The 144,179-nt window shown below is 39.8% G+C and overlaps 1 protein-coding gene across 13 annotated transcripts; it reads right to left on the bottom strand.

Moving 5' to 3' along the window:
• Positions 1–26,169: 26,169 nt before the first annotated feature.
• MECOM (MDS1 and EVI1 complex locus) lies at positions 26,170–135,348 on the bottom strand. 13 transcript variants are annotated; one of them, XM_089508893.1, is made up of 17 exons: positions 135,153–135,348; positions 131,566–131,700; positions 99,130–99,232; positions 98,717–98,933; positions 93,043–93,190; positions 89,121–89,277; positions 70,208–71,570; positions 69,855–69,941; positions 66,946–67,033; positions 61,354–61,380; positions 46,559–46,725; positions 42,492–42,569; positions 37,858–38,027; positions 36,660–36,789; positions 31,548–31,784; positions 29,157–29,343; positions 26,170–27,876 (listed from the first exon to the last, which is right to left on the bottom strand). In XM_089508893.1, the coding sequence occupies exons 3-17, from the start codon at positions 99,176–99,178 to the stop codon at positions 27,742–27,744; spliced, it is 3,240 nt and encodes a 1,079-aa protein (XP_089365019.1). In that variant the 5' UTR covers positions 99,179–99,232; positions 131,566–131,700; positions 135,153–135,348; the 3' UTR covers positions 26,170–27,741. The 13 variants fall into 13 exon arrangements, with proteins under 13 accessions (XP_089365019.1, XP_089365020.1, XP_089365009.1 ...); XM_089508894.1 differs by having other exon boundaries at positions 89,121–89,274; XM_089508883.1 differs by lacking the exon at positions 135,153–135,348 and adding an exon at positions 132,887–132,948.
• Between the last annotated feature and the right edge of the window lie 8,831 nt (positions 135,349–144,179).

Below are 144,179 nucleotides of genomic sequence, written 5' to 3'. Positions count from 1 at the left end.
ACACTTCAGACTGCTAGGGATTGTACCGCCTTCACAGTGAAGAAAGTTGGGAGGGGTGTTCATTGACACTGGAGAAAAGGTAATTTTTTCCCTAGTCTGAATATCTGCATCCCTCATGGGACTCTTTTCTCTTGAAGAGGTCAGATTTCTTAAAAGCTTTCAAAATCCTTAACAAGGGAAGGAAATTAGGGTTGGATCAAGCATTCATGGGGTATGCTCGTTCACCTGAAATGAACATTCTTAGTTCTCATCAGAAAAACAAATGTTTCCTCCATAAGGAAAGATCTCTGCCTTATCTGTGGGTGGCCCATTTCACTTTCCTGCTGATAAGCATACAGTGTCCAAGTGCAATTCATATATAAATCCCTGTCACTAATGCCTTTTAACAAACTTCCATCCACCCACAAGTGTAAACTTAACAGATGCAATGGGAATCAATGTAGTTCTTCTGAGTGACCACAAGAGAGCAATAGGAAACAAAAACTGAGAACACCGCTCAAATTCCCTTTGCGTATTTTTCACAATCCTCTTGAGGCAAAAAAAGTAAAACACGAACAAGCTGGCAAGAAAGGACATCCTGCTTTATGCAGGGATGACTTGCCTTAAATCAAATTCAGACAAGGAAAACAACCCCTTACTGATAAAATCCTACAGTCAGTTGGGATTCTGGTTTTCCCATTACACAAGTATCTTTATTTCTCTGTTTATTTTTTAGTAATTATTTTCCGATGGAAGAGATGGAGAGAGATGGAGGGAGTGATTAATTATACAAATAATGGCTGGCTCTGTGTGTTAACAGGCATAAAATATTGCCCTGCAGAGTAAAAAATAGGGAACTTTGTTCAAGACCTTTTGGCTTACTATTAAAGGAAGTTTAAGGGTTAGTGGAGGAAGGGACTGGGATGCCACAGTGCTACAGTTCCATTTTGGGGGGGGGGGGGCAACATGTACCTTGTGAACTGGGGCAATCATGAAAATCCGTAGCCAGCTTTAATATTTTGTTAAATGTTCTCTACTAATTATCTGGCAATGCTATAGAAATGGCATATGCTACTGCTCTCTCTGTTTTTTTGTAATTTTTGCACAGTATTTATTATTATTATTATTAACCTTTATTTATAAAGCGCTGTAAATTTACACAGTCCTGTACATACAATCTTTTTAATTGGACGGTTCCCTGCCCTCAGGCTTACAATCTAAATCTTTAGCTCTCTACATTTAGCTAGAATGAACGTTATCTTGATAAAAAAATAAACACTTTTTGTAAGAAGCCGAGAAAGTTGGGAATAGAAAGAAACGCAAAGTTCAAAAAAGTAACATTCTCAAGTTTTCAGCATGCAAGATAATCTTGTAGCATCTTTGAGACTACCTGAGTGAAAGATGTTGTAACGTAAGATTTCATAGACCTGGTGTACTTCCTCAAATGCAAGGAGTGAACTGGTGGCCATCTCCATGTTTCTAAGGAACTAGACCAAGTCTATGAAAGCTTGTGCTACAAGGTCTTTCATTCAGTTCTTCTCAAAGGTGCTACAAGATCCCCTTGCAAACTAATATTCCAGACTAACATGGCTATACGTCTGAGTTCTCAGGTTCTACAAGCATAACATGGAAAACAGAGAGCCCTATTTATATCCCCATTTCCTTTTGGGTGGAATTGTGGCCCAGAATAAAAAAATATGGATGATATTAAAATCTGTTCTGAGTGATTTCGATCATTTTTGTCAATGACTGAATGGCAGGTAGTTTAGGGATGGTATGGACAGCAAATATTTCTTCTTATGACACCTGTTCAGGTTCACAATTCATGGCCTAATAACACTACCTTCTGAACCCACCTAATAACACTATCTTCTGAACCCACATTCATCTGATTGATAAGGACATAATATCAACAGTATTTCTTGATTTGAAAAAAATTTAATGCTGAAGTCAAAGGCTTTCATGGCCAGCATTCATAGTTTTTTGTGGGGTTTTGGTCTATGTGGCCGTGTTATGGCATTTTAATGCTCTTTTTTAATACTCTTTGTTAATTTGACAAAAGTGTTTAATGTGGCTTACTAATATAATTAAAACAGTATGTATCCATCCATCCATCCTAGTTATAAGAAATAAACTTTAAAAAGAGCAATTTTACTGGACTTTTATTGACAAATAAATAGGGATATAGTTCTACACTAATTTTGTTCTCATAGGAAGCAATGAGCAATTTTAGCAATTTCCATTGCAGGAACATCTTCCTTTTTTAAAAAAAATATATTTATTTCCACTGACATATACAGATGAATCATATATATCCATATTAATATCCACTATATACCTTTATCTTCCTCTCCTTTCCAACCTCCCTCCTTTATTCTTTTAACAACATTGTTGGATTTTCCCTTTTTCTGCTTTCTTCTTATGTTCCTCTTTCCCTTGTTCATTCCCCCCCCCCAACCTTTTCTTATTTCATTTATATTCATTCTTAATTTTGGACAATGTTACATTTTCTATTTCACACAGACTAGTTTTGGAATCTTCTAGATTCTTTTATAGAAAGCATCTATTTCTTTTTCATATATAACATATTATACATATCTTTTCTTTATTCAATTTATGACCATCCCTCTATACAGTATCTTAACAACAGAACCTACACATCTTCCCATTCTTTTATTCTCTAATCTCTTAATAACATAGTCAATCTGTCGATTTATATTATATCTAATGCTTTTAGAAGCTAATCATCTTTTGAAGGTGTCTCTGGTTCTCTCCACTGTCTCATAAAGATCATTCTCGCCATTTTTATCAAATATAATATGACTTCTAAGCGATTTTTCTCCTCCTTATCTTCCACTTTATTCAATAAGTATTTTTCCGGATCCAATCTAATTTTTATCCGGTACATCTCTTGAATTGTTTTGTGGACTTCTTGCCGATATCTTTTTGTTTTGGGACATGTCCACTATATGTGATAAAATGTACCTGTCATTTCCTGACATTGCCAGCAGTTTCCTTCTTCATTTCTGTAAATTTTTGCCAATCTAGATGCCATGTACCACCTATGAAGTACCTTTATGAAATGTTCTTTTATATCCATACACATTGTAAACTTAACGTCTCTTCCCCTTGCTTTCTCCCACTGATCTCACTGAATATTATGTCCTATATTTTGAGACTATTTAAACCTACAAGGTTTTATTATTTCCAATTCCAAATTCTTCACAGAATAAGTTAAAAAGGAATTGATCTGAAACTGGAGTTCATTAAACTTGATGCTTGTAAGCATTTTCTGGCAAGCAACACTTTGAGGGCGTGCTAAGTTTGGGGTAACCCCACCAAGAAAACCATTTACTAGTTACCATCTCTTCACCAAGCATTGGCTGTACTGAATGAAGGGAATTTGAAGATGGTTTCAACAAAAAAGGCATGCTTGTTTTGAAGCAGGAAGTACTTTAAATATATATAGTTTATGAAAAGTATTTCCTGTGGTAGGAACTGACTAATTAAAATGATTATGTTATCAGTTTTCTTAACTGTCAGAGATTTTTTTTTCTAATGAAAAATGGGCAAGTTACTTACATTTATTTTTAACATAATTTAATTAAATCAGACTTTTCAGGTGCCTTATCTGTTGCAAGAAACTGAGTTTTGAAGCTCTTACCCTTAGGACTTTATGTGGGATCCTCATGGGAATCAGTAAACTAAAGGAAAACATTAAGCCGATAGGACTGTAAGGGAGTGAGAGAAGGAAAGCAAAGAGAAGGGAGAGAAGAAATGGTGTTTTCAAAAATTTATATGCCTGTTTCTTCTTCTCCCAAACTCTAAAGAAGTAGAACTGAGTTGAAGGAAAGTAAAATCCGAGGTGGCATTTATTTATTTTTTGCTTCATTCTAGTAAAGCTTTTAGTTTTTAACTTAAGCGGCAACCTAATATAAATGTAAAATAAATGTGGGTTTTTAAACTTAATTGGTAATTTAACATCAATATAATAGCTATTCAATCTAATAGCTATTTTTCCTCCTTCTAACTGTTAGTGTAACTAAATTTACCCTATTCAGCTTATTGTATATACTCATGTATAAATCTAGAAATTTTAGTTAAAAAGTGACCCAGGTGATCAGTGTTATTACTGTACCTTAACTGTTATCAAAAAGGGAACCATCCCCTTCTCTGATTAGAATACCTAAAAGAAGCACTGACCCCCCTCTACTGTCATCACTCCAGCACCACTTCTAACATTTATAAATGTCTGAGCAAAAAAATGGCAGTGGTTGCAACTCTGGTGCCTCCTCTCAAGGAAGTGCCAAGTGGAATCAAGCCTTGAAAGATCTGAATATGACATTGGTATATGTCTGTCAGCTTTTTGGGGTTAAAATCAGGCAAAGTTATCACATTAAAGTTAAAGGCTATAATCTCAGTGCTAACATGGGGGATTGACAGACTGTCCCGAAAGGGCAGGCTGGAGGCGCCCGTTTTTGCCCCTGAATGATGCTGCAGCAGCCAAACCCTGTGGCGTCCCTTTGCACCAAAAAGAACCCACTAAAAGTGGGTTCTTTTTGGCTGCTGCAGCAGACACCATGAGTACACCATTGGCGCACTGTCGCGCATTGATGCTGCAAGTGCGGTGTCACGACGTGCAGACACACCGCTGCACTTGCATCATCATGGCAACCCCCATGTGGACAGGAGGCCACCATGATGGTGCTGCTGCTGTGCACTAGAGCTCAGGAGGGTGTGGATACTCCACACTCCCAAGCCCTAATTTTGGCCCCAGGCTACCACACACCAGCAATCTATACCGGGCCATATCTGCCATTTTCTTTACTTTGCCTTTTCATCCTTTCAACATGTGTGAATTTTCTTAGCCCCATCTCTGTTGGGGGGGTCACCTCCCCAACACATTGCAAAGCCATGTTTTACTATTGTTCCCTCCTCTTTTTAATGTAGGGTGAGTACAAACAGCTATTCCTTCCAGAATGTTTAAGTACTTTGCAATCGGTTTCCTTTGCCTTATCCTTTACACCCTTTGTTATATGCCACTAAGTTTTAGCTTCAACTTTTCCACGAGTCATAAAAAATCCATAATTTTTACCTCCCAAATTGTCCTCAACTTATAGATGAGGTCGACTTATAGTTGAGTATATATGTTATTAACAATTAACTACTAATGACCGACTTTCCTGTATATGAATATTTACTAACATCTTTTCTGCCTTCCAGTGGCCCCAAAGTGATGTATAACAAAATACAATACAAACATTTTTTAAAAAGCAGATTTTTAAAAAATCAAAAATTAAAAGCCAGCTTTTAAAAATGAAGGCCAGATAAAATAATACAGGTTTGGTTCCTTACCAGAAGCTCAACAGGAACAGAACCAGCCTGACATCAGTAACTGAGGTGCTGTTACAGAGAAAACCCTGTGACTTGTACTCACTCACCTAGACTCTTGGGGTGATACATCATATAACAAGGCCTCTACTGAAAACCTCACATTCCAAGGAGATTCAAGCAAGAGGAGATGGTCTTTCAGATATCCTAGCCCCAAGCTAGGAGTCCAAAACCATTTAAGACTTCATATTGGTTTGTTTATTTGCACTCGTTGCCTGTTGACAGATATTTCCTGGAGGAAAGTTTTGAATGTTGGTTTTTTTGGTTGTTGTTTTTGTGCTTTGTTTTTGTATTTGTTTTTTTGGGGGGAGGGGTGTTTTCTCAGCCGTCAGGAAGACCTGACACTGTAAAAGTTTCAGAAAGAAATAAAAGACATTTCTCTGAGTTCAATGGTTCAGCCAAGCCTATCCTCTTAGAAACACTGTCGGACAGTGTTAATGATACAGCAACCAACTCATAAAAGACAGGTCACATACTGAGAATATGCAATCAAAGGCAGACGTTTGCTTATGTGGTCCGTGGCTTTCATACTTTTACTGATTATGTAAAAACAAAAACCAGGCCAGATGTGGGGAGGGTGATGGAAAAGTACACATGGCAAGCAACAATCCCAAAGAAAGATGCCCAAGCACTTAACTAAAAGCGACCTGATTTTGAGACAGACCTTTTGCCTGATCCATTAAGGTTCTCCTTATGTTTTTATTGAACTTGGCTAGGTTGCTAACATTACTCAGATCTAGCAACAGCAAAGGGAATTGGTTACTTACTCATAGAGAACAGAGTGCAAGGCAGAAAGCTCCAAACACTGTCAAATAACTAAATGCTGGGAATAAATAACCAGTGAAAGTGAGCACCTTCATGCATTGCCATTCTTGGCCACTGTTGGAAATGGAATTGCAGGAAACAGTATGTCTATCTAGTTCATCTGTTAATGTGTTGGACTAGGAAAGTGGAGAACTCTGTTTAAATGCCCACTCAGCTGTGAGTAGATAACTCACTTGTTGGTTTGGATTACAACTCCCATCAGCCCACTCCTTTGATGTTAGGGCTGTAAAAACACAGTGCCTTTTTAAAACAAGCAAACAAACAAACACCAGTCTGCTCAGTAAGAGCCAACATGGTATAGTGTTGGACAAGGATTGCAGGAGACCTGTATTCAAATCCCTACTTAGCCATGGAAACCCACTAGGTGACCTTGGAGAAGTTAGTCTCTCAGCATTAGAGGAAGGCAATGGCAAACCTCCTTGAGATAAAGCTTGTCAAGAATAAGGATACGGTTGCCATAAGTCAGAGTTGACTTTGAGGCATATAACAAATCTATTAAGTGCTCTTGGTGGTGATTTTGCATTATCCCATGTTGCTATCAGTGGTGGCTCCCTTTCAGACTGGATATTGACTTTTGAATCTGTTTTGTTTCTTGGTTTTCCTTTACAATTATTGGTGTTCCTTTTCTTTTAACTATATATACAGTGGCACTATGTAGGTAAAGAAAATTAATCCTTAAAAGCTTAATGGTTTTGAAGGAGCCCACAGAGCTATTTAACAGACAGGCATAGATACCTTTGTTAACTGTTTCTTATCAGGTTTCCCTGTCTCTATATTTTGAACAGAAAAATCCTCCTCTGCCTAACCCCATTAGTTCTGTTTTGTGAAGAGAGTTTGATATGTCTGTAATATACAAAACATTAAGTACATGTAAAAATATGAAAAATGTAAACTGAAAGTCTCAGGATCCTGAAGTCTGATCAAGACGTCAGGGATTCCTCCCCCTCAACACTTTGATTGATGTTATTATGGATTATTACAAAATATGCATTGTCCCAACCACACATTCATTCAACTGATTCCTTCTTAGCGGTGACCATCTACAAGCAAATAATATGGATGGTCAGTTTTCACGAAACACTTTCTCATGCTTAACGTCCCAAGAGTCAGCCTAGAAGTTATCTCATATTCCAAAAATGCTGTCACTGGCTATCAGATAAGAAACTGCACAATGTATATTCACATAGCTGGTTTTCCTTGCTTAGAAGCAGCTTGGGATCTTGGGGGAGGGAGGTGATGGGTGGCTGCAGAGGCCATTGAATTAGAAGCCTCATCCCTATTCCTGTTGACCTTCAGGGAGAGGTGGCTATCAAAACTCCCTTTGCACATTAATTTTGTCTGTGTGGAAACCTTAGCAATGGGTTCTCAAGGCCTGTCAATTCCAGGCCTTTCCAACGCAATAAAAGTCATTTTAGAAACAACAAACAAATTAAACACCCTTGCGGCCCCCTGTGTGCTTTTGTTTTAGGCGGCCCACTGCTGAGACACTCTGGCTCCAGGAATGTGAGCAGTTTCCTATTATTTGACTTCAAGATGAAACAAAAGCCCCCAAATGTAAGCTTGGCTAAAATAAAAAGGTGTCTGCAAGAACTAACTGTGAACTGTGTGTGTCTCTGAGACTGTGAGGGCTGATGTTTCTGTTTGCACAATCTGTAATTTGCCAGTGGGGGAGGCTATTGGTTTTTATTTCAACAAATGGACTTTTTTGGTTCTGTCATTTTGTGTCTGTAGATATTTGGCAGCCACAGCTTTCTCCTTATGCACAATCTAAATATTCTCACAGAGATTTTAGACGAAGTTAAATAATTCTAAACAGCATAGTCAGTTTTCTGATTCAATTGTCACAATAATCCATCCGCTATATTGTTCACCTATGCAACTTTTTCCTGCAGAAGGGGAAAGGAATTCCAGGAATAGACATCTGTCGGATTTCCTGTTTCTAAACTCCATTGAAAGACTGAACAGTATATGTCGGGATTCTCCTGCCTCTCAAAATACCAATGAGCATACTCACAGGATAAGAATCCAGCCCTTCCCAAGTCTGAATCTGGGAACATCTTCTATCAGCCTATCCTTAATTAAGAATGGAGGATTTAAAGCTAGACTCTGATAGAAAGGCCACACATTACCAGAAACACCTTGTTAAGACTGGCCATTATACTGCCTGAATTATTGGTTTTACTTTGGCTGGACATAAAGATCTTTCTAAGAAAGCGAAACCAAGTCAGTTTGGTAATCTCCTTCATGAAATATGAATGTAATGTTTAATACTTGTTGCTTTTAGTTTTTAGTTCACAAAATATTCTGAAATAAATGAAGGCATAAAACTAAGGATAGGAACATAAGAAAAGTGGAGGTGCACCATTCTTTTCCCATAATGGCCACCCAAATGCCAACTGGAAAGTTAGAAGCAGACCATGAGTGCAATTGCACCATCCTACTTGCATTATATAGGAATTTGAACTGAGAGGCATACTGCTTCTGATCCTTGTATTAATATAGGCATCATGAATAATATGTACTGGTAGGTGAAAACAAGTGAAAATATACTGGATACCTTAATGATACATTTTTCAATTGCTGAAAGTTCAATTTTTCTTTTTTTATACTCATGTATTATATATGATATTATCAGAGCAACCAAAAGTCACACTTTGCCAAAAGTACTATAACATTCAGAATAATGAAAAAGCTTCAGAACAGCCTCATTTTTTTCATCTTGAAATAAATATTTTTATGCCCTTATATACTATTTGTGTTTTGGCTATAGCTTTGTGGCTAGAGTGTTTGCAGTTGAAATACAGTGTTTGAAAAGCAAGCCCAGCCAAAATAACCTCTGCAGATACCCTGATGGAAGTTATTATGCCTCATATTACATACAACCAATGAATGCTATACAGTCTTATCATTTTAAAATGGCTTAATCTTCCCTGCCATATAAACTCAGAGAGGCTTATAGCAGTTAAGAGAAATATTTTACAATGTGCTGTTTAATATGCTGATGAAACAACTTAATTTTTATTATTGGTTGTAGAAGGAGTACTCACATCCACAGAAAACAACTGTCATTGTTAATTTCTTTATTTAAACCATAAATCTTTATTCAGTTACTCAGAGAACTTTTCTTTATTATAATATATTAAATTGCAATAAGGAGTGTTAATCTTGTCACTTTAGTTTTGATTTCTATCACCATTTTAGCAGGAAAGTAATTAAAGAATATGTAATAGTTTATAGCAATGTTATCTAAATTCCAGTGATTTTTTTGAACTAATAAAAATTCCTTCAAAAATGTTTTAAAATGATAAGAAAAAAATAAACAAGATTTTTAAAAAGGTTGAGGAGTTGGCAATGCAAAATGAAGAGCTTAGAAAATTTACTTTTTCTTGGTAGCATGTTCAGTGTACTGGGGGACTCTATGAGCTGTGGCACAAAAATAACTTTTTCATGCTCTGGAAAATCCTTTTTCAAGCTCTGGAAAACTCTATGCTAGAGAAGAGATTCCTACTTTACTGTTGAACAGAGACCAAACTGAAACCAGTAAAAGGAGCAAAAATGGGGAACTAACTGAAATAGTTAAGTCTTTTGCTACATAGGATCAGGGAGCATGTTAAAAACTGGATAGACGTATGTTCCTTTGTATCCATTTGCACTGGTCTTGGGGGATTTTGTTCCATTTTGGCTCTATGTTTTATTCAAATTACGGTTAGAGCAGGATCCGTGATTGTGCCCGTACCTTTTTATTATACAAGCCAAAGGGCAGGAAAAAACTATATTTTTTAATGTGCAGAGAATATGTAAATGTATTCAGCTGGCAGAGCTCAAATGTTACAATCTACACCAGATGCCAAAAATAAGGTGCTTTGAAGGTCTTTGAAAGAGTCAAGTGATGGGAGTGGGGGAAGGGTTAATTCCTAAGTGAAATATTTTATACTTTGGAGTTCCTGCATAAAGGGGTCTCTATTTCTTTAAACAAGCTTCAGTTCATTACAGCGCTCTAACAAGGGCAATGTCCTAATGCCTTAGAGAGAGAACAAAGTTGATCGCCTGACAGTTGAGTCAAAATTTCTCTCCCCTCCCACTCAAATTATTAGTTCATTTCACGTGTTTGATCATCTTTAAGTGTTTTCAGAAGTTGGAATTTTCCTCTTCTGATGTTCCTCTCTATTTGGTACAGTATGTTTATATCCACTGTAAACATATCTTTGGAAAATCTATAAAATTAATGCCTCAGCCCAGCCAAACAAAAATAATCACTGTAAGTAGCTTTATAGACAAAACTGATATAGAGTTGCAAGCCATATTTGGGAGATGGCAGCTGACAGTCACTTTCTGGATCGGCTTTAAAGAGGGCATGTGAGCGACTGTAACAATAAACAGAGATTAAGATCCTGTAGCAAAAAAGTGTCTTTCATTTCATATTAACACGAACGACACATTCATTTCACTCACTATAGTTGATTTTGTAACACAATGCAACATTTAGTACAGAGCTAATGATTTTTCAGCATCTTTAGCTTAGAGCATTAGATAATATAACTTCATGATTTTTTAAAATGTCAGTCACTTGGGAAAGGGGAACAATTTTAAAAGTGTTGTTTAATCTTTCCAAGCCTCTGTAGTGCATTTGGAAGGTGGTTTAAGATAATGAAAATCTAATCACAATTAAAGTGAACTGAACCTCTGGTAGCATTACTTTTCTCAGATGTCACTTTAAATGCCCAGCCTAAGTATTTGCAGAACTGTGATCTAAAAATAGGGATCCCTTCTACGCAGGCAGTGATGGCTATGGTAACTGACAACATGTTCTATTCGTATTTTTTAAAACTGCCCACAAAATACATATTTACACACTTGGATTCTGCTCTGCATTTTATGACCATTATGTGTTTGACATTCACATAACTTCAGGGTTTCCCAAATAAATCACAACTGGGGAAATTGTAGCCGATTAACTGCTGTGCTTATGCCACAAACTAGCCATAGGTTTTGTTAGGAAAATCCTATAAAGAGGGTGTCAAGACAAAACAAGGATGTCCTGGAGAGAAGGTGGAATTTGTGGTAGATTGAGGTGAGACTTTATAGCAGAATTAGGGGGTGCGATCTAAGCATGAGATTGAATGGAGCTGAATGAGATGGCAGAATTTCTAAATGGTAGCCTGCTTGAGTCTGCAGCTAGGAAAGGACATTTTAAATGCTCTTTCATATAAGGAAGAAGAAACCTTTCCGCAAGGAGAAAACTTTGATTAGAACAGAATCTTTCTTCACTGATGCTTTTTCTGATCAAGAGAATATGTTTTACACAAGTAAACAAATTTATCTCTTCTGAATAGATTCCAGGGTTATGGACATTTTGGATAAATCTTTCAATTCTGAATTCACACGTTTCCCTCCAGATTCTTAGAGTACATCTGATGCTAATGTCCCCATATGCTCACCCTAGATAGGTATCAACTCCAGTGGCCTTGGAGTTCCCTGGGCTTGTTGTCCTAGGGGACTTCAACATCCACACAGAGACTGCTCTGTCAGGAGCAACCCAGGACTTTATGTCTGCCATGACAACCATAGGCCTGTCCCAAGTAATATCTGATGCCACCCATGTGGCAGGACACACTATGGGCCTAGTTTTTTGTTCTGGGAAGGATGACAGTGATCTGGGAGTGGAGGAACTCTCCATAGTTCCGTTGTCATGGACAGATCACTTCCTGGTAGGGCTTAGACTCACTGGAACTCAGAGCCTCAGCAGGAGTGGAGGACCGATTAAGACGGTCCACCCCAGGAGGCTTAAGGATCCTGTTGCCTTGGCAGATCTGGCTACAGTGACACATGCCTTGATTGCACCCCATTTGGACTACTGCAATGCGCTCTATGTGGGGCTGCCTTTGAAAACTGTTCAGAAACTTCCGTGTGTGCAAACCGCCGCTGCCAGAATGCTGAATGGAGCCAGTTATAGGGACAACATAATTTCCTTGCTGAAACAGCTTCACTGGCTACTGGTTAGTTTCCGGGCCCAATTCAGAGTGATGGTTATGATTTATAAAGCCCCACACGGTTTAGGTCCAGATTATTTGAGACCGTATCGCCTCATACAAACCTGCTAGAGCCCTAAAATCCTCCAGGGAAGGCTTTCTTTCACTATTTCCACCCTCACGGTCTCTCCTGGTGAGGACACAAGAGAGAGCCTTCTCAGTGGCTGCTCCTGCCCTCTGGAATGCCCTTCCACAAGAAGCAAAGCTGGCCACCTCCTTGCTGGCCTTTCGTCAGCAGGTAAAAACAGCTCTGTTCAGGCAGGCTTTCAATGTGTAGTTATGGGATAGGTTTTATATGGGATAGGTTTTATATGGGATGGGTATTGTGATTTTATTGTAGTTTTAATATTTGTAATTTTATATTGTCTTAGCTGATGTTTTAATTTTTTTTTATTAGAATATGTTTTTAAAATTGTTATTGTCAGCCACCTTGGGTCTCTTCGGGGAGAAAGGCAGAATAGAAATTTAATAAATACATTAATAAATAAACTATTTACAAATTCTATCAAAGAATGGACCAAAGTCATCATGTTTAATTTGAAAAAAATGAGATTTGGATGTTGAACTATAAGATAAACAAGTGGAGAAATAGTTAAGAGGATATCGTAGCCCCAAGGCATTGCAAAAGGTTTTGTTTTGTTTTTCTTTTGCCAAAAGGTGGTAGGCTACAATAATTCTATTAACTGTGTAAAAATAATTCCTTTACAGTCCCTTTTGTTAATATCACATTTCAGCTGGTTCTTACCATCAGATGGCAATACCTTTTGTGATCAGTATTATTTTAAATAGCAGTCAAATATAATAGGCAGAATTTCTGCAAGTTTTGAGACAGACTGTCCATATTTCATCTGAAACTCAAATATTGTAGGGTCCTGTTCAAGTGAAATATCTGTAGGATTTTTTTTCTGGGAATCAAGGAGAATTTCAATAAGATGTGTGAACATTGCTCAGCAGAGCCAAGAGACACTTGGTTCTCATAATGATTTTAAACCATACTTTTTGTATTGACTTTTTCCCATCTCCAGCCAGCATTTCCCCTAATACTTACTAGCATTCAAGCTGCATAGATTTTTGAAGGGTATACCAATTGTTGACTAACAATATGCCGTTTATTTTAAAAATCAAAATAGAGAAACAAATTGTTTGTGCTGAGATATATTTAGAGGGCATTCTTATTGTTCAGGGTCTTAAAGAACATTTTGGAACAATCATCAGAAGCATGTCATTCGGGTATTGTTAGCAAAGCCCTTTTCTATTGAATTTTCAAGATGTTGTAAAATGAGATTATGCGAGTAGCACCTCTGGACACTTTTTCCCATCATTGTGTTGGTATCAATCGCTGACTTCCACTGTTTCTCCTGGTATTAAATAGAAATGTTGTTTCCCACTGCTGTGATTGGATCATTTATAATGTATGACATAACTGATAACCCTTAGGAGACTAAGCATTGTAGGGCTCACAGAAAAACCTGGACAACGAACCAGGAGGGAGACCAGAGGGCCTGGGAGGCACAGTTTGAGAGGATTTATGGAAATAAAACCATCCTGTTCAAAAATCATGAAGCATTCACCAATTATTTTGCTTACAATGCTCAGATGGAGTAGCAGGCAAGAAGAATCAGGACAGGAGGGGGGATTGCTATCTCCCTGTTGGTTTGGGGGAAATGATTGTCTCTTAGCCAATAAGCCTCACGGGGCACATTTCCTTAACTCCTTCCTTTTGGCAAAACGGGTAAAATTGGACTTCATGTTCTGTGAGGACCTTAGATATTTTCCTGTGATAGGCTGGAGGTGGAATTTTGATATGCATGGAAAACAATAGATAGCTTTTGGCTTAAATCTGTATCATCGCAAATGCCAGAGTCCAGGGAATGTGAAGTCCAGGGTGTGTGCTTCTTTCTGCTGTCTCTAGGAGGCGTGAGACAGGATGAACCTTCCTGTTCTTGACTCAGCTGGGACAAAATGAAAGACAGAAAGAAAAAAGATTGGCATTTTGCCACCAGATACAGATCTGATCATTCTACTGCCATCTCCTGATCTGGCTTGAGCAAGTATAGAGTCCAATTTAATATATTCTCTTCTCTCTCTCTTTCCATCTCCTTCCTGGTTACTCAGGCATTAATATTTCTGTCACATGTTGTTCCAAATAGTCTCTTTTTCACCTTATGCATGCATTGTATTAGAAAAGTCAGGCTTTCGAGGTCTCACATCTTTGGGACGGCATTACAAATTAGCTTTGCATTTTGTGTATTTGGGATTGGATTGCTGGAGAAGCTAACTTGGGGAGTCCCTGATTTTGAATCTCACCTTAAATGCACACTCATTCAATATCCTCAGGCACTACTGTCAGTGTCACTCCCTAATCCATTTGTAATATCTAGCCTCCCTACCCTTCCGTTGGATAGCTGAGGCGAAGAAAAAGGAATGGGACAGAAAATAATGTCTTCTGTCTTCTTGCCCACTGCAGAAATCCAGTCAGATGAAACTGCAATGGGTGAATGGGTGCTGTGTGTCTTGCACATATTAAAGGTTGGTTAGTTAGTGTAGGTGTATGAGGGGGGTAGTATGGATGTATCAGTGGAAAGCTGTATATATGCATGCAAATTTTGTGGCCCCTGTTTCTTCTTTTTATAGATAATTTTATAGCTAGGGATGGCTTCAGTTACCTTGCATTTTTGTGTTTTTTTTTAATGAAGACTAGCAACTGCCTGGTGGACAGTGGATATCATGGCTACACAGGCTAGAAATAATGACCATGATTCCCTATTACCCACTTAGCTATGTAACTACTCTAGTTGTGATGCTAAGTAGTGTCTCTTGGACCAACCCTGCTGCCCCAATGACCACTGACTGGACAGCGGCCACTACAGGCAATCGGAATCTGTTGTCCTGTTGATCAGACAGCAGCTACGTATCTGATGTTTTTCCCCTTCCCCCCATGAGCAACCTCTGTTGTGACAGACAGAAACAGAATTCCTTTCATAATTTCTCCTCACACCAGAGATTGATCCCACTCATAAGGGTGGTGGGCATGTCAGTTAGCTGCTTTCAAACCAGCAAATAACCAGGAAATAAATATTTCCATGACTCATGTAACCTTCCAAGTGTTGCAAGTCCCAGAATTCACCACCACTGGCCTATCTTGGCAAGAACTGCTAGGAATTGCCCTCTGAAAACATATGGAGGTTTGCATGAGTCCCACCCCTACTTTACTGGATCAATGAAATGTCACAGGTATAATGAGTTTTCCAATTTACCAGGACTCTTCTTAAATAAACCACTTGGTGTCCTCATACTCTTAAAACAAAAGTGCACAAAGGGTACCCAGGAAGTGCTGCAACCTGTTGATTTACTTTGAAGTAAAGATGCTTCTACAGTAATTTGGAAGATATTAGGCAGCCAAGAATTTAGACTGACCAGTGTGTAGGTTATCTTGTGAGTTAAGTGATCATGGGGCAATTTACAGGTCATGAAGACTTCTACATTTTCTCAGGGTTACATCTCTCTCATACCCTCAGGGTTACATATATTTTGTATGCTTCAACTATCACAGTTTGGTGAGATCAATTCCAATTAATCCTCTATCATCCCATTTTGTCAGATACTTTAAAAAGTCCCAGTGTCTCTATTCTTCTCACTGTCTCCCCTTGTCCTCAGATTATCTTAGCTGCTGCAAACTGTCTTCAAAGTGCAAAAGTACTTTGCACTCAGCTCATCAGCAGGAAGCAGAGAAGAGTGGGTGGAATTTTACCCTTCTCAGGCAAATACAAACTAGCTTGTGTGTTCTTCCCGATTAACAACCTTTGCCATTTTGACCACTCTCTGAGGTTCTCCCAATTGTCTTCTGTGTCTCATGTCCCAATTTTCTTTTGTGAAATGTTAGAGGATATCTTGTTTCCTTACTCACCTTTGGGCAGTGTGAGTTAACAGTTGATGATGTCCATGTTATGCAGTCTTTTCCAGAACAAAGATGGAGTAGAAAAGGTGATGCCAATGAGTTGTCTGTGTCTGAGCCACCATTCCTGGGCATTTCAGCAACATAGGCCTTTGTTGTTGTTTTGTGCTTTCAAGCCAATTCTGATTTATGGAGACCCTATCATAGGTTTTTCTTGGCAAGTATTGTTGCCTTCCTCCAAGGCCAAGAGAATGAGACTTGCCTAAAGTCACCCAGTGGATTTCCATAGCTGAGCAGGGATTTGAACCCTGCTTTCTCAGAGTACTGACCTGCACTCAAAGTCTCAAACCACACTGCACTATGCTGGTCTCAACATAAGTTTAAATATTAACCTAGGTCTAGCTTTGTATTTGCCTTTAAAAACATATTCTAAGCTAGTGGCCATTACTACCTCCTAAACTTCATGTCAATCTTACTAAAGGGCTCTGTATTCTACTCTAGTGGAAGAAGAAGGGATAATACCATCGCCAAACCAGTACACTAATAATTTTTTAACACTGTTGTTCCTACCCATTTGCTTAGTCATTCGAGCTAGCTAGCTAGCTATATTTCAGCATGCTCCTTAGGTTTACTTAGGAATTTTGCTACAGCCTACAAGGCAATGTTTCTTTCTACAGGTTAGGTTAGTTCCCTGCCCCCCTCCATTTACTTGGCAGAGGATCCTCTGATCAAGCCTCCTGTAATGAGTCTTGGTAATGAAAGAAAATACTCCCCTTTCGTTCCCTCTCCAGCCTGCCACCCTAGCAAAGCAAAACATGCGCCAAGAGATTTCAGAAGCTGGAAGGCTGCCATTATCCTTCCCCTCAAACAAAGAGAGGCACTTCATCTCTCACATGCAAACCTTTACAAGGGGTACAGTTTTGCTAAATGGCTGCATTATGCTGCCACATACCTCCCAACAATTAGAGTACCTTTCTGTGGATTCAAATTGAGCCTGACAGACACTTGTTTGAAGAGGTTCCCCAGGAATTAAAGAGCTACTTCCATCAGTTGACTTGGCTGGTCATAGGAAACTTGACACGATGTTGAGAATTTTCTGCACTTAACCATGAAACAAATCTGCCACATGTATCAAGTGGACTTTTGTTTTTTTGGTGGTGTAATCAGATTACAAATTGAACATTTCCATATGTGCCTGCTGGAAGGTCTATCACTAGCTATCTAATCTTTAGATAGCTGCCCTCAAGTGCTGGTTTGAGGCAGTGGAGCGAGGGAGGCATTAACATGGAGTAATGGAGAAGTGACTGCAGTTTGCACATTGTGTGAACATATGTTAATGAATTAGGGTCTGAAGCTCAAAAGAAGCAGCTGCTAAGGAGTTGTCTAGATCTAAAAAAAAAAAATCAGCTCCTTAATTACTGATAATTTAACAAAATGAACATTCCCTGAAATATACCCTTGGTTAAGCTTTAACAACATGGAAATGGAGAGGGAATGTAGCATTTCATTGCTGATTGTTCAGTTTCATGGAATTCATTAGCATTAAAAGTAGAAATGAAGGTCTGGGGAATTGCTGTCAGGCTGGTCACACAGAATGGGATGTGAAATAAATAAAGACTGCTTCTACTCGAGAAACAGAATATTTCATTATGCAAAGAGGCCAGTGCAACTTAAAACCTTGATACTTTGACATCAAAATCTACTTTCTTCAGTGTGGTCCACCACAGTCGCCTTAAGCCTTTTCAGATTTGGAAACCTCTGTTTATGCTGCCTTTCAGTATAAATATTTATAGAGTTACTTACAAAATAATAAGGTGAGTGATGACAACATGACAATAAATCAGCAATAGACATATATAAGCACAAAACTACATAAGTATAAAGCAGTAGATAAGATGCAACATTGGCCAGAATCCTGTTGGCTTAATACACTTTTGCACATGTAGTTGTATTTTTTTGGCTGTTGGTCATTGGACATAGTCAGTTCATGGCTGCATAAGAAGAGTCCCACACATGGACCTAAATTCTGTTGTTAGACCTTACTAGAGTAGAACTATTGAACCAACTGGACTTAGTTATATGTTGTCTCACCATTAAACAATTGATTCAATGAGCCTACTCTATTTGGGATTGACCCACAGGTTTCCAGCATGGAAATGTGCACTGTGGGGTGATACATAGCCATTTGTCAATACCTTCAATGTATCTCTTTATTCACTGGGACTGTAGAAACAGCCACTCTGCATTCCTCCTATTGGCAAGTACATCAACAGTTGCACAATTGCACAGCTCTTAATTGAACTTATGTAAACTTTGCCAAGCTTAACTACTCCCCCCCCCCCCAAGCCTTTAGCTTACCTCTGCTAATGCCAGGGCACCCTTCCTGCCCCCAGCCATTGAGTGGCAAGGATATTCAAGCAGCACCTGGCATTGCTTGCAAAGCTAATCAGAGGAAGACAGTGTCATCCTCCTGGACACCTGAAAGATGCTTGAGGCATGCAAGCGCCTTGTTGTTCTGTGCCTTCAAGTCACTTCTGACAAATGATGACCCTAAGGCAAATCTATCATGGGGTTTTCTTGATAGAGAGAGCTTGCCATTCTTTTCCTCTGAGGGTGAGAGAGTATGACTTATCCAGGGGGTTTCATGTGGGTTTCCATGGCTAAGGTGGAATTCAGGCCATGATCTCCCAGAATTCTAGTCCAGCAATGAATCCACTATACTATGCTGAGACTCATGCAAGCACTAGGTCTTCTTTATTTTTATTTTTTAAAAATAATTTCCTATGTTTCAGCTGCAGAAGTCCTTTTACCACCCAGGAAAAAAAATCTGTCAGATGGTATTGTTGACTTTGTTGCTGTGCCTTCAAGTTGTTACTGATTTATGGTAGCCCTAAGGCAGGGGTCAGCAAAGTGCAGACTGTCTGCCTCGTGTAGCTTTTGGGACCCCACAGGAATCCCTCAAAGCCAATTTCTCCCAATAAAATCAAGGAGATTCCTCCCCCCACAAAACATAATGGCATATTCTTGGGTGGTGTGTAGCTATTTGTCAATACCTACCAAAAAGGATTTAATTCACTGCAATTTCAGAGACAGCCATTGTATATCTGAGCAAGCACATTCACAAATACGTAAGTTGTTGCACAGTATTGGTATTCATCAGAAGAGGAGTGCCGTGCAACCACCACCTAACTATAACTATGTAAAGTTACATTATGCAAGCAAAATGCAGACCAATAATGATCTTTCTTGTAATGTTCTTAGGTAATAATTTTCTTTTAAGATTCTTTTGGGGGTGGGCAGCCAACACTCACTTGCCTATTTTCTTACAACACAACAATCAAGACATCCTCCAATATTACTGAGTTTTAACAAACTCAGAAGGTCTGCAAGAAGTGTGGGGAGATCAGTTCCTCATGAAGGTGGTCTTTGGGTGAAGGAGGTATTATACATCTCCAACCACCATGGCTATGAAAGGACACACACGGATATAATTCAAAATTGTGCCGGTGTGGGTCACATCACAAACAAGAGGCTAGCCTATGTTTCTAAAGTGGGTAAGTTAATTTAGGGTTTTTGCCCCATGGCCTAAAGAGGTCCTGAAATTTTATATATTTGTTGCTGCGGTTATATCTATAGTGCTATCAGTATACTTGGCATTGTATATGAATAAAATAGTACATCTCTGCCAAAGGTGTACAATCTAATAAAAAGAGGTTGTATCTTCTTTGCTGTTCAGAAGGACTGCCATGATCTGCGTTTTATTTTCCTTTTGTTGTGTGCCTTCAAGTCATTTCCAACTTACGGTAAACCTATCATGAGGTTTTCTTAGCAAGATTAGTTCAGAAGAGGTTTGCCTTTGTCTTCCCCTGAGGCTGAGAGCATATGACTTGCCCAAGATCTTCCAGTGGGTTTCATGACCAAGCTGGAAATTGAACCCTAGTCTCCAGAGTCATGGGCGGGATACATACCGCCATTTAGTACGTATAGGATACGTACTAGGGTTAGGAAGGGGCGGTGCTTCCGCACCCCCCTAACCCTAGTACGTATCCTATACGTACAAGATGGCGGCGCCCCTTCCACATGGGCGCCGCCATCTTTACGTATCGGACGCTGAGTGTCCGTACGTGTCGCAGCCTTTATGATGTAGCGAGTGCGCCCCTGGCACCTCACTACGTCACAAACGCGACTGAAAAAGAAGCTCCATTTTGGAGCTTCTTTTTCGGTCCGCGCGGGAGCCGCGCCGTCTGAAGGCTCCGGCTCCCCCACGGATCTACCGGCGGCGGCGGCAGACCGCCGCAAAGTGGCGGTTTGTACCCCACCATAGTCCAATACTCAAACCACTATGCTGCACTGGCTCTCATATTTTCTGGATCTCTTATTTTCCTGTCAATTTATCATTGTTCAAAACAGCAACAACAATAACAGTCTAGCAGTCTTGACCACTGACCAGTGAAATGTCTGCATTATGCTGATATGTGTTTGAAAGATTTGTTTGGTACCTTTCCGCAAAGGACAGTATATAAACTCCAAGGATTCTTTTTAAAGGAGTAAAAACATACAGATAGAATAAAACGGATAAAAAACCCAAATAAATGTAATTCAGTTACACATTTCTAAATCTGGTAAACTGAAAGGTTCTTCTACGGTGCTGAAAGGGTATTAATACTGGTGCAAAGTAGATCTCCCTGGAGAGAATTTTAGAAGTGAGAGCATAGTACTGAGAAGCCTCTGTCCCCCTGGTTGGCAGAGATCCCATTTTGGAAGAAAGGCACAATATAATTGTAATAAATAAATAAATTGTAATAAATAAAGAAAAGCCTCTGAGTTCAGTACACAGGCAGGTTGGTTCCAGAGATGGTATCCTTTCAGACACCTGGGTTCAAAGTGTATATACGTATAGTTGGGAAGATAAACATCAGCACTCTGAGCTATGTTCCAGAATGGACCAAAGTTCTATCTTCACCAGCAATATGCTTCCACCAATCAATGCTACTTCATAGGTTAGCAGCTGCTTTTTTAATTAAACAGTTAAACTGCAATACTTTGAACTTTGAAAGGTAATCTTGTGTATACAGCACATTATGATACTCACTCCTGCTATTCCAGACTTCCACTGGGGAAAATGGGTGCATCCCTATCCAGGATAGCTAAACTTCACAGAATCTAAAAAGATAAATTTCCAACCTGAATCTCCAACTTGTTTGGAAATGAATTTCAATTTATTGGCCATAATTTCTTAAGATGCTACTGGTGAAAGGCTGCTAGACATTTATGGTGAAAGATTTTAAGGGGGCATTTATGTGTCTAAGCAGAGGTAATTGGCCAGACATTTTGAAGCTCAAGACAGACATGAATGAAGCGGCCAAACATGAATCCTCATTTCCATGGCACAGCAGATCCCAACAGTTTTCTCAAGCACTGTTAAAAGAAAAACTTTCTTGGTACTCTTCATGTTCAGACCTTTTGAAACATCAACTATATTTGAAAAGGAAGCTGTTGATTACACATCCTGTCATGCTCAGGAGTATGGCATGGTTTCCAGTTGATGGACTGGATGGGAATACACAAGTCTTTACTTTGGTAGGTGTTCTGTTCACTTGCTGCTACATAAAAACTGAAAGCCATACATTAAAACTGATTTGAAAACACACTTTGTAACTGTCAGCTGGGAAAGAGTGGAGGTTAAGGATTTCTGTATTTTCTGGACATGCACTCCACCCTTTCTAGTTGCTAAACTCCATTAAGACTTCATAGTTATTTATTTTTAGCAGTCCAGAAAAGCATTACACATGAGTAATTGCAACTAAATTAAAGATGCCTGTAAGTTTGCTTCCATAATCAGTTCTTCTGCAATAATGATGCCTCAACATAATCTGTAGTGTGGATAATTAATCAAAGGATTAAAAAAGGTTTTGAAAGCAGAGAAAATGACATATGATAATTAGAAGTGTTTGACTCACCTCTGCTCTATGTAGATCTAAGAGACTGTGCAAATAAATAGGAATTATCTTGGATATACAAGAATGAATGGAATTCAGAATATATTAGAAGCAAGACGTGATTTGTCACTGCTGTCTCAAGAAGCATAGAATCCCTTGGCCATGCATAAATCACTGAATTATTTATAACGACAAATCAACCTCTGATACAATTGTCTGGAAGTATTCTGTTGCCCTTTGCCATTGGGGACCTGATAATGTGGGAATGCTAATTCTCTTGCCCATATAGAATGCTAGGGGCTAGAATATCTTGTGCCCCCTTCTTACTGCAGCCATTCACACATTCTCTTCCACCTGCAAGTTGTTGTTGAGTGTGAAGGGAATCATTTAGGTACAGTTAACGTATGGTGAGGGGATATAGTCTGTAGATGGTACGCATAGAACTGATTTCTGCTTATTCAGAGGTTCCATGGATCCCATCTTGGACAGCTAGTGAAATTGTAGGATGGAAGTTCCAGAAGGAAGGATGTTATCTTTGTAATACATAATTAACTTATGGAATTCATTATTAACGGTGGTGGTGATTGCTAATAATTAAAGTAACTTTTAAAATGATAAGAGGTACCGGTAGTCATAAGTACAGGTCTGTCATTTGGAGCCACTATATTGAAAGGCAGTATACATCTGATGACCAGATGCTAGGATATACAGAAGCAGGCGGTTGTCACTCTTATGATTGTTGGAATTAGAATGGTGGTCTAGATGGAGTCTCATCGGATCCAGCATAGTGACTGCCAGAGGTCACCTGATTCCATGTTGTCTTTTATAAACCCAGCAAAGGACCAATTGATGGAAGTTCTTTTCTCTGATGCCAAGGTCTTGTTGTGCCAACCACAACAAGAAGAAATGAAAGATGCTTGTGGTTGGACATTCATTGTTCAGGGGTATAGAGGCATTGTTCAGGGGTATAGCCTGACTAGATTAATTGGGTGTGTGCTTTTTTTCCCCCTGATGCACATATCTGGGATGTCACTGACAACTTGCCAAAACTCAACAAGAACAAAGATTAGTACCCCTACCTCCTTATTCATTTGAGAATCAATGACACAGCCAAGAACACCTGTGAGCAGATCTCCTCTAACTATGAAGCTTAGGGGAGGAAACCGAAGGGGTTTGAGACAGTGCCAGTGAAGGACAGAGGACTTCACAGAGACTGAAAGATACTAAAAGTGAATTGCTGGCTAGTTAGATGGTGCAGATGGGAGAGTTTTGGCTTCTGGGACCATGGCCTTCACTTCTTAGACAGAGGACCACTGGCTATTGATGGGATGAACCTCACAAAGGCAGAGGGAAATGTCTTTTTTGGTAGCATAGCAAGTCCAGTCTTTAAACTAAATCATTGGGGAGTTGTAGATGATTGCTCAGAGATCAATACAAAGGCAAGCTCTAAATACAAGGATGTGAATTTTAGAGGAAAAGCTGAGGTAGAGAATGGTATGCATAAAAAAAGATAGTAAATTAATAGATGAGAACAAATAAAGCTTCAAATACCTGTACACCAGTGAACAGAGTTTGGAAAACAAACAAGATGAGCTTGAAGCTCTAGTGCAGGAAGGTAAATATAACTTGATAGTCATAAAGGAGGCCTAGTGGGATCACTCCTATGATTGGAATATTACAATTGAAAGGTATTACCTATTCAAAAAGAATAGATGTGGTAGAAAAGGAGGTGGAGTAGCATCATATGTCAAAAACAAATTCATTGACAATGCTCAGAGTGGACCACTTGAAACCACTTGGGCAAGAATAAATAGATAAATAAATAAATGCACCTGAAAAAGCCAGTATAGCTGCACAGCAAACTCAAGGGGGAAGTGCAAAGAACAAGGAGTATTATATAGAATGGAAAGAAGAGCAAATCACCAAGAGTATAGATGTGTAACCCAAGCTTGCAGGAACAGCTCAAAATGAACTGAGACTGGCTAGCCAAGCAAAGAGCAACAAAAAGCCCCCCTCCCACCCCAGATGCATTCAGGGCAAGAGAATGACCAAAGAGACTAGGGGCCGCTGTTCTTTAAGGAGAGCTAAATGCTAACTGGTCACAATGAAAAGGCAGAATTATTTAGTACTATTTTGCTTCAGTTTTTTCCCTGTGTACTTCTATGCAGCAGCAGAGACCTTGCTTTGATTGTGTATTCTTGCATGGCATAGGGTTGGACTGGATGTCCCTTGTGGTCTCTTCCAACTCTATGATTCTAAGGAATCTGGACTGCAAATCAAGATTGATAGGGAATTTGTCAGGAATCACCTAATTAAACTAAACAAGTTCAAGTCTGTAGGGCCAGATGAACTGCATCCCAAAGTACTGAAGGAACTTGTTGATGTACTCCCTGAACCCCTTGCCATCATTTTTGAGAAATCTTGAAGAACAGGTGAGGTGCCAAAAGACTGGAGAAAGGCAATCAGGCCACTAATTTAGTAGATGGTGGGAGTGCTGTGGATGTAATTTATCTGGATTTCAGAAAGTCATTTGATAAGGTCCCCTATAATATTTTGATTAGCCATCTAAATGTGGAATAAAACTGTCAGATGGATCCATAACTGGTTGGAAAACCATGCTCAAAAAGTTTAACCGATGTATGAGATTCAAACTTCAAGCCACCTTTAAAAGAAGGTGATCTTGAGTGGAGTGCCTCAGGATTCTATTCTATGGCCATTAGTCCAATTTTTTTTTTTTATCAGTGACATAGATGATGGGGAATCCTTATCAACTTTGCGGATGACTGATAACTGGGAGGGGTAGCTAACAGATTGGAAAATAGGAACAGAATTCAAAAAGACCTAGATAAACTAGAAAACTGGGCAAAAATCAATAAAATGAAATTTAATAGAGACAAAGGCAACCATCACTGATCTATTAATGAGGCCACAAAAAGCAAATGCACAGATATAGGATAGGGGAAACATGGTTCCACAGTACTACATGAGAAAAGGACCTTTGGATTATTCTTGAACATGAGCTATAATTCGTAAACATGAGCCGTGCAGCAAAAAAGGGGAATACTATTTTATCCCACATTAATAGCAGCATCATTTCCAAGTGGAAGGAAATAGTCCTGCTATATTCAGTGCTGCTCAGGTCTCATCTGGACTAGTGAATTCAGTTCTGGGCACTTCATGTTAAGAAGGATATGGACAAGTTGAAGCAGGTTCAGAGAAGGGCAACAACGATGATAAGAGGTATGGAGAACAAAACATATGATGAAAAGTTAAAGGAAATGCACATGTTCGGCTTAGTTAAGAGTAATAGGATTGCTCTCCTTAAATACTTCAAGGACGGTCACAGAGAGGAGGAGGGAGGCCTGTTCTCTGATGCCCCAGAGAGTAGGACCAAGTCTAATGGTTAAACATTAGAAGGAACATCTTGACAGTAAGAACAGTTTGGCAATGGAATCAATTGCCTATGCTGCATTCTCACAGCACAAATAATCCAGTTTGATACCACTTTAACAGCCATGGCACAATACTATGAAATTCTGGGATTTGTAGTTTTGTGCAACATCTACCTTGCTCTGTCAGAGAGCTCTGGTGCCAAAATAAGCTAGTTCCCAGGATTCTTTAGCACTGAGCCAGGGTGTTTAAAGTGGTCTCAAACGGGATTATTTCTGCAGTGTATTTTGGACCTATGACTCTGGAGTGCTCAAATCCCCCCTCAGCCATGGAAATGCACTGGTTGGCCTTAGGGAAATTGCACAACAACTCTCCTCTGAACAAATCTTGCCATGAAAACCCCATGATAGATTCACCTTAAGGTTGCCAATATTCAGAAACAACTTGAAGGCACACAACAACATCCAGTCTATGTCTTGTATTTACAAATGTTGAATGGACAATGCCCAACTCAAGAACTATTGGGCCAAAACAAGTGTGAATTTTCTTCCTTTCGCAAAAGAAGAATTCCTGTCTTGTGTTGTTATTTCTCCAAAAAAAGCTGTTGAAAAATTAAAATCACAGGTGAATCCACTCTATAGCGAAACAGCAACCACCCATGAAAATAATCACTTCATTTTTTGTAATCCTTTATTTTATTTTTTAAATTTGATCCTCCCATAGTAATGTACTGAAATGCATAACAGTTACATTGTACAAAGCATTTAAAGAAAGTACCTTGAGTTGCTGGTTATTTCAAAATGAGATAATAAACAAAAGGAAAATAAAATCTGGTCCCTCTCCAAAAGGGCAAAATTCCCACCCCTCCCTTTCCCTGCCCGTAAAACAACCAAATACAGTTCATTGTTTATTTATTGGGGTTTTTTTCCTTTTAAACATAAGTCTGGAACACTTCATTTTACAAATAGGATTAACATGAACAAAACATCACACAAGCTTGCAGACAACCAGCATAAAATATTGGGTACAGTTTTCTTTTTCTTTTTTCTTTTAATCAGAAGAATCATGCTTTCATGAAGAAAAAATTAGAATGCTTTATACATTTGAATCATTTTGCTGTATTACAAAAAAAAATCTAAATCACTTCTATTCATTATTTAGTTTCAGTAACATGAAAAAATAAACAATAGTAAAAGAGGAATGTAAGAATTTTTTTTCCCAAACACTGTTTGCACGCTCATATATGCAGATCAGTTAACCTCCCTTTTTTTCTCTTTTGAAGTCCATGGGTGCCCAGAAAAATGATGGGGGGAACTGAACAGTGCTATTAATTTCATACGAACAGTGCTACATTTAGCAAGAGTGCTTTTTTACTTAATCCACAAACAATTTGCCAAAAAATAAATACATGGTACACACAACACCAAAAAAAGAAATTAAGAGCGACAAATGAATGACATCAACAAAATAAAACAAAACAACCAAAACAGTGACATGATTGTCTAAAATTAAAATGTTATTACATTGATCAGGGAAACATTGAACTATAGTGGTATGTTAGATGATGGTGGTTATTTGCAAGTAATATGTTGAAAGACTCACCTTCTCAGATTGCTTAACTCTCCCAGTTTTTCTTTACAATATACACAGATGTCTTAACATTATTGTGGTTCTCTTATTTTTTAATTTTACAATTCAGTTCAGGAAGCAAAAATTAAGGAGAGGGCAAGATATTCCTTATTATAAGGTTCTAGGTTAACGACTGATGTACATTCAAGGGAACTGTTGTCTTCCTTCAATGGTTTCAAATGAATAAAGTATAAATGAAGAGGATTTCTACAGAAGAGCAATTGTTTCTCATTCTTCTGCCAATTACTCTATACTGAAACAAAACAAAAACCAACTGACTAAAGGAACACAATTTTATTTTAGTTTAATGGAGTGCTCGTGTGTGTTTGTGTGTAGCAATAAAAGTCTTAACCTACAAATCCCTCCCAAAGTAGGTGGGATGGAAGACACATATTCCCCATCAAGGTCCATTTGATCCATGTATTTTGAAAGTCTCATTGATCCTCAGAATGTCAGCAGCTGCCTTTGCTGTGCAAAACAAAAGATTGAGAATAAATAGTTTTTTCTTCTTCTTTCAAATCATTCAGTTTAAGGTCACCTGACTTTAAATGTGACCTGTTCGATTTCTAAGGCATTCTGCTCTGCAGTCTTTTTATATAGTCTTCTAGCAAAGAGCCATGTTGCTAGTTTGGACTTGGTCCCAAGCCAGTTACATTTGATGGTGTCATACATGACTAATAGACTGGATGGCACCAGATTCTGCAGCGGCTCTTGCCATACTGTGCCACATACTGGAGGAATTGTGGGATGCAGAGTGGAGAGAGTCCTTGTCAGAAAGTGAGAGCATCATAGCATAGGCCTAAAGTCAAAGAAGAAAAGAGAAGTTGAAATTAGATATAGTAATAGCAATAGCACATTACATTTCTATACCGCTTTACAGTGAACTAATAACTCTCTAAGCAGCTTACAATGTGTTAGCCAATTGCTCCCAACAAACTGGGTACTCATTTTACTGACCTATAGAAGGATGGAAGGCTGAGTCAACCTAGAGCCCTGCAGGAATTGAACTCACAACATTGTGGTTGCAGTACCTGCTTTTAATTACTGCACTACCAGGGCTCCCTGGTACTAGATATCTAGCAACACTGGTGATATGCCCTTTAACCATCTTGATTTGGCAAAGACAGTCCCAATTAACCATCTGTTGCCTCACTTTTTTCAGATGCTTATAAAATGATCCAGTTTCTCTCTTCTCTTCTGACATCCCCCCTTTGTCCTCAGCTTACCTCAATTGCTGCAAACTGAGTACAAAGTGCAAAAATAAGTTGCATTTTAAGTAAGATTAGGCTTTCCATCAGTACCAGTTTTAACATAGGCATCAATAGGGTAGTGAGGGGGGTTCAGATCGCACCCCAGGGGAGGGTGTACACCTGGTGGTACTGGTGCAGTTGCTGGGCAAGCAAGAAAAGGCATTGCCTCCTTTTTTCCCTCACCCAGCAACTGCACCAGACCCAGAACAGGGGGCAGTGCTGCAGAGGCCACAGCACTGTCCCTAAGCAGTGGCTGCTCCTGGGGGCCCCAGTGCTTTCTGTTCAGAGTCTGGTGCCACTGAGTGTTAACTATGGTTAGTGATACTTCCCCCCACAAGAGGTTCTGAATTTGAAATGGATTAGGAATGCCCCTCTTAACCAAGTTTTTAAACCAGGTTCTCAAAAGGAATTCAAATCCTGGAGGAAAGACAACATCACATCCAACAGTGCTATATCATGCTGAACTGCTGTTGTATTCTGCAGTCCCATGACCTCCTCCTGATCTTTTCACTACAATTAAGATACCCCCATCATCTCAAATCACCTAAATGCTGTATACTAGAGTAGCCCCACTAATGCAGTGGTAACTTAGTAAGTCAACTCTAATTGGGACTGTTGTAGTAGCTCCTGTTGATTGATATCCCATCTTTTCAGTCTTTGCTGTGGCTGTGGCTCAAGGTAGTTTACATAAATTAAAACAGATAGAGGGAAATTCAGGTTCATTTCTGCAGTAGTCCAAAAAGCCAAAAAGATCAAGGTGGCATTCTGATTAGAGGTATGGAATAGATACTTTTGTTTGTATTCTCCAAGGGGAGGGAACAGATTTTACCTGGGATTTGGACTTGCGATGCAGTGGTGGCTTTAAGTCTTCTGGTAGATGAGAAGTGCTGAATGATGTCAGTTCAGCTTCACTGAACTGATTTTCTTCTATTTTCCTCACTTTGAGGCTATCAGTGAAGTGCCTTATGTGGTCCAAAGCAGAAAGTCCAGTTTTATTAAACTCATCCTCCTTATACCTGTAAACAAGTTCCAAGATAGTTATGCTTAGCACTTTGAAATAGGAGATCACTGATTTTGTTTTCTGTTTAAACTATATTTGTAAGTGAAACATGTCTGATCCTTCCTTGTATTAGTAAAAATCAGGAAAACCCAGATAATGTTAGGCAGGGCTCTTTCTTTCTTTTTTTGAAAAAATATTAATGGCTCTAAATTCTTAGCTATGTTTGGATTTATTGGGGCAGGGGGTTGGTTCCACTGATTTCAGTTAAACTAAAATATGGCTAACTTTCTCTAGATCTCACCTCTTGGAAACTACATTAATTGCACAATGATTTCTCTATTTCTAATCTTTATTATCAGAAGTAGCACATGGCTAAATCCTAGAAGTTGTAACTTCTATTGTATTTACCACCGTTCTGCTACAAAAGCTTTTATAGCGTATTTTATAGCTGCCTGGATTCCCAGTAATTGAGCGGCATATAAATAAATCCTATTATTATTATTATTATTATTATTATTATTATTATTATTTTATACTCATTCCTTCTTCCTGTTTCTTTATCATTGTAACATCGTATATTGTTACATATTGTATATGTAACCTTGTATGGTGAGGCTGCAGCATTTACCTGCGGCTGTTTTTGTGATCTGGGGCAGAGGGACTCAGCCATGCAGCAGGTAGTGGCTGCCATCTGGGGTTTCTTCTTCCCAGGAGTCTTTGTGGCCCTGGGAAGGGGCAGGAGCCTGCTGGGTTGATCCAATAGGGCATGAGCTGCCTGTCCGAACCCCACTGGTTGACTGTAAGCCAACCTGATGGAAGACTACAGCCGGTAAGTCTTCAACCATGTCAGCAAGAGAGGCATAATTTGCTGCATGCCTGGACACCCTGGGCCAGTTCTCTCCAGGCACCTTTCCATCCTCCCTCCCTGTTGTTGGGTTGTCCTCTCTGTTGCTTTTGTTACACTATGGGGATGGAGCATGGGATTGGATCCGGGATGGCTAGCAGTACCCTGAACAGAGTACAGACAAGGGCAGGCATTATGGGACCTGGGATGGGGGGTGTAGCAGTAATGGGCAGCCCAGGTGGGGAGCTGATACATTTCTGTCACCCCCACTCAATTGAAGGCAGGGGTTCATCACCGGGGAGTACTCCCAGTCAGGCTAGCCCCCCCCCCCCCCCCCATTGCTCCACTTCCATTTTCTGGTGGAGGCTGGAGATTTGGTCTCATCGGACAGCAGGCAGGCTGGCCAATGCCCGGATCTGATCCCATGCATGTACCAACTAACTGCAGCTGTAATCAATAAATAGTGCGGCCATTTCTCTCCAGTTCTGTGTACTGGTCTTGTTTGGCGGGACTGACTTTCCCCTGAATAGCAAGTGTAGGTGGTCAATAGTGTGTATTACTGCATTTTGTATTTGTAAACTGATCTTATTTGGTGGAGCTGACTCGCCCCGGTAAGTGGTGAAAAAGCTAGATATAAGTATTCTGTAAAATCTCAGAATGGACCTTGTCTAGACTCACTGGCAAAATTTGATCAGGACATCATAATCTGAGTCTTTGCTCTTTTTACTGTCCTCCACATCTCTGTTTACTCACTTTATTCTTTTTGTATTTTGCCAGACTGGCATCTCTCATACATTCTTTCTGAAGGTACATATCTTCCCATACAAACTTTCCCAAGCTCTCAGATATTTGGGGTAGGACCTTCTCTTGGTTCCACCACCTTCACAGACATGTCTGATGGGAACATGGATAACAACCTTTGTAGTGGCTGTCCCTAAACTCTGAAGAGCATTTTTGAAGCACTTTCATTCAATTCAATGACACACCATGCAACACTGAGCACAGCTGCCTATCTGATATGTTGTTCTTCACCATTCCCAAGCTCTGGTACATTGATACTCCGGACTTGAGAAGGTGATAGAGCTATATTGTACACCCAAAGTATGTAATGATGGAAAGTCTGGACTAATGTGGGAGTGATAAAGAACAGGGAAAAAAGTTGACATTGCATGGGACACCTCCTGACATTTAAGATGGCATAATTGGGTAGAGGTGAAAAAAGAGTGACTATGTCCTGAGTTTGTAATACCATGGAGAGATTTAAAATTCTTGGACAATGCTTCTTCTCCTACATATAATGCTGTTTGAATGCTTTCTGAAATGTTATGGCCTTTATTTTTCAATATATTTGCTCTATGACTGAGGGAAGTATCTACCTGCCAGGAGAAGATTTGCAATTAATTTCCAACACATTTCCTTCTTCATAATTGCCCTCAGTGCCCTCTTCACAAACGTTGCTTGTCGCAAGCTCTTTAACTGGCTTCCCTGTTATCTCACTTTCTTCATCTTCCTCATCCATCATTACTTCATCCTCTGCCTCTTCATCTTCCAACAACTCTGAGTTCTGGCTTGCCACCAGAGCCTTTTCATCTTTAAAGTGGCTTCCATTCATCCTTTAAAACACAAAAACACATATATAAGTCAACACAGAATCAGCTGTAGGCAGTTGCAGAAACAGGATCTTTGTTTTCTTCATTATGTCTTGACAATCACATGGGTCATAATTCTACTATAATTAAAATCAATACTATTCCATCCAAGTTGCCAGTACTCTTCTGAAATTCAATTCACAGCCCAATTGGTTTGTGAAGAAACTTTTCTCAATAATATGCCTAAGTTTTAAATATACTACATTTCATTAGTCTTGAAAGTAAAAATACTAACATGTTCCCTATTAGCTTAAATGGAAAATTATTCAGATGGTCAACTGGCTCCCAATGAATAGGGAAACATTCTTAACAGCAGCGGAGAGTAGCTCACCTCACAGTCGAGCCTGTATGTAGAGCATTACCTATCTCGCAGTCTGATTGTAAGAATAACATGGAACAGCCATTATAAATAATACCCTGAAGTTCTTTTGGAAAACGTAAACTACAAATATCATAAATACAAAGAGTATTTTACACACAGGCACATACACACACACATCACATGACAAACCTATTTATATGAAGGATTTCCACCCAAATCTACAACCTGAGCCAATATGCTTTGTGATATGGGCGCTAAATATTTTTTATGTTGTGTCTTCAAAATGAAATCAGTTGGCTTAAGCATACTTACTCAGAAATGTTGGGAGACAGGCAAAGTAGTGCCAATAGACACCTTTCTAGACATCCACCGAGGGATCCTTTCTATGCCCCATTTTGTTTTTTTTAAAGATTGTCATGTTTTCTTATCAGCAGCTGGATTGCTTCAGACAATGTGGGAGCCTGTGGCCTCTGCCATCTTCATTTCCCACAGATGCCTCCAGGCTACACATTGGGCTCATATACATTCTTAGGAAATGGAGATGGCAGGCAGATGCAGGATGACAGTTTGTAGGGGGGAGGGGGAGAAAGCAAAAGTGAGATTTCATCCCTGCTGTCTGTTTTCCTCTATAGAGGACTAATAGAGCAAGAAAGGGCTAGAGAGAGCTGGGGGGGGGGTGCTAAGAAGTGGAGTATGGGACTTAGAGAAGCCTCCCAAGTGATCAGGGAAACTTGTAAGCTAGAGAAAACAGGGGGAAGACAGTTCTGGTCAAGAAGATGCAACTGAAAGAAACCTGGCAAACTGGAGTGTGGATAGCTTGTGGACTAATATCTTTCAAAGGAGTGTGTGTGTGTGTGTGTGTGTGTGTGTGAGAGAGAGAGAGAGAGAGAGAGAGAATAAATTTAGCAGTAGATATAAGATTTCAGAAGGATCCTGAAAGTCAGTATTATTTTTCATGTGTTTGTATTGAAGAGAAGAAGAGAAGAACCTGAAAGGTGATGGTGGGAGGTAGCAGTCAGAGACAAGACATTGGGAACAGAAGAGTTTTTAAAAAGATTTTTTAAAGAGTTTGACACACACCACCTCCTCGGTTTATGCTCAGACTTTAGTACAATTTATTTGTCCTTTATTATTAGCCATGCTCACTCTCTTATGGCAGCCATGTTGTAGTGGACGCCAGGATAGCTTCTCAATTCACTGAATGTTTCCATGTGGCCAAAATGTTTATCAACCCTGGCAACAAATTATCTTTGTGATGGAGAAACAATCCTGTGAATCCTTGCCATTGTTTATTACTCCACACCAAAAAGTTTAGTTCCATTTGGTTTTGTGAATCATTCTCTGTAATTTTAAATGGAGATGAGCTTTGATTGAATTTAAAAAGTTATAATAAAGGCAGACCAAACACATAACCACATGTTCTAGTTCACCAGAAGTTGCCAGGTCTACCCAACCCAGTCTCTAGAGTCAAATTATCCATTTCTAAATACAAGGGAATTTCATTTGTCATCTGATTGACTTTAGATTTTCCAATAAACTATCTGTTTGGCTAAACAGGATGGAACCACTCCAGAAAATCTCCTATCATTTTCCAAACCATGCAGCACTATCCATAAACGTTTGGGTCATGTAAAAAAGACAACTCCACACACCTTGTACATCTATTTTGTCAGTATAGCTTTATTCTTTCTTTTATGTTACAGAAATAAAAAGAAATACAAAAGAAACAGTTATTATTAAAGAATGTATCCGTGTTACTCAATCTGTTTGTCCCTGAACCACTGGGTGTCAGTTCCTGGTAACTATCCAGGAAAGAAACAAACAATTGTAGCCAATGGACAAAAATATGATGCCAGTACCAGGCACTTTGGGGGCGGGGGGGGGGGGAATTGCTGATCCTCTACATCAAATAATCTGAGAAGTACTGGAGTACAGCATCCATTAATTATAAGAAAACAGTCTTGTAAAGAATATTACAAAACCAGCTATTATCATGCTGATGGGTATCTTTGACAACTTTTATTTAGTTGTGCTGATAGTTGTGCCTTGGACATTTATATGAAAACAGGGATTGACAAATTGGAAACTATGCTAGATGAAGCCTTTTTGAAGTGTAAATGACTTGGATTCAAATCAAACTAATCAAAGCCATATGATTAAAAAAATTTTACTAATTACATTTTTCATATGTGGCAATTTGCAAAGTATGAAATATCTATCAAAAGTAGTCTAAAGTGCTGAATGTCAAAAGGAAACACTGGATGACCCATCAACTTTTTCTTCTTCTAGATTTCCTATCTGAGGACATGTTGAGACCAGATGTGAAAAAGCCTAACCCATGACAAGCAAGCAAGAAGAAAATCTGAATATGTATGTAGTGTATAAACATCTGCCTTCATGAATATGTGCCTACTAGTTTTGACCCCAGGATGAAAATGAGTTGGAAATATGAAAAGGGTAAAGTCAAAGCAGTATGCAATTTCTGCCCTTCAAAGAAGAAAGCAAACAAATGAAAGAGGTATGATGGTATCTTTTAAACTACATTTTGACCTGCTACATAAGCTGCATGTAAGGCTACAGGTCTGTGGAAAGGTTATGGTTACATTTAATGTAATATTGCTGAAAATGCAAAGTAAAAAAGAGACAGACGTGTTCTCTTGAACCTTGTATTGATTGATAACCCAACAAGGCACAATTTTGTGGTGCATATATTTAACAGAAAACTAGATTGTAAGTCATTAGTCATGACTTATGATTCTATGATTTAAGCTTACGAGTCTTACAAATCTACAGATTTGAATTACAGCACGCCCGTGTTTTACACAGGCACGTTTTATGCAGCTTTCAGCATATGCTGAAAGCCATGCTGGAAAAGCCCCTCGTGCACCCCAGAAGAAGTAATGGGGCACGCGCTCATGCTGCTGTGCCACTGTGCGTCATGGGTGCGAGCCCCATTACTTTTAATGGGGCTCCAGCACACGTGGATTTCCCCTTAATGGATCCCCGCATAAGGGGAGGGCCCACTGTACTACCACAACAGCAATTTACATAGCTACTTTTCATTTTGGTTCTAGCATTTCTGCTAATGGGCTAATGAACAAGACTTTTGGTGGATTTCAGTAATATTGTCTCACTACATTCACTTCAGCATATTGAACATTAAGAACTATTCTTTGAACTTTTTAAGATATATTTCTTAAGGAATCCTCTAGATTTGATTAATTGATGGTTCATAATGTCTTTCTGCCCCCCCCCCCCCCCAATATGTGTAATGTTCACCTTGTATCTGTGTGCTCTTGATCAGCAGTCTTCATGTATGAAGGGTTTTTGGTAATTTATAGTTGTGTAATATTTAACATGCATGGGATTTACTTTCTTTCTTACTGGGGTATACATAGTCTTATATCCATCTATTATGTTAAGCTTCATTAGAATTGCACCCTTACCATCTATATTCTTAGAATATAGGCCAATCCATGCCTCATTCTGATAGTGTCATAAGGGCTTCAGTTCTGGAATTTTGTTTTTCAAGACACTACTGTCCTTTAAAGATTTATTCCCTTCTCCAGCAATGTTGGCAGAGACTGACATTCCTCTTCTATTAAGTATATTTGTGCATGAGAAGTTTTCCTGACATGGCATTCCCGACTTGAAGGTGATAAACTCAGGCTTTGTTGAGCAGACCCCCCTATACATGTAACCAACATCCCACATAAATGGTACAGAGCAGCTCCTAGTTCTTAAATTCGCTGTTTGATCTCATACAACACACACACACACACACACACACACACACACTTGGTGCAAAACCTTGAATGGGAAGCACTGCCCAAACACTCAGAAGCTCATATGGCAGCCAAGCACTACAAGGGACTTAGTTATTTCAGCCCCAACCCCTCCCACTTTGGAGAAATGTAAACTTCCCTTGTGCTAGGTCAAACACATATTGCTGATACTGCTGAAGTTTAAATGGTTGAAACTTGATGATATATGGGACATTTCTGGTCAAAACACCAGATTTGTAGTTTGAATTGAACACTATTTTGACCTGCTAACTCTGCATATGTTAACATCAGCACATTTTACTTTGCTAATTACCAGGAGATCCAAGCTATGTTTTCAAAAGGATTTTGTGAACATGCCATCTCACTATATTGCTTTGGCAGTGTAGAAAACACAACAAAAGGCTTAAGTGTCATTGCTCTGCTTGTTTAAAAACTGTAAAAGGTGGGTTGATGAAATGTTATGAGTTAACTAACTTGGCTTAGGGATTGCAATATTACAACTGGAATGCAAACCTGCTTTTCTTGTATGTAATGGGCACAATCCAGAAGATTGTGTAATCAGACCCCAATCAAAACAGCTCATGTCTCCAGTTAAATCCAGTAAAGGAACTATATCTTGATTCTGAAATATTTTTTAGGGAAAGTGAGGTGGCAAAGTAAGACTTTTAAAAGTCTTTAGAAGTAAAAAAGCTAAAATTAATCCAATTATTTAACACACAGGTTGGCTCATACCTTTCTTCTGAATTGTTGTGATTGCTGTTTCCAATGAAATTCCGAATTTCTGTGAAGTATGAATCCTCTTTGTCATCTAGGATAGCACCTGTGCTTTCAAGTTCAGAGTGAGGTGAAGACGTAGCAGTACCTTTACAGAAAAGGAAAAAAAGAAAAGGAAAGAAAACAAAGCAAAAGAAAAGAAAGTTTTTCAGTCACATGTATACTTCAACCAATTAGTCAATCTATCTACTACAGGGATTTTGTCACATATTTACGAGTTGTGTCGCACTTTATTTTGTCACTCATTTATGGATTTAATTCTTCTCTAAGTTTCTTCTCAAAGGAAGTAACAAATAACTTTCACAATTTTCTTCAAACTGCAAGAGAACCTACAAAAACTGCACCATTTTCAAAGCCTATTTGCAATTTGGAACTTATTCTGTACAAAATTCACATATGTTGTTTTAAACAGAAAGAAACATTATCTGTGCAGAAAACAATATCTCTATGCAAATGTTGCTTCCAATACAGGAAATGCTACTTTCTATGTGATTACTTTCTATGTGGTTATTTCCTATTCCATATGAATAAATTTCCATGTACAGCATTTTCTGTGCAGGAAATAACATTTCTGCACAGAAATATTATTCTCTGTACACACAATACTGTTTTCTGCACAAAACAACCATGTGCAAATTTTGTGCAGAATAAATCCTGAACTATTGTGAATCCAGGATTCTTCTTGCCGAGGTTTCTCAACAGTTGGAAAATATGTTGGTGCTTTGGCGGACATATATCTATATCTATATTTCTGAATATTAGTTTTGAAAAAGATGACCATCTTCATCTGCCAAAGCAACAATATACAAGGATACAATCCAGTTAATCAGTGAAGTCAAATATCCATGTGTGCTGCAAGCTATCTTCATGCATAACAGTGAAAATGGTTGTGTTAAAACTGAAATATTTGGATAATAGTTCTTATAGATCAAAATCTAAGGATAGGATTTTGATTTGATTTCTGATATGCATTTAAGAGTTCAGTCATGTCCATGTAAAAATCTGTTTCAAACCATGGTATTCTTATCTATAATTCCCTACAATTGGAAGGAGACTGTACTAGGATGAGAGAATTCTACAGATTAATAATAGTCTCCTGGACTTGGCTGAATTCATAAATTTCATTTTATTATATAAAGGGAATATCGTTACATACCTGACATGTTGCCATTCTCATGTTTTTTGAGATGTCTGTCTAAATTGGTTTGCTGGCCAAAGCACCTGTCACATAAATGACATTTAAAGGGCTTCTCCTTATTATGGATGTTACGAACATGTCTCTGCAGGTTAGATGATATACTAAAAGATCGGTCGCAGTACTTGCATCTAAAAACAAATATAAAACATGTAGGCTATATAAGAAAAATATAGCTAGAACAAAAATGGTAACATTCATCGGTGTCATACAAGATATTTTGAGCCACAAATGTATCTTTTAAATAATTATAATATTTATGGGATTAAATAATGATGTGCAATGACTCTTTGGTAGAATCATTCATACTGTTATTATACTAGTTTTTTGTCTATTTATCTCTACCATGTAAGGTTTTGCTAATGCAATCCAATAATGTGTCTGAGTATCTAAGCACCATATGCAGGTAAAATAGTTGTGTCCAGCTGTGTTCATCTATCAGGCAGCAGTTTTATTGGTTACAGTGCAAATAGAATTTTGGTCCTGTGTGAGAGAGAGAACCATTTCATCAGCTGGTCCACCTGCCAAATGATGCCCATATCTGCCAATGTGCAGGAGACCATAGGAGATGGTCTGCTGCAGCAGAACCCTCACTTCAGTGTGAACATGGTTTGCTCCCATAACAGGGAGTAAGTCTGCCCCTCATCTGAGCTGTTGCTTAGTGAACCCCACTCCCTAGGTCACTTAAAAGAATGCCAAACATGCCATGTATGGAATGAAAAACTCTACCTGCTCCTGCCTTATGCCCAATATGCCCCCAAACAAAAGTCATGACTCAGAAAGGCATGCATTGTCCTCCTCAATCCCATCAATATATGGCTCAATCCTATCAATGCATGGCTAGCAAAGACAGACCAATCAAATAAACAGGGCTATAGAGAGGGAGCTTAGGTAGCCAGAAGAGAAGAGCATCCAGGTGCCTGACAGTACCAGGATCCATACTAGAGCAGTAAACTGAAGACCTTCTAGATGGTGTCTACATTGGCCCGAATATTCCGGGGGCAGCCCAAAGTATTCTGGACCCAGAGCTGCCCCAACATACTCTTTACCTTGCCCTTCATTCTGATGCTGGGTGGATGTTTACACGGGCGTTCCACTGTGACACCCACTGCAGCCACTACCACGGGTGAATCATTTGCTCTGTAGTCAGAATGAGGTGCCCAGCTTCAATCACATGGTTGGGCACCTTGTTCTGTCCTCAGAGTGAGCAACTCTTGCTAGTGGTGGCTGTGCCAGGTGACAAAGCAGTATGTATTGTAAACAGCCGCACAGTGTTGTAATGGACAGTGCTGGATCGTCAAGGAAGATCCAGAGCAAATATTGTTTAAAAATGGATTTGTTATAAGGGGAGGTATACCCCAGTTCTGGTGCTGAACAAGCTGGACATTGTCTGGACTGTTTGCATCAGAACCAGGATTTGGGGTATGTGTCATTCAGACTCCCTGCCGAAAAGGTTGGGGTGGGGGAGAATGTTTTATTTGGCACATGCAGACAGGACTTAATTTGATATCTATCACTTAGGCCCTGCTCCTGGCTTCAGCTAATGTTTCTTATAGCTAATCTGGGGAAGGGCTCTCCCAACACCTCTAATGCTTGGCAGATACCAAGGAACAGAACTGTCACCAGACACTGCCCACAAACCTGCACACAATGGGTCCACCATTTGGAAAGTACAAAAAGGAAATCCTTTTAGGTGGGGTTTAGAGCCACTATACAGTTCTGGAAGAGATCTTAAGATGTGCAGATGAAAAAAGGGGAAAGTACAGGAACATTTTATGAACATATAGGAATCCAAAAATGTTTCTCAAAAACATTTCCATTATTTTTGTACACTTCATTTTTATTTTATCCTTCAGCTGCACAAAGACTTCAGTGCCTTGAGTGGTCCCCTTTGGTCCCTCTTTAGAAAGGCCTCATTATAAATGTATTGATTTATTAACAATGTAAATTTTGTTTCTAGTCTCTGGTGTATGGAAAGATTCTATATTATTAAAGAAACTGAACCAATTGCTGCATGGATAATGGTAGGTACAAGTTCTCAGAAAGCTATTTTAGATATCGTAATGACCAGGAAGAACAGAGTTCACAACTGATACTTCCTTTTCATTTTCCATCTCGTCAAAAACTGAATATATGCTTTTCTCTTTATGAGAGCTTGACATATCTCAGACTTGACAGCAGGGAGACATATGTGGAAAACTGATTCTGAACATGGAAAAATTAAGGGACCACCAAAGACGTCAACTTACCCCACCAGCAACACCCTACCCTATATCATACGCTTTGGCATATACAATGGGATCTTTAGCTATATGGACAAATTCACTATTTCAAAGTGAACAACACATAACATAGGATAGTCCATACCTAGATGTTAAAAAGTATTGTGCCAAAGCTGATATAGTGTAAAAAGCAAGCAGCTGAAGCCTATTGTTTCATGCTGTTGCCTGTGCAGTATAATTAAGCATTTTGAGAAGAAGGAAAACATGAAACAAATTGCTTCTAAGGCTTAAATAAGGTAGAAAGGCCACTTTCCTCCCTCTTCAAAATTACATTGTGTGATAAAATCTTTTCTTGAGGAATTAGCTTGCTCAATTGCTAATCCTGGAGGAAATTCAGTTATCTTCGCAAACACAGAAATAAACAATCCACATCTTTAATATGGTGCCAACACAAGTAGTTTAGTCTATCACTCTGGTACCAGAGGCATCAATTTTCATACTCTGTAGTAATTTGAAGTCCCTGAAGCCTTTAGAGCATTGCCCTCTAAGCCATTACTAAGACATCCTATAACTATTCCAAATTCTCTGGCTGGCAGCTGGCCAACTGTCTTCACCACCATCACCCTCCCACCCACCCAAACTATTTCTCGCAGACTTCAAAACATGTCTGTTACATTGTGTGCTAAGTCAATTATTCAGGGAAGAAATTATGCATGACACTGCTAATTGTTTCTGGCTGTTATGCAGTGGAAGAGCATAACATGTTTCAAGATACCTCTTAAAACAGGAATTAAATTACATGCAAGCTCACTTCCCAAATAAATTCAACACTGAAAGAGGGGAAAAAATCTGTCCCAAACAATGAGCTTTTCTACTCTTCTCAAGCCGTAAAATTTGTGCTTGTTTTGTTAGAACATGAGCTGAGTACCTTCCTATTGATTTCATTAAGTGAAAGTTCCATTTTGTACAATTAAAATTCTTTTCTCATTTCAGTATATAAATTGATCCCATGGGCCATAACCTTAAGGGCTCTCTCAGTTAAGTCCCATAGAGATCAGTGGAACGGACCAGTAGAGAAGTGGGTTAAAAGCACCAAGGAATGAGATTAGAACTAGCTAGGCATGCTTGAGAAGAGAATAATAGGACAGAAAATCCTTGCAGTTACTGAACACACCTTATAAAGGAATAATGGAAATAAACAAAATACAGCACGTATGCAGTCAGAAATAGGTACTAAAACCAGATTTGATACACACAATCCAAATTATTATTTGTTTTTTTGGAATCCCATTTTCAAATAAAGTGAAAAATCTCACTTTTATTACTAAATATATTTTTTTATCAGACCTTGGTTAAAATTTAGTAGACATATCAAAGCACTATTAAATTACTTCTGTTCAGCCATCCCAGAATTAAGCTGCTCCTCCTGCCATAACAATGGAATTTGGAATTGACTGACATCTATATTCTAGAATAGATTGGAAGGGGGAAGTGAGCCACTTCCTTTCCTGTTCACAGAAATCCATTCTCTTAAGCTGCTGTCTCCGTTTGAAAGAATACACAGGCACATGTGCACCCTCTATACCTGCTCCAGTCTTAATAATTATAATAAATCCAGTTGATGCTATATACCTAGAAAAAAACTGCAGGTGAAATACAAAGAAACATTCAATATCATGTCTAGTCTGGCCACATGTCCCCATCCAGCTCCATCCTTCAGACAAGCTGTTCGTTGGCAACTCTAAATCAGAGACATCAACCCATGTTTTAAAATACCATGAATACTTAGTCTATGGAATTTTGCTGATTTCACTTGCAGTATTTGGGAGAGTATGGAGCAAAATAGATGGCTTCAAACTGCACCTTTTTGGGCTAGCAAAAAGCCAGCTTTTCAGCCTCACTGTGGCCAGAAGCCAGCTTTAAGGTGCAATGGCAGTGTGTGGCATATAAATGCCATGCTGTTGGAACGCCTGGAAGCCACCCCTGTGTTGGCTTGGAAGCATGCAGCATGTAAACACAGTGCTCCCATTTCACCCAGAAGGCAGCATAAAAGGGCCATAAGTCTTGTTAGTGTCCACAGGGATGCTGAAGTTTCTTTACATATTTATTACAAAGTATTACAAGTTGTGCTTTATGTAGTCCATTCGAAAACCCAGAGCTTGGAAAAGTTAGTTTTTTGGATCATAGCTCCCAGAATCCCCCAATTAACAACTATGGTGACTGAGGGATTTTAGGAACTATAATACAATCAGTAATATTAGTTCTACCAGGATTTTATTTTATTTTTATTAGTTACAGGTAAATCTATTTGTTAGTGAAAGGCTGATATAATAATCCTGAGAGTACTACCCCCAAAATAGATCCCTCTTGTACCTGTAAGGCTGTTCTCCAGTGTGCGTCCTCAGATGACGAGTAAGATTTGCAGATCTTGGAAAAATCTTGCCACAGTATCTGTCATTAGAAGGTGGTTTACAAGGATGGCTTTAATGTTTTGCATTAAGTTACATAAAGAACTCATATGCATCGCTTTAACTTCAACCCAGTCTTGAATGGAACTATTTTTTTGGTATTTAAATCTTTCTGAAAACAACCTATTCAATGGCATATATTGAATGAAATATATTGAATGAAAACCTTATGGAATAAGATAGTGATGTTTTGATTTGCCATTCCACCCATAAGCCATGTATGGGAGCAGACTTTCATTTTAATGTTTACCCAGACTTACTATATTTATTCACTTTGTCACTTCTCCAGCTGAATCTTTCTGGAGGGGGAAAATCTTTTAACAAAAGCTTAGAATCTTGACTTGATGGAAACAGGTTTTAAATTGTTTAGCTTATTCACAGTGTCAGCAAATGTGGCATCGTTCCTCCCACTGAAGATCAGACTAGACACAATTCAAGAGACCTAATCCATCAAGGTATGCTTCTATAATGGTGGGCTTTGGAAGTAGCTGACATGTTTTCAGAAAGATCAGATAAATTGATATGCCAGTTATCAAACTCAAACACTGGCATTCTGAAAACGAGATACAGATATAAATAGCAATTTGAAATAACAAAGAAAGCAAATCGAAAATAGCAAAGGCAGGTTATTCTTCCAAATCTAGGCCAATTCCCATAAAATATGCATCCAGAATAGAAACCCTTAATGCATTTTTAGATAATTATTCCTCTGTTTAAATATTAGTTTTTTAACAGATAAACCATTATTTCATTTGGTCAAATTCACATTTTTTAATATTTCTTATGAATATGAAATATACATTTCTTATGAAGATAAGGTGTTTATTGTATTGGGGGAAACTGAGAATTAGCAAATTCCGTGTGTAGCAAATGCTGTATGTACCATATGATCTGGACAGAGCAGAGTTACTTTGTGGTGACTTGGCCTTGCTAAAGAATGCTACAGTGCTGCCCTCAGCATGTGGCATGGAGACAGCCTGACCAGATAATATTTTTTTTAAAATCCTTGCTGCATCATTCAGACAGAAACTTCAGCCTTTGCCTATTCTTCAGATGTTCCCACAGAGGCACATTTAAAAGAAATATGGGAGATTTTCATCTTCTTTTATATCTTAACCATCAGCCTCCAGCTTGAAGTTTATTTCTTATCCTTAGGTAAACAAACAACCATATATTAGCATTTTCCTTGTGTGTTACAGCCTAGGAGACAATGCTGTTGCACTGGGGGACCTACAAATGTTTCACACCTTTTATTTGTGGTAATGGATATTCTTCTATGGCTAAACTGTGCAGATAACTTCAATTTGTTTGATTTTTTACTCTAAAGCAAAAATGTGGAGACTTTGGATAAAGTACACTTCGCAGACATTTTCTCTGTCTTCAATTCCCCCCCTGCATTTTTCTCTCTCTAAAATAATTGGAGGGTGGGAAGAACAACTCCATCAACACCAATTTAAGATACCGTTTGTGAGGTTTACCTCTCAAACAATGACAAAATTACTACTTGCAATAAAAAAAAATGTTTGCCATTTGTTGTTTTGTGTGCTTTCCAGTCATTTGTCATTTGTGGCACTCCTAAGGATCATGGGGTTTTCTTAATTTCTTTAAATCATTTGCTTATTTATTTACATAATTATATCTTCTCAGAAGATCCCAGAGTGGCATAGACAAAAAATCAATTTAAATACGTTTAAGCAATTAAAAAAAAAAACCAGTAAAGGATCATTTAAATGGTCTAAAGCTGTGTTAATGTAACCAATTTAGAAGAGCTGGAGATGAAATATGGCTCTCTAAATGTTGCTAGATCATAACTCCCAACAGTCCTCACTATTGGCTATGTTGGCTGACCTTCATGGGATCTGCAATCCACTAGTATCTGACACTTTGCTCGCCACAGTTTAAAACAAGTTGAAACACTTGAAAACAATCTGTGCATGTACAGATGTGAACGAAGTAAAAAACTGAAAAGCACGTATTCCCAGAGGAAGAATGAAAGACAAAGTTCCACATACTGGTCAAAAACTCTTTATTTCTTTAAAAGCTTTTAAAGAAATAAACATTTTTTACCCTCGTATACTGTAACTCATAGGACTTTGTCCCCTATCATTTTTCTATGTACAGATTTGGGAAGAATCATTAGAACCCAAAGGCTTTAATAAAGAGCCATGTTTTGAAATTTAGAAAAACAGCCATGTTAGTCTGTTCAATATACAAGGAAGAAATGGGTCTCATTTCACCTATATATTTAACCATTTCATTTTGGCTCCTTGTTCTCCTTCTGGAAGCAACTGAAAGTGTTCTTGTATCACCAGGTTTTTCGAAATTGTGAGGGGTAAAATTTAATGATGTGCTTCACAGTTTTATGGCTTGTGTAATTGTTTAAGAAATTCTAATGTTTTCATGTTTAATTTTTTAAATTTGCAAATTGTTTAATTGATTTTAATGAACTTTTTATTTATATTTTTTATCATTTTTTAAATGTTAATGATGGAGTTGTAGTGGCTGAGTGTGTAATGTGGTGTTCTCTCTTTTTCAAATCTTTAAATGAAATCATATTGTAAATATGTTTAAATTTTTAAATTTGTTTTTAACCATATTTTAATAACACTATTTTAATTCTATTTTAATTTTATAATCAATGTTTTAGCTATTATTGTTTTTACAACTATTGAAATCTGCCTTGAATCCCATTTTGGGAGAAAAGCAGGATATAACTGCAATAAATAAATAAAATAAAGTTTCTATATAGTTTTTAAATCTGTATAGTTTTTTTAAAATGTTTGCCACCTTGAGTCCTTGTTGTTAACCAACTTGGGAGAAAAATGGGATGCAACTGAATAAAATAAGGAGCAGCAAGAGGAGGAGGAGGAGGAATATTCATTTGGAATAAGAGGGACAATTCTCCTCTTTCTGCTACCATAGCTGTAACTCTGGATAGGTTCCTTTTTTTTTACACAGTCGTTCCTCTTCCTCAAAAGAAGATTAATAAAAAAATAAAAATGACCAGAACAGATTATAAGCTGTTTATGGTCTAGTTAATTTTGTACTTAAGGTAAATATACTTATATCTGAAAAGGACTCCACTATGGCGGAGTATTTCTAAGTGAACTATATTCTGTACTATTCCTTTTAGTTTTCAAAAGCCTGCATGTGTGTCCATGTGCTATGTATAAAATTATTTATCCTTCCATTTAAAAAAAAATTGAAAAATAAGGCTGAAAACTATCCTAGATGTGGGTAGATAGGAATTGTGCGATTTGTCAAAAGTGTTACCCAAATATTCACTATTTAAATTCTGACAAATTTTCATATTTAAATTTGGGCCATAATGATGTGTGAAATTCACCAAATACAGAGGTCAACAAAAAGGCTCCTTTTGAGTTGAACAAATAGCAATCCACTTAGGACCTGAAAAACCACAGATGTCTCTGTGCTTCATCCAACTCTGAGACAAGACTTCCATTGATTTCTTTAAGAAGATGTTGATTTCAGCCAAATACCTGCAGTGACGACTTCATTTTTTAAAAAATAAAGCATACATACACACATACATCTCCTAATCACTCACAGATCCTGAGAAATTTCCCTTCTGGCATTATCAAAGGAAAGACCCAGGGAAAACAGTCTTGTTGTTCATGATCAGAAAAAAAAAATATGAGTGGGGGAAAACATGCATTAATATAAAGGTGATGAGGAAATTTTGGAACAAGCCTGTGTATGTAATGTTTTGGCCTCATTTATCAAACTCTCCGTAATGTAGAACAAATTTCTCCTGTAATTTTGAGCAAACACAAAATCAAACACTATGCCCATGTCTTGCTGAATACAGAGCCTTTTAAAATGTGAGTGACCCACCATAATCCCTATTAATCATTAAAAACTCAAGTAATTTTTAAAGTAAATAACAGTGGCTTGCAAAAGAATAGAGATGTTAAGAGAGCCTGATGCAAGTGATTAGCTTGGGGAATTTACCTGCAAGTATAGCGTTCCTTGCCCTTTCGCAGAAGGTTCTCCGGCAGAGTGCTGGGAGGGGCTCTGAAATTGAACATGGAAGGGACGGATTGTATGAGGTCACTGGCGTCTGGTTTCAGGGCACTAAAGCTCTCAAGCTTTTCAGCCATGTTTTCTATAGCTGACATCTGTAAGAAGGCAGGGAAAAACATGTTCCATTGGAGATATTCTTATGCTAGAGCAGCTGAAGGTCAGTAAAGAGGCACCACTTTAGAAAGTGTATCATCTCTAATGTGAAGTTGAAGGCTTTCATGGCCGGCATCCATAGTTTTTTGTGGGTTTTTTGGGCTATGTGGTCATGTTCTAGAGGATTTTCTTCCTGATGTTTCGCCAGCATCTGTGGCTGGCATCATGCCAGCCACAGATGCTGGCAAAACATCAGGAAGAAATTCCTCTAGAACATGACCACATAGCCCAAAAAACCCACAAAAAACTATGTATCATATCTAGTTGGAAACATTGAACAGTTTTAGCTGGAAAAGGGTAGACCATAAAATAATTTCTACCAGTGCAATAACCACAACTAATCTTTAGACCTTTTCCAGGCTGTGGTTTATTCTAATACAGAGAATATTAACAGCATATATTGAATCAAAGATAATTTAATTGTCATGATATCACCAAAGAAAGCTAGGAAATGCAGTTGTGTTAGCTATTTCCAAACCATATACACAGACTGCACTGTTAGCCAAAGGCCATAATTTTAACAAAATTAATTTGTTTACAAAACACAATGACTTATTACAACTATACAATAGAAAACACAGATAAAAATATCAGCTGGTATCCTGTGCACTATTGCGATGACCAGAAATGCTCCTTGAAACCCACCTTAGACAGCAGACAGCCACACCCATCAAGGAGTTCTGGGGTGCTTGCAAGTGGGTAATGAAAGATGACATATGCAGCCACCTTCGGCCAGTGAGAATTACTACGATGAGCAATTGTGACAGAACCCAACAGATCATTCTGGCTCATTAGCAGGAGGGGGCTGAATAGATCATTCTTTAGTGTCCCACCCTTCAGGACCCACAATGCCCAGTACTTCAAAACCTCTTGGCTGGTATGGCTGCCTGGCTTATATGATGTGTTTTGTAGAGGTCAAATTAGGAAGCATATCATAGTCTCATAGAATACTACTACTACTACTACTACTAATAATAATAATAATGTTTATTAATATTTCCTGCCTCTGCCAAGGATCTAGATGGGATTACATCAGTAAAAATGATACAATAATACAAAATACAATCAATAAAACACTAATAATGAATTAACCAACATTCCTATTAGTTATCTAAAATAACAATTCATCAATAGCCAACAATCATAGTCAGGAGTGAAGCAATCGTCATAACCTTTTATATGGAGTCCGGTGGATAAGCCCGCCGGAAGAGATCCGTTTTGAGTGCCTTCTTAAAGGCCTCTAAGGTAGTGATAAGATAGATCTCTTCCGGTAGGCTATTCCATAATTTTGGAACAACAGCAGTAAACTCCCTGTGGGAAGTTGTCATTAACCTAGTGTTATGATGTTCCAATAAATACTTCCCAGATGTTCTAAGTGTGCGGGGCAGATTGTGTAGGGAGAGGCGTTCCTGCAAGTAACTCGGGCTTGAGCCATGTAGGGCTTTAAAGGTATTAACAAACACCTTATACTGCGCCCGGAAGCTAATTGGCAGCCAGTGAAGAGAGTTCAACACTGGTGTTATATGGTCAAACCTAGATGTACTGGTGACCAATCTTGCTGCTGCATTTTGAACCAATTGAAGCTTCCGAACTTGGTATAAGGGTAACCACAAGTAGAATGTATTACAGAAACTTAATGAGAGATTACCAGTACATGTACCACTGCTTCATAAAAGATTATCATACCTGGCTGAATCGCTGATAAAACATCCCTGAAATATACCTCAATTGTGGAGGAAGTACGTGTGTCTGAAACCTGGTGCACTTCCTCAATCATCATGCAATCATCGCTCGAAGTTTGCGTTCATAGAAAATCTGCTCCCCTTGAGATTATTCAGGGACACTAGAGGGAGCAATGATTGCATGATGATTGAGGAAGCCCACCAGGTGTTCAGACACACTTGCTTCCTCCACAATTGAGAGACATTTCAGGGATATTTTATCAGTGATTCAGCCAGATATGAAAATCTTCATAGCTGTGTACCCCATGAAGAATTTCAGCCACTAATTATAAATATTTAACCAGCATTAGGTCAATTTACATAGCAGTAACAAAAATAGTAGCTTATACCTTATTATCCCTTTCCCTCTCCTTCACACTTTCAGTTTGCTTAAGCATTTTGCAGTCTATCGTATGGAGGCTGTCACTGAATTTCTACTTGCTCATATAATTACAATTTCCTAAGAAGAAGAGTTGCCACTACATATAAAGATGTTGGCCCTCCATCCTATTATCTAGATGTCACTTTGCCCAGTGAAAATCAGTTCTGATGATCTCACTTAACTAAATCCAAGGTACTTTTTTCCTAGCTGTTAATATCTGGTAAGATTTGCATATCACAAGAACAGAAGCTTTTCTTCTTCCTTACTTCTTTCCTTAAATAAGTGTAAGGAACACTAATGGACATTGGGGAGTCTTCGTTCCTTTTACAACAGTTTTCTCACAAAGAAGCACTGTCCTCTGAAGTTAATGGGAAGTCCATTCATGGAGGAGCTCTGTATGCTCAGCAAGATACACATGGGATTTTAGTTCAAGAGTTACGCAAGGCAAATGAGATAAAGCTCACTGACTATACTGCCTGCCCCTTTCCAACCCAATAGAACAAGACTATTATATGCTGTATGTCAACCATATTTAGTTGCACCAAAGTGCTAAAGATAAGACCAACATTAAATTTTAAATTTTAATAATGTAATGTTTTTAATTGTTTGTACTGTTTAATTGTAATGGTGAGGAAGGTGGGGTATAAATAAACATAACAACAACAACAACACAGACATCTGTATTATTCATCTGATGATGTCTATGATTGTGTGCTGTATACCAGAGGAATAATTCTAATGTAATGGTTTCCAATATCAGTTTATTATTTCAGATGCCAATCATTCATTTATTCAATCATCTATTCATTACATTTATATGCCACCTTTCTCCTGATGTAAGACCCAAAGTGATTCACAGATGTAAAACAAGATGAGGTAACATCAAAGAATGAAAATCGAAACAGTTGAAACTTATCACATTCAAAAACATAAAATGGTTAAAAATAGAACACCCATCCCATAAAAAGGCTTTGAACTACCAGTTACTCATTAAAAGCCTGTTTAAACCAAAAGATCTTTGCCTGTGATGAAAAGAGGTCTAGGGAAGGGACCAGCCTAGCCTCTTGTGGAAGGGAATTCCACAGGGTGGGAGCACCACAGAATAGAATTTCTCCCATATTCTCAACAGATGAGCCTGAGATGGTGGAGGGGCTGAAAGAAAACCCTCCTCTGAGACCTTGGCAAATTTATATAGGGAGAGGTGGTCTTTCATATAGGCTGGACCCATGCTATTATATATGCAGTGATTTTGCTAGAATTCTATTGGTATCTAATGTGTGCAGAACTTCCCCTATGGAAATGGCTGCACATTTTCATCTGATTCAGAACAGCTCTATTTAGTTCAAGGTTGTTGAGCAGAGTTTGGAATGTGGTATCACTGTACATGTTTGCATGTGGTGCATGGATTCAGTTGTAGACGCACATACATGGTTGTGCATTTGACTGCATAACATCACAGTTCATTAATGTGGTGGTGGTGTATAACTGCCACATAACTCCATCCATGTCAAGCTACACTCCTTTTATTTTGATGTACAATCTTAGCCATTATGTGTACAAAAAAAAAACCCCTAATAAATAAACATACTTTTTGGAAATAACCTTTGCAACACTATACAAGAAATTTCTAGCTTTGTATGCCTTTAAAATGTTATACAACTTTAGAGTTTTCTCTGTAACTGGTAGATCACATCTAATGAAACCAGCTTATTCCTGAATGAAGCATCGTATGAATATCAGTCTTTTTGAAGCTATTTATATTGATAGAATGCCACTAAAATATGTTCTCAGGTAATCTCAGGTTATCATGTTGTGAACCGCTTTGATCTGAAGGAAAAGCGGTATACAAATAAAAATTATTATTATTATTATTATTATTATTATTATTATTATCATCACAAGCACACTTACTTAGCAACATGCTCCACTAAAATGGGGAGTGCAATTATTTTCCAATTCTGTTCTCAAAGGCAGCAAGGAATAATTTTAGCAATTTTTGCCTGCTGTAAAAATGTCATCAAAAACTGTGCAGTTTTCTAAGATTATCTGCAGTTCAATACTTATTATATGCAAAATTCATAATATTATTTTCTGGGCAAACAATGCTGTTTCCTGCTTAGAAACCGTATAGTTCATAATTATTCTGTAAGTGCTGGGGGGTTTTGCACAGAAAACAGGAAAAAATGCTGCTCCCTATACAGAAAAGACTATTCTCTGCGTGAAACCTCCATGAATGAACTTTGCAAAATTAAATCTTGAACTTCAGAGATTCACATCAGTCAAGATTTCTCCATATCAGATTTCCCAACATTCAAGAAACATGTTTTCAACCAACTTTAAAAAATATTTTCAATATCATTTCCATCCCTTTACTCAACACAGCTTGTTTCTAACCAGTTATGTACAGAATTGCACTTACATATCCCTTAAAAGAAGATGGCTGTGGTCATTAAAGATTTATGAATGGGTACAAAGAAGGAGAAATCAAGTGATAGCAACAAAATATGCACAAATGAGAAATGTAGGGTTCTTCAATGCAAGTCTATGCCTGAAGGCTTTGATTGATAAATGGGAAATACTTATAAATAAATATTCTGTTGAATTAACTAGCTTCTCTGCATCTTCAAAACTCATAGTCTTAGAGCATCCTTCCTCAATTTCTTTCAGGAAAACACTGATTTGACAGAGAGTTTTAAAACACTTATCTGGAAAGTGGTATACAGAATCATACTCTAGCTCTAAAGGACTGTCGAACTGCCCTAGGATAAGCCTGCAGCCCAGTCCTAAATACGGCTAATTTCTCAGGACAGAAAATGTGGCTTAACAGATTTATGCATGGGCATTTGTGACTTAATTTGCTTCTTGATTACACTGTATTTAGACAAAAAAATTACTTCATCAAGCTCAACATTACTTATTATTCATACCAAAAGATATAGAATAAGACTGCTTTGGCTTATACTTTTTTCATACTAAGGTCCAAGATAAATATCATAGTGAGGGTTTTGCCTGCTTTTTCTAGGCCAAAATAAATGTCTGTTGGTTTCCTTGAAATGACTATTCATGTTCTGCTTAGCCCTGATATTTTTCTCGCCTTTCGCCCGTAGCCTGCCCTCTCATTTCATGCTCAGACTGCTAATGCTCACTACAAATTGCAATGTACAGGGTACTACTGCCAATTTGCCAAATGTCTTTCATCAAACATTGCAAGGGGGGAGGATCTCAGAGGGAAGTCAAGATGCATTTACTTGTCAAGAGACAAATGGGAAAGCAGAAGAAAGCAGTAAGGGCTGGAAGCTTTAGGGTTTGATTCATAATCACTCAGCTGCTAAAACATTCTCTACAGATGCAAGTGGATAGAGCATTTGTCAATATGAAGGGTTTTGACGGGTACTGATCGTAGGGCCAAGATATGTAATGATGCTGGTTTGGGATAGAAGGTAATTCCATCCTAGCAGAGGAATGTCATTATCGGCTCACAGAGTTCAGCACTATCATAACATTTATTGTTCACTCCTGCCTATTTTTACTCTTCCCAGAATCAATCTTCAATTGTATTTCACATTGAATTTAATCCTTCCTAATTGTTCCTGAGAGAAATAATTTTACTATCACCAGAGATCAAAACCTAAAGTCAATGGGCTGATTAATAGTGACATGTGGGTTTGGGTAGCCCTTATTTTTGGCTAAGGAAAGAAGATATGCACCCAGGAAGATAAGATGTGGCTTATTTACATACAGAGAGAGAGAGAGAGAGAGAGTTCCATACTAAGGGCTTTAATATCCATGTTTGAATCAACATTCTTTCTTCCCACACATTCTAACAGTAACAGATTAAGCATTGCTTCATTTTCTGTTCAAAATGATTTAGGCTGCCAACTAGCATAGTAACCTATGAAGCTTTAAGGCAACAGTAGGCAACTTTGTTCTGGCTGGTGTTTTCTGCAGTTTTCTGTCCAAAGACCCTTTAGCAGCAGGATGGTTTGCCAGAAAATATAAGAAAACAAAACTGGAAATTATTTCTGGTTTGCAAAGCAGGTATTTCTTGATGTTAAACACAATGCAGCCCCCCCCCCAACAATATATTTAAAATAGGAATTACATCTGGTGATTTCCAAGAGAGGGATTTTTCTGTCAGCAAAGTGGAAGCTGGGGCATGAAAACCACTGGGGGGGGGGGGGAGCTGCATGTTAACCCAGGACCACACATTGTCCACTACTACTTTAAGTCATTCCCAACAGTCACATTTTCTATTTATGTGTTTAAATACTTATGTGCTGTATTCTTTTCCATTCACATGACACCTCAATCAGTGTAAATGAAACACAAAAATATGCATTCCACAGTAGAACAGTCATCTAAAAACAGCAGAATTAATAAAAGATCACTAGAATCCTGTCTGGCACAGCATAGTGTAGTAGTTCCACATTTGGAACTATACTACAGTTAGCCATTAAACATCCCTGGACTTAATGCTCAGCTACTACAGCCTTCCCATGGACATTCTGTGGCTAGTGGAATCAGAGAACCATCTGGCTATGTCCCTGCAGCTGGTTGTGAAATTATTACATCGTCTTCTGAGGCCCTCTGGAGTTCTCAGCACAGCATCTTGGATTAGGCTACAGGGACATAATCAGATGCTTCTCCTACCCATACCTCCACAACAGAATAAGAGGAGATGTAGCAACTTAGTAGTAAGTGCAGGCGCAGCCCTTTGGTTGCTATAGATGGAATTCCAGTCTCCTCAATGACCAAAAAAAAAAATGGCATGCACAGGCATAAGTCAGCCCAGGTGTTCTGCGAAAGCCACATTTTCCATCTGATGATAGAAAATGAACAGCATGGGAGCCTGACACAGTCATCACAGAGAATATTCCATAATGTTGGCATCATGGTGGCGAAAGCCACCACCTCTTTGTTTGAATAATGTTCCTTTAAACTGTTGTAAAAATATTTTGATTGACAAGATGCATCAAATACTGTCAGACTGCCAGGAAATGCTGAGTCAGAGCACCTGGCATGATGCAAAAACTTGCTACATTGGTTGCATCATGCTAAGTAGCACCAAGTGATGACTCTTAGCCATCTCAGTATATAAGTGCACTGGGAGTCAGAGCACCTGTGGGTTGGATGGCTTGTGGATTGTTGAAGCTGCATTACAACAGACAGTAATGTTGATGGAAGTTGGTGAGGAGAGTTTGTAAATATCTGTAAATACTGCAACTTATGATAAAGAACCTCCAAGGACTTGGGAGATATCAACTGTGCCTGAAGCTTACTTGTTTGAATGTGAAATGTGGTCAGTGCACAGCCAATACTTTAATCTGGATTATTGCTTCTGTACTCTGCTACATTAAGCTGCTTCTGAGAGCATTGTCCTCAGATAATGCTGAACATTGGCATCTCAAGTGGGCCAAAGAGTTTTGTTTTTGTTACTGCAAATCCACCAGGAGAGGTGAACCAACACTCTTACCCTTGGAGTTCTCACTCATGTGAAAAATGGAACACAAAGTAGGCCTTCTACACAAGTTAAGGTGCAAGGAGATAACTCTTTAAGAGTTGGTGCTCTTTAAGAGGAAAAGTATGATAAGACTGAGGGAACTGGCAACCACCATATTCAAAGGAAAACATGACGATAATGGCCATACAGTTGAAGGTTGCTACAGCAATCTTTTGGGACCTGTAGGCTCCCTGAGGAACACAGGTTGTATGGGAATTTATGTAACAATGTTTTATCAACATGAAATGGCCAGATTAACCTTCTTCATTGAAAAACATTGAGAACCTAAATGCCCTGAAGGCCTCAGATCCTGTTTGATCTTGGAAGCTAGATAGTTAGTTCTGGGGTGTGGGGCTACCAAGGAATACCAGGTGCTGTAGGCAATATTTCCGAGGAAGACAATAGCAAACCACCACTGAGTATTCCTTAAGAAAACCCTATGCAGTTGGCCCTTCTTATACACGGATTTTTTATTCACAGATTCAAGCATACACTGTTTGAAAATGCTCAGAAAAAGTATACATTTCAAATATCAAACCTTGATTTTCCATTTTTTTTTATAAAGGACACCATTTTGCTATGTCACTGTATTTAATGGCACTTGAGCATACACGGATTTTGTTATACATGGGGGATCTTGGAACCAAACCCCAGTGTATAACAAGGGTCCACTGTAATATTCATAGAGTCACCATAAGTCAATGAGTGACTTGAGGGTACATATAAAGGCAGCCCAGACAGCTTTCCAATCCCCATGCAATGTGTCATTATATGAAAAAACCATTCTAATGCTCTGAAGAATATGTTTATTGTGTGGTGTTTATGCTCCACTGACATGTCCAGAACAGAGGAGTTTGAGATTGCAAATTCATCTGGACTGTAAAGAGAACATTAAGCTAACAGGAAGTTAACAGTGGTACAAAACCTTATAAGGAAGTTAAGGGCCACAAGAAAATATGGTAGTTCCATGTGGAATACCTGCTTCCCACAGCATCTAACTCAAATTAGTCAATATTCTATTATTAGTCATTATGTGATATGTCTCCTCACTTTGTTCCACATCGCTAGTTGTCAGTGGCCATAGAAGAGAAATGCATAACATTCTGATTTAAGTAATAAGTTGTATTGTACTTGGGGGTTGGGTGGGTGATGATTAATTTAACATTAAGATATTGTTTTTAGTAACATCTCCACCTTCTTCTTCCCTAAGTAGCTCAGTTAAAAAGTTACTTTTTCATTTACTTTTGAACCGATCTTAGAAAAATCTGAATTACTAGCCCCTTTCTGTCACATATAGCCTTTACTCTTTATATTCTCTCACTGTTGAGAACCACTGGAGCAGCATAAAAGCTATCAGGGCAGTCTTCCTTTAATCTTCTCAATGCCTGCTAGGGTAGCTCTTTGCCTCAGCCGAGGCAAAAGGTCATCGTTTCCCCATCTGAACAGATGTTCCCAGACAAAGAAAACTGAACAAAGTTGCTGAGGCAGAATTGAGACCTAGAGGACATATCAGCAATTGAAGGGAAAGGAAACCCTTACAAGATTGTCATAGCTGTAACAATAGAAGCAAAAAACAGAGACCATTCATATTGTGATTATTTCAATGCTTAGTTTCTAAAAATAGAAAGGAAAGTCATCTGCCTAGAATTCCCTCTCCCAATCTAGAACACTGTTGGTCCACTAGCAAGTATTTATATAGCACATTTTGAGTGTACAAAGAGCTTTATACACACTACAGCAATCTTGTAAAGTGAGCCAGTATTATCCCCATATTGAGGTGATAGCTAAGGCAGAGAGATTGTGGCTTTCCTAAATAAGTTTATGGCTGACGTATGATTTGAACCAGAAAATTCCTGACTCACAACTTATACTCTTGCCTATTACATTTACCCAGTGTTCAGAAGAATAGTGCCTGTCTGATTACCTGAATATGTGGGATTTACTAATGACAATTTACTGACACAAGAAATATACTCTTAGGTATACAATCCTGAAATAATCTAGTTTGAAACCATATTAACTGCCCTGCCTAGGGCATCCTGGGAATTGTAGTTTATTGTGGCACCAGAGCTCTCTGACAGAGAAGGCTAAATGTCTCACAAAACTACAGTTCCCAAAATTAGCAATACCAATAGCAAGTACATTTCTATACCGCTTATCAGTGCACTTTAGCACTCCCTAAGTGGCTTAAAACTGTAAGCTAATTGCCCCCAACAATGTAGGTACTCATTTTAGTGACCTCAGAAGGATGCAAGCCTGAGTCGAGCTTGAGCCCTTTTGCTGGTATTGAACTTGCAACCTTATGGTTTTGAGTGAATAGCTGCAGTACAGGCATTTAACCACTGCGCCACCAGGGCTCCCTAGCATTGAGCCACATCAGTAAAAGCGGTCTCAAACTGGATTATTTCTGCTGTGTATTTTCAACTTACCTCACTTTATTTATACATCTGTGCATGCACAGTATCATATTACGGGTTCCAGGGATCAGTGTTGGTCTCAATAAGAGGTTAAAAGACTTATGATCCCACTGAACAGTGGTACAAATTAAGCCCTGCTGAGTTTACCTCTGTAAAAAGCACAGTGACTTATACTGGGATCAAACTATTGTCTGTCTAGCACAGTGATTCCCATACTTTGGTCCTCCAGATGTTTTGGACTTTAGTCCCTAGAATTCCTGACTATCAGCCAAGCTGGCTTGGGCTTCAGGGAGCTGAAGTCCAAAGCATCTGCCAGACCAAATTGGCTTGACCAGAAAAAGAGCTGTCCAGGTAGTATGAAGAGAGCCACAAAACCAGCCTGTGGACTATATGGAGCCCCAAGGCCACACTGCTCAACCCTATGTATAGCAGAACTAGTTATGTAGCAGAACCCTATGTAGCAGTGGAACATCTACTAGAATTTTGGCAGCAGTCCTTTCCAGTTACTTGAATTCACTTTTAGTGAGAAACTTCCAAAAATGCAAAAATGTATTTGAATTTTCACAAATTCTCTTGCACACACTCAATAAATCTATGAGCACGGTAAGGAAGGATGTAATGTCTCTCAGAAGAAAAAATATTCTCAGAAGAACAAACAAAAGGAAGTAACATTTCTTATACGTAGCTTTGAAACCATCTTTTTTAAAAAACAAAAACAAAACAATCCTCCCAAATAGGTTAAATGAAATTCTTTGCCATGCGAGATTAATCATAGCAAGACTTTGGAAAACAAAAATAAAGGCAGAATTGGAGGACTGGTATAAAGAAGTATGGGAATTAGCAATTAATCACAAATTAACATGCAAATTGAAAGTAAGGAAAGGACTATAGAAAAGAAATGATTTTGATGAGATATGGAAAAAAATTATTGAAAAAGCATTAAGAAAAGAAGATGGAAAATTACCTCCACGAGATGAAATGAAATTTTGGATGGAATACAAGGATGGTAATGGCTCTGGGGAAGGGGAGCACTGAGGTGGTATATAAAATATATTTACATATAATGTATTAGAATGTAAGAATGTGTGTGTGTGTGTGTGTAAATTGTTATGGATTGTATACGTTTAAAATATGAAATAAAATCAAAAAATTTAAAAAAAGAAATTCTTTGCCACAGGGTATAGTTATTGTCAATATTATAGGTAGATTTTTGAAAAGGGTTAGACAAATCCATACATCTTAGGTGCAGGAGATAAGAATAGGACTCCATATTTAGAAGCCATGCAACTCAGATTGTCAGAAACTGAGAAGAAGTTGTAGTGAGTATTTTTCAATCATTCCCATTAGGAGTTCTTTTGGCATCTGGCTAGTGATGGAAAATGTATTGGATTAAGGGCCCATCAGTGTGATCTACTATTATAATTATTATGTTCTTTATTGTGGGAAGGATCAGCATATAGCAAACAGTACCATATTTTACAGTCAGCTACTTAAGCATCTGCAAACATAAGGAACAGTTTGGGATATCAAGCAAAGCAGAGAGGCTTAAGCACTGATGCCCATGTTAATTCTGTTTCTGCCTCTCTCACACACACATGTGCACACACACATACACAATGGTGGATGGAGAAGATGCTTGGAGCTGCAGAATTTCCCCCAATGAAAGATTGTACTTTCTCATTCAGAATAACATGTTCCTACATAATATGGGAGAAAATTCAGAACAACAAATATGTAATTAGGTTTTCTATGTCTGTAAGGATATTCCTGTTGTAGTGGGGTGGCAAGATAATTCTTTTTTTGGGGGGTCCTTCCTGCTACATGGTCCTTCCTGCTACATGGTAAAGCAATGTCTGCTCCTAATATGCATAAATTGATTTTTTTAAAAAACAAAGAGTGTATTATATGACACACAGAACAGTAATTTTGATTTGCATAAGTAAAAGCTTGATATTATCAGCATCCACTGATACTTACAAAAGGAAGTGGCTTGAACCCATTACCAACTTTATGTCCTGAAGAGGACAAACTATGAGTTTGTATGTGCTCCTAATTTTTCCTCTGCCCAGACACAAAACTTTCTGAGCTAGGAATGGGGATATCACTATTAAGAGTGAGAGTGTATTTACAAGCATCTCAGATGGACCTGATACCACCAACAAGCCTTGGGCACTTATGGTTAAAATATATTAGATAGGAGCAGAAAAACTGTAACAGAAATACATGGTAAATGGCCTACTAAAAATAAATAATGTCAACCTGATAGTTTGAAATGGCTTAGCAGGCAATGCTTTACATTCCATGACCCTAACTTTTTACAAATAAGGCTAATGCGTGCTTGTATCAGAAAATGCCTGACCTTCATAAGTCATACAGAAAGAAACATTTTGGTAGATGCTTTTCAGTTTGATGATAGTGTCTTTACGTTTTTTCTTTTAAAAAAAGGATAACTCAACTTCTTTTCATTCTTTGTTCAACAAATGTTCAATAAATATTCAATGAATAAATCCAGCTGAGTCTTTGTTTAGGACTTTCACAGAGAATTGTATAAATCTGTGAGTGTGTGTGTGTGTGTGTGTGTGTGTGTGTGTGTGTTCATATGGATAAGAAGAGCAGAAGAGAGGAACTTGTGACAGAAACTTGTTTTCATTGGTGTTTTGTTTTGTTTTTTCAAATTTACCAGTTAAAAAAGTTTTAACTAAGACACAAGGGGAAAAAAATAAAGTTAAAATACTGTAAGCTGCCTTTAAACTTCCAAATGATTACATGGGGACAAAGTTGAACAAATAAATACTTTTGCATTAAGTAAACAGGCTTCTATGCTGATGGTCTTCAACCTACTTTGTTTTTAATGATAGCACTTGCAATATATGTAAAACACAAAACATTCTGTGAAACTCAAATTATGTATAAACTGAGCATGGGGTTCTGAAAATACATTTGTTGCTTTAACAGGTTTGAGATACATGTCATTCCATGTCAGTGGGGTAAGAAAAGACAAGACTAGCCAATGTATAAGCTTGGCAGAGGTGTTCTGGTGAAAGGCTGCCAAGTAGAGCCTAAACAGCACATCATTGTGATAATTTCAAAACATACTGTATATGCCCCAGTTAAATCTTCCCATTACTTATTTTCCTATACCTCCCACCCCCATCCAGTATTTTTTAATCATTTTTATTATCTGAATTCAATTTTGATATCAAAATTGTTAGAAAATGCCAACCTCACTTGGAGCATATCCAAAGATTTGTTTATCCACAGATTCAAGTATCCACAACTTGAAAATATTTTAAAAATCTATAAATTTTTAAATGCAAACCTTGATTTTGCCATTTTTTATAAGGGTCACCATTTCATTAATGGGACTTGAACATCCATGGATTTTGGTATCCAAGGGGGTTCTGAATCAAACACCAGAGGATACCGAGGGCCCGCTGTACAACCAAATATGAAGGCTTATATGGCATTTCTGACATGTCAAGTGGATGTACTGTACAAAGGGAATAGCTAAAATATGAAAAATTAGGAAAAATTAGGAAAAATACATAGAATCATACTTAAAAAGTAGCAAGTCTTCACTAAATTACACAAATAAATGCCCAAATTAGGGAGCAAGCATAAAATGCAGTTGCATGAATTTTGATGCAAGGACCAAACATATTTCAAAACCCAATATGGAAGATTAATAGGAAGAAAATTGTAGATAGGATTTGCAGAATCTGAATGAAGTACAGACTGAAAGATTTACACCTAAGATCCAGACAAGTTCTCTCAGTTTTAAAGTGGGGTCATGGCCCCATCCTTCCACGCATTACCAGCCATATTCTATCATCAATATAACTGGATGCCACACAAACCCATTCACTCATTTAGAGCATTATTATTGTGGTTGTTGTTAATTTATATCACACCTTTTCCCCAATAATGGGAATCAAGGTGGCTAACATATTTAAAACAAATGAAATTAAAAATTATACAGAAAATATAAGAATTAAAAAACAATTAAACAATTTATAAAGTTAAAACATGAGACATTAAAAGAACCCCTCAGGAAGGAACCTATATGCATTTCAATATACAATTCCTCCAGATTAGGGAGATCACGAAATGCATGTGGTGAATTGTTTGAGATCTTACTACTTCTGATATGATGGTTCCTATCAAATACATTTGTTTGATAGCATGTCAACATGCAGAAATTTTTCAGTTTTTATCTAAATACAGGATAACGCTTTCTGTGTGCCATTAAAGCTGCTATAAATCTCGTGCTTTGGATAGCTCTCCTTTCTGCCTCTAGAAAACGTCATAACATTCCTTGAAAGGGTTGCATATGCAGTCCTTTGTAGCAGACTTCCACTCATTAGAAATTGTTCTGGATGAAAGACTACAGCATTTGATGAAAAGTAAAATAAGACACAACTGTGATTTAGGTAAAGGTAAAATAATTAATGGGCAAATAGTTGCTGTGTTGCAGTGAAACAGATGTAATGTTCCTTCTTATGCAATTTCTCTCACAGTTTTTAAATTGAAAATATAAATAATAAACTTACCCAAGTTCTTTGATCAGGCAATTGGAACTGGGAGCAAAATTGAAACAAAAACAACACATTATTCCCACATTTGGATTTTTTTATTGCAATTAATGTATATTTCATGCCACAATCAATTGGTTTGTCTTTAAACGTGCTACAACTCTTTGTTGCTTTTGCTGCAAAAGACTAACACGCTGGTCCTTTTGGAAATGGCTAATTTGTAATTTGAAGAGAGATAGCGCTAGTACAGTACATAGCTGCATTAAGACCAGCGCTGAATTTAAAGGTGTGTGTGTGGGGGGGGTGGGGGGGGAGGATTTGATGTAGAGAAGATAGGATGGTGGAGGAAGGGAATGTATTTCCCAAGCCAACCATTTATTTATTTTTACCTTTACTAAAAGGTAGACAGCATGGTGGCTTAACTACCTACTGTATCGAAAAAGCACTGTAATCTTTTAATTCCATAATTTTCATTTTTTAAAAATGATTAAGATCTGCTGATTTTAATGATAGTTTGTTTATCAATTGCCTTAATCTCCATGTGATCTGTACTTGAACCTATAATATACAGTAACATTTTTTAAATTAACACAATAACACAGGGACAAATTCTCTTTCAAAGCAAAATGATGATTCTTTGGTGGCTCATAATATGCAGGGGGCACCTCAACCCAAATGGTGTGGTGATCCCCTCAATTCAGTCTTAGTATGCTCTGATTCTAATTTACGAACCACTTCTACAAGAAGCAAAAGGGCTACACTTTAATACATGATGATAAATAGATATGAATGAGCTGAAGGATTGTGATTTTTCATTCAGTAGAGTGAAAAAGCAAACAGTATGGCCTGCAACCATCTGTAACACTAGCAGAGTCAAAGTTCCCTTTAGCCTAGTTTACACTTTGGTGATTGCTCAAAACAGTTGTGCAAGAGGTTATTCCACTAGTTGCATAGCCAGTTCTGCAAGAGTTATACAAACACTTGGACGCTCTTGGAGTCACATTAATGTGCACATGTTAGTATGGCTTGTACACACATATATCCCTTTTGGATGGAGTGAAGAGGGCTAATCCATAGCCCTTTCCTCCCTATTCAAAACCTGCTTCCTCTGCAGCTGTCAAGCCTTATGAGGGGCTACTGCTGTTTTTCAGTGGGGAAGGAATGGCAATGAAGATATAGCTGCTCTGGGTAAAGAAAAGGAGAATGCACTTTGCCCATGAGTGTATCCCCATAACTCTCTCACTCTCTTGCTGATCTGAGACCAGCTGCTGTTTCATTGCCTCAAATGCCTCCTTCCTCCATCCTTCCACAACTACCAGTAAGCAGCAGCAGCAACCCTTCTAGGGCTTGACAATCTCAACTAAGAACAATGGAGGATCTTGGTCTCGGTCGCACAACAATGTGCTTGTGCAGTATGAATTATATTGGGTAACATACTTGTGCTAAATCTGAATCTATGTCCATATTAATGCAACAGGCTTCCTCTAGCATAGCAACAGAAACTTCATACAGACCTGTATGGCAAAGTTCAGTTTCATCCCTAATTTGGGGTAGAAGAAAGACTCTGGCCTAAATCCCAATGTTACTTTTGATTAGAGTAGACCCACTGAAGGAACAGGATTTATCTATGCATTGACTCACCATTCAACAATTAACCCAATTGTTCTATTTAAATTGGGATTAACCAGTACAATTCCAGTCAGTATCTCTAAACTTTGCTTTAGTGATTAAAATAAAATTACATCGTTAATAAAGTAAAAGTGGTTCACATTAAACTGCTTTTGGGGCATACAATCCTGTATTTTTCTGCAAATACATGTAGTTCACATGAACATCATGTAATAAGTGTCCAAGAAGAAGACATAGATAGTAAAGTATGGAGCAGAAGCAGCTTCAGGGAAGCTGGGTCTGGGCTCATTATTAGAACTCAGTACAACTCATGACATACTAAGAGAAAAAATGTTGAGCAGCCACACAAAGAAGAGGCAGGTCCAAAAGCAGATGAAAGACCTTCCCTCTGTCCCAGCTGCCACTGCCCTGGCCTCAGAAGGAGAAAAGAAGAGACAGGTACAGCTCTAGCATCCCTAGGCCCAAAAGCAGATGACAGCCATCACTGCTGTGGTTCTGGAGGAAGAGAAGAAGGGGTAGTACTGGACTTAAACCCCTTCCACACTGCCATCTCCCTTTCCTTTTTTGTGTGCCTTAATTAGATTGTAAGCCCTGATGGCAGGGAACTGTTTTGTTGTTCTTTTACTTGTACAGTGATGGCACTATATATATATAAATATATAAATAAATAAATAAATAAATAAATAAATAGAAGAAGAAGAAGAAGAAGAAGAAGAAGAAGAAGAAGAAGAAGAAGAAGCAGCAGCAACAACAACATATGTAAGTCTTCGATTGAATTCATATTTTTCTGCTTTCTGACAAGATACATGTCTTGGTGCATCATACATTATGTGGGGCTGTTTCACAGGTTATTAGCTGGGAAAGATGCAAAAGAGAATCAGGTCCAAGATATGTGCAAGGCAGATGAATATTCACCAGAGTTCAGGAGGAATTCAGTTCTGAGGTCTCTTGTGTGATAGCTGCCAAGTTACTCCAAGAGGCAGCTGTTTTATCAGCATATGATAAACCATTTGTGTGAAGAGAAGGGTTGCATGGGTGGCCTACACCTTCCCCTTTCCCCAACGGATCGGGGCCTCAGCTGCCACAGCGGCAGCCCTGAGGCCCCGATCCGCTGTTTTCCAGGCTGCTTCCCCGCGGCCTGGAAAGGGGTGTCCTTGGGCTTCATGCCCCAAGGACACCCTGACAGCAGCGGGGAAAAGGAGAAAGGGGCCGCTTGGCCCCTTTCTCCTTTGTGTCACTGGCGCAGCTGTGTAAAGGCTGCCCCAGCGACACAAAGGAAGGAGCTCCGTTTCTGAGCTCCTTCTGGCGCCACTGAAAGGGCGCCAAGACGTCACGGCCGCGCCACCCCATTTGGAGGCGGCGCAGCTGTGATGTCGTAATGGTGGCGCCCATGTAGAAAGGGCGCCACCATTACAACGTACTAGGGTTGCGGGGCATCTGGAAAGAACACCCCAAGGCAACCCTAGTACGTGTGCAGGCCAGCACCGGTCTGTACAGCGCCATAGTTGGGTGGGTTCTTTAACAGAGTGACTTGCTCTATGTGAACAATTGATTGTGTGAAAAAAAGTTATGGGAATGTTTTAAAGTGTCCTTCATGTATATAGAGGTCCTAAGAGGTTGGAAGGCAAGGCATTAGATCCCAGAAAACCTTGGAGGGCCACCCATCACTGTTAAAAAAAAAACAAAAACAAAACAAATGCCCTATGGAGTCATAAGAACATTTTTGCTATTTTTTAAGCCTCCCCAGGCTGTTTTAGGTCCAGGAGAAGCTCTTTTTTTACAACTGGACATGAGGAGGAGTTAGTTCCTGTTCACCTCCTGTTGGTGATAAAGACTTCTGCTGGACCTAAATTGGTCCAAAGCGGGGGAAAACATGGTTAAAATGTCCCCATGCTCCCTAAAGGGCATTTGAATGTAAAAAAAAAAAAAAACTAGACCCTCTAAAGGCCAAGGAGGTATATGCAGCTCAGGGTCCATACTTCGACCACCACTGTCCTGAAGGAAAGGTTCACTGAGAAGAGACAGCAAGGAGAGATACAAGTCCAAAGGCAAACTGATCTTGGCAGGGAGATAACAGCTATTACCACACATCTAGGTTCTTTGATAATAAACTTTTATCTATGTGTGTTTACTTGTTAGGAAATGATGTTAGGAAAGGTGAAGGGAACTAGAAAGAAAGGAAAACCACATGCTAGATGAATGGACTCAATTAAGGAGGTCACAAGTATGAATCTTCAAGAATTTAGAAGAATAGATGAGGACAGGGAGTCTTGGAGATGTCTCATCCACAGGGTCGCCATGAGTGGAGATTGACTCGAGGGTGGTTAACAACAAGAATAACAATGTTTACAACATACGATAAAGCAATGCATGATGCATACACACTATCCACAGGCCTACAACAAGCCATATTTGTATGAAATTTCACCCTCAGAAAAGGGGAAAGGCAGAGGCAGACCTACATATAAAAATGTCTGCTTCTGAGCACACAGCTTGCCCGTTGACCAACCTTCCCTAATCTCTCACTAGATCCTTTGCAAGAGCTGCAGAAAGGCTGCAATCATATTGGTTCCTGGGTATGTCATTTCAAATATAGGAGCAGAGGTCAGGGAATTAGTGACATGGAGCAGTTAATAATATTTTTTTGATTTCTGCTCTCCTTTCAATACATAAGGATATGTAAGGTTGCTCACCCAAAATGTTAAAATACAATTCAACTGGTGCTGTTTCCACCGCCCAGGAATAGCATCTCCTAATATCCACTACTGCTACAATGTCATTATCATTGTAACTACAGTAGGCCCTTGGTATTCACTAGATTTCAGCACCCCCCCCCCCCCATGGGAAGTAAAATATCTGGATACTCAAATCCTATTATATACAATGGAGTAGTAAAATGGTGTCCTTGCTATAAAATGGCATAATCAAAGTTTGCTTTCTGGAATTTAAAAAAATTAATAAATTTGAAGCAATGGATGGTTTACTCTGAGGATGCTGATTCCATGATTGTGGAGGGCAAACTGTACAGTGTTGTAGAAATATTTTTAAGCCTATAGCTCTGAATCCAAGATTCTCCCTCACTTTTATATTCCAAGTAACACATTAAATTTGATGCAGAACTGGTGCTGAAAACTTCTAATGCCTGTTTACTGATTCCCCACCCTTTTGCTATGATTTGAAGGAGGTTTTTTTTCCCCCAAATGGATTGGATCCACCATTTTGTGAGGTTTCCATGATTACCATTTTTCATAGACACAGTGATTGTTACAGGATAATAATCAAATTCATGTTTACACACACTATGAGATACAGTAGTAGGAAATAGCGTTCTCAGATCCCAGGCCTTTGGTTAACTCAGTTCAGAAAAAGTCACACTGATACAACACAAATGGCAAAATAAATGCTAGGAGTAAAATACTTGTGCATCAAAGAATCATAGGACAAACACCAAAAATTGTTCACTTTTAGCATACCTTCAAAAGTTGAGAAACAGAAACATGGTGAATCAGGCAGGTGCTGAAATTTGATTTAACTACAGAAAATCCTTGCATAAGCACAAACACAGTAGTGCATGTTAAATCTGAACTGGCTTTAAAGCCCTGAAAACTGAAACCAGAATTGCACTCAAAGGTTTGCTGATGTCTGGTGCTACTTTGGATTTTTATCTTTAAGGCCCTTGATCCCATATCACTAAATTTATACTTTATCTTGTGTCATGGTCATGGGCAAGGTGGGGAGGAGATATTAGACCCCGACACTCTACTGAGTATGTGAAGACAGTGATAAAGTTCACAAGACTATGGTCTAAAATCTTCTTGGGGAAAAAATCCCCCAAAAGCTTAAAGCAACAAAACTTTTCTTCTTTATGCACATCTTAGGAAATCCAACAATGACAAAGATTCCAGTTGTTCCTGTGCACCTGCTTCTATGAACCAACATGTTTGTTTACAATCTCAACTTTTTGATTCCAAGAATACTCACTTGTGGGTGGAACAAGAATCCTGGAGATGGTCTCAAATACTTTTCTTTCAAAGCTTCAAGTGGGTCAGATAACTTTCTTTTCTCTACTCTGTAAATGTTAAAATGAGAATTTTCTCGTGACAATTCAGTCACACAAATGTATATTTGGTGATTTGAGTTTGAAAAAAAACAGCATACAAAATTATTTAGTTACAGTGATGAAAGACAAGGAGCTGCAATTCTCTCTCAGTGTGGGGTACTATCTTCATGAGTACTGCTGTGACTGCTGTACATCCCTTAAACTATGATTATAAAATTTACATTGGAAAGATTCCAGTTAATAAATAGCAGAAACTGTACAGTTAATCAACAGCATAACGATGGCTAAGATCTCACATCATGTATCACATGCCTATATCTCCATAAAGTATGTCTTCCAATGCCATCTCCCCCCCCCCCCCAAAACTCACCTTGTACACAGTGCAGCCCTCTTCCCCACAAAAAACCACAGCCATTTCTGTATTGTCAGAGAGCAGGGGGATGAGAAGGGATTCAAGTATTTTCCTGTAGCTAGATGCATTGTGTTAGGCATCTGAAGAGACCTCCAGGAGTCCTTGTGATCAATCTGCAGATGACATCCTGGAAGCAGATCCAGCTAAAGGAAAATAGCCACTCTGCTCATTCCCTTCCACTCTGGCAATATGGAAATAATCATGTTGGGGGTGATGGTTTGCAGAACTCTGAGTTCAGGGGCAGAGAAATTTTAGCTGTTTTGTGGTCAGAATAAACTATTGACCTACATAATGACCATGAAAATAAACTGCAATGGTGTCAAGTCAGACTTATGCCATCATAATTTATTAACAGTACGCCAGCCAATAGTATTAAATATATGAGTTTGATCTGGGCATTTTTCTTTGCAAATCACTAAAACCAATGGAGCTATTGGGCAGAAAAGTCTGCAATTAGGCTGTAGTTGCTATTGTTGTTATCATTATTATTGTTGCTCTTACTCCTATTTCTTCCACTTTTAAAGTGGTCTCAGTGAAGTCTTGATATGCATGTAGCAATGTTCCCCATTTGCATCTAAAGCAATCTATTTCTAGATTTATAATTCATCCCCTCCCCCAAAATTCTCAAGACAATTCTGAGCTTTGGGTAATTCATCATAAACATCCTTGTGGTTTAGATCATATCAGTATTTGGCTAATTGCTTACAGAATAAGCAGAATAATCATTTTATGCTTAGAGGTTTTTGATTAGTTAAATTGTTCCAAGTCCCTCAAACGGCAAGCTCACCAGTAGTCAAGGTCTATGCTGTATCGTGCTAGTTTATAAAAGTAAACAAAGTACTGAAATAAATTTTCACAGAGATGCTAATTTGAATTTACACTAGAATCTCCCTAGTGGATGTTCTAATTTGATTCACAGGTTTGAGAACAAATTGACATTATTCCCTGTTTCTTGGTTTAGATTGTTTATTCTTTTCCTCACGCACATTTGTACTTTCCTCTAGTATATGTTTTGTAAGTTACATAATTCCAAATAAAGTTTAAAAAATAAAAACCCACTTAGGTCAGTGATCTACAAATTTCAAATAGAAAATAAACTAATTAAAAAGATTGGATGCTCCTTTTACTATTTCACCTAAATAAGAGTCTAGAACAGTGACTCAAGCAGAGGCACAGCAAGGTGGCCTACTCTGACAGCTTTCTTGGGCTGAATATTCCAGTCATACTTAACACAAAATAGTACAGACTAGTGCAATGTCATTAAAGGTGGATTGCAAGTAAGGTAACAATGACAGTTTGTGGTCATGTGGAACCATGGGACCATGCTTCCAATTTTTGTGATGGTACATTGATGCATTATTTTAGAATTAACAGCTTAAGGCTTAGACTATTTCTGTTACTATCATGTACTGGTTGGCTTTCATTTTGTTTCTTATTTATTTGTCCCTCTGCTCCTCTATAAACTCTCTCTCTCTCTCTCTCTGTATATGTTGTGTGTGCCTTCAAGTTACTTGTTGACTTATGGTGACCCCATGAATTTAATAGGGTTTTCTTAGGCCAGGAACACTCAGGTGTATTTTTACCAATTTCTTCCTATGAAATACAGCCTACAGCACCTGGTATTCACTGGCAGATTCCCATCCAAGAACAAGATCAGATGGGATCTGATGCCTTTAGGGTATTTAGGCCCTAACATATATGTACACTAACAAAAATAAGAGTCCTCTATTGTAGATCCCCATAGGAAAGTATTCAAATTGCTACTTGACTGGGCAGACTACCATGTTTCTCATCTATTTAATAGTGATTACTGCTTACTGATGGGGTTGGATTTTTACTCATAGTAGACAAAATATTCCCAACCTGCTGTTTGAAGTATTAACCTTGGAGGGCTAATGTTCCTTGCCATGTCTAACTAGATACCATGAGCAACATGATGGCAAAGAGAGCTTCTTCTGATGCAGTGAACAAAACCCCTTTAATTTCTCAGTGAAACCCTAGAAAGACTCATAATCACTCAGGGACATCAACTTAAATTATCTTGATTGCACCAACTCATTCTGACATGTCTTTAGCTATAATCAGGAGAAAATAGCTCATGTAGCTATATCCAAAAAATAAAAAATAAAAAGTTTAGAAGACAGAATATTTCAAATGAAGACAACAATCAAGAGCTTACACTGTTAACTGCAATTAGTGAATCAACTGTTTTGAAAGGCAAATCAGGGGACAATCCACTTGCAAAGTTATTAAATTCTGTTAACTGTTTTTTTCCCTTTATATCCCTTTCGAATCTGAACACACTGAATTACATTTACTGTTACTGTCATTTGCTTTATCATGCAGGAAGGCAGAAGTACCTTCCAATGACTAAAAACAAATCAGATTACTCAATTGTAAATAAAGGCAGAATTTTACCCTTGAGTTCCACGTTGTGTTGCTATGGTACAACGTGTTTTGAGTTCTTGGGTGAAACACCTTTGATTGCAGTGGAGATCGCCGTTCCTAGTTTGCAAACAAAAGCTGAATTTGACTGCCAATTTTTAAATACAGAATTTCCCTTTCTGAAGGGAAACTGCTTCAAAAATGATAAATTAATTTGTATTAAGAATACAGAATGCTACACATTCCTAAGACCTAAACTGGATTAATTCTAATTTTGACTATTTTTGTAATTTATTACAATAAATGACAATCATTATACAGCATTTGGTTCATCTGTACATGCGACTGAGATTTCAGATAGCTACATTTGGTTATATGTATATTACCTGTAAATAGGATCCATAAAGAAAGGTGTTGGCCTTGCATGCTGTAAAGAGATGTCTGATGATTTCCTTGATTCAGGATCAAGATCCCCTTTTTTTCCTCCAAAGATGTGGTTTTTCCGAGGCTCAGTCTGTTTTGTACCACTAGCTCGACTTCTGCTGCCCATACTCAAATCTAGAGGCTGGTCCTGGTTGGTCACTGATGGTGCTGATGGTTTTGAGGTTACAGGAGTAAGTGGTTTCTCCTCCTTACGTTTAGTGGTAAGATCAAAGGGAGACTCGGAGTTTCCCTTTAAGATCTTCTTTACTTCTCCTGGCGATTGGGGTTCCATTTTCAAAGGTAACGGTCTCAAGTCTCTATCAGGAAATGGGTACATTGACTGAGAGAATGCTGGAAAAAATGGGAGGGGAAACATGGAAGGGTAAGGTAAGGCTCCAACTTTTTTGTCCTGTAGCCCCACAAGTCCTGTTGAACCAAAGTATTTCTCAGCAATAGAGGCAATGGCCTTTATAGAATCATTCACAGCTCCTGACACCGCAGTTTGCTCCTCTAAAGATGGTGAGAAGATGGAATGATTGCTGTATTCTTTCTTATTATTTACGGAAGCCAAATTCTGAAGAGAGTTTACTTTGTCTTTGAACATTTTACCATTTTCTTTACATTTTTCTTTATCACTTTCAATGTCACTTTCCAGATCAGAGCCAGAGGTGGTCTCCAGGTCACTCCCACTGGGGGTACTGACATCATCAAGGTCACTACTCTCTGAGTGGTCACTGATCTTTTCATGTGGCCTCTCTTCGGAGGACCTCTCTGGTTGAAGCTCCTCTGGCTTATTTTCACTTAGGTTAGGTGGGTGCTTATTTAGTGCCTTCAAAATGTCCTGGGTAGCTGGCAGTGTCTGAGGATGTGTCATGAGGGGACTTTGACTTTTGGTTGTTTGATCTGTGCTTGGATGTCCTTTAACAGGAGAACTAGCAGGTATCAAAGGTGGCCTGTGGTATAAGCCTGAAGGAAACAGGCCAGGGAAGCTAAAAGAAAATCCAGGAGCTGTTGGAAAGGTAAGACCAGCAGGATGCCTATTGGCACCAAAATAGTCAGCAAGGCCCGGATTTGCATGATTCATATTAACCATGGAAGATTTATCCATAGCTGGGGTTCCAGGAAGTGATATGCCTTGGCCAAAAAATCCTCCTGCCGCAAAATGGTTCTTGCCCTCACAAAATCTCCTGTGTTTATTTAAGGAAGACGTAGTGCTGAACATTTGTCCACAGTCTTTGCACTTGATTTGGGTTCTGCAATCAGCATGCATACGCTTATGACGGCAAAGGTTTGAAAACTGAGTATAGGATTTATGGCAGACCTCACCTGTGTGTAAACAACAACAACAACAACAAATCTCAGGATTTATGGTCATCTTTCTCTTTCCCCATTCACCACCTTTAATCCCACCCATTTACTTTAGCCTAAGGATCTGATATCATTTATACTTTCAGATGACTCACTTCAAACTCAGTCATAAATCTGTTCACTCAGATTTTAAGACTCACTGAGTTTGAGGGAATATATTTCTAGGACTGCGATTAAGACTAGAGTATTAGACTGCAATCCTATACACTTGCCTAAGAATAAGTCCCATTGAATACAGTAGGACTTACCCCAAGTTCTGAATAAATATGTATTAGATTGTGCTAATAGTCTAAAATCTGTCAGGATGAATCAGAACACAAATACCGTGTAAACAGCCAGTCCCAGCCTCCAAAACATGGAATCCACTCACTCAAATACAATGAGAAGCAGAACAAGAAAGATCCCCACATGTCTTTTCTTTAAAATCAATATATATCTAGTTTCTTTTTCACAATTTTTGGACAGCCCTGAGTATTTATATGCATTGACTAAGGAGATTATCACACTGCCTTTACTTCCAGCCTCGGTGCAAGCTGAAACCTTAAAAATAAAAATAAAAACCGGTGTTATCACACCCCTCCGTGCCCAGTCTGGAGGCATCCCGTACCGATCTTGGCATCCTGTACCTGATCTGGGCTTCTCTGGAACTTTTTGAAAGAATAGGATTTTTGGAGATGTCCAGATCAGTACGGGATGCCAAGATCAGTACTGAATGCCTTCAGACTGAGTACGGAGGAGTCAGAAAACACCTGTTTTTAAAACGTTTTTAAAAGATTCAGTCCGTGACAAGGCTGGGAGGAAAAGCAGTGCAATATTCTCCATAGATCCAGGAAAATTAATCAGCACACATTTAGAGATTGTTATGCCTGTCTAATTCATGAGAATATTTCTACTGTCTACAAACTGCAACTTTTAAAGAAATAGAATAATGGTAAGAATCATATGTTCATATTTCACATGTAGCATGGACATCTGGATCAGCGTCAAACAGTTGCATCATTTACAACACATTGGCCTAGAGGCATTTAACACGTTTTAGCTCCAAGACAGAATACACTTATTCAAGAAACACTTTTGTATATATAGGTATTGTTATTACATGTTTTTTTTCCTCATTAATTTTATATTGACTGCACATGAATATGGAAAAGTTGTTCTTTTAAAAAAAAACACAGAGGCCAGCACAGAAGACATTTTAAGTGAAGTGTTCATGGCATAAACTGATACCATGTAATAGCCATAGCAGTTATACCAAACCAAACTGTCAGCATGATCAGTACACATCTTTGTTGCAGTAACACTGGTAACAATTATTTTGACCACTTACAAAAACAAATTTAGATTCAGTACTGAAAAGATCAGTACACTGGAAAGTTTGTGTGCTTGGTAATGAGAATCCTGCTGGCATTGATTCTTTAGAGTTTTCTTCACAATCAAAATGATACAAGTGGGACTCACAACAAAATACTACAAAGCCAAGTGCTGCTACTGAAAGAATCCAATCATTTCAACCCACCCCCTTCCCTATTTTCTAGTGCCCCCCAAGACTTTGTACTCTTTGGCCACACTCGGTGCTCACTGGAGTGTTTTCAGGGTTTATCCTCCCCTTAGTGTCTTTTCCACACTTTTTTGGAGGGCAGGGGGTGGGGTTTGTTAATTTGCAAGCCAACTGAGCTCTTCCATAGACATTAGAGTAGAAAAGAGATGCAAAAAGCACAGTATTCGAGCATCTTTAGTAAAATAGAAGTATATTACCATTGAAGGTGTAACTTGCATGACAAGCTGGAATTTCCCATTTTACACTACTCCTAAAAAGGCAGGAACCCTACTTTATTTTGCTTCTGGCCTCCATAGTAGTTGGTGTCATGCTGGATGTGTAGGTGAGCATAGTGAGGCTACAATCCTGTATCTAATTGTCTTGGAATAAGCCTTTCTGGACTCAATGGGACATATTTCTTGGGAGACAAGTATAAAATAACACTGTCAACAGCCTGAGCATTGGAAACATGGAGAATGCTTGTTGTTTTGCATCCAAATTCAACTTCCTCCAGCAAGGAAGAGTTGATCAGCTTAATTTTTGCTTCATTTGTGTCATACTGCAGGCTTTTGCCTTTCTCACATCAAAGCCACACAACAATGCACATTGTGAATTCTGAGACCTTCCTAACAATTATTTTCATGGTTTAAGACAGACTGACATAATTTACAATGGCTCTATTTTAAGCCTACAAAGGAAACTGAATTGAATGTATCCCATCCTGCACTTTTGGTTCCCATGAACTGTAATCACGTCCTCTGACTTCCACTCACACCACTGCTGATGCTAACCTTCCTGCTCTTATAAAGCTTACCCTTGAGAACCTGCCAGTTTGTTGTCTATCAGAAATGTTTACCCCATTGCTATCTGTTCCCATCACAACAACAAAGGCATCCATTGTTTGAGAAGGCCCAATTCCACCTGTCTAAATCAGATGGGTGGCCTCACAAACATTTATCAGACAACAACTTGAGTAACAGTTGCAGCCCTGGGCGAAAGCCAAAGAAATGTACAATTCAGGAAAATTTTATTGCTGTGTATCAGCTGAGGTTCCTGTATGATACCTTTCATTCATAAGGAATGTGCTAGAAAGAATGTTTTGCTAACATTTGCCACATGAGAAGAAGAGCAGGTTGAATCCATCTTACAAAATGTAATAGATTTGTCCTTTACTTGGAGAATATTTTATGAACATTCTGCAATTCTGACTAAATCAAATTGTTGGATCTGTGAACTGGAATACTTACTGTTTTTGAAGCTTAATGCACAGTGTACTTTAGACTTTCCTCTAGTAACAACAAGCTTAACTTTAAATAGTGACGTTATCACTTATTTTTATGGCATTAAAATAAACATATGCATATACAGGTACAAAGAGACTTGGAATACTGTATGATTGAAACTGGTCATGTCAAGGGTAATAGTCAGATGGGAAACTAGGAATCTCTATGGATATATCATTCAAACTGGAGGAAAAAATGGAATACAAATGTAAAAATAAAGAAATGATCCTACATGTGAACCATATTTAGAGGGCCTCTGTTTTTACCTTTCTCACAGATAAAGGCTTGGTGTTTTTATATATAAAAATTTGTTCAAGAAATGAAATGTTTCATGCTAATACCAAATAACATTGCTAATAACATGGCTAAATTTTAAACAAACTGAACAGCAAACAGGCTTCAGGACTGTTGGAACAACTCCTCCTGTACCTTCCTTGGAGCATTTAAGACTTTTTTGCCTATAGCTAAGGCATGAAATGAAGAAGGCCAAATTGGAGAGCTCATGCTATCAGCTCTTTAAGGAATCATCAGTACATTGCTTCTCCCCCCCCCACCACCACCACTAACTTCTTTTAGTATTTCAACTCTAAATCACCTGGGGTGCCTTGCCCTGACAGAAATGCAGTATCTAAATGCATTAAATTATAATTGAATTTCATAGCAGGGCAAAACCAAATGTGTTTTGACTCTTAAACATTTGGCCCAAATCTTTAGTGACTACAGCCTACATAACAGTGTACAAGTACATGAATATACTGGGAGAAAGGAGAGAAGGTTCCTTGCAGGTTCCATAAGTAATTTCTCATTCTGCCAGGTTCATGTCAGGATAATCAGGTGTGTAGGATCAGCATCATGGACCCTAGACTAGGCTATTTTGCTGCAGTTCCATGGTGGTGGTGGTGGTGGTGGTGTATGTGTGTATAGTGGCAACAAACAGGAGAAATGTGCCAGATCAATCTGGACTGTAATAACTTCTCTCATCTCTCATTCCTGATGACCCTAGTTGCCTTAGTCCCCAGCCAGAGAATACAAACCTCACCATTGTTTTGTACAGTGGGGAGCAGAACTGTATACAATTTCCGTATGAATGAACAGAACTATCCCCATCACTGAAGCATATCCCACAACTGTCTTGATTTGGCAGGGGTGGTCCACATTAATCCCCTGTTGTCCCATTTATTCAGCTGCTTTTAAAATGGCTGTTTTATTCTCCTTCCAGTTCCCCTCTTTGTCCTTAGTGGACTTCAATTGCTACAAACTGCATTCAAAGTACAAAAATAATTTTCACTCAGTTAACTCAATAGGTGCAAGATGAGAGGGAAAAATTTATCCTTTACAGTAGACATAGGCAAAAGTAAACTGTTGCAGCCTTTCTTAGCTTGTCTGTTCTTCCTCATTATTAATTAATTAATTAATTAATTAAAATATATCTATAGCAGGAGAACTCAAAGCAGCTTACAAACAGCATTAAAATAAGTTAAAGAGGTTAAAAACAGTAAGGCCCTGTGCAGACTGGCCTTAAAGGCTGATTGGGGGTGAAATCGGGGCGTAGTATCCATATGACGCATGCCCTGGCTCCACCCCCCAGGGTGGTGTGAAGCTGCACACTGCACTGCATGGTGTGGCACACAGCATCACAGGGCTCATTTGGTGCTCATCCACTTTTTGTGCTCTAGAAAGGCCAGATCAGGGCCATGGTGTGTGGTTGCCATGGCCCCGATCTGTCTGCACAGCCCCTAAGAAGCTTTAAATAAGCTAAAAGTATAACAGGTAAAGTATCTAATGAGTTTAAAAAACTATCTTGAATTTTTAAAAAGTTTTGAAACTATAAATAATAGTCTTGGTTTGAATAAATAAGATCCAAAACCAAAAGCAAACGGCCAAGTTTAAACTTGAATGACAAGAGTGTTGACACCAATGGGACCTGTCAGGGAGAGCATAACACAATTGGGGTGCCACAGCTGAGAATGCCCTTTTCCATGTCCCAACAGTGTGTAAATCTCACTCGTGGGACACAGAGGAGTACCACCTCCCGTATTAATAACGTTTGCCATCTTACCCACACTCTGTTGCTGCTTGGGCACAGGTGCCCTGATTTTCATCTATTAAATGTTGGATGTTATGTAGCTTAGTGATCAAGATGCTGATTCTAATGTTCACAAGGTCAGAAGGTTGGGAGTACAAGGCCTGAACGCCATGTGATGGAGTGAGCTCCTATCACTAATTCCAGCTTCTGTCAACCTAGCAGTTCGAAAGCATGCAAATGCAAGTAGATAAATAGATACCAATTTTGTGGTAAGGTAACAGTATTCTATGTAGTCATGCTGGCCATATGAACACATGCTAAAGAACAGAGAAAACTGTTGGATCTGGATCACAAGGTTTTGCTCAGGATAAAACCTTACTTTGTGACCAGGAGACACAGTGCTAAGCCTACACTGATACAAATTGGTCAAGGATGTGCCTGTAAATAAATCTGGATTAGCAGTCAACTACGTAAAAACATTAGCACTGTTTGGGTGGATTAAAGAGAGGTCAGCAGCCAGGCAGATTACTGAACAAGTTTACAAGGGGATGTGTTGTTTACCAACATTTTCTGGTAATCCAAAACTCATTATAAAACAGAAAATATCAAATGCATTTTAAACTCTTGAGAAACAAAGGTAGTCTTGAGAAATGAAACAAATACCTTTGTTGTTCAAGTATAAAGAATATAGATGGCTTGAAATTTGTCATTTTGGGGGACTGGGAAGGCTGTCTAAAGAAAGGCAGGGAATGATTTGATGTGAAGAATCCAGAATTATTTCTTCCCAGATTGGCAAAGAAAGTCCAGCCTGTCCTTTTGCTTTCTGATAACACTTTGATTCCAATGTAAATTTTAAATCAAGCACTTGGAGAGCTCGCCCGATTACAGAAACCTGAGATTTCAAAGTTCCTTTTAGGGGGCTACAAATATGAGAATACACCATGGGAGAGATCATCCGGAGACATGGGGCGCGGGGTTATCAGTACGCTGATGACACCCAAATAGTCTTCTCTATATCTCAGACTGATGCAGTGACTGAGGATGGCGTCTCTCCTCTCGTGGCCTGCCTGGAGTCGGTAATGGGCTGGATGAGGGAAAACCGACTCAGTCTGAATCCAGAGAAAACGGAGGTACTTGTGATAGGTTCCCCTGGTCCAGGAATGGTGGTGGTTCCACCTGTCCTGAACGGGATCACGCTTCCTGTGAAGGACTCCGTGCGCAGTCTGGGGGTGCTTCTTGATTCGTCGCTTCACCTTACATCTCAGGTGAATGCGACGGTCAAGAGCACCTGTTATCAGCTCCGGCTTATTCGCCAGCTGCGCCCATACCTGGCCCAGAGAGACCTTGAAACGGTGGTACACGCTCTGGTAACCTCTCGATTGGATTTCTGCAATGCGCTCTACATGGGGCAACCCTTGTACCACACCCGGAAGCTACAGATGGTACAGAATATGGCAGCCAGACTGGTTACTGGCACTTCCAGGGCCAGTCATATTACACCTGTACTTAAAGATCTGCACTGGCTGCCCATTCGCTTCCGGGCACAATACAAGGTGTTGGTAATAACCTATAAAGCCCTATATGGCCTGGGCCCAGGATACCTGGAGAACCACCTCTCTCCATACATTCCGCCCCGCACCCTCAGAACATCTGGGCAGCAACTACTGAGGGTTCCAGGGGCTAGACTAGCCTCCACAACGAGGAGGTCATATTCCATCGCCGCCCCGGCCCTCTGGAATACGCTGCCCATAGAGCTCCGCTCGGCCACCTCCCTGGCCCAGTTCAGGAGGGAGTTAAAAACCTTCCTATTCCAATTAGCATTCCCTGAATCAAGTTCCTGCTAGTCCTCCCCCCTCCGACAGCAATGGCTGCTGGCTGATGGGGTTTAGTACTGTTTTTAGTAGTGTTGTGTAGTGTACTGTATTTTAATATGTATTGTATTGTACTGTATTATTAACCTGTTGTTCACCGCCCTGATCATTGGAAGGGCGGTATACAAATAAAATTTTTATTATTATTATTAACCATCAGGAAGTTCTAAAATTTGCTGTCTATTAAAAAAAAACTTTCCCAAACTATGAAAGCAAATGATTCTAACGTTTGACACTTCTCCTGTCCATTTAATAACTCCTTACATCTATAGCAGGGCTGGGCTGCATCTCCTAACAACTCTAGACAGCACAGCCAAAGAAGATGAATGCTGGGAGCTGTAATCCAGCAGTATTTGGACTGCCACACATATTGCAGCCCAAGATCTATTACTTATAACTTACATTTCCAAAGCTAAAGATGTTGCTTCCCTTACTTATTTTTCCCTCACTGCCTGGGTTGCACCGTTCTGTTCAAGAATGTCCATGTACCATGACTTCTCTCCCACCAGTCTACCTAATGTCTTTTATTCAATCAGATGTTTAGGCATTTAGGAGCAAGAAATTGGTCAAAAGCAAAGTGTGCATATTTGCTCCTTATTAAACAAAGGATTGTTAATTGCTATTTTTAATACAACCTGTCTATTCCAGCATGTGGTTTCTATTTCAGCAACCTGGGAGCTTTAGAAAGGCAGGCAGCATGTAATTACCTTTGTGTTGGGGAGCTGGTGTTGGTGAGTCTGCTCCCAAGTCAGAGCAGCATACTGTAAGGAGAGACAGTTGCCGTAAACAGAAAGGGAAGGTAGTGCATGGTGTGTGGCCTTTTTACTTGGAATCAGATCTTTCTGCTCTAGGTGACCCTCTACCCTTAGCCACAAACACTCCGAAAATCCTACCCTGACATGCGATCTTTGAATTCTTTTGTTCTGTAATTACATGGGAATTATTCATAATTGCCCTTATGGGTTCCCTCCTCATCCTGTCCATCACCCCTGCATCTGAAAAATCACAGTTGCTCTTTCAATTGTGCCAGCAATTGCCAGGGACTTACTAATGAAAAAAGCAGGGCTGAATTGTTTTCCATGTGATTTAATTTGAAAAAAATGGCAAAGCATCTGAATTTTCTTCTCTTCTCTTCTCTTTCCTTTCCTTTTAAAAAAAAACACAACTGGAGCTGCAGGGCATGAATGGTCCCTTTATGGCTGGAAGCTATTGTTCACTAATTATTTTCACTAATATTAAAAAGACATTCCTGTGATCTCAAGCAAGAGAACACAAACCTTTGAACAACAGTCATAACTGGGTCTGGTTAATTATGTTTTTCCTAGTTTAACTAAGACTAAGCACTAATAAATAAAAAATATCAACTATTCCAGGAGCAGGCCCACAGCCCTCAGAGGGACTCTTTTAAGCCATTAAAAAATCATGTTGATATATTATTGAGTCTCAAGGCTTGCACAGTTTCATTCAACTGCTCCCCTGATGAATGTATGGCACATGTTCTTGTACAGTGAAGAAGTTAATTCAAGAGCTACAGGAAGCCGATGGTTGGCTCTCAAGAGTTCGAACCACAAGTCCCAATGGGCTGATATGAAATTGCAGGTTGGCCCCTCTTTCCATTAAACCAGCATCCTGAATGACCCCACACCTTCATGCTCTGTGTAGCTGGATTGTATGGCCCAGCTGTGCAATACAGTTAGCTTCAAATTCTGTTAACTGATCCCACCCTGGAAGCTGTTCTTACATTCAACAGAAAGATTTAAGCAATAACTAAAACCACAATACGCCTTGATGTCAGAACAGAGCAGGCAAGGCAGGGATTAAAAAGACTCACAAGACATTAAAAGTGACCCAGATTCCCCCACAGTGAGATATGCAAACTCTAGAAATAGGGACATTTCAGTTACCAATGGACAAATGTGACATTTTTTTTAAAAAAAAGACCCCACAGAGTTACCTGCCAACCTCATGTTCAATTTCTTGCAACATCTAAGAATTTTCTTCCATTTACATTAGAATCATGGAATCATAGAATTGGAAGAGACCACAAGAGCCAGCCAGTCCAACTCCCTGCAATGCAGGAACTCTCAATCAAAGCATACCCAACAGATGGTCATCCAGACTCTGTTTAAAGACCTCCAAGGAGGGAGATTCCAGCACTCTCGGAGGACGTGTGTTCCACTGTTGAATAGCCCTTACACCAATCCATATTTCAGTCTGCTCCCAGAAACATGTGAACTAGGTTGTAGATACTTGGAAGGAAGGAAGTAATAATAGCAGCTGACATTCTATATTGCAGTTATAAATTTGTAACTTAAAATTTTAGATCAATTACTGCTCCATATTCAGTAAGGCTATGTAATCTTATTGTGAGGCCCACCTAAACAGCCAGCAGCCACATTGGGTAAAAGAAGGCCTGCTCAGCTTCTGATCAGGGTGCAAGAAGGATGATATTTCCAGCCCCTTCATACTAGGGAGTGAGACTGCAATGAGATACTTTAACACAGGTCCTGCTTCTGGTTGTTGCAGCCTTCCTTGCTGGTGGGAGAAGACTGGATATATCATCCTCCTTTCTCCTTGACTGGCAGCTGAACAGACCTCCTTTACCCGATACATCTGCTGGCTCTTGAGGTGGGCTGGGGGACATTACTTAGTTATGCATATGTAACATGTAACCAATGTAGAATATGAGAGAATATAAAAAGGGGTTTTACTTGGGCAGAGAGTAAATTAGTATAATTTGCTAACAATGGCTTTAAACTTCCTTATTTAATTATTAGCAGTATGGCGATAATAATATCAATGAGGCAGAAAATGGATCAATATACATTTGTTTTCATTTTTATGCTGTCTTTTCACCTAAAGGGCCCTCACACATATCCCTACATGGTTATTTATTGAATATTAAGCAGAATATTTTGCTGGGAAAGAGTGATCAGTGCTGACGTTACTGTTTCAAATGATCACTTGAGGATCTCTTAATTCTCATGCATTGTTTTAGGATGAAGATTAACCATCCATTATGAAGCCAAGCCCTCCCTCCAGTCCATCTGCCTTGGTCCAGGCTTTGGAGGTAGAGAGGAACTGCTGGAATTCATCCCCTTCCCCACCACTACTCCCTTCTCCTTTTGTGTGGTGTCTTTTTAGATTGTAAGCCTGAGGGCAGGGAACCGTCTAATTAAAAAGACTGTATGTACAGCGCTGTGTAAATTTACAGCGCTTTATAAATAAAGGATAATAATAATAATAATAATAATAATAATAATAATAATAATAATAGGATACCTTCCCAAATGACTTATAGTTGAGGAGATTTGGAACCCTTTTCAACAGTTTAATTTTTGGATTTAAAAAAAAATGTGAGAGGGAAACACAGTAGCCCTGCCCACTGTGAAACACTAGCTGAGATCCTACACAAACGATATAGACATTTGCATCCTGCCAGTGACATATGTATGTGTAAATAACACCATGAATGTGGGGTGAATTATTCACCATTGCACAATGGACATTTTACTGACAGCAGTGGAAGGAGAGTTGTGCACTGGGGTTTCACAATGCACACTGAACATTGCACAATGGACACTAAGGCAAGTGGATACTGGATTGCAGCTAGAGTGTGACAGTTGCACATGAGTAAATTCCAACACTGTGCCACTGAATATGCAAACAAATGTGAAAGGCACAATAGCAATGGTCAATCTATATCTGTATGTCCCATGCACCACAGCACCTAATGCAGGGGTAGGCAACCTTTTTGAGCCGGGGGCTGGGTTGCTGTCCCTTAGAAAACTGGGGGGCCGAAGCTGGGGGGTGGAGCTTCCACCCTCCAGGGGGGGGGGCCGCGTGCTGGGCGTGGAGCTTCCACCATCCAGGGTGGAGCCGCATGCTGGGGGCGGAGCTTTCACCCCCCGGGGACCAGGCCTCCTCCTCTTTGCCGGCCCCTGACGGGGCCCCAGGCCCTGTCAGAGGCCGGGAAAGAGCCGGCAGGGGCCGCCAGCACAGGAGGCCTCCCCCTCTTTACCGGCCCCTGACGGGGCCCCAGGCCCCGTCAGAGGCCGGCAAAAAAAGCCGGCGGGGGCCACCAGCACTGGAGGCCTCCCCCTCTTTGCCAGCCCCTGACGGGGCCCCAGGCCCCGTCAGAGGCGAGCAAAAAAGCCGTCAGGGGCCGCCAGCGCTGGAGGCCTTCTCCTCTTTGCTGGCCCTTTTGCTGTCGCTGGGGCCCTCCAAGAGGGCTCCGGCGAGGGCAACGGACCTCCCAGAGGGTCGCTGCTGCTGCCGGAGCCCTCTTGGAGGGCCCCAGCGACGGCAACGGGCCTCCCAGAGGGTTGCTGCCGCCGCCGGAGCCCTCTTGGAGGACCCCAGCGACGGCAACCAGCCTACCAGAGGGTCACTGCTGCCACCTGAGCCCTCTTGGAGGGCCCCAGCGACGGCAACGGGCCTCTTGGAGGGCCCCAGCGACGGCAACGAGCCTCCCAGAGGCCTGCTGCCGCCGCTGGAGCCCACCTGCAGGGAACCAGAGAAGGCAACGGGCCTCCCAGAGGCCCGCTGCTGCCGCTGGAGTCCTGTTTGAGGGATCCGGCAGCCGCAGAAGGCCTCGGCGAAGTCTCGCGCGGCCTTTCTTGTGGTCGTGCAAGACTTCACCTCTAGGCCGCTGCCATTTTGTTTTTCAAAATAGCAGCAAAGTCTCGCGCAACCTCAGGGAAGGTCGCGAGAGACTTCACCGCCATTTTGAAAAACAAAATGGCGGCCCCCGGGAGCCGGGAAAAGCCGCAATCGGCGGCAGCGGCCAGGGCAGGCAGGGGCTGGCGGAAAGGCCTCCGTGGGCCGCATCCGAGCCGGGGGTTGCCGACCCCTGACCTAATGTGTAATGGCACCGCCTGTTCTATTGCTTTCACAACCTTCCACTGAATATGGATGTTATGCCATGCCAAAAAAGTACAAGCACAGCACACCTGCACAATACATGGGCTCGCCATACGTGGACTCAATGTCACATGGATGGCAAGCCCCAGCTCTCTTAATCGTGTGCAGCAGCAAAAATCAATGGGACTCGAGGTCCTGTGGTATTTCCCTTACACGGGGGGGGGGGGGGGGGGAGGGCAAAATGGATCCCCACATAAAACAAGGGTCCACCGTACATGTACAGCCAACCTGTACATGGATATGTACAGAACACCAGCCACTATTTTTACTGCTTATATGAAGTGATGATCTGAAGAGAAAAACTTCTTTTAGTCACCTGTTGTCTATTTATAGACAATCACGGTTCCAGTTTATATAGAGTTTCTTAATGGATACCTGGATACCCTCCTCTTCAAATCACCATGTTTCATGTGAGGAGAATGATGGAAGCAGCAACAGGGAATTTCATTAACCCTGAAATGGAACACCTGAATAGACATCTAGAGATCACTCTAGTTGTAACATTGTTTATATTTCTCTTGTTAGCTTCATAAAATACCCTGTAGATTTTTTGATGGAAAGCATTTTAGTTCATTAGTGGCCTGCATCCAAAAGGAAAAAAAAACAGGGGGGGGGGAGGCTGCTAATTTCACATTAATACATGAAAAGCAATTCAATCTTTCCACAACCTACTTTGGGGACTTTCCCTCCAGCTTTAGGCTGCTCAAGTAATAATTGAGCAAAAGACATAACAGACACAATTGGGCCTATCAGCCTAGTGACCAAGGGCAGATACCTTGTGGCCATTTAGATGTTGTACAGGGCACAGTTACCGCCGTCATTGAAAAGCAGTCTCTTACAGCAGGCTTATCCAGATAATTTTTAAATCGTGAATTTTTAAAGAGGATTTTTTATAATGTGTATGCTTTATTTGTCCTTTTAAATTATTGCATGTTTTAATTAATGTGTTTTGATTGATGCTGTATATTGTTTATTTGTTGTTGTTCCTTGACTTGATTCACAGGGAGAGGTGGGTAAGAAAAATAATAACAACAACTTTTAAGAGCTCTTTCCTTCTCTTACTCAGGTCCTTATTCCTTCAGCCTTTTTTTAAAAGCCTCTTTCTCCAGCCACTAGTCTTTGGTTAACTTAGCTCTTAGACTACTTCCCAGCATAGCTTTTCCCTTTCCTTCCTCCCAGAAGTTGTAAGTGGATAGCATGAATGCTGAAATCATATGTCAGTGAGATTGTATGAACAACATTCAACTCAGGAACAATCAATACAAACATAAAAAGTTTGACACCTTCTTCCTATGTGCCATTTAAATAGCACAGTCTCTTCAGATATGGTAAATACCACAAATGTACAGTTCCTCACAGTGGCAGCAATGGGCAGTCTTGCTATGGGATGAAGCAATTTTTACTACATTCTGACTCACAGAAAAAAAAAGTTAAAACGGTAACAAAAAAAGCCACAAAAACACCATGACACAAAAATAAGCTTCTAAGTAATTGTACTATGATCCTCTCTTGAATATCTCACCTCTTCATTCAACTAACAAATCAGCTCTCGAGAATGTCATCTTTTTCTCCTGTATGATTTTTAAACATCCTTGCCTTATGATGAAGCCAGTGAGGCTTCAAAAGCGTGCATAATTTGGAGTTGGCCAAATAACTGTATTGCTGCTTTGTGGATTTTGGATTTTGTTGTATTTTGCTGCATGGCCAACCAAACTACCCTTGAATATCTTCTCCAGAGCAGTATTTCTTGGATGAAACTTCACCTTTCCATATGCATGCTTCAGTTTAGTAAAATATCAAGTTGCCGTGACTGCTGCTTAGAACAATTTAGAAGCAGCTAATTAAAATGAAAGATGTAAAGTGATAAAGACTGTATTGGCATCATTCTCAGTTCTCACTTCCCAAGAAAAATTCTAGGTTGAGTTTATCAATAAAGATTCTCTCATCCTTTGGGGAAGAATATATGAAAACCTGTTCTGAAAGTAGCAATTGCCTGGAATCATTCCAACATTTTTAGTGGCTTGCTAAAGGGAAAATCTCATTTGGTGGAATCTTCTTACACTTTATTAGTCATATCCACCAGTAGCTCTTCTTTTCTTCCTGAGGCTACATTAGGAAAAAATAAATAAACTTGCAAAAGGTTCAATGCGTAATTAGGCTTAGGCCTGGGGAAGCGTGCCAGAGCACACAATATAAAATGAGGTTATGAAAGTATTTCCAGAATTGCCCATGGAGCCTTGGATACCAGGAAGCTTCTGAAATGAAACAGGCTCTCTTCTAAGAGTTGCTGTACATGGGAACCAAAAACAACATCCCCGTGGTGAATTCTCACCTCCCTACCACAATGTTTACAAATTCTAATGGCAGGGAGAATGGGAGCATGTACTGAGTATCCTCAATAGTAGCATGAAAGAGAGGCAGTGAATTTTTATGGGTCTCCCCACGACCAGAGTAGTAGGAAGGGAGAAAACATGCTTAAACTGAAGTCTTAAGTAGGGTGCTGCAGGGTTCTGTCCTGGGGCCATCAGTCTTCAACAATTTTATCAATGATTTAAATGATGAGATAAAAGGAATATTTTTCAAGTTTGCAGATAATACAAAATTAAGGGTAGCTAACACACTGGAAAAGAGAAACAGGACTGAAAAGGACCTGGATAAATTAGAAAATTGGACAGAAAATGAATGAAGTCCAACAAAGACAAATGTAAAATTCTACGCTTAAGTCACAAAAGCCAAATACACAGATACAGAATGGGCCATACTTGGCTTTTGTTGTTGTTTTTATCCACCCATGAGTCAATCCCGACCCATAGCAACCCTGCAGATGAGACATCTTCAAGACTTCCTATGTTCCACTACTCTGCTCAGGTCCTGCAAATTCATACCCATGACCTCCTCAATAGAGTTCATCTATCTAGCATGTGGCTTTCCTCTCTTTCTGCTTCCTTCCACCTTTCCTAGCATTATTGTTTGTTCCCGATAGTCGTGCCTCCTCATGATGTGGCCAAAGTACGACAACATCAGTCTTGTCATCTTGGCTTCCAGAGAGATTTCTTATTTGATCTGCTCTAGGACCCATTTGTTTGACTTCTTGGCTGTCCATAGTAACCTCAGCACTCTTCTCCAGCACTACATCTCAGATGAATTAATTGTCTTCCTATCCGCTTTCTTAACTGTCCAGCTCTCACATCCATACATGGTAATAGGGAATACAATGGGATAGAATGAATACTTCTACATGTACATGAAGAAGTACACATGGACTGTAGTATATGTGAAAAGGACCTGGGGGTTATTGTTACTCAAACATGACCCAACAGTGTGATGCTGCAGCAATGAAGGCAATAATAATTTAGCCTACATTAAGAGAACCATGGGTTCCAGGTCAAAGGAAATAATAGTCCCACTATATTTTGAACTGAGAGACAACGTGGTATAGTGGTTTGAGCACTGGACTATGACTCTGGAGACCAAGGTTCAAATTTCCACTCAGGCATGGAAACCCACTGGATATCCTTGAGCAAGTCACACTCTCTCAACCTCAGAGGAAGGCAAAAGGAAAGCCCTTCTGAAGAAATTTTCCAGAGAAAACTTCATCTTAGGATCACAATAAGTCAGAAACAATTTGAAGGCACAACAATATCCTGTGCTAGTAAGGCCTCATCTGGAGCACTGCATTCAGTCCTGGGTGCCTCAATGTAAGAAGGACATGGATAAGTTGGAACAGGTTCAAGGCAAGGGCGGCTAGGATGATAAAGAGATATAGAGAAGAAAACATATGAGGAAAGATCGAGGGACTTGGACATGTTCAGCCTGGTGAAGAGAAGAGTGACATGGTTACACTCTAAGCAACTCAAGGGGGGTCACTGGGTGCAGGCCTATTCTCCTAAATTGTGGAATGACCTGCTGGAAGAGGTCCATCTTCTATACCACCTTAGATGCCTTCAAAAAGGTTGTCAAGACTGACTCTACCGGTGGGCCTTCCTAACCTGACCTCCCGAAGTATAGCCCCATCCACTTTAATGGTCTATTCCATTTGTTGAAATTTTTAATGTGAATTCTTAGTATTTTAAAAGTGGGAGAGTTTGGGTTGATGTAAACTTATATTGACTTATTGTAATTTTATTTTTGTTGCAATCCTGCCTCAATCTGATTATTATTCTCTGCTTCCCTGGAGAGTAGAACCAGGTCAAATAGTTTTAAGTTATAAGAGGGGAGATATCAAATAAATATTAGTAGGGCTTTCTTGATAGTAAGAGTGGTTCAGGCCTCTTTGGAAGTTCAAACAAGAAGGGTTAAGTGGAGTACAAATAAAAATTTGTAGTTCACAATTAATTCATTAATGTACTTTGAAGCTATACCACATACACTATAGAAACTAAAGCAATATATCCTCTGAATGATTTTTAAAACCTCCTGTACTCAAATTCTATTCTTAGCTATGCACCTATTCTCTAGTTTCTTCTAGCACACATCAACCAGCAGAATTGACTATCCTCTTTTCACACACATATAAACTTTGAATATTAAACTGAATGAGGAAGAAGCAAGTATGAATAGCAATCATGCAAAGCAGTGAGGCACACAACTGAAATGAAATGTGGTAAAATTGCTAAGTCCATATATATGGTACATATGTACATATAAATACACACACAGAGGAAGAAGTGTGGCAAGTCTCCAGTATGTTCATACCATAGGGCAGGGCTGAAGAACTTTTGACCTTTCAGGTGTTTTGGACTGCAGCTCCTAAAATTCCTTAACATTTTGCAATGCTTACAGGGTCATCTAGGACTGAAACAACAGCTAGACAGCAAAGATTCGCTATGTTTGCCATAAGAAATGGTGATCCCATTTTTTTCTGCCACATAATGTAAGAACCACCACCACATTCATCATTTTAGGCATTTTAAAGGCATCTATTATCAGCAACAAAAGTTTCAGGGACCTTTCAGATAATTTCATTATCCCCCTTGTTGCAGGGACCTTTCAGAAAATGTCATTATCCCAGGTACATGCTTAGAATAATAAGAATATAATACCAAAGGCTTATGTGGTCCAGAATGCTGTCCCTGAAATGTGAGATAAGCCCATAAGTAGGATATGAGGGCAATGTTTATGCAGGATGTTTAAGTAGGCTATGAGGGCCCTTGTTTATATTTCTTTATTTATGTATTAGAGTTACACCCTCTCTTTCCCCTAAAATGGGAATCAAAGTTGCTCATGGAAATATTGAATACAAAATATAGTTGCCTGTCCCCCAGAAACTGGTATACAGAAACAGGCTATCTTTAATCCAGGAGGTAATATCTAGCTATCATGACTTTTAACCTTATCCTACATGAATAAGCTTGACACTACAATTCTACATATATCTATTCAAAAACAAATCTGTTGAGTTCAATGGGGCTTATTCTCAGAGGAATGTACTGAGGGATGCAGCATAAATCATTTCCTGAGGTTCTGTTTAACTTGTTTCAGTAATGCTAAAGGCAGTATCTTATGTGGATGAGGGATATACTTAATGGTGGCAATGTATTAAGAGTACAATTTATACTGATAAAAATTCAGTGGCTTACAATCTAGAATAAGATCTAGGATCAGTCCTCCATGAATGCTTCTTCAATAAATCACTGAATCATGGAAGTTGAGGGAATAGAAAAAGTGTCCACCAGTGCAAAAGATGGCTGAAGATTCCACAGACAGGCGGATTGGTTCTTCTAAGGAATGACATGATCCAGCAAAGCCAAGTAGTTTTAGATGCATTGGTTTCAATGGGAGAGTTAGCACTTCAATCTGAACTTTTTATCTGAATGCACATCTTACTCAAAACAGAACAGAAGCTTAGCAGTTAAGTGGAAGACTTACATATAAAAGGCTTGACACTGCTGTGGATATGTTTGTGCTGTTTGAGGCCTGAAGAAGTGGCAAATGTTTTACCACACTCCGGACAAGCGTGGGCACGAGCCCCAACATGTTGCGAACGAATATGCCTCTGGAGGTTGCTGGGGTCCGTGAAAACCTGCTAGGAAATGAGTACTGATTAAACAAGAAACTTTGATGCAAACAATAAGGAATAACACACCAAAAATTGTACAGGTCTCCTCTATAATGAGGAAGAAAGAAAAGTTCCCATGTATAGAAAGACTAGTTTATTGGAATTTAGTTGTGTCAGTGAGCTAAAGGACAGCAGCAATGACTTTCACAACATGTCTGCATTAAAGTACTGTAACATCAAACCAATTTGAGTGTTGTGCCTCCCATCCAAGAAATTCCATAACCTATACTTCTACAATGAGGATTGGGGGCTTCTTGCAACAAACTGTCAACCTTCTCAATACTATACCTCTTGGAATTCTTTTCAGGATGTCACAACGTGAAGCCAATTTCAAAATGATGTAAATATTTATAGATGAGAATACTAAATTTAATTTCCAATATACTTTTCTATTTAATAGATTTTTGTGCATCTGTGTTTACTAAAAGAGAATTCAACAGAAAATTAAATGTAAATGCATAACCATTGTATTAAAAATAGCTGGCATTTGCAGCCTATCAGAATTAAAAGATGGCAAGAGCTAGATGTAAATAATATTATTATAGTCATCCCTCAACTTTTGCGGCTGTGACTTTTCTGGTTTTGATTATTCATGGATTTGAATAGTATGTTCTCTCTAGTAATCTCTAGGTCCTCCAGTGTCACTCTATAGCCAACATCCGCCAGACATTGCACTGTAGGACCTAGAGATTCCTAGAGAAAACACTTTTCTAGGCATTTGTAGGTCCTCCAGCACAATTCTATGGTGAATGTCTGGCAGATGTTAACCACAGAGTTGCACTGGAGGACCCTGAGATTTCTAGAGAGGTGTACTCTCAAATAAAAAACCAATATTTTTTTAATTTGTAGTTTTTCCACTTTCACAGGGAGACTACACCCCTAACCCCAGTGAATGTGGATGGCACACTGCACTTTTAATATTTTGCAATTTAATATCATCAGTTGAGATTTTCCTCACTTCACTTCAACTCAACGTCTTTGTTCCTGAATATTTCTGGTTGTAACACTAAAGCAGCCTTGTCCACAACTAATACTGAGAGGTTCCTATTTCCCTAATTAGCTCATGTGCTTTTGACCTGCCTTCATAGCTGATCTTTCTCCTGTTTTTTGAACACATAAATTGGATGATGAGAGCAGAACTGGTAGTAATTTCTGTCTGTTGGACTGGAGATCCCTACAGCACAAACCAAAAGGGAATGCCATTGCATTTTGTTGGGATCTGGAGAATATTCCATTACCTCCCACACACATACACACACACTAATTTTGTGGTTAATTTGGTTAACCTTCATGGAATCAGAGCAGATTACCACACTACACTCTTATAGTGCTGCTATTCCACTTTTACTGCTCTGGCTGTCTCCTGGTTTTTGTAGTTCAGTGAGGCCTAAGAGCTCTCTGGTTCTAAATGCCTGTCCCTAAACCACAAATCCTAGAATGCAACAAAAGGCAGCCAGAGTAAAAGTGGAATAATCTAGAAAATGAGTAGTACATTAAGTGACATTGAATAATCTTTAGGAAAAACCCACACACTATAATATTACCAACACATAATACCACCTAAGAAATATTATTCTTCAGAGCCATTTTAAGCATGTTTACTCAGAAGTAGTTTCCACTGAGTTCAGTGCCACTTGCTGTTTTAGAAAACTGCAGCATCATCTCCCACCTATATATATATATATATATATATATATATCTGTGTTTCAGCTAGAAAATTGAAACCATAACACTGTAAGTAATAAACACAGCTCTTCGTCATCTGAAGTCCCCAGGAATAGATTGCCATGCAGAATATGCTCCCAGATTCAAAATATGTCTTTCAGCAGATCTTGAGTTTCCTTTTCATAATAATACTCAAGCTTAAGAGTAATAAACTATCATAACACACCTTAGTTTTCCTCACCACAGGATGCAATACCACAATGTGTCAACAAGACCTAAATCCTAGTTTCAACATACGCACAAGTAGTCTTGGCATTCATAGTGTGGCATTTCCCAGTTAGTGTATTAAAAGCTCTGTTATGCTGGGATCTCATTGCTTAAACCAGGAGTGGGCAGGCTTCAGGCTTGCAGGATCTGATTTGTTTTTACTAAGATCCACCCAATGGAGTCTGGAGTGAAAGATTAGAATAAAGGACTTCTGAGGCCAGGAGTGTGTTTTGAGCACCAGAACACAAAAGTCCACCCAAAAATCCACTCCTAATTCAATCTCCTTCCTTTTCTCTTTTTCTCATTCTCATTCTCTCTCTCATGAACATACACACACACACACACACACACACACACACACACACACATTTTATTTCACCAGCATAATTAGCAGCACAGGAAGGAACATTTTGTTTTTGCTATTTTTACATTACTGGGAGCCAGAAATCCTTAACCATCTATTTCAAAACACCTTAAGATCTACCAGTAGCCTACCCTTCCATATTTTGGTTTTGACAGAAGTTCAGCCACAGGCATCTTCTTAGATCAGTGGCCTCATCCATGTACATAGGGCTGGATTTAAGTGCAAACCAAATAAGCAAGAGTTTAGGGCCTTACATTAGGCAGGGCCTTTAAATACAAATATGCACACTTCTACATGAAAACCTGTTAGAATAATACGTATACATTTTTGTTAATTCTATCAGATTTCTTAAACTCAATATAATTTGGAGCCTCAGCATATCTTGGGCTGCATCCATACTGCAGATATTATCCAGTTCAACACCACTTCAATTGCCGTGGCTCAATGCTATGGAATTCTGGGAATTGTAATTTTGTGAGATGTAACAAACTACTGTTCCCAGAATTCCACAGCACTGAGCCATGGCAGTTAAGGTGGTGTCAAACTGGATTATTTCTGCAATGTAGATTCATCCCCAATCAGAACAACAGCACAGGGGTAGGCATACTCTAGTTTGGCAGGGACAGACCCAATTAATCCTCTGTTATTTCACTTTTTCACCTGCTTTTAAAATGTCCCGGTCCTCCCCCCCCCACTTTCCCCTTTGTACTCAGCTTATTTTAATTGCCACAAACTGATTTCAAAGTACAAAAGTAGTTAACTCAGCCAGGGCTGGGGGACAGAATCTTGCCCTTCTCAGGAGGCTCAGGCAAAAGCAAACTCGACTATCCTGTGAGGTCCTCCTCATTAATAGCTTTGACATCGTGACCACATCTGGCTTGACCACATTTGTCCCATTTTTCATCTGTGACATGTTAAATGGTACGAACGGAATCTTCCAAATGTTGAACTCTAACTCCCAGCACTCCTCACCATTGTCTATGTTGGCTAAGGCTGATCAAAGCTGCAGTCTAACAATATCAGGGGGCTTTACTTTATACATCATGTATTCACTATCAATTCACCATATATGAGCTGGCTCATGTGATATATCTGTTGATGGACTGTACCAATACAGTGTGCAACTGAAAGAATAATTTGCTTGGATGTTTTGTTTTGTTTTTCATTTAAAAAAAAATATAAAACTAGCATGCCAAGCATAATGCTATAGACTAGTTTTCTCCTGAGCATCTAGACCAACATGTTCAAAGAATCATTTATACATGTGGTAAGATGGAAATTTGAGCACTCACCTGTAGTTTAATGATAAAGTCTGATCAGTATGGCATGTGAGGTTGCTGATCATAGTGCTAAAGCTTACACTCAAAATGTGATTTTTTCAATTTATGAAATGTACAATAAACAAAAATCCCAGACACCCTACAAATTCACTGTACCTTGGCACAGTTTTCACATTCATAGTGCTTTCCACTGTCATGGGACATCTGATGGCGTATCAAGTTGGATTTCCAGTTAAAGGCTTTGGGACACTGGTCACATTTGTACTCCCTCTCTTCGGTGTGAGATAGCATGTGCTTTTCTAAACTGTAATAACACAACAAGAAGCTCAGTGAGATCTTGGCTGCAGGTGAACACAAATATGGAAAGTCTTCCTATTGTTCCCAAGAAATTACAAAGTATTAAGAACAAAGGTTATTTCAGTTCACATAACCAAAACAAATCTCCAGCATTATAATGTTTAGCCTCTCCCTCTGTGTATATACACACACATGCACACTAATAAAATTGTTTTAAAAATAAGTATTACTACTGCTCAGTCTAAAAATATTAAAAAATGAGTTGGAATAATCTACAAAAGTGGGGAAATGCCTGGGTCTGGAAGGGAAAAATAGGTATTTAAAAATAATTTATACAATTTTTAATATCTCAATAATGCATTAGATTGGAATGCTCAATGTTAATTGGACATATGTGTCCCAGTTTTCATCTGTGAGACTGAAGAGTGTGTAATATGTGAGATGGCTCTTTGCTTCACCAGAATTTTTTTTTAAAAAGTATTTTTAACAATATAAACTTTTATATTACAACATAATATAAACAATATAAACTTTTAACAATATAAAATAACATATATTGAAAATTTACTATCTCTGCACACTACACACTTCTAATCTACAATCGCTATTTCCCCTCAATATTTTCTGATAAATCCAATTATTGATTCACATTCTTTTTAAAATTGCTGACAGATTGCTATTTACTCAAATTTGTCAATCTGCCCATTTCTGCAAAGTTGTACATTTTGACTAACTATTCTTCTTGTGATGGAATATCTACATCTTTCCATTTCTGTGCATACAGTATTCTTGCTACAGTGACCATCTATTGGGTAATTTCCCCATATTTCTTCTCTCTGTGTTCTTACAGGATTCTTAATAGAAAAAAGATCTGGCTTTAAACACCAGATATTTTAGATTAACGCTCCCATAATCATTGACCACTGAATGTGTTATCTGGAATTTATAGAGCAGAAGTTCAAAATTTCAAGAGCATGGGTGGCCAAAATGTGGTCCATGGGCTGTTACTGTTGCCCCAAGGGGTTGAAAAAAACTTGCCATTTGAAGAGGGGGGCATTTTTACTATCCCTTTGGCTCTGTGGGCATTTTTAGGCTGAGGAGAAACCTATTTAAAAAATAGGAAGTGACTTCCAGAACCTCACAAAAACAATGCAGAAATGACCCTTCCCCATCATATGGCTTTTGCAGTTGTGTCTAATTCCTACTAACATCTTTTACTCAATTAATCCAAGACAGCTTATTGCCTTTTGAGCAGTAGGTGAAAAGCAGGCCTTTTAGGGTTTATTCTATTTTAGGTTTTTAAATCATGATTTAATCTTGATTTGACACTGGCAGATCTTTGGCTGACCTGTTTATTTTTATTGTACCTTTTTAATTGATGTTTTGTTAGGCTTTTAATTACTGTTAGCTGCTCTAAAAGCTTTTGGAGTAAAGGGCAGAACAAGAAATATTTCAAACGAGGCAGTTAATGAAAGTATCTCTCTTTCTTCTACATCTGCTCAAGGCTCTAGTGTCTAATCTGTCAGTGTTACATTTAGCTATGAGTCATGATTCTCATCTTATTTAATATTACCGTTGTTTTCTTTCATAATATTTCACATGCCATTTACCGTTTCTTTCTCTTTATTATTCTACTACATAGATTTAAAATGGTGCTTTGGGGGTTTTCCTTATTAATTACAGATGCCCATGAGCTTGTATATATGCCAGTAATTCCAACTGGTATCTGAACTCTTTTTGCAATAGAATATTTTTTGTATATTCTTCTGCCCTGAAATGTTTCCACGATAATTGGCTTTTAAATAATTTAAATGTTTTTCAGCAAGATTGACTTGATTCTTGCACTCTACTTTTAACCCTTTCTCAGCACAGCAAAGGAATTTATGCTCTCTCTCTCTTTCCATATATATCTGGTGTGTGTGTGTGTGTGTGTGTGTGTGTGTGTGTGTGTGAATGATATAAAATTTATACATACCTACATCTGTGTGTGTGAGGGGAGGAGCGATTGAGAGAGAGAGACTGATGCTCTGAGCTTTTAATGCTCTGTTTAGGAAAACCCACCTGGACATCAGTTTCTCTTCCTAGTTGTTGTTTGTTGTTAACTGCCTTTGAGTAAATCCCATAGGCAACCCTATGGATGAGTTATCTCCAATCCCCCCTATGTTCCATCACTTTGCTTAGATCCTGTAGGCAAACAGACCTCCCCGACTGAGTCTAGCCATCTGCGTGCAGTCTTCCTCTTTTTCTGCTACCTTATACCTTTCATAGCATTTTTGTCTTTTCTAATAAGTCATGTCTTCTCATGATGTGGCCAAAATACAACCACCTCTGTTCTGGCATCTTGGCTTACAGAGTGAGTTCAGGCTTGATCTGTTCTAGAATCCATTTGTTGTCTTTTAGCTGTCCACGGTATCGTCAGCTCTCTTCTCCAGCATCAAATCTCAAATGACTCTACAGTATTTTGTTTCTGACGGCTTCCTTCACTGTTCAGCTTTTACATTTGTACATGGGGATGGGGAATAAAATGGCTTGGACAATTTTGGTGCTCAGTTGTATATAGGATCTTGCCTAGTTCTTTCATGGTTGCCTTTCCCATTCTTGGTCTTCTTTCTTGACTGCAGTCTCTGTTCTGACCAATGTTTGAGCCAAGGTATGGAAAATATTTTAACTATTTCGATATCCTCATTATCCAGATTGAATTTGTGTAGATCCTCCATTGTCATTATTTTTGTTTTCTTTATGTTCAGCATTAAGCCTCCCATTGCACTTTCATTTTTGACCTTCCTTAGTAATTGTTCCAAATCTATTAATTTTCTGCTAGTAGGGTGGGCTCATCTGCATATCTTAGATAGTTGATATTTTTTCCTCCTATCTTCATTCCTCGTTCTTCTGTCTCTAAATCTGCTCTCCATATGATGTTTTCTGCATACAAGTTGATTAAGCAGGAAAACAAAATGTAGCCTCTGCCATTTGAGAACCAATCTTCCATATCAGTTGTCAAATTTAGCCTCAAAGAGGCTTACAATAGATGCACTTTTATGGACACTTTTATATGGGAAAATATCTAGAGAAGAGTTCCAATCTTCACTCCTAAGTCTAAGCCTCCAAGGCCCCAAACAGATGGGCAGATGGGGGCAGCTTCCGGGTGCTCCAGGGGCAAGGCATTTAGATGACATATGTCCCTGGAGTGCCTGGAAGCCACCCTGCTCTTTGCCAAAGTCCATTTGGGACTGTGCCAGGAGGTGCTCTCAGGGTCATGGTGTGTGTTCGCTTCAGCCTTGGGGTGATTTGGCCAGGAGCAGTTTCTGGCTGCTCTTTCCTCCCTGTCTGTTTCGCCCCCAAGTCAGGCAAGCATGCTGAAAAGTACCGAGGTGTTTCCCAGCCAAGATATCCCAAGCAAATCTCACAAAGGAAAATGTTTTAGGAAATGACAGCATTTCATACGTAGTGTAGATTGGTCTGTGGGGGCATGCTGATACATACATGCAGAACAGCAGGCCCCTCTGTCTCATTCTGAGACTTCAAGACACTGAGCTTATCAGTTAAGGCTTAGAAGGACTTCAGTGGTTGTAGGCAGTGTTCTCTCTGGGGCCTGCAAACAAGACTCTCTCTAAATAGTGTATAACACAGAGACAACAAGTCGTGCTTGTTGGTGGTTCATTCGAGATAAGTAGCACAGGCTACAAAGCAGCCTATATCTGCCTACCTATAAGGCTTAAGTCCAAAAAACAAAATTCTAAGGGGATCATTTGCAGCAGTCCAAAGGCCAATTGTTGTTCTTGGCCATAAGGTACCCCAGCAGTGTTGAATCTGACCAAGGCGAACACACAGTAAAAGGACATGTATCTCCTCAATCAGAACTCCAGTGGGAATGCCTCACTGATCAAGAACTCTTTAGGATAAGATAAGTAACTCAACGATGCTCTCAAAGGGATTTTTTTAAAGAGATTTTAAGGATGGCATGCCTGTACCCCATATTTTTAGGATCCCCTTAAGGCAATGCTACACAAAGTGGTGAACTGATGGTGGCCCATAAGTCCTCTGCTGCTGGTCCCTGCGAAGTTTCCAGGAAAGAAAGAAATAACTGTACTCAAAATATGATATTGGTCATTGACACAATGGAAAAAAATGATTTTCAGTCCTAGACATCAATTTACTTGGGAAGCACTGCCTTAAGGAATTTTGGAGTGAAGATTGTCAGGGACAAGCAAAACTTGGGGGCTGTTAGACCTGCTTAACTGCCCAATGACAAGGGCTCTATGTAGTGGCTTATGCCCATGTGGAAATCTTTATCCAGCCATCTTACCACTTCCCCCAGATGACAGGTTAGGGTGATGTCATATTTCAGTCAGAAAATGAGGCAGCCAGTCCCTGGATCTGTGCCCCATGTTATTCCAAAACTGTAACAGCTGTTACCATGTTTAAACTGCAGCCATGTGTTTGTGTGTGATTTTGTTGTCCCCTGTGCAACCAGGATTAGTCAATTAATTGACCCAAACTGACATGATTCATTGGCTCAGATTTCTTTAATTAGATGACAAACTTAAAATTAACACAACTGTAAACGTCTTGTACTTTCAGAAGTTACACAGGTCTACAAAATCAAGATAATATTGATTAGACATTCCAAAAAGCTCAGTTTTAAAACCATTGTAAGTTGCATATAGTTTACTTGGTTTCTGCAGCTCCTGGGGAAGACTAAAATTTGCAGGATGCTTAATATCCCCTTCTAACCATTAGAATCCTGCTCTGTCAATTCTTTAGCTTTAGGCTATGTTCATAGGAACATAGGAAGCTGTCTTATATCAAGTTAGACTATTGATCTATCTAAGTTTGTGTCGTTTACACTGACTTACAACACCAGTCTAGGGTTTCAGATTGGGGTCTTCCCCAGAACTACTTGGAAATACCAGAGACTGGACCAAAGACCATTGGCATGGAAAGTATGTGCTCATAAAGCAAAGAACATCTCCTCCTGCATGAACATCTTATACGAGCATGAGGAACCTGAGATTGCTTAATGACAGCTGCTTCAAAATCTGTCTTATGTGAAGTCAAGAACAGCCATCTCAAGGATCAAGCAATTTTTCGGTACCCACCACAACAGTCTAGATATCTCTTCCAAAGATATCAAGATTTTTTCCCTCATTGTCTAGCAAAAGGCATTTTAAAAAAATCAGTCTTTGGAAACTCTGAATTGAGATCAATGATCATATTGCTACTCTGTAGTTTTTTGTTGTTTTATATTTGGATTTATTTCATCATATTAGTGACTATTTTAATAGTTATGTTAAAGCCCTGAACCACTATGGAATCCTCCAGTGAATATAAGTATATAAATATTATAGCCAAATAAACATTTTCATTGCTTGGCTGAAGTAATCACAAAAGCTGCATAGTCCCAGTAGTATGCATGCAAGAATGTTTTAGGTTGCAGAAAGAGTGAGTTTTGATAGTGTTCCCTCCCCTCCCCCCCAAAAAAAATCCAACCTGCATGGATATTGTGTTTCTTTTTAAAATACCTAGCTCCTACCTTTGCACATCAGAGAACACTTGATCACACTCTTTGCATTCTTGGATATCATGCAAATCATGGAGGTCATTCTCCTTGTCAAGCTTTGGCTGAAATTCCTCATCCACCATTGAAAATGCAGAGTGAGGTGTGCTGCATGGGAATTTCTGATGGTCCACCAGTTCTGCTTTGGACTCAAAAAGCTGGTCACAGTCTTCACACCGATACTGACGCTCCTCTGTAAGCCAAATCAGTCATTATTCTCAGTGGACAATATATACTTATATATTTATTTATTTTACTAATATCCCACTTCTTTCCCAATATGGAAGCCAAAGCAGAACTTTTTAACAATTCAAAAGGAAAAGGTTGCCCCAAGCAACCATGAACCTCTTGCATAAAAATCTGACAATGTGCCATAGAAAATTGCTAACCGTGAATGTCTGGAGCCATTGTTTCATGTAAATAGTCTTCAGTCTTCATGAAAAGAAGGAGCTCTTCCCCAGCTTCAATGTCTCTCACCACTCTATAATATATCTGAAAGACAGGGGGGCAAATGAGTGACAAGAAGCACACAAAAACCAAGAAGCTGTTTTTTAAGAAAAAGACTGATACAAAAGGAGGACATTTTCTACAACCTCTTCTTTTTCATGCATTAATATGAAGCCAGTTCAGCCATGACAGTAACACAGAAAAAAGAGAAAGGCCTAGGAATTGAGAGCAGTCTATTTCTATCTACTTCAGTTCTGAATTTGTTCATGCTAAGTTCATTCTGCCCTAGGCTCCGCATTTGTTTCGAAAAGAAATATGTATAAAATCACATTTATATTGCATGTAAGTAGACATTTTAAATATATTCCTCAATTAAATACACATCTTGTATCATTGCCTCTAAAATATGCAGTTTTGTATGGGTTGCCCTTAATACCTGGGGTGGGCCACTATGGGAGGCTAGGAGGTGCCATTAACCCCTCAAGGAGACTTTGCAGAGCAGCCTCCCCTCACTGCCCTCCAGCCAAAAGAGAAAATCAATTCTCCCCCATATCCCCTCCAAGGGGCATGGGGATCATTTTCACCATGTTTTGGGACCTTCCTGGGCCATTTTAACCCCAGGAAAGGCCTTTTTAACAACAGGAAGTGAGAAGTCATTTCCTGTTCACTTTCTCTTTTAATTGGCCCAGAGTGGCCCAAAACATCATACTCATACCCCCACATTCCTACATGTAATTTGGGGACAGGCATTTGACAATTGCATTATTTATTTATTTTTACTCTTGGGAGTCATGAGCCATAAAATTTTCATGGCTACTCCCTCTGAGTCCAATCCTGCTTTACATATTATATATTCTGTGTACAAGTTAAACCTGTGGTGGCGAACCTATCGCACATGTACCAGAGATGGCACAGGAAGCCATTTTTCATGGTGTGCGCCTGTTCCTCCTCACCCCGACTTGGGCCTTCAGCTGCCTCCCCCCCTCCGTCGGCCTTCAGGGAGGGCAGGGAGAAGAAGTCTTGTCCTGGAAGTCCTGCACCCAGAGGGCGGAAGTCCCACCCCACACCCAGAAGACCCGGTGCCAGAAGGCCTTTAGTTTGGCCACTCACTTCCCAAAAGGTTCACCATCACTTAGTTAACAGATAGGATAATAAAATGCAGCCTTTCCTGACCCCCTTGCCAAATGGAAACCATTCTGTTTCTCCTTATTCTGTCCTGAATACAGTTTACTCATCACGACAATCAGATACCGTGGCACTTCCATTTCTTTAAGATCAATCCATAGTTTTTCATGATCTACACAATCAAAGGCTTTGCTATGCTCTATAATGCACAAACTGATTTTCCTCTGAAATTTTTTGGTGTCTCCATTATCCAACATATGTGTGCAATATGATCCCAGGTATCTCTTCCTCTTCTGAACCCAGCTTGGACATCTGGCATTTCTCACTCCATATATGGTAAAATTATTTGTTGTAAATTTTGAACATCACTTTGCTTGCATGAGACATCAATGCAATGGTCTTGTGGTTATTGCAATCCCTGGTGCCTCCTTTCTCAGGGACTGGAATGAATAGTGAGTGTTTTCAATCAGTTTGACAAATTTTAGCTTGGACTAGAATAGATTCTGTCTCTATTGAAGTAGCTCTATTGGTATGCCATCTGTTCCTGGTGATTTATTTTTCCCAAATACTCTGAGTGCAGCTTTCATATAACTTTCTAAAAGTTCATTTTCAAATGGTTCTTCTTTGAATGAATCTGTCATCCTTTCATCTCTTTTATATAGTTCTTCAGTGTATTATTTTCATCAACTTTTTATTTGTACTTGTTTGTGTAATTTGTTCCTCTACTGATCATATAGCATTGCCACTCTTGGCTTAAATATCCCTTTGACTACTTGGATCTTGTCTAAGTTGTCGCTTGTTCTTCCTTTTTTTGCTGTCAACTTCTATTTTTATGCTTTGATTATTCATAGTAGTTCTTTTCTTCCCTGCACACCAGTCATTGAAATGTTGCATTCAGGGTTCTGACTCTATTTCTGCCATTTTTTACTTTTGTTTTCATCTGTCCTTAACTGTTTGAAGAGTTTCATCTGTCATCCATTCCCTTTCTTTCTGGCTGCAGATAGTGTCTTTTTGCATTCCTCCCTGACAATGTCCCCGGCACATGGAAGGTCTTCCTCGATGCTTGGCACCTCTAGCTTTAAAATGTCTCTAGTTGCAGACTAGAAAAGATGTCTGGCTGACTTTGGAGAGCTGCAGATAATGAAGACTCAACAACACTTGGCTGGATATGCCACTGGTAAGATTCAGGATGCGGTAGTATCATTTGTTCACATGGTAGATGAGATGAAGCCCATTGTATAGAAAAAGGTATTCCTTTAAGGAAGTAAGTTTAGAAATGAGCTCTCTGACAACTACAATATTGTTAATGCTTGATGATAATTCACACTCTGTAATGTTGTCTTGACTGTAAAAATAACATTCTGTAATGATTTGCTGATGAAGTGACAGATGTATTCAAACACATTTTTCCTAGAGCCACAACCCACAAAAAGTTCAACTCTCCTCCTAGTTATACTATGATAATTCTATGGAGGACATTCATGTGAAGTGAAGCATAAAATAAGATTCCAGCTGATATTTTAAAACATTTGCATGCCTAACTATACAACCATCCTCACTCTGAATACTCAGGATGGCTAAGAAAAAAGACTTGTAAAAGCACAAATTTAAAGACATTAAAAGGCTAATTCTGACCCCTAACCCCCCCCCCCCCCAAGTTACTATAAATGGCCTTTGAGAAATGTTCAGGTTTCATAGCTGATGAGTTTCCAACGGAAGGCAATTTTGTTATTATTTTGTAACAAGTTATTAATTAGTTACATTTAAATAAATGTGAATAGCACCAGCCCCTCAATATGTGTTATGATACTTTAAAGAATGACAAATAACTAACAATTCAAATAATTTAGCTGGCACCTCTGAAAAATGCCCAAATTAAAAAGAAGAAAAATTACTAAAATTCTTATCAAAGCTTACAAAAATGGTTTGAAAAGTCATATATTGCAGGATTGTTTTTATTTTTGGTTTACTGTAATTTCAAGAATGCATTAAAACATTCTGACATTTGTGTGCTTCACAGGTATGTTACTTTGTGACCATTGGGTGTCCAAAAGCCATGACTGGGTGTCCATTTGGACACATAAGTGTTACTTTAAAATGTTTTGCTGTGACTGATGGGGGTTGAAGTTAATAAATGTTTAGAGGGCCACAGCTTTACCATCAGTTCTGTCTCCAGCTAAACCAGACTAAGGATGATTAATTTGGTGGCATGCTGGGGAAGAAGCAGGAAAGTTGGAAAATCAATCTGGATCGTATCCTTCTCCAGGACCAAGTCTTACTACCTGGCCACAAAATAAAATTATAATAAAGGAGACAATCTAGCAGATGGATATCCATCAATGTAAGACAGCCCCAAATGATTATCACCAAGGGATACACCTCCCCCCACACACTCCCCATTTAACCTAGACAGACACAACAGAGTGCAAGATGTCAAGTAGTTATTTCTGTCTAAGCAGCATCACAAAAGTTGCTATATAGGCTGGCCTAAATAATTCACCTTCACAGTTTCACTTTAATAATCTCCCAGTTCTAGTTAACAGCCCTGGTAGCTGTACCTAGGACTGTAGCCTTCATTTCCCATGTCTAAAGGAAAATTTTACCAAAGCAGCAGTTGAAACAGGTATAAAAGTATTATTTACAGCAAATCCTAAATTTATAGTCCATTGTGAACCGGAAAAAAAAAAAACCTGGATTGGTGATTAAAAAGAACTAGGAATAAAAACAGTAGGCTATATTAGTAATATATTCTAGGCCAATGCTACTCAAAGTGATGGCCTATGAATCAGTGCTAGTCCCTAAGCTATATGTTACACTGCAGAATTAATTGAGTTTGTCATCGTTTTAACTACCATGGATCAATGCTATGGAATTCTGGGAACTGTATTTTTGTGAGACATTTAGTCTTCTCTCTCAGAGAGTTTGGGAACAAAAACAAGCTACAGTTCCCATGATCCCATAGGATGGAGCTATGACCATCTTGGTCAGACCCTGGATTCATCTCTCTCTTCCCTAAATCTCGGGAATTCTGCTGATTCAGCAATGTCTTTATTTAACTCCACTCTTTCCTCGACTCTTGACCACTTTGCCCCTGACTCTGTACGCACTTCTTCCTCTAAGACTAGGCCTCAGCCCTGGCTTACCCCCCTCATTAAGTTTCTCCGGTCCTGCTCCAGAGCGGCCTAACATCGTTGGAGAAAGTCCAAACAGTGGGCTGATTTTATCCATTACAAATTTGTTCTTTCGTCCTTCTCACGTGCCCTGTCTATGGCAAAACAGAATTATTACAAATCATTGATCTCTGCCAATGAGAGGCACCCGCAGCGTTTGTTCGCCACCTTCAACACTTTGCTTAAACCTCCCTCTCCTGCTGTCTCTTCATCATTCTCTCCCAATGACTTTGCTAACTATTTCATCTCTAAGATTACCACTATTCGCTCTGAGATAGTCCCTCCCGATTCTTCTTCTGCTCACAATCTTCTATCGCCCTCGCTTAAAAAAAATTCTGTGTTTCCTCCTGCTTCTTTGGATGAACTCTCTACACTTCTGAACTCTTGCAAACCTGCAACCTGTTCCCTTGCTCCAATTCCTACCCGTCTTCTAATCTGTATAGCTCCTTCTTTTCTGCCCTCACTTCTCCATATCTTCAATCTCTCTCTCTACTGGCTCCTTCTCTTCGGACTTCAAACATGCTCTTATTTCCCCAATTCTGAAAAAACCTTCTCTTGACCCCTCCTCTTTGTCTAGCTATAGTCCGATTTCTCTTCTTCCCTTTCTTTCTAAAGTTTTGGAACGGGTTGTTTATTCTCGGTGTCTTGAGTTTCTTGAAGCCAACTCCATCCTCGATCCCTTTCAGTCTAGTTTCCGCCCAAGGCATTCTACAGAGACAGCTCTCACTAAGATCTCCAATGACCTTTTATGGGCCAAGGCTAATGGCTTTTACTCTGTTCTCATTCTTGATTTGTCTGCAGCCTTTGACACCGTTGATCACTGTCTTCTAGTTGATATACTTTCTGACCTTGGGTTCTCAGACTCCGTTCTCGACTGGTTTAGATCTTATTTGTCAGACAGATCTTTTGCAGTGGTTGCAGGTGGTCAGACTTCTTCTCCTGTTCCCTTATCTGTTGGAGTTCCCCAGGGCTCTGTTCTGGGTCCCCTTCTGTTTTCTCTCTACACACTGTCCTTAGGTAAACTCATTAGCTCTATTGGTTTTTCCTACCATCTGTATGCCGATGACACCCAGTTGTATCTTTCCACCCCTGACCTTTCTCCATGGCTTGAACAGCAAGTTTCGTCTTGTCTCACAGCTGTCTCGCAGTGGATGTGCCATCGGCGCTTGAAGCTCAACATGTCCAAGACGGAGCTTCTTGTCTTTCCTCCTAAGTCCACCCTTCAACACTCCTTTTCTGTCTCTGTGGACAACATTTCTATTCAACCAGTCCAGCAAGCCCGCAGTCTTGGTTTTATCTTTGATTCTTCTCTGTCGTGTATCCCTCAGATCCAGACCACAGCCAAGGCTTGTAGATTCTTTCTATACAATACTGCCAAAATCCGACCATATCTTTCCGCCTCTGCTGCCAAGATCCTGGTCCATGCCCTAGTGGTCTCACGACTTGATTACTGTAACGTCCTCCTGGCTGGGCTTCCTCTTTCTCACCTCCGTCCTTTAATCTCTGTCCAGCATTCAGCTGCATGCATTATCACATCCGCCCACCGCTCTGACCACATCTCTCCTGTGTTGGCATCCCTTCACTGGCTCCCCCTCCCTTTCCGCATTCAGTATAAGCTCCTGCTGTCCACATTTAAAGCCCTCCATGGGCTGGGCCCTCTTTACTTATCAGACCTTCTCACCTTCCCACTCAGGCCCTCCGCTCTGGCAGTCAAGGTCTGCTGTCACAGCCCAGGATTTCCTCTGCCCCATCTTGGATTCACCCCTTTTCACTCACTGCCCCTCACGCCTGGAACCTTCTTCCCCCATGAGCAAGAGCCATCACTTCTTAAACCAGCTTCAAAACAGAGTTGAAGACCATCCTGTTCAGGGAAGCGTTCCCAGGCATTGCATAACTGTCACTTGCTATTTGATGTTCTTTTGTTGCCTGTTTTATTGAATCATTTCCTGTATTGCCATGTACTTTATATGTATTATGCTACTAGAGAGGTCCGTTCCCCACCACCAATCCCTTCTCCTTTTGTGTTGTGTCTTGTTAGATTGTAAGCCTGAGGGCAGGGAACCGTCCAATTAAAAAGATTGTATGTACAGCGCTGTGTAAATTTACAGCGCTTTATAAATAAAGGTTAATAATAATAATAATAATAATAATAGTTAAAGAGGTGTCAAACTGCATTAATTCTGCAGCATGGCAGCAACCTAGCTGCCAGTTCTTTGTCAGTTCCCAGGAAAGAAAGAGACAATTGTAGCTATTAGGCACAAATATGCTATTGGTTCCTGGCACACTGAAAAAAATAAATATAAAACTGCTGGTGTGTCATGTCAGGTAGCTTGGAAAGCATTATTGTAGGCCCTCATTGCTAGAAAATTCTCATAGAAGACCTAGAGGTTGTCTTTGCAGAGAAAAGCTTTCTCTGTCTTGTTGCTCCCCTAAAAATGCTTTATGTCTTATGGCCAGTATCCTTTTTTTAATGGTGTGAGCTAAAAAAAGAGAAGGCATTTTGAGGTGGGTCACAGACTTTGCTTAAAATCAAATGTTCAAATTTTGTGTGTACTTAGAAGACATAATGTGCTGTCTCGTGAGCAAAAAAATTATTCCTGAAAGCATGTTGTTGTAGTTGCTGTTGTGTGCATTCAGGTCATTTCCGACTTATGGTGACCCTTTGGCGACCCTATTTTCTTGCTGAGATTTATTCAGAGGGAGTTTACCTTTGCTTTCTTCTGAAACTGAGATACTGTGACTCTCTGAAGGTCATCCAGTGGGTTTTCATGGCCAAGCGGGAAATTGAACCCTGGACTCCAAAGTCCTAGCCCAATGTGCAAACCACTACAATACACTGCCTCCTTCTGAAACTACAGGCTGACTGTATGCAGTGGCAGATTTAGTACTGAGGGAGCCTTCTCTTGGGAAAGAAAAAGGTTTGCAACAGATATTAATCCTGGGAAGATACAGTAGCCGAGACAGAAGAGAGAGTAAGAAGAAGCAACAGGGTTTTTTATATGCTAGCCTTAGGGGAAGTTATCAAACACTAGAAAGACCACATCGATCATCCCTGCCAATAGCAACAACCCACTTGCATAAAACTCTGACTTCAGATGCAGGCAGTTCTTACACAACTCCAGTAGATGGCTCTAAAACCCAATTGTTTATTATTATTTTCAGAAAGAGCCTGACCACAAGTATGTGCTCAGAAGAACAAAAAAAAAAAAAAAAGGACAACTATCTTAAGAGAGTGTGCTGCATTTCTCCTGATCCGATTGTTTCATCTTTTTTCTTTTCTTTTTTCTTTTTTGGCTCTCCTATTAGAAAATCATTCTCTTATTTTATCTTTTTTTTAAAGTACCAACAGCTCAACCGTGGAAAGAAAGCAGGTCATATAATGGTGGGTGATGCTGGGATAAGTAGGGAAGTGCTTGTTAACTTGACATTTCCAAGGGACAAGCTGAGGCCATGGTGTGGTTGGCTCTTTAAAGACATACATGCAACAAAAAAATCTGGAGGGAAAAAAACCGTTAATCATAAAATGCACAGACTGCTACTGCTAACTACTGTTAGCTGTGTGCTCTCCCAATAAAAAAAGAGAGAGAGAGAGACCAGGGACTTCTGTAGTTTCCACTCCCACTTCTGTCAACTCCCTTTTCCTCCCTTAGAGCTATCTTGGCCAAACCATCTTTTGAGTTTTGTAATATATTTTTGTCCCCCTCCCCTTTCCCCGCAGACAAAAGATAAATGCTTCCAAGTAGCATGTTTCATTCTGGAAATCTATTTCCCCTACAAACACAATGGCATTCTCTCCACAATCTGAATTACCTCTTTTGTTGGCAGCTCTCAAAGGTTTAAGTTATTAGCTTCCTTTCCAACAGCCTGCTGACATTTGAATGGTGACATATTAGAACTTCACAGCAAGGTCTCGCAAAGAAAAACGCTGCCTTAACACGTACACCAAAAAAGATTCCCTCCCTTGCTCCCAGACCCATTTTTGTTTTCTTTTTAAAGGAAAGGAAACACTATGATATTGCAGACTTTTAAAAAGTCTGCTCCTCTTTGATTCAAACCTGCAAAAATCAAAAAGAAAATGCCTTTTGCCATACCTCTAGCACTTTCCCCATATATTTTAGATCATCTTGGACTTAGTGTAATATAACTGAAGATGAAAATTGGAAACTTAGCATGTCAAGGTAATCCATGTTCAGGTAAAATAGTAAGGAAAAGGAAAAGAGAGGCTGCCTGCACCAAAACTTAGCGAAGACAGCATTTAATACCTGATTGCAGTCAAAAAATATATTGTAGCACCTTAAATGTTAACAGGTTTATAAGCCATAAGCTTTCGTGGACTGGAGACTATTCTTTCAGAGGCTACAGTCCAGAAAGCTTATGCTTAATAAAACTTGCTTACTTGCTTACAGTTGGCACTCTATATCCACCGATTCAACCATCCACTGATTGAAAATACTCAAAAATATATAAACTGAAAAACATAAATCTTGATTTTGCCATTTTATATAAGGGTTACCATTTTACTACATCATTGTATATAATGGCACTTGAGCATCCACAGATTTTGGAACACATGGGGGGGGGGGGGTCCTGGAACCAAACTCCAGAGGATACCAAGGGCCCACTGTATTTATTATTCCTTTTCATTCCCCTTTTAATTTTTTTTTTCATTTCATTTCTATCCTGCATTTCTCCCAAAAAGGGATCCAAGGTGGCTCACAGATTAACTCATTTAAAAACTTTACAATAAAAACTAAAAAAAAACAATTAAAACCACCTAGGTAAAAACAATATAAAATTACATAAAACATACAAAAGTTTAAAAACATAACTAGAGCGCATACCTCATTAAAAGCCTCTCTGGCACAATTATATATTAAAAGCTTGCTTGTCTTTAAGGTGCCACAAGAATCTGTTGTTTTTGCTAAAATAGACTCCTGCGGAAATTTCAGAAGATTAAGAATTGAAAAAGCTGAGGTCATAATCAAATGCACAAAGCAAAACTGGACAAAGCTCAAAGTCAGAATACATAGGGCAGGCTTTTTGTGTGACTTCATGATCAATGGAAAAGCATGGTTGTCGTGGGCTCAAAGAGTGGTGGTATATCTTAACTGATCCATGGCTTGCTTGGATTGAGAAAGTTAGAGTATGACTTGACTGGATCAATTTACATATTATATTGTAGACTAAGATCTAGAATCTAATGCTGGCACCCAGCCTCAGAGTCAATAAGTATATATACATGTACAGATTTTTGTGCAAAGTGATGTGAGTTTTTGTTCTCTTTTCAGAAAAGGAATCCACTCCATCTCTTGAAACTAAAATTGCAACTGAGCACCATATCCCCTAATGTTTAGTGAGAGGAGGTGCATTCTCAGCTGCCAGTATGGTAGCTGTATGGAGAAGAGGGCTCCTATATCTTTAACAGTTCCAGCTGTGTGGAAAGGGGGGTTTCAGAAGCTACAGACTGCATGATAAGCTATACCTGTTGGAAGTACATGCAACTATTTAAGGTACAGGAGCCCTGTCTTGTTTTTCATGTAACTGCCCTAGCTGCTGAAGAGCTAGCTGAAAATCTGATAACCTTACCTCAGTCTTGAGTGCAATGCTTGGTGTTTAAAGTGCTTTCAAGCAGATTGCACAAAGGGCTTTCCGAATCAGACACAAACATTAGAGTCCTGTGCTTAGAAAATCATCCCACTAACAATGTTGTTGTTCTGCTTCTTTATGTTGATTCTGACTTATGACAACCCTTTCATCAGGTTTTCTTGGGATAATGTGAGTTACTGAGATAGCATGAGTTGCCCAAGATCATCCAGTATGTTTCCATGGCTGAGTGGGAATTCAAACTATGGTCTCACAGACTCCTCTCATACTCACACCACTGTAACATGCTGGCTCTTGTTTTCTTAGCAAAGATTTCTTTGGAGGAAGTTTATCCGCTACATTACAGTAAGTGAGTGTAACTTGCCCAAGGTCACCCAGTGGGTTTGCCTGGCTGAGCAGAAGATTCGAACTCTGGTCTTCCACAGTCTGAGTCCAACATGCAAACCATTACGCCATGTTGGCTCTGCCATTAAAATTATTCAGGCTTAAATAGAAGTAAATATATTTAAGAGTAATACACACACACAGGTTTTTAAACAGAGGCTGGATGGCCATCTGTTGGGAGTGCCTGGTATGGGGTTGGATTGGATGGCCCTTGTGGTCTCTTCCAAGTCTACGGTTCTATTATTCTAATTAACTAGCTAAGGAGAACTACAAAAATATGCTTTATTTTGTGGCGGGGGGAATTCACCATGCATGCAAAGAATGAGAGACACCTCCCTTTTTTATCACCCTACTTAACTCTGCTGGAAAAGAATGGTTAAAATATCGTAGATGCTAACTATGATGTTAGAGTTGAATAATGCAGATTGTACTTTCAATAATCTTGTGGCCTTTTCGCACACATTTTTAAAGGAAAAAACAACATTTGTTCTACTTATGAGACCCACCTATACCATGTCCGAGATAACAATATTTTTATCTATTTAGATCCCACCTTCTCCCAATATGGCTCAAGAGCATGTGTCAGCACAAGAGCGTGGCTTTTAGACCAGGACTGTAGAAAACTCTACACACGGGGCAAGATCTGTGAAGAAAGCCTTAATGAAGACAAGGCAAGACAAGACAAGGCATGTTTCCTTAAAGATCCATTTCTTTTCATTTCTATACATGTTTTATGTGCTTCATATAAAGAAGCAGATTCTTACACAAATAATTCTCTTCCTCACTCCACCATCACCAAACAGTTTACTGCTTCTCAAATAATGTTGCTCCATAAACGTCTTTATATGTACGCAACTGCTGTTTTCAAGTTAATATGCAAAAATCACTTTCATAATGTATTTGAAAGAGAAGGGAAGAGAATGTGACAAGTACAGTAGCAAACAGACGTCTGAAAAGATGACTGAGCATGAAAGGCAGAACAGAAGGACAGAGTTAAATGAGCTCAAACTCTTTCTCAGCTTTAACTTGAGATTTATTGGGCTTTGTGAAAACAGGAGTCAAACAAGAGTGAGTGCTGGCAGAGCAAGGGCAAACCTTGAGCATGATTCCCTATGCAGCTCTCTTAATGCACCTCATGCCTACTCCACAACCTCTGCTTTTCTAATAATTTTTTCATGAGCAGATACTGCCAATTGTGACAAATGATGCTGTGAGTTGGTGATGTGGACTTCGATTCACTGGGGGCCAGGTTGGGACAGCCACATTCATTTGATCCAAGGCTGAAATAGATTTAAGTAAGGCCAGCTTTTAAGTTCTGCAAATAAATTTGATGTCAACATTGCATGCACTGAATATTTGCTTTAAGCAACAGTTGCTTTTCCATTTATTAAGATAAATGTATTTAAATCTGACTTTTCTCCAGAAGTCTAATGGCCTTGGTGAATTTGAATGGGAATAGAAAGTCATGGGCTGATGAGCCCAAGACATGACTGCTGACTTCCAGAGCAGTGAAAGAACAAAGGCAACATGTATAGGACTATATACAACAGACTTGATGGTCGACCTTTAGCCCTTCCTTTGGCATCAGTTCAAGTCCCAAAGGTTGAAAGGCAGCATTTATACTGGTGGGTAAGGAACCAGAGTGCTGAAAGGTATTGTGTTTGAGTTGGCCACTGGATGATGAGAAATGTCTGTCTCTGCCAATCTGTGAAGGACCATTCAAAAACTTAAGTCTCCACTTGACACTACGTGGTCAGTGTACAACCCAATACTTTTGGGAACTTGCCCTTGCAAATAATGGTATTGTTTGGTTTTTGCCTCATCCCACACCTTAGGGCTTATCTACACAATTAAAATATTTCTCATTTGACTTGTTCCACCCACCTGCAATTCAGAGGAATTCAGGCTTTTTGTAAGCAAGGGTGCAAAAAAACTCTATAAATTCCACTAAAAAGGGATTTGTGATTTTTACTGGCATATCTGTGAGGATATGAAATCCTGTGATGATTCACATGGGTTTGCATGGCTACACATTTTCAGCACAGGAAAGGCAAACAGATGCAAATTTGTACAGCAGAATGAAGACAAATATATGTTGATGTGAATGTGTGAAAATCTTCAGCTATCCACATAATACACTGACATGTAAACTAGCCCCTAGGTTAGGAATGGTTGTTTGTGACTCTCCTCATGCAGCAGCATGAACCTTGTTGGCCTACTCAAGGCTGCCCCATCCATGGTGCTCGATTCAAACAAGATGGAAATTCTGGGTTGGGATTACAACTTGTTCTGAATAGGATTGTGTTCCCTCTGAAAGGTTAGGTCTATAGTTTAGGAGTGCTCTTGAATGCAGCACTCTAACAGGAAAGCCAGGTGGCTGCTGTGGCCAGGTGTGCCTTAGTCCAGCTTTGGTTGCTGTGCCTAGGAGGGCAGAACTGGCCACAGTGGTTCATGTCTTAGTCACCTCCCAATTAGATTACCATAATACACCCTACCTGGAGCTGCCCTCAGAAAGTGAAAAGAAGCTACATCTAGTGCAAAATGGGGCAACCAGACTCTTGTGGGTATGTATTTCAGTGTCCACATAACAATGGCCTTACAAAACCTGCACTGTCTTGCCATTTGCTTGTGAGCTCAATCTGAGGTCTTGCTTTCAACCTACAATGCCCTAATGGCTTGGGGCCAGGATGTTTGAAGAACTGCCCAAAATGTAAAATCTTTAGTAGAGGCCTTGTTGTGCATCCCACCCCACTGCTGTGATGCTAGGCTGGTGCTTACGCATGACAGGATTTCCTCTGTGACACCACCATGAATGTGAAATGCCCTCCCATGGAAGACCAGACTTTAAAGGAACCTGCTCTAGCTCTTCTACCTGGTTTTGCATTGTCCATGATCCTAGAACAATCTTTGGAGAATTTTGGTTTTTAAATGCATTTTAAGTTTTGTTTTCTTAACTGTATAGATATTTTTGTCCATTGCACAGCACCTCAGGAGATCCATGATGAGGGTGATAAACAAATGCTAGGCAAACCTGCTTTACCAGCACGAGGAGATAGAAACAGATAGAGACAAGAATCAATGTCTGATTGGTGCAGTAAGTCTTTGTAAAGTATTTACCCTAGGAGAAGAGGGGTACAATTTGAGCTCTGCCACTTCAGACAACAAAACAGCACTAGGTCCACCAGAACTGGGCAGTTGGGCACATTACAGTTCATGAAGCTAACAAGAATTTATTCTTTTGGCAAGAAGACAGATCCTTTTGATTCCTCCTTTAGACACTATTGAACAAGTTAGTATCTGCAATTTTCCAACTCAAGTTCTCATCATTAGGTTGTAACTGACTGAGAAAAACAGCAGGTTTTAAGAAACAGAAAGTACCCATTTCTCTCTCTCTCTCTCTCTCTCTCTTTAATGACACGTTCATTTAGAGCCTTTTCATCACATATGTAAACACATATTCATTTTGGGACTACAACGGGGCAACTAATTCATGTATTTACAGTCAGTCTTCAGTTTCTTTATTCATGAATTTAACCATCCATAGTCAAAAATATGCAAGTAATTTAGAAATTTCCATAAGAAAACCTTGATTTTGCCATCTTATGAATTTGATAGACTTTTGTTAATCAAGGAATACTCAGAGGTGGCTTTGCCAGTTCCTTCCTCTGAAATACAGCCTACAGCACCTGGTATTCATTGGTAGTCTCCCATCCAAATGCCAACCAGGGCTGACCTTCTTCACTTCTATGATCAGATGGGATCTGGCGCCTTTCTGAAATGTAGGGGGAGGGGAAAGAGCACTGCCATAAGAATTCTGCCCCTCCATTAAAGTTTCCTTCAATCCCCAATTTTTTGCATTGCGGTAACTTAAAACTTCAGTTGAACATTTAGAAATAGAGTTTGGGCATCCAAAGAAAAGGGGCAAGTAAAGCTACCAAATAAAGCAAATAGAATAGCTCTTGGTTACAATAATTTTTAGTATCTCACCCTTTGCAATGCTAGAAATTTGAGGGGCAAAATTTCATGGGAGTGCAGAATTCTTATCTGGGGGATAATCCCCCATCTTTCCCATACCTATGCTATGGTGCTATTTAGTCATACAAGGAAACCCTTCTACAAGTAAAAATCAGGCAAGTGTATATTGTTCAGGCAGGATGCACAACAAAAAAGAATAAGAACACTCTGTTATTCCTTTGCCAGTCTAATGCAATGCTGGTCATGGAGGATGTGAAGTTCTAGGAAGTATGGATGGATTTCTGGTGCTGTTTCCCTCTTTTGTCACTGAGTACACATCTAGAAGGAGTTCTAAACACTCAACTCTCAATGATGACCAGGCAAGTGGTTCAACAGAAGACTACTTTAGAGGCATGCAACTAATATAATTTCAGCTGCATTAATTTTTTTCAGTGTGCCTTTCACTTCAAAAGATCATCGGAGATCTCAGAAAGGAAACTTGCTCATGGTTTTCTTCAACAGAATGAAAGAGTGAGTCCCTTTTTATAAGAAAGCAAAATAGGTCACTTAATCACAGAACTTCATATGCAAAACATTAATAATCCTAAATAGTTAGATCAAAGGTTCATATCAGCCAGCATTATGGCTCTGGCAGTTTCTGGTCACACACAGAACTTGGGAAAGTTACTTTAAAAAAAATCCCAGCCAGCATGATAGTTGCAGTCAAAGAACTTTTCCAAGATTTGACCAAAGGCCTTGGGGAAATGCACAATGTGGGACATAAAAAATAGCTTTTCCAAAGCACAGGAGAAAGCTATCTACTGCCTTTGCACCACACTTTTGAACTTCCCAGGGATCACTTGTAATATATAGTGTATTTTCTCTGAACATGGATGCTACATTTAACTAGCCTAACTAAGAGTCATGTATACTATTGCTTATCATACAAAGCAAAATACGAAACCCATATAACGCTTTACTTAAAATGTCTGTACCAGCTGTATTATAATGGGACATAAAGCAATAAATAAATAGATAGATTGCTGACAATTTTAATCTGGTTATAACAAGGGCTACTAATGTTACATATTTTCCCCTCTCCTTTTGTAGAAAAGCACAGAGAATCACCCTCTTGTGAAAAGCAGGGACATTTCTTCTACACCTAGCATAATTGTAAGGATTTTTTAAGGGCTGCAACACTAAGACAAGCAGTATCTGGAGCCAAAAATGGTCAAGAACCTCTCAGAAAAATAGAAGTTAATAAATTACTTTCTCTATGTTCCTATTTTATACAATTCTCAGTGCCCTCAAACTTAAACCCAAGAGTATTTATTCCATAGCGTTTTGACAATGAAATAGCATTTCTCAATATGTGAGTAATATGGTTTGCTACTTAATGATAGCTCTGAATTTTCAGATGTATAATGGCCTTAATAATAGTAACTATTACTTTTGTAAGATGACCACCAAAATTTCACAGAGACCTGCAGGGTGATGGAACGGTGATTCATATGTCAGAAATGGGCTTTTGCTTCATTTAGACCATTACAGGAAAACTCAAATTATCTGGTTAAGAAGGCAGCAGAGATTAATTTCTTTTTAGAAAAAGAAGGTGCTGGAACTGAAACTTGGCTGAAATGTAATACATACATACATAGGAATGGCTTTAGGCTCTTAATTGCAGAAAGATGGATCTTGGTTACATCTGCTCCTTAGTAATTAAAAGGCACTCTATACATGTGCATACACACAATCTCCTATGAGGTTAATTCCAAGATAAGCCTTATACTGCAATTGTATGACAATATATCTGGGAGTAGATTCTGGTGAACACAAAACATCTGGGTAAATATGTGCATGATCATACTGTTAGTCTCATACCTTTCCAACGGTCCTGATTTGGCAGGGACAGTCCTTATTAATCCTCTGTCATCCCACTTTTCCAGCTGCTTTTAAAATGTCCCAGTTTCTTGCTCCTCCTCTTATTTTCCCCCTTTGCCCTGGCTTAGCTCATTTGCAACCAACTGAATTCAATGTGCAAAAGCAGTTTGCACTCAATTAACCCAGCACAGGGCAAAGGAGGAGGATCCTTTTCACAAGGCTGAAGCTAAAGCAGCTGCTGCAGCCTCCCCTAAGTTGTATGTTCTTCCTCATTAATAAGATTTGCCATCTTGACCACACTTTGATGTTGCTTGTCCAAACATGTCCTGTTTTTCATCTGTGAACTGTTTTAACATTAGCCTAAACACCCTAAAGGCACTAGATCCCATCTGATCGTGGAAGCTCAGCAGGATCAGCTCTGGTCAGTACTTGGATGGGAGACTGCTAAAGGAATACTAGGTTCTGTTGGCTATATTTCAGAGAAATGAACTGGCAAACTCACCTCTGAGTATTCCTTGCCTAAGAAAACCTTCTTATTTTTATGCAAAGAAGAAAAAGGAAGGAAGGAAGCCCTCTGAAATTGATGGAGTTGCAGTAAATTGACAGGTGACTTGAAGGCACACACACATGTAGTCTGCTTCTACTAGTCAGGAACAGGGCAAAGAACCATGCAAACCCCTGGTGCTTACAAAATGAGAAGCTATTTTGGGTACCTTCAGCTCCCTAAAAGACAAGAAACCATGTTCTTACCATGACCTCTGAGGCTCCACTAGGCAATATACTCTCATTTTCAAAGTCACCATAGGAACTTGTTTTTAAATAATTCTTTTTAAAATATGAAATCTTGGGCTGTCATATTCTGTATTTGCAGAGTATTTAAACACATCTCTGACCCTGAAACATGTCTTTTAAAAAAAATTAACAGCTATATATGTTCAAGTTATAAAGTAAGGGGGAAAAATACTAAATTGTTTATAAAATAAAGAGAAGAATATGCCCCCTTTCCTTTAAGAAGATGGAGAAGGCTATGCAGTTTATTTTCCCTGGTTAGGCAGTGGATGTTTTATTTATGCTTAACAGACTACATTTGGCATGTGTAAAGAATGACAGAAGTGTGAATTATGAAAGACCTTCAACCTATCCAGGAAGCTGTAATATTTGAAATAATAGAGAAAATGCACTTCCTGAACGGTCTGAAAAGAGAGAGGGAAAGATCTCTCTCACACAGACATACTGGGCAATAGAAGTTTGCTTTTGAAGTTTGCTGTTAATGTTGACTTTGTTTCAGGGCAGGGACGTAGCTAGGATTTTAGGAAGGGGGGGGTCCAGACTAAGTGCCACCATTATAATGGGGCTTGGGTGCGGCAGCGCAGCAGCACACACCATTCATTTTTCTAATGGAAGGGGGGTCCGGACCCCAACCCCCCCCCCCTTGGCTACGTCCCTGTTCAGGGGTAACATGCAATAGCATATGATTTCAGTTCTTTTATTTACTGTTACGCTATTCCATTGGTTCTTCTGCAGTACAAGAATGGTTTAATAGAGTGACTTACTAAGTGACAATTCATTTACATGTCTTAACACAAACACATTTGTCCTATTCAAAACTGTCCTATGATCTTATTAACCCATTGCTCTTCCATGAGGAACAGTTCTTAGTGCAGCATGTATCCCAATACCCTGCAGTATATTCTGCCAAATGATACAAATATATTCGAAAGCAAGGCTTCCGCACTGCAGAAATAATATAGTTTGACACCACTTTAACTGGCATGGCTCCATCCTATGGAACCCTGGAATCTGTTGTTTGTTCGGCCACCAGAGCTCTCTTCCAGAAAAAAACTAAATATAGTAGCTCACAAAACTACATATCTTGGAATTCTATAGCATTAAGCCATGACAGTTAAAGCGGTGTCGAACTGCATTATTTCCATAGTAGAGATGCAACCTCTGAGACAGGGTTTACCAGACCTCAATCCTTTACTATATTCTTTCAATTCTGGAGTACATTCTGTATGTATAGACAGACAGATATGCATTTAGTATTATGTGTATACAATATTAGGAATGTGAAGTTTCATTCCAGCTTCTTTCATTCTCACAGAGATGGATGAAAAACACATATAGTCTGTTACAGACTGCCAAAATAAAGCTGCTTCAGGTCTCTTTGGAGATATGCTATTTAAATGATGCATGGGTCCTAAGAGTCCGGAGGTCGCACCAAAGCCACACTCCATTCCTAAGCACTGGAGTGCAGCTTTGGTGCAGCTTCCGGATTCTTAGGACCCATGCATCATGTAAATAGCATATCTCCAAAAAGACCCAAAGCAGCTTTATTTTGGCAGTCTGTAACAGGCCGCAATCATATATTTTAGATTATTTTTCACATTTTAGGGACATCTTTATAAATCCTGTAATTCGGGAAAGTTTGCCAAAAAAAGGCAATGCTTTTGCACAAAATCCACATTTTTGTCCAAAATACACAATTTCCCCCCAGAATTTTATGTGTTTTGAAGATGATTTTAAAAAAAAGACCACTGGTCTTTTTGTTCTTGTGCTGTAGCCAAAAATCTCACAAAGGCTGACACTTTTCCAAATACAGACAAGGTTTTTTTTTAATCAAGGATAAAAAGAATGTGCAAATGTTCCTTACATTCCTAATACACACACCCCATGCCTACATGTGTAAAGGCGCAGGATTTCCTTTGAATTTACATTGGCCTGATTCTTCCTATTAAAGAAGTTTTCACTTTCTATCACTTGGAACATAATGGCTTAATAATGCTATATGGATCATATCCCAGAGTGCAAGACCCATATAGTTTAGAACTAAGGTCTCTTTTTGCAAGTTTTGATCACTACTGATTTCAGTCATAAGCAATCCTGCCTTTTGTACTAGGAGTATTAGCAGACACTTTGTTCAGGAACTGGCATTGCTGAGGGTCCAATATCTGAGTCAGAAAGGGGGTATCACCATTCTTTTGAACCTACTGACCTTGAAGCTCCTTCTCCTTACTGTTTTTTCTGGGTTAACCTCTCCCTCCCTCCCTCCCTCCCTCCCTCCCTCCCTCCCTCTCTCTTTCAGTGTGTGTGTGTGTGTGCTGTGTGCCTTCAAGTTGTTTCTGATTTATGGTGACTCTACCTATCACAGGGTTTTCTTTCTCAAGATTTGTTCAGAAGAGGTTTCTCTTTGCCTTCCTCTAAGTCTGAGAGAGTGTGACTAGCCCAAGGTAACCCAGTGGGTTTCCATGGCTGAGTGGGGATTTGAAATCTGGTTTCCAGACTCACAGTCCAACTTTCAAATCACTACACCACACCGGTGCTCACAGACTTAGCCTAACCTCTCTGATGAGGGAGGAATGAAAAGAATAAAGAGAAAGACCAATGCCCTCCACATGCCTTGTCCTCTCCATGTCTCTGTCTCTCTCTCAGTCTGGCAGTTGCTGCCAATTGGGAACAAAAGGAGAAGCAGAATGACCATTTTATATCATCCCAGTAAAGAATCTGCTAAACCGAAAAAATTAGGAAGAGATTAGGAAGAATTACTAAAATCTGGTACCAGGGATGGGAATCATGCAGACTTCCAGATCTTGGATTGCAAGTCCTAGAATGCTGAGAGTTGAAGTCCAATAACCAATGTGACATAGTGATTTCAGTGTTGGACCAGATCTCTGCAATACCAGGGTTCAAATTCCCACTTAACATGGAATCCCACGGGATGATTTTGGACAAGTCATATTCTACTCAGCCTCAGAAGAAGGTGGTGACCAATCTCCTCTGAATTAGTCTTGCCAAAACAAACTAAACTCCTAATATAGTGTTCCCATAAGTCAGAGTTGACTTGAAGACAATTTCTGGGGAGCTTCAATTCACATTCATGTCCTGATGCCTGTGTAGACAGAACTATGATCCATCTTGCCATAGTGGGGAAGACTCTGAGCAAGTGACCTGTGTGCTAGCACAATCTACTGCCTATGTGTTAAATCTCAATTGACAATTTGAAGGCCCCTCTTCTGCCTTCTTATAGTTCTTTATACCAAATATAAAGAAACTGGATAGACCTTCAAATGGAGCACCTCTTCAAACAGAAGTTCCCCCCTCTAAGAGAGATGTGGCTATTCTATGACAGAGGTTAGAAAAGTTACTTTTTGGACTACTTTTTGGATTTCAAGGATATCCCAACCAGCACTTCTAAGGCAATGGGTGACAGAAAGGAGAAATTAGGTTCACGCTGGAAGCAGCATTAATTGACAACACGCTTGCACAGCACTGACTGGGTTCTAACCTTACTGGAGTCCATGGGGGTCTTGTGACTAAAACTGTTCTCCCCTACAATATCCCCACTCCTTTTTCCTCCAGTCTCTCTACAAATCAGAATACAAAAATCTGCCACAGACATCTTGCATGCTCATGGCGACTGAGTGAATAAGCACATTCCTGGCAAGAGAACTGCAGCCTTAGATGAATTTCCAGCAGTTAAATCTCTCTTTTAAGCACTGATTCCCAGTAAGTCCTCCAGATATTTTCGGATATCAGCTCCCAGGAACCTCGACCTATGCAACTAGTGGTAAGGATTCTGGTAGCTAAAGTCCAAAACATTTGGAAGACACAAGAATGAAAACAAGTGATCAGAATTCTCTGGGAATCATTAAGTACAGTTCTGTGAGTTTCTTGCAATGAAGCCATGAAAGCTCAAAATAAGCTTAGATTTGTTTGCTACTGTACTCTTAATACATAAAGAACATATTGTTTCTCATTTCTTCCAATTACAGTGCAACTGCACTGATCAGAATGCATCTTTGAACATTAAATTGTTCCCTACATTCTAACTTTTGTTAACAAAAGTCACACATGCCATGAAAGTTTCTGATAAAAGTGATTCTAATGTCACATGAAAATATGCATTCATCAGAACATGCTGGACTACACTGAAAGGGATGAATATATAGGGGGGGCACAGAGCTTAATATTCTCAATTCTTACCCATTCAAAAAACAGAATTAATCTGTAATCAGTGCTGCAAGAGATTGAATTGTTTTCTGGTACATGCAGTCCTCCTGTCCTACCATTAATTGTCTGGGAACCAAATTGCTGTGAAAAATGGGGCCATACATGATTTTCCTCTTTCTGATCTAAGTGAAGGCGCAGAGCTTGAAAAGCTATTTTTAAGACTACAACTCCAGAATCTACCAGCCAACATGGTCACATAGTAGTCTGAGAAAGGAATTATTCTGAACTCTTTGAAGAAGAATTAGTCTACTTCTTAATTCTGTCTAGAACTTTCCTGCCATCTACATCATCAGAGGGGCAGTACTGCAACAGCAAATAGGAAGGTGGCACATTGCGTTACAGCTTTATACCCCAATGCTTCTTTTCTGCACTCTTCTACATATGTATTGCAAAATGCTCAAAAACTAATCTGAGGAGAGTTCCAATTTGTTTCCTACCCAAGATTCTTCCTGTAACTGGGTACATGCAATGGAAAGGGATGAAAGGCCAGGAATTGAGAGGTCCCCAGATCTCAAGATATTACAGTGAACCTTGAGTCAGTCCTGAAAGCAGGGGCTGTGGAAATTCACTTTAATAGGCCTAGATCCAATTCTGTCTCCCAGTAAAATAAACCCACTAAATGCATGGGAACTTGATAAGCGTCTTTAAATGTGGGTCACAATTTGTAAATGAAGCACAGTGGTCAGGATGCTAAACTTTCTTCCCAGCCAATGACATACATCTGTCAACTGGGAAGTTAAGAGTCATTCCTCCTCACCCTGACATCCCATTTTGTTCTTGAATTCTGAACCTCTCCCCCTTCTGTATGGTTTTGACAAACCTTATTTAAACAACATTGTGACCATCATGTCTAACTGGCCTCCCAGACATCACAGAATATATTGTTTCTCAATTTATGAAGAGGATAACCTGAGCTTTAAAGAAGGCTTTCTCTTGATTCCACCACCTTCATAGGGATATTTGGTGAAGACACAGGAGACAGCCTTCTCAGTGGTTTCTTCCAGCCTGTGGAACTCCTTTCCATGAGAGATCTCCCTGGCCCTCTCCCTGATCTCTTTCGGCTGGTAAGTGAAGACTTTTTGTTCAGGCAGGCTTTTGAAATTTCAATTGTCTAGCAGTAGGATGTGTGCCACTTTGGTGTAGTGGTTTGAGCATTGGATTACAACTCTAGAGGCCAGGGTTTGATCAGCCATGGAAACCCATTGCATGACCTTGAGCGAGTCAAACACTTTCAGCTCCAGAAAATCCCATGGTAGGTTCGCCTTAGTGTCAGCAAACCTATGTTAGAAATGACATGAAGACCCACAACAACAGCAGCAGCAGCATGTGTGAAGTGGTGTGCTGTGTTTTTATCTTTTATTAGTAACTATGTTTGAAATGTGATTTTAACTGTTTTTAATTATGTTCTTTAAGTAGTGGTTAATTCTTTTTTACTTTTGTAAAATAAGATTTTAACTGAACCTTGTTTTAAATTAGTGTAAGCCACTTTGAATCCCATATCAGGAGAAAGGTGGGGTAGAAGTTCAATACATAAACAAACTCATTTGGTGCAGTGAGCACAGGGCAGAAAGCTCTTTCTGAGTTAAAATAACATATTAATTCATTTTCTCAAATGTAAAACCCTCATTCTCCCAATCCACACACAGAAGACAGAAGAGTTTACACCAACCAACACTAAAAGTGCTACAGGGCACCCAAATGTAAAAAGTGACAAATTTAGAAACACCAGAAGGGGAGAAATGAGTAAACATCATTGTGGGTGACAATCAGCAACATATGGAGTAATGACAAGATGAATATTTAAAAACATATCTACAACAACATGAATAGTGAGAGAATGAAATAAAAAAATATGTTCATATATTCATGTTTTGAAATCTTCCTCAGGATACATACAATTTTGTGCAGAACCTCAACCTCATACAAAATCTATTTAACAATGTGATATGTCATTACACCATGGATGTATTTTATAATATTCTTACTACTATTATTCAGCACATTGGCTACTGTAACCCACAATAATACTACTATTTACTATTGTAAATCGATTTCTTCCATCTCCTGCCCTTGATATATGTGTTTTATACTGATTCCTGTTCCCATTCCCTGTAGCAATGTTTTAATTTTCATATTGAAATTGTTTTTATCCTGTACTGTAATGTTTTAATCCCTTGTAAGCCGCCTTGATCATTTTTATGGAAAGGCGGGGTAAAAATAAAAATTATTATTATTAATTATTATTATTATAATGCAATATACATTTCTTTCTTTGTGATGGAGACAGGAGAAGAGAGAGAAATTTTTGCAGGGTCACCATGAGTAGCGATTGACTCGAGGGCAGTTAATAAAAACAAAAATGCCCTTTTGTATTTTCAGTGGGAAAACTTCATCCCCATGCCTAACTTGCCCTAGCATTAGGGATAAGTGAGAGAGCAGGCAGTAGGTACCAGAGAGCGTGACAATGGTGGTATCCCATTGCTGTTTCTCTAAATGAGCTTTCTTGTAGTTCCCCAAGTTAGTTTGCTGCCCTCAGATATGGCAAAGAGCAATCACCAACATCTAAAGTAACATTCATCTGCCAATTTGGTTGGATTCTATATGCCGAATGTGGTAGGAGGAAGGGTTGCCATCTTGGACTTTGCCTCAGGCAGCAAAATGTCTTGAGGTGGCCTTTTTTCCCCCAGAGGAGTAAACTAAACTACCAGTCTTTTAAAGTTATGATCTGATAGGTATTCATTAGTTAAGCTTGCTTATTTATTATGTATTGGGCAGGTAAGGATTTATTTCCTTTTAGCTATAAGTAAACATGAATTGCAAAACCAAATGAAGTCATGTACAAAAGTGTATACTGTTAGATGTTACCCTCCATGTTCAAAACAACCAGAATTCAATCAGAGTGAAACAGCAGAAACAGACAACAGTGAAAAGGATGCTTCACACTTCATTCTAGCAGGTTATTTGCCAGAAGAGTGATCTTACATAAAATCACTAATACAAAAGGCACCAGAGTTGAAGAAGCACCTTTTCTTTTCTTTTTCTTTAGATTATTCCAGTTGCATTATGCCATGTTTCATGTTGCTTCTTGTTATGTGCGTCTGTCAAATGACTTATGGTTACCCAATCCTAGGGTTTTCTTGGAAAATTTTATTCAGAGGAAGCTTATCATTGCCTTCTTCTCAGGTTGAGAGAATGTGACTGGCCTAAGGTAGTCTAGTATATTGCCATAGTCTCCCAGAGTCCTAATCCAATACTCATACCACTACATCACGTTGACTACTTCAAGTTAGAAGGCATTTTCCTTTCAGTGTTCTTCATAGTCATTATCACCTCTGATCTCTAACTGTGACCTTCTATAGGTTTCTGACCAGCTGCTACTGAAAGCAGGAAACTGATCTGGATAGCACTTGATCTAATCTAGCAAGGCAATTTTTCTCTTATTAGACAATAGCAAAGTGACACCTTTGGTAGTAAAATGCTACATGCTCTCGCCATAAAGACTGAAACCCATGCAAGTTTGCTGCCACAGCTTCTATGAAATGCTTCAGCTTTGTGGGTATAATCAGTTTAGGCTGTGCCTGAACTATGACTCATGTGAGAAGAATCATAGCAGGGATAAACATATCTTTGTCCCTTTTCTTTTGAAGCTACAATGTAGCAACACACACACACACACACACACACACACACACACACAATAAAACCTGCAAGGTAAAACAGTTGAAAATATAAAATACTATATATGAAAAACAGGTTGTAATAGCGATACTGCAGCTTAACAAAAAAGTGACATTAAACATTTCTGGGAAAGGTTGAAATGCACTTGCTTTGAGGACTTGGTGAACGGATCTTATAGCCAAAGAAATACTTTCACTTATAGCGAAAGAAATGCTTTCACTAAATAGGCTTACATTCTAATTTTTCTTGTTATTCTGATCTATTGTCTCATTAAAAGTTTTCTTATGATTTTATCAAATCTATTTTTTCATACTTATATCCAACCCAACTGCCACAAAATTCAGGGTGGTCAATTTACTTGAAAGGTTGATTTGTCTAAAAAATCAGAAGCATGTTTAATTTTATCCAGCATATGCAAGTTAGAGACATAACCACAAATTCTCTAAATTGTGCTGGCTGTATCTGTTAACTGCCTTGGGCCACATATTAGGAACACGGGTGCAGAATTTTAAAAAGAAATAAATCAGTTTCACACACTTCTTGTTGGCTTTTAGTATACTGCTTTATGTAGTTGTTCTGCAAATTCTAGTTACTTGGAGCCACAATCCTGTGCAGACTTGAAGATAAGCCCCATGGGGGCACAGTGAAATTTACTACTGAGTAAATATGTATAGGAATACATTACGTCTATTTGCAAAGGGATTTCTCCAATCTTTCATCTGCATATCCCCAACTTGTCCTACTTCTTGCCCCCTAGGTAATCCATGTATCTCATACCACATGGAGTAGGTCAGTCCCTATATCAAGTGAAAGCTTCCAATAGACCCAGTTTAGTAGGGAGAATTCTGATTAATACCCAGTTGTCCATCTTTCTCACTTGTCTTTAAATGTCCTAATGTCTCTTTCCTCCTCCCACTTTCCCCTTTATCCTCAGCTTACCTCCATTAAGGCAAACTAAGCTCAAAGTGCAAAGGTAGTTTGCACTCAATTAACTCAGTAGCAAGGAAAGGAGGGGACAGAATCTTGTCCTTCCCAGTAGGCTCAGGCAAAAAGCCACTGTTGCAGCCTGTCCTAGCTTAATGTGCTTTTCCTCTTTTTCTTTCTGCTGTCTTAACCACACTCTAATGTTTGTTGGACACACATGTCCTGATTTTCATCTATGAAATGTTGGAGGGTAGAGGTCTCAGTAACAGTGTCTGCATTCACTGCCTGAGTTCTCTTTGCTTTGTTTTGCTAAAATAACATTAGCAAATGCAAAGTTTAGTTTTACCTGTTGTGGTGCAGCACCTGTCCCTGTGCAGCATAAGAATTCAAAAATAAACAAAGTATCTCACATAGTATCAGGAAAATGGGAACATTTAGCAAGTAGATGTTCTTAGAAGACTTTATCAACAGAGCAAATACCACCTTGAGCAGTATTCAAGGTGAATTTTCCTCTGTTATCCTAATGCCATTTTTTTTTAAAAAAAAGGAAAGCACATACCCAACAGCAACAAACAAAAGGAGTTGGCAGAAACCACTAAGTGAATTACAGCTTAGCATTTTCACTGTAGGCATCTTTAATCCTCTGTATTATTTCTTAAATGCTTGCAGAGATTATTAGATAATCTCCCATCAACAAATTTCTTTTCACTTAGAGAGAACGGCATACTTGTCTGATTGTGCTTATTAAAACCTAGCTGTCTAAATTCTCTCAGTGTGCACTGGCAAGATTTGCTATGACTTAAGAATCCTGAAAACTTCCTTTCAATTCTAGGCCATCTCAGGACAGGACAAAGTTCTAAACCAAGAACAGTTTAGACCTATGTACTTGTTCCCAGACACTTCTCGAAAACCGTTCTCCCTCATTCCCTCTAAAACAATTGACCTGTTGCTATGTTGCCATATGTGGGCACAGGACATTGCTCCCAGAGCCAAGGTGGAGAGCTTGGCTTGGTCAACCGGATATAGATGAAAGTCTACATGTCACCTATTCTTCTTCCAAATGATTTTTCACTTGCTAAATAACACATACACAATCCACTTCACTAAGTGAACAAACAATTAGCCTCCTCAAATGCTTCCAAAGAAGGAAGAGTCCAGCCTCCAATGACTACTTACTACTTTTTTATGTGGTAGAATATCTTGAACAGGCACTATGAAAAAACAACAAAAATTGTTATCTGGTTTTTGAGCACAATACTGCTCAGGGTACTGGAAGGTTAGCTCAGGGTATTGGAAGTCATAATCCGCTTATTACTGTCAGATTTACTGAGGAAAAACAGCATTGTCCAGTGGACTGAACATAGGTTAGCCATGTGTTGTACTTTATGTAGGAGAATCCCCTATATAGAAAGGGTCGTTTGGTTGAAAGATTAAATACCATAGGAAACTGGGAGAACAGGGCTTTGAAGTAGTCCTTCCACACTTTGCACCCTGGCTGGTAGACTGGTGAGAGTCTTACCCATCATGGTGAGATGTATTGTATTTCTATTTACATTACAGTCATATTTAAATTTTGTATATGTATATTACATGTACATATGCATATTTCATGTAGTTCATGTACATATTTTTTGTCCTTGTATGTTTCAACTATACATGTACAATTACCAAAAAATTGTGCAAATCTGTGTTCTTTTTGGTATCCCTTTTTAATGACGTATTTTCTCTATTTTTGGGTGACGTGTAAGTGGCCACTTACATGCAAGGTCATCTATGACCTAGTTTACCACTAAATTTAGGTTTCAACCAAACAGTTCACCTGTCCTAAACCAGAGTCAGGGATTCTTAAACACACTGAAATAAATGTGCTTAATTTATATGCCTGCTTGTAGTTGTTCACACCAAAAGCTGATACTAAAAACAATAGCACTGATTTACAGGTAAATCTGTTTAGGACTGGGGAAAATCTTCCTAAATTCAGTTACTCTCACAGGTGAATATGAATGTGAGCATTTTAGTTAGCTTAATAAATGTGTTGTAAACAATGGACGTAGTGAGTTAACCAGTATAATCTCAAAAATATATATTTTAAAAAATGTTCCTTACTACATATGTAGCCTGTTTCCATGTGTGTGTGTGGGCACACACACATGTGTAAAAGCAACAATGTTTTTTAAAAAATTAAATATACAGCTGGAAGACTTGGGAAAAAAGACTGGAAGAGGTTTGTTTCAAAAAGATTTCAAAATAGTTGCACTGCACTTGTTTGACTGCATAATAGTCCTACCGTGTTTATTCCCAGTAGAATATAATCAGGTACAGTGAAACATGATTTTGTAATGCAAAGCAGGCAAAATTCCCTATAGTAATCTAATTCTGGCACAAGCACTAAAGATGCACTTGATATTTTCAGCATTCTCTATCGTATGAAGAAATGAAGTATTATGTAAGTACATACACAATACATATGTTTTTAATATCTTAAATGTAACATAGCCCCTGACTGGGTTTCAAAAACAAGTCAGCGGTCTGTAGTTTATGCTTTTGGAACACACTGCTATCATTTAAAATTTTGCTATAGCTGTTACACTTAACAGTGCAATCCTAAGATTGTTTATGCAGAAGAAAGCGCTGCTGCATTCAATAAAAAATTGCCTCCCAGTAAGTACATTTTGAATTGCACACTTAACCTGAGAGGAAGGCCTATTGAATTGAGTCTGACTTCTAAGTAAACATGCATATAATTAGGGTTTTCTAACACTCTTTACAATAATTAACATTTATTTATTCAGTGAGTTTTAGCCCAAGATCTTTTGAGTCCAAACTTTGATCTTTTCAAAATCAACAACATACATACTCTGCAACATGTGCTGGATGAAAACAGGTACATGTGTTTTATAGCTAATGGGAAAAAAGCCCATTGTATTATGTACTGTGCCACTGGTATAAGCTGTCCCCATCTATGAGGTATGGCGATTGCTCTACTTCCCCTGAGAATTCTGGAAACCTTAACCAAATATATATTTCCCTACCATCAGGAAAGCAGGTATTTTCACACTTAAGATACCACAATGGTGCACTTTCCCGCTGCATCACACATATCTAGCTCTGCAATACTTCCAGTCTTAAAGTTCAATGCATACTAAAAAAGCTGTTACATTCTTTAATAAAAATAAAACAGAACACTTGTACTCTATCAACCACACAGAGCGATGTGAAATGCATAATCCCAAATTGGAAAACAAATTTCTTGTAGACAAAGTACCAATGAAACACATGATAGAAAACGACATGGGCTGGCCTCACTTCTGGAAAAAGAAGAAAAAAGCAACCCCTAACAATGTTGCTCAAACTTTTATCAACTTCAAACTGATTTCTGACTAAAAAAATGCATTCCACTGAAACAGAGGTGACAGTACATTGTTGGGAGCACTTGAGCCCTGCTTTAGAAAAAACCCAAGCAATTCACCCACCAATTGTGTAGTATTTGGAATTCCTTATTTGTGAACATCTTGGATTGCACAGCTGTAAGAATTATTAGACATGACAGGAGATAATAGGACAGAGTTTGGAAATTCTAGATCAACTTTACTGTGTCAGGGAGGGGGGGAGGAGGGATGAATTTATCTTCACCCAGTCTTAAAACTCCTGCTCTACTTCCAATCAAATGAAATATGAGTTGTATTCCCCGTACATGTTTTGACTGCGTCCCATTATTCTTGAGCCGTTCATTTTAGTAGGGCTTATTTATATAGTTATAAGAAGGAATCCAGGCCTTTTGTACACTTGATCCAAAGTGATGAAATCTGACCTTAGACAAGAAAATGAGTTGTGGGGGGAAGGAGAGCATGACAATGGTAAAAAAGAAAAGGAAAAGAACTTTGACAAAGAAAATGAAAGCAAGGTTTAAACATTGACAACAACAACACTTCTTTTCCCCGCTCTGCGTGGTAAATGACAAAGTCTCTAGCTACTGCTGTGGCTTTACAGAGATTTAGCTGAAACCAACAACTCCAGTAATCTACAGCTCCTTCTTGTCTTTCATTTTATATTGCCTTCAGCACTCCAAAGGTGTGATTGGCCTTTGCTCACCATGCTGATAGCACCTACTGTCTCTCATCCCAGATGAAATACAGTGTTTGCTCATGGGTTTTACTGGTGATTTGAGGTAATTAGAAGTGCATAGAGTTACTGTTGATATTTCAGGGGGGGGGGGGGTTCACTCTCAATAGTTAATTACATATCTCAATCAGTGGGGGAGTCCATTAAGTGATGAGAAGGACTAATTATTCATTACTTGGCAAATCTTATTCCTTATGGAGAAAATGAGTGAAACAAGAGATCTGGTGAATGATTCCTCTCCAGTCAGTTAGCCTTGGCTGTAGCATAGCTTGCTTACCCATAATCTTTCTCTGACCAGTGGGAGCTCATGGACCAAGCAGTGATCATCCCAAATGGTCTGAGAGGGAAGTACCCTCTGCCCGCTCAGTCTATGAGCCATCCATGCCCTCAACCCTCTTAGAATATAAACCACTCTCTTTATATCGTTCTGCAAATTGTGGATGTGTTCTCTCTATTTTAATACCTCCTTAACAGAGAAAGGTGGTTGTTTTTTGTCCTGTTTGTATTGCTGCAGTAGGGCTACCCACAACACAAACTAACACATACATAATCCCCACACCCCTTTTCTAAAGGCTGTTGCTTGGTGTCTGCAGTCATGTTTCAGATTATTCTGTTTTAGGATACTGTCAACCTTCTTAGTCTTGAGCTAGGATAATGAAGAAAGGGAAGTGAACCACACTAAATATAATTCAGTGTAAAGCTTGATGTTCACCAATGTGTAACTGAACTTTCAACATGCTTAGTAAAGAGACTAAATTGTAATCAATACAGAGATTATTAAAATTTCATTGTATAAAATATGAAATGCTGGTGGTTAGCAGATATAGACATACTGCACTATTATATAGTCACAGAGAGAAAGAGATAGTGTGCTGTTATATAAACATGTCTGACTATCAAGCTCTCTTTCTTTCTCCCTGAATATTGTAGACAAGAACTGTAACAGCTATGGGTTACATAAAGATAGACCTGTAAACACACAAGATGATGCAAAAATAAAAACTTCTCCAGTGAATTTTTAAAACGCATTAGCAGAAATGCAGGTATATATTTTTAAAAAACAACAGTATTCTGTGATGTTCACTGCAAACTGTATGCATATGTTGGAGTGGCTAATGCATATTCTAAATGTATTTCTTTTTTCGGTCTAGCATATGTTCTGTTATTTTTACAATAATAACAACATGCAAGCCCTAAGCTACACCTCCTCTTAAAATCCATTTGGATTTATTTACTATCTTTACTCCCCTCCCCCAGCCAGGTTTTACTATATGTAAAAATAAACTTAACACAAATCTGCCATTTCCTTTCTGCAAACTGGCTGCACAATTTCAGAAAGATCAGAATGGATCATTTTCCTCTACCAAACATAATGTAAATTTCAGAATGTATATTTCATGTATTGATGACTTTTATGGCTTCTTTACTTGAACCATGTGGTCATCAAGGAAACCTACAGGGCCCTATCCTTCTATTTGGTTAGGCTTCTAGGCATTTAATGTGAGATTAGTTTGAGGAAAATATCTGATCGCAATTTTTAAAAAGTATTGCTTAGCTTATTTTGTAGTGTAAAATGCTGTCAGTAGCAAACATAATTTTGAGCAGATCGACAAAAGACCTTTATTACAAATAGATGTTTCTAATTGAAGATGTATGTCTAGTTCTGATCTTTTTGTTTTACTTTGTCATGTCAAGGGTATTAATCACAAAAGACTGATCTCTAAAACCAACCTACCTACTTTAACTCTAGTTCAACACTAAATATTAATGTAATTTATTATCTGCTGCCCTGGAAGCTCTTTAAAAACACAAAAACAAACAAACAATGAATCCTCAAATCCCGACTAAAATTCCATTAATTTTTAAAATGACATTAATGTGTTTATTATATATTGCAGCGTAAACATAAATTTTGAAAGGATGGGCAGAGACAGATACAGCAACATGATGCTCTTCCCAAGCAAAACATCCTTCATTAATGTATCTGTCTCCATTCCAGAAGTGCTTGTAAAAGCTACAAATATAATTAACATCATCCATTCCTTTACAGTCTGAAATTTCTAATGCTGCTAGAAGCTGTCAAGGAAAAAAAGAAAGAAAATAATCTCCTTTGTTTCATAGATCAAATATAAAAACATACAACTGGAAAATATGCCTTGATAAGTTGAAGATATTGGGACTATATTTAAGAAGATATTTTAAAGTTTTCATTTCACAATTAGACAATTAGCTTGAAAACATTAGAAATAAAGAAGAATAGATTAAAGTCACATGTGTGGATAATGTAAAGAACCTCTCTCGCTCTTGACATAAAGGTACAGAAATGATTATGAAGTAGACAAAAATTAAGGGAGACTTAAAATAAAAACAACAGCCACCAGTTCTGGTCTGCTTCTCACATCTCTGCTTTTTCTCACACCGTAAATAGACCCCATCGCCTACTTGAGAGCGCCTGCTCTTTTGTTTTTCTTCCAAGGATATCACAAAGCTCTTACAGGTAAGTCCAGAAAAATGCACACTACCTACCTGATCGCTTATTTGGCACGCAACAAGGTTGGGCTGATTATAGCATCCAGCAAATCTGATATACTTCAGCCAGTTTCCTACATCTGGCTGACTGGCATCAACGCAGAATTTCACATTGTAATACTCATCCAAGATCTGTAAAGAAAAGAATAGGAAAGTATAAATTATTGTTCTTGTTTTAGTCTGGCTGGGCTGGGCTAAAGGAAAAAATAAATAAATCACACACAAAAATAAAACAATGGAGAAAGGCTCAAGCCTGTTTTAGAGCAAAATTCAGTAGACTTCATGAAAATTATTAAATCAAACAAGAACAGTAATTAGAAAAGCAATCAATCAATCTGCAACAAAGCCATTTCCTCATCCCCCAGAAACATATTTGTCTGTAATGAAAATGTTGTGGAATAATCACTGGAAGAACATTTTAATGAAGCAAACATGTTGTTTCTTTGCCACACATAAGGGAACAGTAATATTTAATTGCTGGGTTGTTGTTGTTGTTGTTTTAACAAAATGTTAATTTTTTTTTTACTGTGACAGAAGCACAAAAACAATTAGCCTCATATATCCAGGGTTGTCTTTTATCATTTTCTGTTTCCCTTTCAAAATTCTACCCACTAAATAAAGGTTTGTTTCAAAGATTTAAGCTTTTCCTAAAGTTCCATGTCGTGTGCAATGCTTGAAATATGTCTCTTTAATCTCGGTAAATTGCAGGATTTGGTTTATAATAGGGTCCCTTTTATGCCACACCAAAGAAAATAAAGGCAATAAAATGTAAACACTTGTTCAAAAGTGGCTACGCTTAGCACATGCCCCTAAATGGTTTCGATATGTAGATAATAAACAAAGGGAATGGGATGGCAAGGGGGTAACGCTAGGAATAATGCCGCATAAGAATAATATTATGATACATGGCTAATTATTATAATGTGATATTACAGTTTGCGTGTCTAGAGGCCTAAGCCGGAGATTTCAACCGAGCATGGCAAAAAAAATGTGTGTTTTTAAAGTATGTGTATTTGGTGCATTTGCCTGGGAAATATGTTAACCATTTGCTAGTGGAAAATTGGACCTCAAATAAAAAACAAGTTTGCATGAAAAGGAGTGAAAGGGGGCGAACAGGCAAAGAAAGCATTTCAACACATGTCTAGCTTCGCAATGGTTTTGGCCTCCAATGGAACATCCTAAGGATCCTGGTATTGTTGATCACTTTAGTTAATGAAAACCTAACGGGAATTTCCTATCAGAGACTAAACAATCTTGTCTGGCAATTCCAGTCCGGTCATTAAATGAACCCAGAGGAATTTTTTTTTAATGACTTTACCTAAGTCCACCTGAAGGTGAAAGGCAAAAGTTGGAGGGCAGATTTCCATGGCCCTAAAGCAGTTGAAGCCAAAAGTCCTGGTAATCACTCGGAAGTCGGTTTTAGACCATTAACTTGCAAAGGACAAGGGGACAAAGCAGGTAAGAGGGACTTTAAAAATGCCTCTGGTGTGTTTTGTCCAGCAGCAAGGCACTCCCAACAGCAAGGGTGACACCGAATTTTATACACACACACACACACACACACACACTTAGATAGATGCACCCCAATTGGAAATACTTTTCCCTAGAGATTGCTGGTGGAAAAGGGGGAAGATGTGAGCCACTTCTCAGCCCATTTCACTCAGAAGTGATCCAAGCCCTGAAATCTTCCAGAGGGAACCAACTCTGCACAACCCAGCCAAACATCTCCATCCAGAAAGCCCAGGGGTTGCCTGTTGCTTTTCTCCAGAGCCAAAATAAAAAGGGATTTCCAGGCACTTCCCATGAAGGCTGTGGACCTCCCGACCCTTCTTCCCTTCGCCTCACCACCTGAGAGTCTGACTGGATCCTCCAGAAGAAAACCAGGGAAACGAGGGGGGAAAGGAGCAAGCTTCTTCTGATCCAAGCCCCGGTTCCTTGGGTGGGAAAGGGACCAAGGAGCCCAGCAGGAAGAGAGCCCTCATCCCAAAGGGACAACCCTCTCCCTCCTCCTTCGGGCCCCTTTCCTGAAACTCAAGGAAGGAAAAGAGGAGGAGGAGGAGGAAAGGAAAAGAAGATGCATCTGGCCTAAAGGAGGGAAAGGCAGAAGATGGAGGCTGCATCCACTCTGGGGAAATAACCCGGTTTGGCCCCGCTTTAACTCTTTCTCTGGCTCTTTGCTATGGAATTCTGGGAGTTGGAGTTTGTTGTGGGGCCCAGAACCAGTGTCAAACTTCCGATCGCTCCTCTCCTAGGCTTCTCTCTCTTTCCTCAATCAGAGGGATTTCTTTGGAGGAAGAAGGGGAAGAGAAGAGGCTGCTGAACTCGCAAAAAACAGGCCGAAATTTCGAATGAATGCGATCCCAAAAAGTTGAGTCCAGAGAGGAAGGGCCACTCTGCCTCACCCTCAGATGCGTCCCAAGTCTGCCTGCCTCTCTATCCCTCCATTCATCTACCTATCCATTCATTCTATTTGTCCTTTCCATCCCTCCATCTATTCCATCTCTCCATCCTTCCTATCCTATCCATTCATCTAGCCATCCATCCATCCATCCTTCCTATCCTACCTATCTTTCTATCCTATCTTCTATCTATCCATATCCCTTCCTATCCTATTTATTCTCTCTTTCCTATCTATCTACCCTACCCTATGTATTTATTCTATCTATTCATATGCCTACCTTGCCTTCCTATGCTAGCCTCTCTAGCCTATCCTATCTATCCATATGCCATCCCATCCTATTTACTCACTCTATCCTTTCCTATCTATTTATTCGATCTATCCTATCCTTCCATAAGCCCTCGATTTGTTCTCTCTCGTCTATCCATCTTTCTAGCCTGCCTTCCTACTACTGGGAATGCTGCAAGCTCCGCTCGTTTATTCTTGATCGTTTTATGGCCCCCGAAGCGGTGTGTCCTTGTCCGAGGCCCCATCTCCGCTTCCAAAGGCCGGCTGGCTCTTTCTTGCTGGGCTTGGATCAAGGAGGGCTCCCGCCTCCTCCTCCTCCTCCTCCTGCGTCCCAACTGAGCTTGGAGCCCGGTCTCCAGGGGGGTCATCGATCCCTTTCCTGGGACGGATTCACCCTCTCTTGAGCTGCATCCACACTGGAGAAATAACAAACTCCAACTCCCAGAATTCCACAGTCTTGAGCCAGAAAGAGTCAAAGCGGGGCCAAACCGGGTTATTTCTCCGGTGTGGATGCAGCGAGGGAAGATCCCGGCAGCCCTTCGGCAGAGGGGCCCTGATCTCCATGTGGCCAGGAGGACGAAAAGGGAGGACGGAGCCATATAGCTATATCGACCTCTCGTCCATAGAGTGAGACGACGGAGAGAATAGATAGGATCTGAGTCCGTGCTTCTTGGTGGAGGACCCCCTGGAAAGGGAGGACATGGCCCGACCTCTCTAAATCGAAAGCCAGGCTTCTTCCTCCTCCTGCTCCAAAGGGAGGACTTTAGGGGAAGGAGGACAGGTCCGGGAAAAGGAGGACGCCGGGGCCTGGACAAGAGACAAGAAGGCCACTTCGGGGGATGGTCGGGACCATCTCCAGGGCAGCCCTCCCTCCCTCCCTCCCTCCTCCGCCACGCACCGGGGGCTGCTGGGGCTCCTGCGCCGGGCCGCCTCCGCTGCTGCTTCTCCCTTCCTCCTGCGACGCCCCGAAGCCAAGGAGTCCCTCCGGCGCTGCCTCCTGCCTCGCCCCCGGAGCCCCCGGCTCCCTCCTCCGGCATTGGCCGCAGCGGCCGCTTGGAAGTCCGGGAGGCGGAGGAGCCTGGGCTGGAACTTCCCTCCTCCTCCTTCTTCTTCTTCTCAACTTCTTTTCCGCTGCAGCCGGAGGCCGGGAGGGAGAAGGCAGCTGGGATGCTCCAGGGCTGCCAGGGGATCCCTTCCGAGAAGCCTCTTAGGAGGCCGAGGAGGAGGAGGAGGAGGAGGAGGGGGCGCTGCCTGCCCTGGTCCCCCTGGAGGGAGGGAGGGCAGGTGGGGCTGCCTGTTGGGGGTGTCTCGGGGGCTGTGTGTGATGAGTCCACAAAGTCACCCAAAGAGAAGGGGATCAAAAGCTCTCCAACTTCCTTCGCCCTTTCTCTTGGCTGGGTCACAAGGGAAGGCGAAAGTGTGCCTTGGGGGCGTGTGAAGGAGAGAGGAGGGCTGGCAGCCCTTTCCAAAGACCCCCCAAAAGGAAGAGGAAGACCGACCCCCCTCCTCTTTTCCAAGCCCTCCTCCCGCGGCTGCCTTGCGGGGACTGTCTCTTTAATGGCAAGGGCGCAAACCGGGCAAAGAAAGAAGGGAGGAGGAGGAGACAAGGGACAGAAGGAGGGAAGGAGGGATGGAGGGAGAGGGAAAGGGAAAGGGAGGAAAGGCGCCCCAGAAAAGAGGGATCTCTCCCCCGCCTCCTCCTGCCTGCGATCGGAAGCCAGACAGAAGAGGCTCCTCTTTCAGGCCCTTCCTTTCCTCCAACAAGTGACAGGAGCAGAGAGAGAGAGAGAGAGAGAGAGAGAGAGGTCAACAGGAGGTCGCCCAGGCTCAGGCCCTTGGAGGGGGGGTCCCGGGCCGGAGAGGGCTTGCCTGGGGGCAAAGCCAGCCCTCGTTGGCTTTCCAGGGCTAGACAGGGATGAAGGGAAGAAGGAAGGAAGGAAGGAAGGAAGGAAGGAGCTAGACCTCGCCCCCCTTCGTCACCTCCTCACTTGGATCCCTTGGAGTCAGAAAGTGCACCGCTCCCTTCCCTCCCTCCCTCCCTCCCTCTCTCTCTCTCTCTCTCAAGATCCCAGCTTCTTTCTTTCTTTCCGTCTTTCCCTTCCCTCCAAGATTTCTGGACTCTCCAAGTTGCCGCGAGAACCTTTTTGTTTCTTTCGTTAAGTTGCCACGAGGTCCCTCGCTTCCTCCAGTCTCCCAAGTTAACACAGGATCCCTTTCTTTAGTCTTCCAAGTGGCCACTAGATCCTTTTTTCTTTCTTTCTTTCTTTCTTTTAAGCCTCCAAGATGCCACGGGATCCCTTGGTTTCGTTAGTCTCGAAGTTACCACAGGATCCCTTTTCTTTCTTCACTCTCCAACAAGTTGCCACGAGGTCCCTTGCTTTCTTTAGTCTCCAAGATGCCACTAGATCTTTTTTCTTTCAAGTCTCTAGCATGCCACAGGATCCTTTTCTTTACTCTCCAAGATGTCACATGATCCCTTGCTTTCTTTCGTCTCGAACTTGTCACATGACACCTTTCTTTCTTTCCTCTCCAAGGTTCCACTAGATCCCTTTCTTTCTTTACTCTCCAAGTTTCCACTAGATCCCTTTCTTTCTTTACTCTCCAAGTTTCCACTAGATCCCTTTCTTTCTTTACTCTCCATGTGGCCACAAGATCCCTTGCTAAGTCTCCAAGTTACCACATGATCCCTTTCTAATCTTCAGTCTCCAAGGTGTCGCAAGATCACCTTTTAGTCTCCAACAAGTGATCACTAGATCCCTTTCCCCCCTTTACTCTCCAAGGTGCCAGGAGATCCCTGTCTTTCTTTCGTCCCCAAAGCGCCACAAGATCCCCTTTGCAGAGGGATTTCCACACAGACACACACACAGCTAGATCTCTGGATCCTCTCTGCTGGAGGCTTTTCTTGAAGGAGGACTTCTTAAAACAAGGCAGCGCCGCTGAGCCTTTGCTTTCCTTGGCGAAGCGGAGCGGTCGGGAGGCGAAGAGGAGGCTCCTGAGCCTGGCTTGCTTGGCTTGTCGGTCCCTTCCTTTGCAGAAGCAAAGAAATTAGGATCTACCAACAACGATCCCTCCGCCAGGGAGGCCTCAGTGGATCTGAAGTTAAATGGACAGTTTGGTAGGCTTTGCCACCATTTCCAGAGCAAAGGCGAGCAAGGCTCCTGGGCACCTGAAGGACGGAGTCGTTTATGGCGAAGTACGACAAGATCCCAAATCCACAAGCCAGGGCTACATTCCTTCGGCCAAACAAAAGGCACAAAACACACACACACACACACTTAGACTTTTACTATATATATATATATATATATATATATATATATAGTCTGTTTATTGCCAGCCAGCCACCCTTGAGATTTCTTTCGAGGGCACGGTGACCCTGCGTTTGGCTTCTGCTACAGTAAAAAAGCGGCATCGAAGGAAGGACGCTCGTTGCCTCTTTACAAATATAAACCTATTAAAAGGGGAGAAAGAGGCACCCAGAGCCTCGGGTTCGTCTCTGACGTTTTCGTACTGTTTCTGTTTTAAACGGGGCGAAAGGAACCTTCAACGAGGGCTCTCAGGCGGAGGCGTTACAAGAACGAGGAACGAGTTGGAACTACCCAGGCCACAGGGAGGGCAATGGAGAGACTGGCTGGGTGTCCTTCATAGGAGTGTCTCTATATATACACTCATATCTATTTATATGTATATATGGCATATGCGGCTGTCTATAAAGTCTCATATATTGGGTATATATATATATATATATATATACATATAGTCTCATATATATATATATACACACACACACACACACACACACACACGAGGCTGTCTCATATATATATATATATATATATATGAGAGAGAGAGACTTTATAGACACGCAAATACACACACACACACACACACACACACGAGAGACATTTTATAGACACCTATATGTGCAATATATATGTCTGTGTTTGTGTGATCTGAACGAATGTGGGAACGTCGGGGCGGGAAACCCGGGTTTCCCCTCCCTTCTCCTCCACTTCTTCCCAAGTGCCCTTTTAATTCCCCTTTTCATGGCGGCGGAGGTCCTCGGGGGAGAATAGTGACAAAAGACGGTGATGAATCCCCCTCCGAGGCTGTTATCTGTGACACTGAACTGTCATTTTCACATCATGGCTATTGTTCCAAGGGTTCTGAGGGGAAGGAGAGGCAGAGGAAGGCCAGGCTGTTGCTGCTGCTGGTGTTGGTGCTGCTCACAAACCTGGGAGGAAAGAAAGGAGGACTCCTCCGAGTCACACTCTCTCAGCCTCAGAGGATGGCCATGGCAACCCCTCCCCCCCCCCCGAAGAAACATGCCAAGAAACACACCATGATAGGGTCGCCTTAGTTTGAAAGCAAACAACAAAAAACAACACGTGTGGATGGGCTGCATCCACACTCCAGAAATAATCCGCATTGACACCCCTTTAACTTCCATGGCTCCATGCTATGGAATTGCGGGCTTTGGTGCCACAACAAACTACCATGCCCAGAATTCCATAACATGGAGCCATGGCAGTGAAAGCGGTGTCAAACCGGATTATTTCTGCAGTGCTGATGCAGCCATTTGGGCGCCAAACGAAGCAGGAGAGGCGAGGTCAGCATCTGACTAAACTGCTCTGACTAAAGGACGGTTTTCCTTCCAAGGATAAGGAGTTATAATAGAAGAGGTGCCAGAGTTGGAAAGCTGGAGAGGCTTGCTGTGCCTTTTGGTATGGAAGAAGGGAATTCAGCAGGTGTGCCTGGGCCACCTGCTGACTTTCCCGCCTCTAAGCAGCCATTAAAAGCACAGCAACCCTCTCCAGTCAGTGTTAACTCTGGCAACCCTATAAGGAACCCTTCAGGTGAGTTCATTGCTTTCCCAGGTTTGCAGAAAGAGAAGAAGAGGCAAAGGGGGGCTGAACTTGCAGCGCCTGGCCGGTAGATGGCGTCGCGCGCTGTGGTTAAAAGCAGCAGCAGCGAGCAGCGTCTCGCTTGGCTTTGCAGCTGCTTTTCTAAGCGCAGCTGGAGCCAAGGCCAAGGCTGAGCAAAAGACAGGAAGATGCTCTCTCAGCCAGGAAGGTGAATATGCTACTCTCCAAAGGTGCACTCCAGAGCCAGCCAGACCAAGGAGAGGGTTGCCACTGACTCCTTGCAGCAGTGGTGCAAGTGTGGAGAACAGGGTTCAAGTCCCTGCTCAGCCATGGAAGCCCACTGGGTGACCTTGGGCAAGCCACACTCTCTCAGCCTCAGAGGGAGGGCATGGCAAACCCCCCTCTGAATAAATCTTGACCAAGAAATCCCCAGCATAGGTTCACCTTAGGGTCCTCATAACTTGGGATGGAAGGCACACGATAACAACAAACCCATAAGCCAACTTGGGCCTCGTTCCCACTTAGATACATCGGTGTGCAATCTGAATCGATGGGTCGATTCAACAGCGGAGCATGGTTCCCACAACATTTGGCCCAATCGCATCCCCTCCCCCCCAAAAAAACCCCAATCTATTTGTGGTTCACATTCATGCATGAATCCATTCAAAATGGCCCCTCTCCAGCCAACCAAAGGGCAAATTTAAATTGATTCTGATCCGCATCCGGTTCACATTTGGAATCAATTTATCAAAAAAGACCTGGGGAAAAATCAGCGTCAAAAAGATGTGGGTTAAATGGGTCAGGTGCATTGCTTCAGTGATTCGATTTAATTGGGAACCAGGATCATCTGAACAGATTCAAACCGAACTGCGATCCTTGACTTGTTTACTGAATTCCTGTGACACCTTTTTCCCAGCACCGGACCCCAGGGGACTTGCACCAAATCAAAACAAAGAACACCAAAAAGCCCTGTTTGTCCCCAAAGTTACAAAACAACAGACAGTTCTGTTCATAATGCAAAATGAAAAGGGTTTAAAACAACATTTAAAACATACTATTTTTTTAAAAAAAATAATAAGAAGGCATAGCATACCCTATTATTTCTACCGCATTTCTAACTCATCTTTCCTTTTCGACAGGACCTTTGCCCCACAATAGCCCTGTGAGGTGGGCTAGGGTGAGGTGATTCATATGGCAGTATCTGCAGATGGAGGGTGGTTGGGTTTCTTTCACACAGACACACTTTCACCTTTCTCCAACACTATTTACAAAGGCCACATCACACATATGGCATTTTAACGTGTACTCTCAAAAATGTATGCTGAGAATGTGATAAATCTGATACCCCCAAACTGTCCTGATTTGGCAAGGACAACCCAGTTAACCCGCCGCAGCCTCTGTTCTTCACCTGCTTTAAAAATGTAACTTTCACTTCTTCCTACATTCTCAGCTTCCCTGCAGTTGCTGCAAACTGGCTGCAAAGTGCAAAAGTAATGTGGGGAGATGTGGCTGGCTGTAGTTACACCCTGAGTGTGCATTGATACAAACCAAGGCTTGCCTTAGTGTACTCTACGGAGTAGTCAAATTGACTTTTGGGGAGTTACTTCCACATGAACATGTGTATGGATTTAGCCACACAATATGGTTGTTTACTCAGAATAAGCCTCCAGATTGGTACTTTCTTACGAGTGAACTATGCTCAAAAATTCTAAGTTTCTTACATCGTTATTTATCATTATCATTATCATCATTATTATTAATGTTTATTTATATAGCACCATAAATCTGCATGGCAGTTTACAGGCATCATCAAAACAGCATATAACCTGCCAGTGGTGCACAATCTAAAAGCCATAAAATATAAACTATACAAAATTAAGCAAGTTATGCAGTTGAAATACAAACTCTGAAAACAACGAATAGATATAATCAAATAAACAATTATAAAACAATATTAAATAACAAAAAAGGCTTTAATTCGGAGTGAAAACTAACAAGGGAAGAGATAGTCTGCAGATGTTCAGGGAGGCAGTTCCAGAAGCACGGTGCAGCAAGAGAAAAAGGATGAAGCTGAGCCAAGGAAGAAGAAACTCTTGGCTGGGCAAGAAGCCCCAACAGTCCTTGACTGTTTTATAAAGAGACTGTAAAACTTAGAAGAAAGGGGAAAATGATGACCAGGGTGGGGACAGGCACTCTAGACTCAGAGGACATCATACTACAAGAAACTCAGACAGGAAAGGAAGGAGACAGTGGAAACAAAAGCTGTCTACCTTGGTATGGACACAGGTCTGGGGAGATAAGGAAGAAGTATAGTTGGAGCTAAGATGGAGCTGTGTAAAATAAAATAAAAACTTCCAAGATCAGGAGTAATGTGATCATAGCAGGTGGGGACAGCTATGAGTTTAGCAAATAGAATTTATCAATTGGAGAAAAAAATGTGATCCAAAGGGACTAAACCTTATCATGTTGCAGTGGGAGGGACCTGCCTGGTCATTACGTTGTGTCAGATACTGGCATAAAAGATATATGTCAGGTTTCATGAGGTCCACTGGTTAGAAACAAAGAGGCAGAGAAGGGGAGGCTGTGAAAGAATGAGCAAGACAGAGAAAATCCTACAATTTTGCAACTCTACCCACTTTTGCCAAAGTGAGCTCTGATCCTGCTCATGGCTGGCATGCAGTCCCTGCCAGATCACCCTTGCGGAAATCAATAGAATGATCCCTCAACAGAATAAAGTTTCTGTGCTCTTCCTGATCAAGACAATGAGAGGTTTAGAGTAAATGGTGATGCTGGTTGAAAGAAAGAAAGAATCTCTCATAATTTTGATGGCTGAGTCATGCCCCTTCTGCCTAGACTAGAATTGGATGCAGACTTGGCACTTTTTTATGCATCCTAAAAGTAGAAAAGAAATTTTATTTCAGATAGATTTGTCCATCTAACCCAGAATTATTCTCATTGACAGACAGTGAGTCACCAGGGTTTCAAGCAGAACGTCTTCTGTTAATTTTTATCAAAACTGGAGGTTGGTTAAACTTGGGACCTTCTACTTGGAAAGCTACTAGCCTTACCACACCAGAGGCCAAGTACACTCTTACAATAAGACCACAAGCAGGGCCTTCACTCTCAGTCTTAAAACTATGTTTGGTACTGAGAGAGGTTCTTCTGTACATATTTGAATCCTACATCATGTAAACTGGGCCTAGTAGATAGTAAACAACCCGTGCTGTCTGCACTTAGCTATTCCATTTAATAGTTTTGTATCAGCTACATCTTCAGGCTGTCCAAGGATAGTCCCATTAGTATGCATTGTAACAGAGTATGTAAGTATGTAATAATCAAAGTATGTGACTATCAGAGTATTGGAGCCAGGCTATGCCAATCCAGAAAAATTTGTAACTGGCAAACAAGCCCAAAATCAGTAAACTCCACACCACTGGGATCACCTTAGATTAGTGACTTCTGGGGGGAGCGCAACCCACACTGTAATTCATTGACTTCTTTACCACCTATTCACATCATCTCTGCCTTCTCAAGATTCAGTTTCACTTTTTTGAATCTCATCCAGGCCATTATTGCTTCCAGGCACCTGCCTAGCACTTGCACAGTTTCTCTTGATTCACACTGAATGGAGAGATGGAGCTGACTGTCACCATACTGATGACACTGTGTCCCAAATCCTGGGAGGACACTCTAAGTGGCTTCATATAGATCAGTAGTTCCCAAACTTTGGTCATCCAGGTGTTTTGGACTTCAAGATGGCTGAGGCTTCTGGGAGCTGAACACCTGGAGGACCAGAGTTTGGGAATCACTGATATAGATATTAAACTGTTTGGTGGGTAGGGGTTAAGTGGGATGCCACCCTACAAGACCCCAAAGTACAGGTTCGGCAGAAATTCATCAGTCCCGCATTGACAGTGAAGGTAGAAGCAAAACCAATATGGCATAATATCTCCACCCTTTTCTCCAGTCCACAGGTTTGGGCCAGCAGGGATGTAATCAACAGTGTTGAATACCAATGAGAGACCAAGCAGAATCAATTAAGTATCACTCCCTCTCTCTCACACACAATAAAGGCCATGAATCAAGGGGTCTGAACAGACAGGCCAAAATAAAGCAGCTTCAAGCCACTTTGGAGGTGTGCTGTTTAAATGATGCACACATCCTAAGAGGCCAGAAGCCATGCGGAACCTGCATTCTGGTCTTTAGGACTGAAGTGCAGCTTCAGTGTGGCTTCCAGCTTCTTAGGATGTATGCATTGTTTAAACAGCACACATCCAAAGTGGCCAGAAGCTGCTTTATTTTGGCCTGTCTGTTCAGGTCCAAGGTGACCAGGGTGGTATCTTCTTAGTAAATTATGATGGTGTGAGAAAGAAGCCATGGTGGACCAGGAGTTAAGATGATAATTCTAATGACTGCAAGACTTGCAGGTTGGCAGGTTGAGGCCCAAGTGCCATGTGATTGAGTGAGCTCCTGTTACTAGTCCCAGCCTCTACCAACCCAGCAGTTCTAAAACATGTAAAAATGCAAGTAGCAAAATAGGTACCACTGTGGTGAGAAGGTAACAGCATTCTGTGCAGTCATGCTGGCCACGTGACCACAGAATTGTTTTTGACAATGCTGGCTCTTCAGCTTAGTAACAGAGATGAGCACTGCCCCCTACAGTTGGACATGACTTGACAACGTTGTCAAAGGGGAAATCTTTACCTTTAAGAAAGACATGCCATTGGAATTTCTTTTTGGGGGGCACTGTGGAGGTCCAAATTCTGCTGTGACAATGCAGTAACCAAAATCTAACCCAACTCAACTTGTAAACAGTGCAGACCTCCTAACATAGCCATTTTCTTTGTTGTCAGGCAGCAGGGCAATCAGCGGGGATCTGTCCATCTTTTTTCCTTTAGCTGGATGCACTGCAAGGACACCATCTGCAGGAACAGCCTGAAGACTCATGAAGATCCCTTTCAATGCTTTTTGCTGTGTGTTCAATTAAAGAAAAATAGCTAGACACATTCTTGCTGAATGCCTTGCTTTCTGACAGCATGGACATGGCTATGTTGTAAAGG

Source organism: Sceloporus occidentalis, unplaced genomic scaffold (assembly GCF_023333645.1).
Source record: "Sceloporus occidentalis isolate IW3139 unplaced genomic scaffold, rSceOcc1.0.p SCAF_2, whole genome shotgun sequence".
In the NCBI taxonomy this organism is placed as follows: domain Eukaryota; kingdom Metazoa; phylum Chordata; class Lepidosauria; order Squamata; family Phrynosomatidae; genus Sceloporus; species Sceloporus occidentalis.
The sequence above is the reverse complement of the archived record's forward strand: the minus strand, read 5'-3'. Positions and strand labels throughout refer to the sequence as shown.

Coding starts and splice junctions, on each gene's coding strand:
- MECOM (XM_089508893.1), bottom strand. CDS start 99,178: ATGAAGACTGAAGACTATTTACATGAAACAATGGCTCCAGACATTCAC. Junction 71,571..89,120: donor CAGTGTCAAGCCTTTTATAT/GTAAGTCTTCCA, acceptor GTTTACACACAG/GTGAGGTCTGCCATAAATCC. Junction 69,942..70,207: donor TTTATGGATCCTATTTACAG/GTAATATACATA, acceptor TTTGCAAACTAG/GAACGGCGATCTCCACTGCA.